Genomic DNA, 141,030 nt, shown 5'->3' with positions numbered 1-141,030 from the left:
TTTGCAAACTTCCTCAGCTTCGCGCAGCATCTGACGCAGTTCATCTTCTACAACGTGTCCTTCAGTATCTTCTTCAGGCTCACCCATAGTAGTGTCATCAAAAAAGGCACCGTAATTGCCTGCAAAGTCAGGAATTCTGTCCTCTTCTTCTTCATTATTATCCAGCATAATTCCTCTTTCTCCATGCATGGTCCAAACATAGTAGTTCGACATAAAACCACTACTGAACAAGTGACTATGTATGGTTCTTGATGATGAGTAATTCTTCTCATTCTTGCAAGTTTTTGCATGGACAGCGAACTGGTACGGGCAATTGCCGCTCCTGAGCACGCAACACAACCAGAGGCCGGCCCTCAGGGGACACGTGGAGGCCTCCCGACCTAGGACACCCCTAGCGCCGTACCGGGCGACCCGGGCCGTGCGCTCCAAGAACGCCGCCCTGTACAACGGACGTGCCAGTCAAGCCAGGCCTTGTACGGGCTCACACGTCGCCCACTCCCTCCGCACGCCACTCCTGCATGATCCACAGGACCCCTGACAGGTGCACAGTGTTGGCCGTGCAGGCCGCACGACGCAATGGGAGAGAGCGTCAACAAGCTCCGCCTCCCACGCCGTAATGATGGCTTCTCCTGGACACCACTCCATTACGCCAGCGGGTGTGACAGGGCAGCACCGCCTGACCGTGGCAGGGCACCCCTCAACGGGCTTGCCGTCCTTCAGGCAGAAGCCACGCAGGGAAGGACGCGCGGCAGCGCTACGGATGGAGGAGCTGGTACGGACGGATAGGATAGGAGACGACCTCCGAGCGACTGACCGAGTGGCACAGCCACCCCGATTGACTAGGGACGGGACAACAGCTAGACAACCCGTCGCCCAAAAAAACCAACCTAACACAAGCCTCTCCACTCCCGACTGATCGGGCGTGTTCCGACGACTGACGAAGATGAAGGACCCCTGAGCGGAACCAAGACACCACAATAGATATATGTAAACAGGGCCCCCACCTTGAACTATAAAAGGGGAAGCCCCCGCGTAGGAGAGGGTTGGACTCCGAGAGAACATACTGGTTGAAGGCTTATAAGCTCCCCTCTGAACTTTGAGCACTTAGTCTCGAGAGCAATAGAGTAAGAACATTACCCCCATACTGGACCTAAGGCACTTTCTGGCCCAAACCAGTCTAAATCATCGAGTCTTTGTGTGCTAGACCATATCCGATCAAACACACAATATACTAGCAATCAAGTAGTTTGATAGTTGGCCATTTTCCGAACCGACACCATGTTTGATGGGAGAACTCTATATTTTGCTAGTAGTATCTTGTCAAAAAAGTAATCAGACAATCAATGTATTAACCTGTCTCCTCTCATAGTAAAAATCAATTGATGATCTGACATCGAGCTTAAACTTCACATATCCACAACAACTCCATGTCCGCTAGACTTGATAGAAGTCCTTGCTAGAATTATTATGCTATTTTGTTAAGCCATCTTCCTCTGAATTATATGAACTAGCCTATCAACATTTGCTCCCCGCACATGCTAATTAAATTAAAATATACAAATAAAATTTATAGCTAATAATTGTAATTATCTATCTCACACCCTCTTTCATCTGTTAAATATTCTAACACATACTCTAAAATACATATTTATCATTATCTAGTTGCTATGAGTTTCATTTTGCATCACACCTCCATGTGTGCTTGATACATATTTCATTGAACCATTTGTTTGTAAATTGGCATGTGTATCTCTTCTATCATATATGAATATAGAGTGACATATGTGGGTATTATTTTTATATAAATAATAATATATATTAATAATAATAGAAATAGTAATTTCAAATTTTATATTGATGCGATTTTTTATAATTATATAATTTAGATTCAGATTTAGGGATTTATTTAACTTTTAATAATAATATAACTTAGGGGTTATTTGCATAACTTTTATAATAGCATATGTGGGTAATTTACATGAATATTATGTGGTTGCTTCAGATTTTTTCATAGTGGCAGATGTGGTTAATATAGATACATATTTAGGGAGGTTACTTTGGTCTACTTTTATAATAGTAGAGGTGTGTAATTTATTAGAAAGAGAAAAGTCTATATTGTCCCCCTAAACTTGTCACCGAGTTTTAAAAAACCCCTTAACTCTAAAACCGGACCTAAATCCGGAACCCTTGAAACCATTTGATTTACCCCCGGGACCAAAACTACCCTGACTTCACCACAACAGGGCGGGTTTTCCTATTTTTTTTCACCCTCTAATTTTCATAGCAAGAAAAAAAAGTAAAATAGGTCTAAAAATTATGAACTTTTTTACATAGGTAGAGTAGGTGATAGGAAAACTATTTTAACTATTTCCTATTGCAATGCTGAAATGATTTGAAATATAAATATATTTGTATATGGGAAAAAATAAGTTTCATGATATCAAAACATGCTCCAAAATTTACCAAATTTAAAACCTAAGGTTTATTTTCAATTATGTTTATTATTTTAATTTTATTTTACTGATGTTCCATAGCAATATTTTAAGTTTTTTGTAAAGGTCAAATTTGCACCAAATTTAATTATTTTAATAAAATTTTGAAAATTTCTATGGAACATGAGTGAAATAATTTAACATGATAAACTAAGTTCAAAATGAATCTTGGGTGTCAAATTTTGTAGATTTTGGAGCACGATTTGATACCCAAAAAATTCAAAGAAACTTTAAATTTTACCCATATTCAATTATTTATATTTCAAAAAAATTTTGCATTCCAACTAAAACAATAGTTAAAATGTTTTCCCTATCACCTACCCTACCTCTATAAAAAAAGTTCATAATTTTTAGACCTATTTAACTATTATTTTCATGCTATGAAAGTTGGAGGGAGGCAAAAAAGAAAAACTGCTCTGTTGTGGCGAAAATGAGGGTGGTTTTGGTAATAAACTATAACTTCAAAATTTTATACGAACTTAAAAACCAGGTACTAAAACTATGTAATAAACTGTATAGCTTATATATGAACATTTTTTCCAACACGAGTGAACCAAAATTTCATTACTATAGTACAACGAAAATAAGTGCGCTCTGTGTTTAGTAAGTGCGCGGAGAGCAGCATCCAAAATTTCCTTTGGGGGTAGACTGATTGTAGCAATTGCTTCTTGATGGTTAGCGATCCATACTGGACATTTTTTTGTTTTTGATTCAGCGTGGCAGAATTATTTGTCGCTTGCCGCAAGACAAATTTTCTATCCAAATATTGACTGATGTAGTAATTGCTTGCTTATTTATTTGCTATTCACTTCGTTTCAAATTACAGCGTATCTATAGATGCATGGTGAAACTTATGTACTTAGAAAAACTAAAACAAACCATAATTTGAATGGAGTATATCCCAGATTCTCAACGGGCATTTTTTTTTTTGGAGAATTCCATGGTTCAAGTAGGGCTTAAAAGTGATCTTGGTTAGTTTTGGGGATGGAAACTCCATCGTGTGGGTGGGAGCAGCCGAGGGTATGCTTTAGAACCACGCAAACTTTGAAAAGACAATTTAGCCATGCTTGCAAGACCCCAAAAAGAAAAAAAAAGAGAGCCAAATCGGTCGTTCATTTGCGTGAAGATGCATTTCCTCTGGCTCCTGAAAAAAAACATTAGATAGACTGGATTAGAAGGATCCGTTATTAAAAAATTCGAATTAATTTCTTGTTTCAAATATTACTTGTAGCATACCATATCTCAACGGATTGGCGTAATGTTTCTACGCATGTACAGCACCATAATAATAGTGTTTCTCCAAAAGATAACTCTGCTGTTCCTCGTCTTGGACTAACTATCCTTTAGAGGGTATGTTAAAAGATTCTCGATTCCTAAAGAAATCGATATAGTAGTGGCTTGATGGAAGCTTAAAGTCTTTATTTGATCCAGTATATGGGATGTATATCCATTCCAAAATAATCAATTAATCTGCTGTTTCATAACAGTTTCGTCTATCTCTTTATTATGAAAGACTAAGTTGGCCCGTTCTGCCATACATAAGTACCCCTTTTTTAGCTGAGTGGAAAATGGGCTTGAGTCAGTGATTCGAAAACTTAATTTACTCTCTTTCCTAAATCTCAATCTGGATTTGTGCAGCAAAAAAGATGAGACTAACAAAATCGTCCTCACATGGTTGTAGAGAATACCCTCAATTATATTTAAGACATATTTTTCAGATTCTTTTGAAAACTTCAGCACGTGTTAATAATGAACCTGTAGATCTTTCAACTTTTAGCTTTTAGGTAATTTTCAGCTGATGCCCTCCCGTGAGTTGGCACCCCGCAGTCCTTTCTCTCAAGTGGATCACTCCTTTTCTCCATGTCTTCATGAAGCATCCAACTTTACCAGACGCTTCTGTGACACTTTTAGGTGCAAGCGGCCTTGTCGCCATTGCCAATGGCATCGGCGACTAGGTGGACCTGTCGCCTGTGAGGTGAGGCACCACTCGGAGAACTGCACAGACCACAAGCCTATAATAACTTCAAAGATATTACGGCAAACTAATGCACTACTTCAGGCTGCTGGGACAAACAGCTATCTGCAAAAATGGTGGCATATGAACCTGCTACATCGTTACAAACATGGATGCCCTACTGTTCGATCACTCTGTGTTCCCAACGGCAACAACGTCCTCCCCAGCTTTCGCCATTTCAATCTTAACAGAAGGCCCTGCTGAATCGGCGTTGCTAGTTGGTTCGGCCTTGCGCGCAGCCCCCTTCAACCCCTTCCTCATCTTGACCTTCTGCGCCCAGCCCAGGACACCCTGCTGCACATGCTCATTGAAGATCTCCTTTTTGTAGCAGCTCCCCATCTTTGTGCACAAGGAAGCAAAACGTTTATCAGGATAGGAATTTTGAGGATAACAGTTGGACTGGAAAGCCGTATCCGAATGCTAACGCACCTGTGTTACAATAGCATACAGAGGTAGTGTGCTGTAGCTGCAGAGAAGCTGAATAACAACCCTGCAAGTACAAGGATGAATGCAGGAGTAAGAACATATTATTGAGGTGTGCCTTTTCCCTATGGGGTAAAAGGACAATAATCATGATGCATTTGAAATATCTGAAATACCCGATAACAAGTCTTGGCACGATAAAACGAACTTGCCCCATGATGCATGAGTCGAATCCATAAGTGCTCTAGAAAAGGAAAAGGGAAGGTACACAATGTTATTTGTGATTAGTTATCACATCTTGGTGCACTTTAGGAATGATGCATCACAATACTTACGAGTATCCAGAAGAAGAACGCAATCTCAAATGCATTCTGAAAGAGGATGAAGTGGATTAGGTAAAGAATAATCCTTGGCTTGCCGAACCAGAAGTGGTGATCTGATGGCTTTACAACCACATCACCCTCAATTGCCGTGTGCTTCTCAGCTACATCATGGGCCAACTGAGCTATGACGTGCTCCAGCTTAGTGCCAATAGCTAACAGAAGCTGCAAGTAGTAAAGAGCTATCCAGTAAGCACCTAAACCTGAATAGGTACACAGTGGTCAAGGATCATCTGCAGGTAATCGTTTCTGTTCAGAGTACGTACAAGTCCCAGCCTATAATCCTTGCATATGAGCCCGTTTAGTTCCCAAAAATTTTCGCGCGCTACAATAACTTGCAACGTTTGATCACTAATTTGGAGTATTAAATGTGGATAACTGACAAAACCCATTCCATAACTCCCGGGTGAAATCGCGAGACGAATCTAATGAACCTAATTATGCAATGATTAGACAATATTGTGCTACAGTAACCAACCTCTAATGACATATTAATTAGCCTTAATAGATTCGCCTCGCGATTTCCCGTCCATCCGTGTAATTAGTTTTATAATTAATCTATATTTAATACTCATAATTAGTGGTCAAACGGCCCCAAAAATTTTTAGGAACTAAACGGCCCCTATGTTTCATTTCATCATGACTAAGAAAGTTGGTACCCGAGAAAAAGGTACCAGGTTTAGTTCCCATTGCAAAGTCGAAGCTTTTTTTTTAGAAAAATTGCAAAGTGGAAGCTAAGAAGGCCGAAAGAAAACATCAATGAGCTATGTGATTTGTAACATTCCAATGCAAGAGTAGATTGCACTTTTTAGTGGTCTTCAAAATTTAGAGAAAACTATATTGGCAATTTAAAACAACACATCATAAGCACTTACAAAAAGGGGAAGGAAGGCAATCCAAAAGTATGTATGCCAACCTGCAGATCAATGAAACAAGTTATTTTGAGAAGCTTAAACACTGAAACTTTACTACAGTAGTACCAAGCTGCCTGTTGAACAGGACAAGTAACCATCCCACAGAAAGATAGTACAGGAAAATAGTAATAATTTAAGTGTTTTCTACAAAGGATAACTAAGGTTTACCATTAACATTCAGAAGCAGAAATATCACCACGAAGACCCACAAGTACCAGCTAAAACAGGGTAGAAACAGCACGGTTATGTTTATAAAGGAAAGCAGATTTACATGAACTTAAAAAGGAATATATATAAACATGTGTACTACTCTTTGGGTTACCTTATGCCTACTACTTTCTTAAAATCAGCCTCTAAAACCCTCACCATGTATCTGTGGAAATCAAATTTTGGGTTTCCAGGGCAGTGAGTCTGCAATGGGGGGAAACTCATGTTTACAGACAAGGAAAGAACACAACACTAGCTTATTGTTTCGGCCGATGCTTACCATGATAAAACCAAGGCGCATTGTAGTGTAATCTGTTTTAGATACTGATCTATAAAACTGCTTACCAAAGGAATGCTGAAAAAGAAAGGAAACAGAAGGCTAATAAGTTTCCCAATACTGTCTTATGTAAAAAGTTCGTCAATGGTAACATAAAACAATTGACACAACATTACAAAAGAGATCGTGTATGCAAACTTGACTAATAAACGAAGTTCTGCACCATACAAAAAGATACATGGTAAAACAGAACATGGAATGCATTATTTACCAGCCAACTCAAGATTCTAGAATCTTTGCCAATACCCTTAAAACGTTTCTTGATGAATTCATTACGACGCACATCAGTTACCTTCTTAGGACCTGCAATTCATAACAAAGTGTTTATTCTTTTGCGAGCAAAAATAAACAGATCATAAGTAAGACCCCCTTTTTTACCATCCTTGTAGAATTACCAAGAGTAGTAAAAAAAAGGATATATGAAGTTCAAGGACTTGCTGTCAGGTATCACTGATTAACTAGGAAGGCACCAAAATTTAGTAACTAGTACTGGAAATACCACATGTACCAAATTTTGGTACCTCCCATGTGTTCTGTACCTTCCCAAGGGCCCTAAAAGCCCTAAAAACAAAGCAGTTCTTTGTATTGATTTGCAGTTGCAAAGCAGAAAAAAAAAGGACTACTTCAGATGCAAGTGTAGTACTGCAATGAAATGTGAGCAACAGGATAGATCCTACCGTTTCCAGGAGCATCTTTCTGGATTCCATTCTCCCACTGTTTCCATTGGTGTATCTGAGCAATTAATAAATACTGTAAGAAACAGCTAACAAAAGTGAATTCTGCTGCTGAACTGCAAAGCATGTCAAAAGCTGCATACCTGTGCACCTCCCAAAAGCATAGTTGTAACGCTGAAAATAACATGTGTAATCGCCAGAACAAATATGAAAATGTGCAGCTGATGTATGGCTTCAAGGGACAGAAGTGGAACCTTTCCCTATAAAAAACAAAAAATACAGCTTGGATATACCATTAAAATATCCTGAAAGAAACATCTTGATTAACAAATCATCCCAGCATTATTTACTGCTTAAGAAAGAGAAGAAAGGAATGAAGAACAATTGTCGCAACAACCTAGTTGTAGGAATGTTGTTTTCAATGTAGGACTACGCTAAAAAGGAGCAACAACAAGCAATAAAAGACTTGAATGTTTTTAACTAATCATGTGCCATCTGATCCCAAAAATTATAGTTATTCTTTAAATACATAGTACTATAGTCATTAGTTTGACACGTATAAATAAATTCCCCTTCTAGCAGAAATTGAAAGAATTCATACTAAAGAAAGGCATCACACCAACTATCCTTTTCTATCAATGGAGCAACCGCTACTAAGTTGTATGTACTATCTCTTCACATGGATCCAACTATTCCAACCTGGTACTCAGCCCAAGTGTAGAACCGGACAGCAGAACATGGCTTCATCACATTCTAAGATTGAAAAAACATTCATTATATTTCTTTTGGTCTAACCAGTGGCGGAGCCACCACTAGGGCGAGCCCGGGCGGCCGCCCTAGGTCCTTCTAGACGAGGTCCAAAGCATATATTGTTAACAGCAGAGGTAACGGGGAACAAAAAGTAGAATGGATCTGAGAAACATAGGAAGAACAGAGGGGAATCAGACATTAGCTTTTAGAGGACAGATTACTTAAGTTAGGAATAAGAGTTCATACAAGTTGTTCGATACCCTTCCTCCTCGTATGCACTCAGTATTTTAACAAGCGACTCTCTTGCATTTATATGTGCTGGGCTTGATACGTGTGCGTAGACACATCTAGCGAACACGTTCGCTGCCGCCAAAACTAACACTAGGCTTCATGATGTGGCGACCCATAGTAGTAGATGATTCCTCCGGTTCGTGGGTACTGACAATATCCCCCCGTTCTCAACTCCGGCAGGGGCTCATGACAGTGCGATGGCGTCCCCTCCCCCGAACGCGAGGACGACGGTCCTCTACCGCCAAGAGTCGCGAGACTTAGATTGGGCCATTGGAGCACTTTGCGAGAGGACTTCGTGATCTCGTGGGCCATCCGAGTGAGAAGTTCAGCCTAGCCCAATGCTGTGTCTTTTTGGCACCAGACATCGTTGGCGACTTTGGCAGTTCACCATCCAACCCCCACCCACTCCCGTCTGCAGTCCCGCTCAGGCACTCACGCCGACGCGTTGCTGTCGTTGCGCGATGGCGCTCCGCGTCCATCCGTCCTGCAACCCCATCCCGACACCTGCCAGCCGCACCAGCGGATTCCATGCAACGCTGCCGCATGCACCTGCAACGGGGCAGCAAGCCTCGGCGCCTCGCTTTGTCTGTGTAAAAATTCTAACGTAGAACTCCGCCCTAGGTCATTTCTTTGGCTGGCTTCGCCACTGGGTCTAACCAACATGTGGCATGCTTGCTATGGAAGTTAAACAAATTATTTGGTGACTGCAAGTCACAATCATATATAACTAAGTGATTATTTGGTGACTGCAAATCAAAACCATATCTAACTGTCACTAAAACAGACTACCATGGATCAAGACGAAGCAAAAGAATTGTCATGGACAATAAGCATTATCCCAAAATTTCGAATTGCACATTCTGGTCACCTTCTTCTGGCAGTGGTCAGCCTCAGCGCCGCCTTCACTGAGCAGCCGCCTCCCGATCCTGCCAAGGATCCCGGCAGCAGCGAAATGCTCCGTGGTGGCGCCAGCCTTCACATCCAGCCTTTGGCATGGCAGCATGTTGTCCGTCCATCCGGCGGGGATGCATGTCCTCTGGATCATCCCCTGGAACACCGTCAGCAGCAGGGAGATGAACCCCAGAAGCATCAACTCTGCATAGCACCAAGCCAAAAAGCTAATGTTAGTGCGGTAAACATCTTTATCTTATCCGGAACCCCAGAGAAAATGAAAGGAAGACCAGGATTCTTGCAGCAGGGCCATTGGTTGGGTCGTCTCACATTCGCAGAACTGGAAAAGGTTCCTCCTTTTTCCCGTCAAATCAAACAAGTTTTTTTTTTCAGGATGCATTTTTTGCAATAGAGGAGCCACCCATCACAATGAAACCGAACTAGCCAATCACCCCAGTTCAAGGCTATCCCGTATCCATGGAAGAGGAAAGAACACAAGTTTTTGAATCTCCGATAAGGATCGTAGGAGCGCAGAAAAGGAGGAGAGAAATGGGGCGCCGTACCTTCCTTGACCTTGAGCAGCGCCTCGTAGAGCGGCTTCTGGTTCTTCTTCTTGAGCTTCTGCAGCAGCAGGACAAGGACAGGCCGCGGGGCTCCCAGATGAGATGAGCGCGGCGCAGGCAGGCAGACAGCGGGGGATCGAGCGCGCATGCGTATATACCTTGCCGAGGTAGTGGAGGCAGCGCTCGGCGACGAGCGAGAGCAGCACGATGATCGAGCAGACCGCCGCCACGATCCACGTCGGCGTGAACTCCAGCGCCGCCGCCTCCCCCTCGGCCGCCATCTCCCCCGGCCCGCTCCTCAGGCCACGCCCTCCCCCCACGTGAACCGCCCGCCCTCGCCGCTCCCGGAAGCGAAACGCTCGGGCGCGGCGGCGGTGGGCTGGGGCGGCCGCGATGGAAAAATTTTGGGAGGCGCCGAGGCGGGGGCGGTCAGCAGCGCTTGGAAAGTCGAAACTGCAGCCTGGCTGTGGCTTGGGAGGCTAGACGCGTTTTTTTGCCCCCCACCCACCCCTTGTGATTTGCTTTCGCGCAGGCTAGCTCCGTTCAAATCCTGGCGAAATCCCCAGACGTGCCTTGGGAGCAAGGCAAACAGTGTGCCCGCGGGGCTCACGAGTCACGGACTCACGGCACACGGCGCTGTCGGTCTGCCTGCCTCTGCCCGTGGCATGCGGATGCGGTCGGCGAAAACGGAAATAAAAGGAGCCCCCCGTCTTGGGACGACGCGAGAGGCGAGGCGGGGACGTGACGCGAGAGGCTGACAGTGGGCCCCGCCGCCCGGCTATCACTGTAGCCTGTAGGGGAGGAGGACTTTGGTGGCACGCGCGCGTCGGCTCCTCTCCGGACGCGTGCTCGGCTCTCCGCCACCTGCCCGCTCACGTACTTCCAGATACTGACGGTTCTCTGCTCCACCTGCTTGTGGGGCCGGCCGGCCGGACAGCCGGACAGGTGGGTGTGGGCAGGTGGTGCAGCGTAGCGGCGGCGGTGTGGCATGAGAGTGGAACCGGTGGACGGCGACGGCGCTGCTAGCGTAGGGCCTGTTGGGACCGCGTTGCGTCCCGTATGAGCGAGAAACGCAGAAAAATCCCGCCGAACTCGTGTTCGCCGGCCGCTGCAACGCAAAACGCGGGAAAAACAACTACGCGAGCCAGAATCGCAAAAGCGGCCTCCGAGTCGCTTACGCGTATGCGCCGCGCGTTTCTCACCCTCCGTCCCAAACAGGGCCGTAGTCGCATCAGCCTCATCTCCTCTTCCCTGGCCAGCGGCCACATACGCAGTAATCACTGGTATGGGCGTATGGCTGAGCTATAGACTTTTCTGGTGAATATATGATATGTTTTAGTATAATTTTTTATTGTACTTTTAGATCTACTAGCAAATATACCTACACAATACGCAAATATACCTACACAATAAGCACATGAGCGATTTCGGGTGCGGGGTGCGGGGATGGAGCGGGCCGAGGAGGGAAGGGAGACGAAAGGTGAGGCGCGGAGTGCGCGCGAGACGAGGTCTAAGGCAATTCTCAATGCAGGTTTTATATGAGTTTCATTCTCATTAAATGGCATGCCACATAAGCAAAAGATATGGCATGTCATAGAATTTAAAAAGAAAGAGAAGAATGGAATTTCATGGGGATGAAACTTATGTGCACAGTTACCAAGTGTCATGAAACTAGAATGAAACTCCATTGAGAGCATTTGAGTTTTATCAACACATATTCATCAACTTTCTATTGGTCACATGATATACTTGATCATTAACACTAATCAACAATTAAATGTGCTAGCTTATCTATAAAATTGTGCGATGAAACTATGCATTGAGGGAGGTAGTTTCATTCAAGTGTCAAGCTGACATGGCACTCTTGGTAACTGTGTGATGAAATTATACACATGTTGTCCCGACCGCTCTACGGAAAACGAAGCGCCAGCGCGGCGGAGCATAGGCCCCAACTGCTATGGCGTGGCATGGTGGTGTGGGGCGCACACGCCGCCTTGGCGAGCCGCAGCTCTTCCTGCGTGGCGGAGGCGGCGGCAGCGCTCAGCCAGACCATGTACGGCAGAGGCGTCGCCGGCGGATCGCGGGTGCCCATCTAGTAGCCCCGACTACTAAGTCAGGTACGCGTAGTAGAGGGGTATGCACAGGCGGGTGAGAATAAAATTACTTTTGGCAAAAATATTCTCGGATATGCGATTTTTATAGGTCTACCTTTCGTCTCACCTCCCTCGACCACGACACAGGAGTCCAATGTGAGGGGTAAAGCGGGCTGTATAGATGAGAAACGTTTACAATTTCGATCTTTATAATATAATAAGATGTTTTTTTAATTCATAGCTACAATTTCTGTAGTCTAATTATGATAAATTTTTTGTGGTCTCACCATAAAAAATTCACCATAATTGGACCACATCACTGTAGCTATAAGTTAATTATAAGAAAAATATAAATATAAATCTAAAAGTATAATAAAAAAGTTTACACTAAAGCATATCATATTCACTGTGTAGATCTACTAATGTGGAGTCCAACAAAAACTTCATGCTCATTGGATCACATATGACTGAGTTCCATGTTTATCTAGATAAATCTGGACAAATTTCTAACTCTGGCATATATGATCCAATAAGTATGAAATTTTACTACAACTCAAGCATGTAATGATTAGTCTACCATACAAATTTCACCATAACTGAATAACGGAAGCTGTAGCTATGAATTAAGTATAGAAAAATATATATCTAAAGCTACAACAAAAATTGTAGTAAAATATGCCATATCATATGTTTACTGTATAGAACTACTCATGTGAAGTCCAACAAAATTGAGTTTTCTATTTTATAGTTTTTTTATAATTTACTATGATTTTTTTCAAGATTCAATCAAAATAAACATAACATAAAAATAGAAAACCCAGTGCAGCGTGGGATGTCATGTGTTTTAAGAGGTGAGGGAAGACTTTTATCCAGTTTTGTTGAGAGAGGGAAAGCTAACTTTTACAATAATTGGAAAGATAAAATGGACTTTTTCCCAAAACATAATGATGACCTACCGAGTCAACCGACCTTCCCCAAGGCTATTGTGCTGTGTGGCCACGAGCAAAAGCAGCACCTACGTCAATCTTAATCCCAATCAATGGACATGAATTCTAATGAATGGCGTTTGTTTGCCGTCGTTCTCGATCAACCGTTGGGTCTCTCTTTTGAGTTGAGCATCCACTTCGCTAGCTTCAATTCCACGGCACAAAAATAAGGACCAATGATCACCAATTCACCAGTCTCACCGCGCAAGTGACTTGACCTCGCAGTATTGAATGGGTTGGCTACTACTACTCTAGTATATTCTATGCAAGGTTATCGAACAAGGTCGTGAGACAATTAGACGACGTCCACCATAGCTGCCATGCTTATATTAAGCACAACAATAATCAAGGAAATACTAGCACTACCGGATGATGACTAGTAAAGGTCATGATTACAAATGCAGGAGAGAACATGCTATAGTATCTGATCGAATTCACATGCATGGTCGGTTTGGATTGTCAACGCAGAGAAAATTGTACGCACGCGTTTCTAGAAAGAAACAGATGAAAACAGTAAGGTTTATCGATTTATTAAAGATCCGCTTAGAACAAAAACGAAACTCACAGGAACGATCCTGTGGGAACTGTACCTGGTTCCGGGTTGCTAATTTACCACACAAGTTTCAAAAAGTTCATGATCCTGTGGAGTAGTGTGGATACAGATTGCCACTCACATTTCAGACAGCGAGTCGTCGGGAATCTGCCCATTCAGAAAAAATTGATATCAACATGACATGCCATATTGCCTAAATATCATGTGAAAGGCATTGAAAGAAAAAAGGTCATGTTCAATTATCCATCTCAACCGTTTTCATAAAAACAGCCTCTAGAGCTTCCATCAACGTCTCAGCCTCTATCGATCAGGCCCTGATATGATCAATGATCAATGAAGCTGCTTGGCATTGTTTACAAAAAAGGATAGTGGTTGAGGAAAACAATAGTTACCCCGTTAAAAAAACAATTGATGAACATAAATCAGTGGCCAAACGTTTCTCTTATGTAATAATAGTATATGTGGCTGAAAGTGATCGGGTGCTCTAGCCTAAGAGGGGGAGGGGGTGAATTAGGCACTATAAAAACTTAGACCTATGGCTCCAACTAGTTTGCACAAAACTTAAACTAAAACATGCTATCTAGATGTGCAACTATGTTGTTCTAGTGTGAAACCCCTATCCCAAAAGAGTTTAGCAACCTATAGCCTTTCCTATCAAGAAACTATTCTATGAAAGTAAAGGCACACAAATTGCTAGTATGAAATGCGGAAGCTTAAAGAGAGGGATAGGAGATAGCAAACTCTTGACGCGGGTGTTTATCCCGTGGTTCGGTTAGCCACAAAGGCACACCTACATCCACGTTTTTGTAGCACTCACTAAGAGTATTACTACTCGGCCACCAAGTCTCTTCCGTGAACACAATCACGGTCACCTTGTCCCCGGGTTCCACTAAGGAGCTTCTCCACAAAGGATGGGGGTCTCCACGTCCCCCGCACAAAGTGTCGTCGCCGCTCCACACCAAGTCGGAGGGTCGATGACGTTGCCGGCGAGCTTCACGCTCCAAGGTGCCGGTGCACCAAGCTCTTGTTTTGGTTCACTAGAGAACCACAGCACAAAGGCTCAAGGCCTTGCAATCACACTCACTAAGAGCTAATCTAGCACTCACTCTTTACAAAGCTAGTGCTATAAGCTAAGGATATGATCTATGAGCTCTTGTATGGCTTGGAGATGTTCTTGGATGTGTATGAGGTGTCTTGGGACTCCAGCAATCTTCAAATGGCCGGGGTGAGGCGTATATATAGGCCACCAAGTCTTATAGTCGTTGCTCCAACAGTCAGTAGAATTCTGCGTATCACCGGTTGAACCGATGCCTCTGGCAGGGGTAGCGTCGGTTCTTCCGGTCACTCATAAACCGAAGTAGCCGTTGAAGTCCTGACAGCTGACGCAGTGACCACCGGTTGAACCGATGCTTTGTACCAATGCATCACCAGTTCATCCGGTGCTTAAGGATCTTTTCCTGGGCGTTGACGTCATTGCACCGATGGTATACTCCGATGCTCCGTCGGTTGAACCGGTGCTGAAGAATCTTCTCCTGGGCTCTTTGACATAGTCTCTGGAACATAGGACGCCCAATGCACCGATGCTCTTTTTTGACCCGACGGTTCAACCGGTGCCTATAGGCTGACTTGGCTTCGATTCCCTTCTGCACCAAACTTCATAGCGCCGGTTCTTCCGACAAGCGTCGGATGCACCGATGCCCTTGGCGTCGGTTCTTCCGATGCCCTTCGGGCCTTGCTATGCCTATCTTCTCTTTCTCTTTGTCATCACTTGAACCTAAAAGCCTGAGAATGATCATCTTAACAATCATATTAGTCCAAGTGTTGTGTTGTCATTCGATCACCAAAATCACTTGAAATGGCATAAAAGGTGCCATGTTCCTTACAGTGGCCAAACAGAAGTGGTGTAGCAACGTCATAATGCATTTGCATACTATTACATGACAATGCGTGTTGCATGACAGAAACTAACTACTATACAAACTAGTGGGTGATTAATAACATCGCCATACAGGTAGAAAGGCACATGGAAAGCCTTGCTATTGCAGCTAGTCGATCAATAATATAATGGAATCTCAGCTAGATTCAAATTAATAAATGGCTGTCATTCTAGACCCAGCAATTCCATGTTATTTAACAAGAGAAATTTTATGGAGGTTGGAAAACACATACAAGTACCAAACCAATCAGAAAAATCTGCAATCGTACATCACTACATCAGTGCACCAAAGGATGATAAAAACTGAGGCTCTGGTGCTATCTCCTGTATTCCTGACTTTTGATCCCACTGAGCGCGTGAATCGGCATATCTTTGTAATCAAATGGTGTACCAGAAATGCGCTAAGAGATTCTATACTATAAAGAACAAAGCATGCTTGTCGTCAGTTGTTTGCCGTATCACATCCAGAAACTATGGTAAAAGTATTTAAGATCATTTGTACCATAGGCAATTCTAGATTGTTAATGGTCTTAGTCCTAAAATTTTCCATCCTCAGTTCCTCACTTTTCCACATGGGCTGCTCATAACTATATGATTCCTATTATCCTCGCTAAGTAACGAATCTGAACAAGGAGAGGCTAGTGGAGCATGGTTTCATTGTTTTGGTGTGTACCAAGACAGAAACATCACTGGAGACATAAAGACATAAAGGGCATTCATTTGTATGACTAACACTCTGGCGCAGTCCTATAAAGGGCGTAAACATTATTTCAGCATCATGTTAGTCAGTTCTTCATGAAGTCAACAAACAAGAAAAAGCAGTATAAGTCTGAATGACTGAAATTCTTTTGTTTCAGTATCTTTACTTCTTTTCCTTACAGACGTACCAGATAAGTATGCCGCCAAAGCAAGCTAAGAGCTTCCACCGTACCTAGAGGATTTGAGCAAAACTGAACATCAGCAGACCAGCTACCAGAATTCACTACAAGAGCATTTCCCACCCTCAAAATGATGGAAACGACTAGCATCTCTCACAATGATCTTCCTCTGTAAGATTTCACTGATGAACTTCATTGCAGTATGGCAGTCCCCACAGACCCGAAGATTCTTTACAACCCGGATAACTGATCCTGGAGGAGACTTGAGTATTCCAAAAGCAACAGCCAGCCTCTCACTGTGCAAGAACAGATGCTGCTCCTTTTCATGGTCTTCCAAGTCGTGCATCACAGAGCTGGTATCAGGGACATAACCCCTCTTGCGCATCTCTGAGACCAATTCCTCAAGAAAACCAGTAATTTCTTCTCTAACATCAATTGGAACCTCCCCGGCATGGAACAGACGAAATTCCTTTCCAGCTTCAATCCAGCTATACCCAGGCTCTTTTCTTATCTCCATCTCAGCCATGATCTTTCTTACCTTGGCCACAGAATCCCACTTGCAATTCACAGCATACACATTAGATAACAAGATATATGTTGAAGGATCTTTTGGTCTCAATTCTAGTAAATTATCAGCAACCCTGAGACACATCTGAGCATCGTTGTGCTTCTTACAGGCACTCAATAAGGCCCCCCAACTAGCTTCATCAGGCTCGTATGGCATTGTAGTGATGAGTTCTTCAGCTTCAGATAGATGGCCTGACCGACTAAGGAGGTCCAGATAGCAAGTATAGTGTTGCAGTCCAGGCTTCATGCCATATTCCAGCTTCATTGACTCAAACAGCTGCCGCCCTTTCTGAACAAGACCAGCGTGACTACAAGCATAAATCAAGCCAACAAATGTCACCTCGTTGGGCTTAACTCCTGCATGAATCATCCTGTCAAAAAGAGATAATACTTCTTCAGCTCGACCGTGCCGAGCCTCTCCAACAAGAATTGTTGTCCACGAGATGGTGTCATGGACTATAATCCCCTCAAACACTTCCCTAGCAGAGTGTATATCAGTGCATTTGGAGTACATGTCAACCAACGCGTTCCCAACAATCATGCTGGACAAGAACCCAAGCCTAAGGGCAAAACCATGCAGCTGCCTGCCGAGCACAAGTGCAGCTAGGTCTGCCGCACCACCGATGACAGTCACCAAGACGAATGCATCATCAATCCTGACACCATCCCGCCTCATCTCAACAAACATCCCCACCGCGCTAGCATTGTTACCAGCCTTGACAAACCCAGAGATGAGCGCTGTCCATGTGAAGAGGCCACGTGCAGGCATGCTCTGGAAGAGCTCCACCGCCTCGTCGGTGTAGCCGTTAGACGCATACCCAGAAACCAGCGCAGTCCACACGACGCTGTTCTTGACACCGATACTGTCGAACACCTTCTGGGCATCCTCGGGTACGCCGCACTTGCAGTACATGTCGATCAACGACGACTTGACGACATCGTCACCGCTGTACGGGGAGGCGACGAAGTGGGCGTGGAGCTGCCTGCCGAGGCGGAGGCTGCGCAGCCTGGCGGCAGCGCTGGCGAGGGAGGCGAGGACGAAGTGGTCGGGGCGGAGCGCGTCGTCCGAGAGCATGCGGCGGAGGAGCGGAAGCGCGAGCGCGGGGGTCGGCGAATGGGAGACGGCGGCGAAGAGCGCGGAGTAGAGATGTAGGTCCCGGCTCGGCGCATCGTCGAACACGCTGCGGGCGTCTGCGAGGAGGCCCGACCTGGCGTAGGCGGAGACGAGGAGCGCATGCGCGGGGGGTAGGTGGGAAAGCCCCTCCTTGAGGAGGCGCGCGTGCGCGCCGCGGACCGCCGACGGCGAGCCCACCGCGGCGCGGACGGCTGCGGCTGCGGCGGCGGCGGGAGAGAGCATTCATAGGAGGACTGGTGGTTTCTCAACTTCCAGGCTTCCAGCAGCCACAGCGCTCCTCATCCCCTAGTTTATCTGAGGCGTTCATCTCTTACGAACGGTCAGGATTGACGAGGCCGCAGAAGGCGACAGTGTGTTTTTTAAAAAAAAATAATGGTGGACACTGTCTTTGGTTTAATGGAATATGGAGTATATTATATTCCACTGAAAAAGGAAAAGCAACATTGCCATGTTAAATAGCCAATTTTGAAGCAAACCGAACGTAGCTAACTAGGTTATAGGCTTGTTGGTACGCTAACATTTGACTAACAATAAAGTTCGACACATTTGCACCTGTAGCATGGGAGTTCTTTTTATACAGAAGTGGAGTACATTTCCTTGCTTTATCTATAGTTTGTGTTATTATTGTATTTATGTGTTAATGATATTTGTGGTGTTATTTTTTAAACAATTGTAAATATTTTTTTCTTCCATGGTCTAAGCATTGAAGGCTTTTGGTGTTATCGTGGTCTGTAAGATTTGATATATTTTAAACCATATAGAATATATTAAGTTTGACTTTGTAGATGGGTTGAGTGGAGGGTCCCCACAATGTCTCTATGCTTTACCAAGTGAGGTTGGCCGAGGGTTAGATTCACCCAACTATTTATATTCAAAGAAAGTGGTTTAATGACGAATGGATTGACCATCATGCCATGCATTGTAACTATTTTCTCTTGATATATCAAATAGGTGGGTTATTGTGTGCCTTGTTCTTAGTGGAGGATCTAGCATGTACATGTAGAGGGGATTCATTTCAACTCTCTTCCTCCTCCTCTCTTCTTTTTCATTGTTTCGTGCCAAAAATGGAGGAGGCCAGGAGGGGCTTACGAGTACTCGCAATTTTTCTAAAGTTTATTTTAGAAATAAAGTCAACTTTATAAACCAAGCTTATTGTTGCCCACGCACGCACGATGAAATAATGCCCGAGCGAGGTTACAAAGACCAAGAACGCCCACGCCAAAGTTTTTAAGACACACCCAAACTAGAGAGCAATTAGTTACTTCAGCAGTTCTGTGTATTTGTTACTGGATTGGTCTTCTTTAGTGATCTTCAGAATATCTTGAAAAAATGGATCGTTACTTAAAAACAAATTAACATATACTCCGTATATCACATGTACTTACTAGAAGGGGAAGGAAGGCAATACAAAACCAAAGTAACACGTGCCAACTTGCAGATATATGAAATAAGGTATACGTTGTTTTTTTTGTAGAAGCTTAAGTACTGAAAATTTAACTGGTTGAACAGGTTGTGAAATTTAACTGGTCTCAACAAAAATATTGTATGGGAAAATAAAAAAAATACAAGGGATCAACCAATCTTTACAATTAACACTCAGCAACAGAAATATCACTCCATTCTCTTTTTTTTTGTTAAACCTATATCACCTTATCCCTAACTTAATCCTAATGGGCCTAGCCCAATAGGCCCAAACAGCCCGGCAGACTTCCCACTACATTACAGTTGCACTTTTACACAGGCCACCGCCCTGTTCGGCTTGCTGTTTTCCGCTGGCTGGATTGTACTGTACTGGTACAGTGCGTTCTCCCGCTCATAATCTGCCGCTACAGTATATATCCTCTCACAAAAATCAGCTGCTACAGTTTTCAGCCAAGGCAAAACAGCCATCCGAACAGGCTGCACTTTGTTGTCTGAATTCTGAAAGCAGTCTGCAATTTGTGTTGTCATGTTTCCTTGCACAGTAGGGAGAGCTCCACTTTTGGCCTTTGGTCGAGCATGGTTGCAGGGCTAACAGCAGCTTCAGTCCATTCAAGAAGAATGCCTTCTAGCGGTAGCAGCGAGATGCTCCAAGAATTTCAGTTGCATATATGTTCTGCATGCTCACCTTTTTTAAGAACATGATATTCCAGTAACTGCATGGCAGCAGGTTCTGGCATTTGCGATGAAATTTCCAATGTTATAGTACGAGAAAAGCTAAGACCGCGCTAATCTCTGTGTTAAAATTCTGGTTTTCACTCAGTAAGTTGGTGCCTGGTGCTATGTGTTGATGATCTTGCGCCATGGGATAGCCAGCCACTTTTCCCTTGTTCGAAGTGAGAACTGTGAATTCTGAAGTTCTCATCATTCTGCCCTATACTGTAGTCTCTTGGTATTCCGCACTTCATCTAGTTCTTCAGCAGTTCACTAGCACAATCTGTGCAAGGCCCTGCCTGAGCCTGACAGCCTGAGAATACTTTACCCCGTCTCTGCCGAAGTACAGAACTTTTTGGTGCAGAACACTGGAAAGGTTCAAGGCATGTCCTGCTCCTGCACCGATTCATGTGCAAGGACAGAATATTGACAAATAGAGCGCAATCAAAGGAAGCAGGGATTGATGAACCACGGTTTATGGAATAAGAATAGGCGGGCATTCTCTGAATTTTTTCATTGGGACTTGTTAGTTACCTAGTACGTTGCTACATAGCTGTAAATGAACTTGATCAGGAAAAAGCACTTGAACTGTTCTGGCCAGAGACCGTCTACCGCCCACCCCGACCCCTGCGTCGCTCCCAGGCGACTCGGGGGGCCTCCACGCCACCGTCCACCCCTCCACCTCAGGCCGCCTCCGGTGGGCGGCGGCGGCGGCCCGCTTCCCCCTCCTCTCTCTCTCTTCCTCGCCCGTCTCTCTCACTCCAGCCCTCAAACCTCGACGTTCCGACGCTCCTCCGCCGGCCGCCGGCCACCGGGGCCGGTTATGGCCTCTTCCTCGCCGGATCCATGGCTCCCCAGGCCGGATCCGTCGCCTGCCCTGCGGTGGCATGGCTGGGGCGCCGCCACTCGCCCCGGGGCTCGTCCCCGGCTTCTCGTCGGCTGGTGCTCCGCCGCCGGCCGCCGGGGCCGGATCCGGTCGCCCCCTCGCCGGATCCGAGGTCTGTAGGGCCGGATCCGGTCGGGTCGCCGCCCCCTGCCCCCTCTCCGACCGGCCCTGTTCCGACGGTTTGGTCCCCACCGCGCCGATGCTCGCTGCCGCGGGTGGCCGTGGTGGCTGCTGCCGGGGGCCGCGGGGGCGCGGTGTGTCCGTGTGGCCGCGCCGTTCGGTCGTTCACCGCCGCGGGTGGCCGTGGTGGCCGCGACGTGCCGGGCGCTCGCCGCCGCGTGGGGCTGTGGGTTGCTCACTGCCACGTGTGGCCGTGCGGCTGCGGGGCCATGTGGGAGAGGTCGTGCCGGCGCTCGCGCCCACGTGTCCTCGCTGCTCTCGGTGGCTGTGTGGCCGTGGCTGCCGCTTGGCTCTGTGGCCGCGCCGCCGCTTGCTCTGTCGGCCGTCGGCTCTGGGTTGGAAAGGGGCGGTGGCGAAAGTCTTGGATCCGCTTGCGGATCGATGACGACAACGTCCTCGGACGCCGTTTACCTTCTTGAAGGCGTCATCTGTCTACCCTTTTCCTACCTTTCCAGCGAGCTTTCCGGGTGAAAACCTAGATCATGTTGGTCGGACAATGATGGCGTCTGTGGCGTCGTTTCCTTCCTGGAGGCGTTGTCTTGGAAGCTTTGTTGGTGGCGGTTTTTGTTCTCCTCGGGGAGCTTCTGCTTCTGCACCTACCTTCGCTTCATTTCATCTGCATCGTCCAGATCGTGCTTGGTCGTCGGCTTCTCTTCGCTGGCGGATGCTTTGCCGCCATTCCAATTTAGCGGATGCTTTGCCGCTGTCGTCGCGTTGGTTGAAGTTCGGGCAGATCGCCGTGGTTGGTTGTTCGGGTGGATGTTTGGCCACCTTTGTTAGGTCGTTGACATTTGTCACTGGACGGTGTTTGTTTCTGCTTGCAGGTTCAGTTGTAGGGTTGTGGCTCGAGGTGTGAGCTGTGCTCTGTCTTCTCTGTGTTTCTTTGTTGTTGTTTGTGTTGTCGTTGTGCTCTTGTGTGTGCATTTTTTTCAGTATTTCTCTAGTTTTAGTCATTTGTGCTCTTGTGTTGGTCAAGCTCTGTTTGGCCACATCAAGATTATGTACCTGCTTTCTTCTTAATGAAAAACGAGCTCAGGCACGGTCGCGAAAAAAAATGAACTTGATCAGTTGTGTTTCTGTAATGCTGGCACCAAGGGAGCACTTCTAGCCTCGTGTGTTTTTTAGGACAGATCGCAAGAGTTTCCATTGATTATGAGCAGGATTACAGTCCCTGATGGTTGCCTCCTCTAGCCAGCTTGGAGTATAACCAGTAACCTGACGGTGACCATTGGAGGTTGTGTAATTCTGATGAACACCGGCCGTCTGCACACCGGAAACTTAAGCTCCTGATCTTACGCATCTGATAGCGGCCATCATCGATCTTTGCAGTGTGGTATGCATGTGCGTGGGGCTAAAGAGATGAAACGAGAATTGTGGAAATTTGGAAGTCATGGCGATGTTTGCTCATCATCGTCGCCAATAGTATTATGATCCAAACGGAATGCATAGTAGCTTTGCTCGAGGCTGGACCAGTTAGTGAAGGACCAAAAGGGCGACCAGAGGGGGGTGAATGAGAGCCGATTGAAATTCTTGCAAATGAAAGCTCGGCGTAAGATTCCAAGTTCGCACCCAACCCTCAAGTCCTAGGTGAAGTGTAGAGTAGCTATAGAGGAGCTACACTATCACAAAACAGCCCTAGAAACAAGCGAGAAGTAACGCGGAAGCATACACGAAGAAACAGCGCAAGAAACAGTACGGTATAACTCACCGGTTGATCCGACGCACAGATTTGAACAGTGTCGGTTCAACCGATGAGCAGAGCCGGCAGAAAAGAGAAAGTGTGCACCGGTTGATCCGACGGATGAGTTTGAATAGCGTCGGTTCAACCGATGTTACACGCCGGATGATCCGACAAAATTGATTTAAACATCAGTGCAGTTGTCCAGAGAGATAGCAAATCGAATCCCACAGAGCACCGGATGAACCGACGTTGAGACAAATCAATACGCCGGTTAAACGAGTAAAATCACACTCGTGGGATCGCTGGTCAACATACACCGGTTAAACCGATGCTCGTCGAGAGCAATGCACCGGTGTAATTTTGCGAACAGCAGAAAACCCTAACCCACGAGAAACCTACTCACCGGTTGATCCGACGCAAACAACTTCAAAGCGTCGGTTCATCCGGTGATAGGAAGAATAGAGTCTAGAAATGTTTTTCAGCCCACGATCTTTGGAAACTTCGATGATTGGAGGATCAAATCAAGTCCAAAGGAGCTCAAATTTTACAGGCATGATCACAAAGGACTTGTGAACATGTCCACGGAAGGAATCGACGAATCACTCCATGGTTTGGGAGGAATCGAGGAATTCCCGAGCAAGAACGGGGGTTTTCTCTAGAACGCCAAGAACTTCGATTCGAGTGAACTCGTGATTCCAGGGAGATTAGCACTAGGTTAGACGAATTAAAATCACTACAAAGTGTCACTCGATCATCAGAAAACCACTCGTCATCTCGTGCACAAGATTCGACCAAGGAAAATCAAAATTCGTTCAAACAAAGCACAAGATGGATGAACTCGAATCGAAAACAAACGCCCGGAGGGCACAAGGAGGATTGGGCCCCCTTTCCCACACAATTTCAGTACATAGTCTTTAAAAATCCATACCTCTAATCCCTAGGGAGGAAAGGGAGGAAGAAGAGAGGGAGACAGGAAGAGGAGGGCGGCGCCAGGAGGACGTGGTGGCGTGGTACTGTCTGTGGCTGGCGCAAGGGAGAGATGAGAGGGGTGAGGGGTATTTAAGGTGCCCACGCAGGGGTCCAAAATACCCTCGACTCAAACTAGACACTAAAACGCCCGTAGGGGCAAAACCAGAAATATGTACACGATCTCATCCGACGGTGGAGTTTCTTTCTTCGACTCGAACCCTTCTCCGCGATGCCGCCATGTCGATGAAGATCCGGTTCGCGGTTTTTTGGGGGGTCCGCGAAACCCGGGTAGGTGGCCGGTTTTTGAGAAAACCGCCAAAACTCCACGCGCGGGAAGATTCCGGCCTCCACGCCGTGGCCCTAGACGCCGTTGCTGCCTCAGCCTTCTGACGGCCCTAGACGCTGCCCGACGCCCGTCACCTCTTCGCCCGCAGTGAAGCCCTAGACGCCGTCGACGCCCGTCGCCTCCGTCAATCCCGAGACCGACGCCCGTGCCTCCACGACTTGGCGTCTTCAACCGCCGTCCGAATCCTTTGTTTTGTGGCGCAAACCAAGAAACCCGCCTTCCGTCGCCGCTTGCACCCTCGATCCAGGAGTGGACGCCACAGCTGCCGCCCGGCCTAAGCTCCTCCACGGCAACTCTCTGTCGACACTCGATGCCCGTGTACCTGCAACCAAAGACCAAGCGCACGATCACACCGCACAATTGATAATTCACTCATCACAAATAGGATAGAGTACACAACATTCCTCAATCTCCCCCTTGATGAGTGCATTGTCAACACACCACAAACGAACCAAGATTGAAACAAAAACAGTGAAGAACAAAGAAGGAAGAGAGAACTTGAACAAGTGACAAAAGCTCGAAAGAAGCAAGAACAAGCCACTTGACCAAGCGAAGATCGATTCCCTAAGACAAGGGCAACGGCTCGACGCAATCGATCAAACACAAGCATGACTCCTCAAAGACAGAGGCAGGGCTCGACACAGTCATGCCAGAAACGGAGGGAAAACCAGGAGCTAAACAAAGCAGAAACTACCACTGAAATGCATTTCCCCCTTACCAATGCAACTCTCACCACATGTATGCACTCTCAAAACCCTGTGCACGACAAGTTTTTGTTCGATCACTAACTTCTCCCCCTTGTTGGCACATGCACACATCAAGGCTAAACAGACCTAAAGCTCCCCCTGAAACTGAGACTCCCCCTGAACATATGCTATGCAATGAATGCAATGTAGGAGGTGTAAGTGAAAGAATTCAGGGATACAAGGATATGAGCAACAATTAGTCACAAGCACATGTGCATCCGTAAACAAGACCTGCATCTAGCTCAACAGGGTATATCAAATCAGTCTAGAGCTAGGCAAGTTCTAGTTTAGGAGAAATAAAAGCATCACCCATGATCTAGCACTAAAAAGTAGGGAATGGAAAACAGTGCTAATCAAACTCATACAGGTGAGCCAAGAACATCCTAAGCATGTTGTAAACATTCTTTTTCCAATCAAATTATATCAAGTAATTTAATGTCAGGGGTTGAAAGCTTGTCATGCTTTACTTAGCAACGAGACCAAGCCTATGCCAAAGGCAATCAGAAGCTTAAGGCACTCGTTTCAGTCATGCACAGCCTTGCTCGGGTTCTCACAAGTACAAAGTGAGCCGTCCCAAAAGCTCGATCAGTGCGACAAGCAATCCCACCTGGATCTTTCCATTCTATTTCAAGCACAATTCAAGCAATATTATCGATTTTAGATCATGTCAAAAAAATGAATTGCTGAACGAAAGGTTACACTAGCATGAATGAGATAGCAAAGCATATCAACACGCCCTAACATGCTAGTAGCCAAAACAGGGTGACCATGTTTTCAAATGTTTAAATCAAAATAGCTTAACTCAGATGAAGTCATATACACAGTGGAGCAAACTATACATGATCACATTTATAAACTCACAATAGCAAGCACTAGGAGATCATAGCAATGTATACAAGAATGCTAGTGCAAGTGAAGCAATGCAAAATGCAGAAATGTACAATGCATATGCACAATGCAACTACCAATCCTAGAAAACGAAGAGAAAAACAAACAAGACCTACAAAGCTAACCAAAGAAAAGTCAGTGATCAAAAGGGGTAACAAACCCCAAGCTCCCCTCGCAAGTGAGCAAAAGTGTCCTGCTCGAGAGGTTTGGTGAGGTTATCTGCGGTTTACCTCTTTGAAGGGACATGGATCAAGTCTATCTGGCCTCTCTCATGGTTGTCTCGCAGGAAGTGGAACCGTATATCTATATGTTTGGTTCTGGAGTGTAGGACAGGGTTCTTTGCAATGCTAATGGCGGACATGTTGTCTACAAAGATGGGAACCCTATCATAACTCAGTCCATAATCCTGCAAGGTTTGTTTCATCCAAAGGATCTGGGAGCAGCAGCTAGCGGCGGCAACATACTCAGCTTCTGTGGAAGGAAGCGCTACGCTAGCCTGCTTGCGAGAGGACCAAGACACCAAAGATGTACCGAGAAATTGACAAGTGCCGGATGTCGACTTGCGATCCAACCGACACCCACCGAAATCGGCATTAGAAAAGCCAACCAAAACCAGAGAAGAATCCGCAGAGTACCAAAGACCAAATTCAGGGGTGAATTTCAGATACCTGAAGATGCGTTTCACCACCTGCCTGTGGGAGGTGTGCAGCGAAGCTTGGTACCACGCACAGAGGCCGACGCCGAACTGAATGTCCGGCCGCGTCGCCGTCAGGTACAGGAGGGAGCCGATCATGCTCCTGTACTCCATCTGGTCCACCGCCTCGCCGTCCAAGTCCTCATCAAGCGCCGTTGAAGTGCTGATCGGAGTCGGCTGAGGAGACAAGTCACTCATGTTGAACTTTCGCAGCAAGTCCTTGGTGTATTTCACTTGATGGACGAACGTGCCCTGAGGAGTTTGCTTGATCTACAGCTCGAGGAAGAACTGCAGCTCACCCATCATGCTTATCTCGAATTCCCTGGACATCTGCTCAGAAAACTTGGAGACAAGAGCGTGAGAAGAGCCACCAAAGATGATATCATCCATGTAAATCTGAACCAACAGAAAGTCAGAGCCAGAGCGCATGAGGAACAAGGTTTTGTCAACACATCCCATTTTAAAACCTTGATCAAGCAAGAAGGTTTTAAGCCTATCGTACCAAGCTCTAGGCGCATGTTTCAAAACATAAAGAGCTTTCTGAAGTTTGTAAACACGGTTTGGAAACTTGGGACTTTCAAAGCCAGTGGGTTGCTTCACATAAATCTCTTCTTCAATAAAACCATTCAAGAAGTCAGATTTCACATCCATTTGAAAAACTGTAAAACCCTTGGAAGCAGCAAATGCAAGAAAGATCCGAATAGCTTCCAAACGAGCAACTGGGGCAAAAGTTTCCTCATAATCAATACCTTCTTTTTGGCAAAACCCCTGGGCAACAAGACGAGCCTTGTTCCGAACAACCAACCCATCCTCACCCTGCTTGTTTTTGAAAACCCACTTCTTTCCGATGGGATTACAAGCAGGTGGAGACTCGACTAGAACCCAAACTTGGTTTCTTTCAAAATTTTCAAGTTCCTCATGCATGGCATTGACCCAATTGGAGTCTGAAAGTGCGTGTCCAACATCTTTGGGCTCGAAAGAGGCAACAAACACTGAATGAGCAAAGCCAGCGATACTTGTTACCTTGGACCGTGTGACTCGCTCGTTGAGGTCACCTATCATCTGTTGAGGTGGATGACGACGCTGAATGTGTTACGGTGCTTCCCTTGTCGAAGTCGCCTCCTCCTCAACCAAAGCTGGTGCCTCCTCAGGTGCAGTTGGTGAAGGCTGAGTCACCTGCTCGACTGGCCCCCGTGAAGTAGACGTAGTAGGATCGGGGCCGTCATCATCGTCCGAGCTCGTGGCGGAGGTGACTGGGTCCACAGCACGCGTGGCAGCCTCAGCACCATCCTCCGCAGCTTCTTCCTCCTCATCTTCAAAGATGGAGGTGCCGAGCTCATCATCTCCTGCAACTTCAAAGACAGAAGCATTGCACGGTGCAGTCTCATCGAAAGTGACTTCATAAGTCTCTCTGACGATGTTAGAATCAATATGCAACACACGGTATGCTCTGGAATGAGATGCATAACCGAGAAAAATACCGTCAGTCGAGCGAGACTCAAACTTATCAAGATTTCCTTCTTTCAGCACAAAACACCGGCAACCGAAAACTCTGAGATGGTCAACACGGGGCTGACGTCCAAAACGCAACTCATAAGAAGTCTTGTGCATGAAAGCATGCAAGAAAATGCGGTTGGACAAATAACAAGCGGTATTGACCGCCTCAGCCCAGTACTTTCGAGGGGTCCTATGCTCGTCGAGCATCGTCCTCGCCATCTCAACCAGCGTCCGATTCTTCTGTTCTACAACTCCATTCTGCTGTGGAGTGTAGGGGGACGAATACTGGTGTTCGAGCCCTTGATCACAGCAAAAGGTGTCAAAACGAGCGTTTTTGAATTCTGTGCCATTATCACTGCGAATCTCTTGCATGGCCTGGGGTAGCTCGTTTTTCAACCACAAGATCAAGTCTCGAACAAACTCGGAAGCCTCATCCTTGGTTCTCATGAAAAGACCCAAGAATAGCGAGAAAAATCGTCCACGATCAAAAGAACGTACCACTTCCCATCAACTGACATCATCCGAGAATGACCTACTGTGTCCATGTGTAGCAACTCTCCAGAGTGAGCGGTCATCACCTGATTAACAGGCGGATGAGAAGCGGCAATCATCTTCCCGTGGCGACACGGATGGCAAACAAGGTCCTTTTCAAACTTCAATTTGGGCAATCCTCGGATTAGGCCAAGTAAGCTGAGTCTCGACAACAAATCGAAGCTCAAATGTCCAAGTCTCCTATGCCACTTCCACAGATCGGAAGAAGGACCAGCCAACAAGCAACGAGAAGGGCTAAGGGAAGTTCTAGAGAAGTCAGCCAAGAAAACCCGATCGCGAGGTAAAATCCGGCAAACCAAATCTCCTCTGGAATTCAAAACACAAGAACAACCCTCCTTGAAGCGAACTTCAAACCCCTCATCAAGAAGTTGTGAAACAGAGAGCAAATTGAACCCAAGGTTCGAAACCAAAGCAACTTCTTTCAGGGTAAAGCGATCAGAAACTCGAACAGCGCCTAAACCACGTACCTTTCCCTTAACATTGTCCCCGAACACAATGTATCCTTTTGAGCGCATCGGGGTGAGGCTGGAGAACCATTTGTCATTCCCGGTCATATGGCGCGAACAACCAGAGTCCATGATCCACCTGTTCTCCAAGCCTCCAACCTACACATCAGTAGTGAGACAAAGGGTAAGCAAATGTCTCAACACTGGGGTTAGCAAAGTGAGAAGCAAATCAGTGTCGAGCCATTTGCTCTACAGAAGGGTTAGCAAGATCAAAAGCGTGTCCCCTGTCCCGTCTACCGCGAGGCTGACGACTACCACCGCGAGGAAAGCGTGGTGCATCGTAACCTCCTCCAAAGCCTCGGTCCCGTGGTCCATAGCCGTACTGAGGATGACCAGGAGCACGACCGACAAAACGACCACCCGCTGGAGCACGGTAACCACCACCATCTCCCTGTCCTCCACCTACACGGCGCGCCCTAGCATCTTGCCTACCACCACGCCGAGGAGGACCATGCACCCGAGCAGAGTACATGTCCGGGTTGCGTCTCTCCTGCTCACGCCTCACAGCCCGCTTCCTCCTGAAGCAAAACTCCTCCAGGTGACCTTCTCTGTCACAGAACTCGCAGTGGTACCTCACCTCTCTCTTGGGAGGTGGAGGCCTCGCCTGCGGACGGGGAGGAGCAGCCCCCTTCTTCTGGGCAACCTGGGCTATGGCAGCAGGGAGCGTATCGAGGGAATTCCTCAACTCATTGGGCTTTGGAACCCAAACCTGCTTCTGTGGAGGTGCTTTCGATGGTTCTTTAAGCACACAATCCACGGGGTCAACAAGCGAAGGCTGCGTGCTCGTGGTAGCAGTGTTTAGAGCACTTGGAGCTCCAGCAGCCTTGCCGATCTTACCATACAGTTTGTCAAAGTCTGACTTCGTATATATGTAACCCCCAAAACCATCACCATGCTTAAACTGCTTGATCATCATGCCCAACTGCGGCTCACTGCTAGAAACCCAACTCAGAATCGCCCTAAGATAGGTATTCTCATTCTCCAAATTGGTTTTCTCTACCGCAAGATTATCCAAATTAGAAATCAAACCAGGGCAAACATGACAATCAATAGGTGGGCTAGACTCCCCGACCTTAGTCTTCCCCAAAGACTTAATCAAGGTGTTCTTCTCATCTAGCTCCGACCTAAGCGTGGGACAAAGCTTACAGGCACCAAGCAGAACAGGCCTAGATCTAAGCTCTTCTAGTTCACAAACAACAGTGGCAAACTTAGACTGCAAAGAAGCTAGATCAGACTTAAAGATAGGACACTCATCGCATTCAAGCACATCACTAACAATGGGAGCGTCCTTAACCAGTTCAAACTCATGCTTGGCTTTGGCTAGCTCATGAGATACGTCAGAAAGTGAGGTCTTGGCAACATCCAAGTTCGCGATGTTCTCATCATACTTGGCACGGAGAGCAACAAGATCATTCATGTGAGATATGCGGCCAGCGCACTCATCCTCACCAGATTTCTCTCTAGCGCAAGCCAACTTAGCCCTAAGCTTTCTACGCTCTCTAGCTGCTTCCTTAAGCAGGCTCTTCTGGTTGTCGAGAGCGGCATACAACTCTCTAACCTCAGTATCAAGCAGGTCAATAGTGGAGTTTACCTCTGAATCACTCTCGGATCCAGGAGAAGAGTCGACGTGCGTCAGTGTAGCATGTTCAGCTGAAGACGCACGAGCACCATTGGCTTCACCCGCCATGGTGCAGAAGCTCTTGCGCCGACCGGCCGCCAAGCAAAGGCCGATGAAGCCGGTGGCATCTTTGTCCCGCTTCTTCTTCTTCTTGTCGTCGTCGTCAGAGGTCGGTGAAGAAGAGCGGTCTGTGTCGACGCTCCTTGTTGGAGCCTCCCTCGTCGCGGTCGCGGTGGCGGTAGTAGTCGGGGTTGTTGTTCTGGCCACCGCCAGACTTCTTGGGGCACTCGGCGATGAAGTGGTTCAGATCGCCGCAGTGGTAGCACCCGGGGTTCTTCCGCCTCTGCCGATTGTGGTAGACATGCTAGAACTTGCTGATGAGAAAGCACAAGTCGTCGTCGCCTAGCGTCTCTAGAGAGGCAAGAGAAAAGCCAAGAGCAGAGTTAGCGTTAGAGCTCGATCCACCTGGGCCAGTCACAAGAGCCATGCTCTTGAAAGGAGGGGCACCATTGAGCTTGGCTCGTGTCTGGTTATCCACCTCCGTGGCCTTGAGCTTGCTGAAAAGCTCATTCACGGTCAGAGTCTCATAGCCTGCAGACTCGATGATCGTGTTCACCTTGAGATCCCACACAGAGCAGTCAAGTGCGTAGAGCAACTTGAGGGCCTTCTCATGCTCTGTGTACTCAAGGGCATCAGCAGATCTGTTCGCATTGACTTTGTTCACAATCAATTGAAACCGACTGAACATGTCGCCAATGCTCTCACCCAACCCTTGTGTGAAATTCTCAAATTCACGCCGGTGAGTCTCGAACAGTCTGGCCTTGACCTGAGATGTGCCCTCGTGGTAGTTATCAAGACACGTCCAAACCTTGTGGGCTTCCTGAAAACCCTAGATTCGTGAGAACTCCGCACGAGAAATGCCAGCAAACAAGGCATTGACAGCCTTGGCGTTGGCCTCGTGCTCGGACACCTGAAGAGGTGTGGTCCGAACGGCAAGCACCTCGTAAGACTGGTTCTTGGTGATCTCCCAAACCTCGGCTCCCATGCTTTGCAAGAAGGCTCGCATACGCAACTTCCAATAAGCATAGTCCTCACCGGCAAACACAGGGATCTTACCAAGACTCGCCATGGTCGCCAAGTGGTTTTTGAACCGGTTAAGGTACTGAAAACCTCAACCAAGTTCTGATACCAATTGAAGGACCAAAAGGGCGACCAGAGGGGGGGTGAATGGGAGCCGATTGAAATTCTTGCAAACGAAAGCTCGGCGTAAGATTCCAAGTTCGCACCCAACCCTCAAGTCCTAGGTGAAGTGTAGAGTAGCTATAGAGGAGCTACACTATCACAAAACAGCCCTAGAAACAAGCGAGAAGTAACGCGGAAGCATACACGAAGAAACAGCGCAAGAAACAGCACGATATAACTCACCGGTTGATCCAACGCACAAATTTGAACAGCGTCGGTTCAACCGATGAGCAGAGCCGGCAGAAGAGAGAAAGTGTGCACCGGTTGATCCGACAGATGAGTTTTAACAGCGTCGGTTCAACCGATGTTACACGCCGGATGATCCGACAAAATTGATTTAAACATCGGTGCAGTTGTCCAGAGAGATAGCAAATCGAATCCAACAGAGCACCGGATGAACCGACGTTGAGACAAATCAATACGCCGGTTAAACGAGTAAAATCACACTCGTGGGATCGCTGGTCAACATACACTGGTTAAACCGATGCTCGTCGAGAGCTATGCACCGGTGCAATTTTGCGAATAGCAGAAAAACCTAACCCATGAGAAACCTACTCACCGGTTGATCCGACGCAAACAACTTCAAAGCGTCGGTTCATCCGGTGATAGGAAGAACAGAGTCCAGAAACGTTTTTCAGCCCACGATCTTTGGAAACTTCAATGATTGGAGGATCAAATCAAGTCCAAAGGAGCTCAAATTTTGCAGGCATGATCACAAAGGACTTGTGAACATGTCCACGGAAGGAATCGACGAATCACTCCATGGTTTGGGAGGAATCGAGGAATTCCCGAGCAAGAACGGGGGTTTTCTCTAGAATGCCAAGAACTTCAATTCAAGTGAACTCGTGATTCTAGGGAGATTAGCACTAGGTTAGATGTATTAGAAACACTACAAAGAGTCACTCGATCATCAAAAAACCACTCGTCATCTCGTGCACAAGATTCGACCAAGGAAAATCAAAATTCATTCAAACAAAGCACAAGATGGATGAACTCGAATCGAAAACAAACGCCCGGAGGGCACAAGGAGGATTGTGCATCCTTTCCCACTCAATTTCAGTACATAGTCTTCAAAAATCCATACCTCTAATCCCTAGAGAGGAGAGGGAGGAAGAAGAGAGGGAGACATGAAGAGGAGGGCGGCGCCAGGAGGAGGTGGTGGCGTGGTGCTGTCTGTGGCTGGCGCAAAGGAGAGAGGAGAGGGGTGAGGGGTATTTAAGTTGACCACGCAGGGGTCCAAAATACCCTCGACTCAAACTAGACACTAAAATGCCCGTAGGGGCAAAACCGGAAATATGTACATGATCTCATCCGACGGCGGAGTTTCTTTCTTCGACTCGAAGCCTTCTCCGCGATGACGCCATGTCGATGAAGATCCGGTTTGCGGTTTTTTGGGGGGTCCGCGAAACCCGGGTAGGTGGCCGGTTTTTGAGAAAACAGCCAAAACTCCACGCGCGGGAAGATTCCGGCGTCCACGCCGTGGCCCTAGATGCCGTTCCTGCCTCAGCCTTCTGACGGCCCTAGACGCCGCCCGACGCCCGTCACCTCTTCACCCGCAGTGAAGCCCTAGACGCCGTCGACGCCCGTCGCCTCCGTCAGTCCCGAGACCGACGCCCGTGCCTCCACGACTTGGCGTCTTCAACCGCCGTCCGCCTCCTTGGTTTTGTGGCGCAAACCAAGAAACCCGCCTTCCGTCGCCGCTTGCACCCTCGATCTAGGAGTGGACGCCACAGCTGCCGCCCGGCCTGAGCTCCTCCACGGCAACTCTCCGTCGACACTCGACGCCCGTGTACCTGCAACCAAAGACCAAGCGCACGATCACACCGCACAGTTGACAATTCACTCATTATAAACAGGATAGAGTACTCAACATTCCTCAGTTAGCTTTACTGCTGTAGCTCGTGATAAGAGTCAATGCTAGCTTTTCCTCAGTTAGTGAAGGCGTATGATGTATGGATGCCCAAAATGAAGAGGAGAGGGATCTTTTGCATGACAAGTTGCTTAGCACAGAGAAGATCATTGAACTTTCGAATATGTATGGGAACTGCCAGTTGATGATTAACCTGCTAAGAATATGCAAATACTTAAATGTGAAAGACCGGATTGGGTGCTCTAGCCTAAGAGGGGGAGGGGGTGAATTAGGCAACTTAAAATCTAGATCTATGGCTCCAACTTAATTGCACAATATTAAACTAAAATATGCTATCTATATGTGCAATTAAGGTTGTTCTAGTGTGAAATCCATATCCCTAAAGAGTTTAGCAACCTATAGCCTTTCCTATCAAGAAACTATTCTATGAAAGTAAAGGAACAAGAATTGCTAGTATGAAATACATAAACGTAAAGAGCGGGATAGGAGGAAGCAAACTCTTGACGCGGGTGTTTATTCCGTGGTTCGGTTAGCCACAAGGGCACACCTACATCCATATTGTTGAAGCACTCACTAAGAGTATTGCTTCTCGGTAATCAAGTCTCTTCCGCGGACTCAACCACGGTCACCTTGATCCCGATTTCCACTAAGGAGCTTCTCCACAAAGGATGAGGGTCTCCACGTCCCCCGCACAAGATCGTCCACGCCGCTCCACACCAAGTCGGAGGGTCGTTGATGTTGCCGGCGAGCCACAAAGCTCCAAGGGGCCGGCGCTCCAAGATATCTTCTTTGGCAAATTATATATGCATGGACTTAAAAAGTTTTTACTTCCTCTAATCGCAAGAATAATAAGTCCATTGTTCGAACATTGACACAGGCTTTAATATGACACTGAAAATGTCTATACAGATATATCATCTTAAGTAAACTAACAGAGTTGTATATTATGGAAGTACTTAAGGATGAATCTAGTAATGCCCATCATCATGTGTTTCTTATCTATGTGAGGTTTCAAAATTTGATGGTTAAATTTAAATTTTGAATTAGTACAGAGTTTAGTGGATTTATATCTATGATCAGAGGGAAGTATATGATTAGTTTACTATTTAATTATATTTTAGAATTGTTCTGAAATAATTTATCAATCTTAAATACTTTCCCGTGTTCTCTCAAGTCACTAAATCTTGTCATCATGGCATGAAGTCTTTTTATGTTTCTATTTGTTGCATATAAACACTATATACATTTCACAATTCTCTAATGTGGACTACAAGTAGGAAAATGGTGATACAAATCGACAAACTTGGTATATCCTATCTTTGAGCATTTTTGTTGTGTATGATTTCGTCCTGCGGCTTGCCCTGCATGCTCTCGCTCCTCATTTCAGCTCTCATGCATACAAAATTAGCGTCGAAGCGAGAAAGCACTGCTATGTGTTTAACGCAAATTGCTGGCTGGACACGTGGGTAGCTATACAAAATGTAATCAGAAGAGGTGCCAGATTCATGACATTGGTAGCTTGGCATTCATTTCTTTCCACAACTTAATGTCCTGGAGAGGTGATCCAGGTACCTCAATTAATGAGTGATGGCATTTTTGGATCTAACTTTGTTGGATCAAACAAAAAGGAATAACAATACAAGTTTGTCAGCAATTTTGCAAGAGGTCATATAACAACCTACTTCCAAGTCAAACTTGAATAGCTTTGATCACAAGTATGTAAAAACTCACATAGATAAACAAAACAAGGTTTATATTTATAGATTCATCATAAAATGCACTTTGATAATATTTATAACTCTTATATTTAATATTATATATTTACAGAATATAATGTGGCACAATATTAATGGAGATCATGTCGATATATACTCGATACCGAGCTATTTTGAAGTATCATTTATGTAGTACTATACAAAGGAAGCTCAAAAGTATTTTTGTTATTATGGCAACTCTATTGTTTTCTTCGAAACATTGGAACTCTATAGTTAGAGAGGCTTCACAACTAACATCACAGAAATAAAAGGCCGTGTTTTCCGACCATTTTTATAAAAGAAATGTTTTATTAGACCATCATTATTTCTAACTGTTAGCTAACTAATTAAGAAGGTAAAAATTGCACACTAATTAACACTCTGTCAAGGACACGTGTGTTTGGTTCAGATGCCCATTTTTTTGCTAACTAGTAGCCCATATATATAGATGTCCTTTGAGAGGAGATATATAGCTAGCGCTACATCAAAAGCAGCTAAGTAATCGTTGCTCACCTGGTCCGGAGCGAAGGCTGGGCGGTTTCTGATCTGCGACTGAAATATTTAGCATGCATTATTTATCTATTTTTTGCTTTGGGCATGTAACCTGCAATAATTAGCTAGAAAGTGCTGCTTCTTCTACAGTTAGCTATCTATATCTAACTTTCTTGGCTACATATATGCATAATCATTCGTCAGTACAGCCTAATGTAACAACAAGTTAGGGACTGCAGAGAACACACCAAAATATGAAACATCCAACATGGATGACATCTCAGTGAATTCATGGATAAAACAAACGACGAGTAGCCTTTTGATCATCTGCCAAATAGATCGTCTTTTCCTTCAATCAGAATGTAGATATATACAACAGAGAGAGCATCTCAATAATCTTCCCCACAAATTAATGCACGCATCTTCAGCTTGTCTTGTTTTTACCTTTTCTCTTCAGCAAAAAGAAGAAGAGGAAGCACAGTATATGTGCTCGGTGACTGTTAGCACCAAATGACTGAGAACAATGACCAAGCACTGTTGCAAAGGTAAAGAACAAAAGCTGTTGCAATAATCACATGAATCATTCCATGGATGCACAAGACAGTCATCACCTCTTAGATCTGAAAGATTACACAATTCCTGTGGGAACATGCAAAGCTTTTTATCTGACATTGTCCACCCCCTTCAAGTCCCCCCCCCCCCCCCCAACCAATCATGCTGAAAGAAACAACACCTGCTGCAACGGTCTCCGTCCAATCATGCTCACATTATTTCATGTGTGCCTTGCAGTTTAACTGCAAAAAGAAAACTTACCAAAACCTTTTGGAACTACTAAGCAAAGTGCACCAATTGTGTTAATTAGTTGTTAAAGACATGCATGGAAGAATGAAGAATCGGGAGTGAATTATTAAACTGGCATGCTGATGCTGATTTTTAAAGTGATCTCATTATGCTTACAAACCAACTATCTTCAGTTCCTGAAAAATCCATTTAGAATTCTTGATATATATACTAATTAACTGACATGCATTTGTAATCTCTGTCCACTGATTGAAGGGTATATATATATAAGTTAGCCTACACTGATGGCAGGTTTTCAGAACTTAACAGTGAGTTATTTGGGCTCACTTAAAACCAGAGGCATTGTAATCTCGTGCTGTCGTGTCAGGGACCGGCGGGTTCCAGTCCCAGCTGAGCTTGTCAGTGACAGAAGGCAGTGGCAGCACCATTGGCAGCGCGCCGAGCGGCGTCATTTGTGGCATTGGCGGCGGTGGCGCGGGCATCAAGGGGAGGAAGTGGCTGGGGCAGGGACCAACCAGCGTGCTCAGCTCATCGATGGGCCTTGAGCTGCCGGCCATAGGCGCAGCGCCGGCGGCCATGTTGAGCAGTGAGTACGTGGAGGAGGGGATGATGGCCGCCGCGCCCTGTGCCCGTTGCGGCGCTGCCGCTGTTGATCTTATCGTCGCCGCCGGCGCGTACGTGCATGGCCTTGGGGGAGGCACAAGCGGCGGCGCAGTTTGCAAGGTGACCACTTGGTGGTCCATGATGGGCGCCGGCGGTGAGGCAGACGAGCATTCCCCTTGGAGTAGATGGAAGCTGCTGAGCTGCTGCGTCGGTGACAGTGGCGTGGAAGACGGTGAGGATCCATGCCGACCGGTCGGCATGCTGGTGCGGGAGGAGATCCGCCGCCCGGAGGAAGTCTGCTGGGTACTGGAGGATGACTGCCCATGGCCATCGTCGATGCCAGATCGCTTGTAGACGCGGCAGAGCGAGATCTCGGACTGTATCATCTCACCGTCAGAAGAATAAATGGTCAGCATCCATTTTTCATGGAAAGAAAAGGAAAAAACGTATATACAAACTGAAGAATCATCAGTAGCAAACATCAGAGGACACCAGTTCATAGACCAAAAAAACACATAGAGATTAAGCTTAGAGTATGCATGAATTTTAAGATCATCAAGCAGCACATCAACTACTCGTCAAAAAAGACAACTGTGAGATGAGTTGAGAACTTGAGATAGGAGGGATAATTGAGTGTTGCAATTAATAAGTTCAGATCAGAGTATTCTGCGAATGGAAATCAATGACTTCAGCTTGCAAAGATGAAAGATCTTGCAGAATCTAGAGAACATGGTATCTAGCTAGGAGGGTAACTCTAGATTGTAGCTTTTGTACATGTCCGGTGGTTCTCAAATGTGTGTAGAAAAGAAGAGGGGACCAAAAAAGCGTACCCTAGCTTGTATAGATCTGAAAAGAAAAGGAATACTGGAATAGGCATCTCGCATATTCATAAAAATCATGCGACCAAAGTAAAAGCACCGAACGAAAAGCAGATCTCAAATGATTGGTAATTAACCGCGCCACATAAAAAACTTCTTTTGGAATTTGGGGGCAACAATCGAGCAAGAACCCTGCAAATGCATATATATTGAGCGAGCTTATGGAAACCCTAATCTTTTAGGGGATTCCGGGCTTAATTCACCTTGGGGGTCAAGGGGTCAGCGTCGGTTGCCGGCGGTGGGAGGCGGTACTCGTTCATGATCCAGCTGCTGCGGACGCCCTTGGGGGCCTTGCCGGAGTAGAAGACGAGCGTCTTCTTGAGCCCGATGGGGCGGTTGTTCTCGCCGCGGATCATCCGGTCGGCGCCCGTAGCCTTCCAGTACCCCGACGCCGTCACCCGGTTTGGCCGGTCGCCGTTCCGGTACTTGCGGTCCCTCGGGACGTAGAAGAACCACTCCTTCCCGCCCATCACCGCCATTGCTGCGCCGCCGCCGAGCAATCGAGAGCACAGCCACAAGTGATTACAGAGAATTAATTAGTACAGATCGATCGAGATTCGAGGCTAAAAGAGGCCAGGCGAGCTGAGCAAGCATACAAGCAGCTTGGAGATGCATGCGCTGCTTATTGATTATTACCGGGGAGCTCCCATGGGTCGAAACGGTAGAGGTCGAGGAAGGCGATGAGCTCGACGTTGAAGCGCTTGCCCTCCACCTTGCGCCGGAGGTAGAACTCGATCAGCTCCTCCTCCGTGGGGTGGAACCGGAACCCCGGCATCACGACGTCGTTGTCGTGCGCGTCTCCGCCGCCACCGCCACCGCGCGCCGCCGCCTCGCTGCTCCCCTCCCCTCCTCCAGCTGCTGCCTCAATAACGGTGTCGACGGCGCCCTGCCCGTCCTCGAGGTCTCTGCTCATGGCATAGCGCGCGCCGGAAGCGACGGCGACCGAGGGGCCGGCCGGGGGAGCTAGGGCAACGCCGATGAGGGAAGCACGCCGGCCGCGGCGCGCTGCGGAGGAGGCGGAGAATTTGGGGGAGCGAGGGAGGCGAGTGGGAGGAGAGGATAAGAGAGTGCCTGCACGATTGATGAAATGAAATGGTGCATGATATATACTGGAGTGGAGGTTTTGCTTGCTTGCTTGCCCACACCCACTTGACGACGGCGGCTACCGCCTTAATTTCTACCTCTGCTGGAACTGTTTGTACAGTTTGACAGTTTGTTATATATATACGTATATGTATATATGTGGCTGCAATGATAAACGTAGATTTGGTAATAAATTGTATCATTTTCTGTTGACAGTGTTGGCGCGTCTTGCTTATTTAATGAGATGGAAGGCTTTGTTTGGATCCAAATGCTAATGGATACATAGCAGTGCCAAACTTTAGCGCTAGTCTATCCAAACGGAAGTGCTAATGGAATGAGTTAGACTTTAGCCAAGACTCAAAGCTTTAGCATATGTATAGTGAATATATGCCAAAGTTTAGCACTCAACTTTAACACATCCAAACATGCCCCTATGAATTTTTCCGAGGCTAATGAGGTGGGGCATCTTGCTAGGTAGATGAGATTAACTCATTGTTTTGCTAGCTATGGCATTGATATATGTTGGATGAGAGTGGAGTCCTATATGATTTTTTGTTAAAATTTGAATAAAATCTTGTGAATAGTACAGCCTAGATTCCCATGTCCAACAAGCCCTGATGGTGCTATGGAGAGAACCTTTAATTTTTAGGAAGAAGTGGCCACCAAAGTGTAGGACCTCAAGCAGCTATGACATACTACAACGAGCGGCTGGGTTTGGTGGTGCAAATTGTACACAAGACCTTTGTATACATGGTCCCTACGAGTAGAAGGAAAGGGACTGCGTGGTGGAATTAAAGAGAGAAAGAAACTGGCCAAGATGAGTCCCTCTTTGGGCGGCTGCCTCATCCAGGCCTCTGACGTGGATGTCTCTTGTAATTTTCGTCCGAACATTCTGGTCACCTTAGCTTGGTTTCCTGGTCTTCGTCTTTCTCTATAGCATCTTCTCAAATCCTTAATGAAAAGAAAACATTTCTTTGACGCTACCAAAACACTTATATTTATCTTTCAGAAACGTACAGTAACTATTGGACAGAATACATTTGCATCATGCATGTTGTATTCCATTTGCTTTGTTCTTTTGCTCATTTCCTAGAAACCGTATTGATATTTTTTAACTATGTCCATTAATCAAATTTCATTACAATTGCCTCCATGAATATCATATTATTAGATTACTCATTCAAAAATGGATAGAAGCAAAACAAAAATTATTAACGCGCTAGCATAGATTTGTAAAAAAATAGTCAGAAGTGCTTCAATAATAAAAACATCAATAGTGAAAATAAATATGCTCCAATTATGCAGGGCCGAAGCCATATTGTCAGAAGAGTCAGATCTAGAAGAAGATGCATGGCAGGATGGACTGATAGAAGAAAAAGGTCAGATTTGTTGAGGAATGGAGAAGACTGACAATTTCTGAATTGGTACATGTGGGACAGGGCAGCTCATATATGTGAAAGGGTACAGTGGTCCCCATGCACAAAGCAAAGCCTGAGTGCACTCACTCATTCTGGCAATATTCGCTATGTTCGCTTGGCTATGGCTGATGGCTGGTGCTGATTTGTTATGAGAGAAAGGTACTGCTGACTGATTGGTAGCTGGTGGCTGGTGCTGATTTAGTATGAGAGAACAGTACTGCTAGCTGGTTGACTGACAAACCAAGCGAACACAGCGATTAATACAGTGACAAGTATTCCAAAATGGCGTGCCTCCTGAGAGAAGGACCAGACATTATGAAATGGAAAACGACTTGTTTGGAAAGACCATCTGCTAATACTGCATGATTTTTGTGTCGCATTCAATTTACATTTTTGAATCCTTCCATAAAAGAAATATTATATCGCAACCATTGGGTTCAGGTATTACACTTGTGAAAACATTTAGAAAATTTTAATCACTTTTTAACTTGTGTATACAATTTTTTTAGCTAATGCGATAAAATATGGTCATGTGGCCATATGGATTGATCGTTTTTAGTCTTTACCTCTGAGATGTATAGTGCATTATATTAGTGCTTTTAATGGAGAGGGGGCTGAGAAACAAGATACTAGTAATGCTATATCTGCACAATAGTTTCGCCAAAAAAGAACTTCCCAACTTACGTGTTGACGTGGGTAGCCACACAACCATGCACCATGTGAAATTAACATTTCGATTTGTAATCAAATAAGCATGGTTAATCAGCATGTAAGTAAAGATATATTATGAAAGTATATTTAATAAAGAATCTAGTTATACTTATTTTGTATCATAAATGTTAATAATTTATCGTATAAAGTTAATCAAACTATGTTTTGACTCTTCGAAAAAGTTGGAATGGCTTACAATTTGGAACGAAGGGAGTAGCATGGTTCATGAACCCATTTTTGTGAAGAAGCATGATGGGCCGGGCATAGTACATGCCAATCTAGCTATATTTAAGCCTCTTGTTTAAAATCTTAGCTATGTTATATATTCACTCTTGAATAAGAACAACACCTTAAATTACTTATTAGCCTCTAGTGACAAAGCATCAGACAGCACTGTCTTTTTATGAACTAACAGCACGTACGCATACGCAGCTAGCTAGCTACACAATATAGCCGACAGAATATACAACAACATGCCCATCTCCGTCAAGTAGTATAGGCTATAGAGCAGAGAAAGGAGAGGCATAAGAGACGACGGTTTTTCACAAGTAGCGCAGGAGATCCTGTACTCTGGTGCGTGTACGCAAGGAGCCCGTGACTGACCTTGATCGTCTTATGGATCATAGCTCACACGTACATCGATCGCAGCGACAGCTCTTCAGTTCAGAAAAAAAAAAATACACCGATGAATTGGATATCACTGGTCCATCAAACTGCGCTTCTGCTCATACTAATACTTTTAAGAGAAATATATAATTACTAAAAATGTGCATAATGTGGGACCCATACTAACTGAAATTTTTCATTTTATGCTCTCCTGTCTATTCATATTCTGACAAAATACTCATATAAATATTTGTTTATATTTATCTGACTGCGATACACATCATTTGTCAATTATCTATATGTCTTTTCAATTCCTATTCATAGTTTTTCCTTTTACATGTCGCACCTCCATTTCTATTTCATAGGTGTTTAGTTAAAAATAGGGGCTTTGGTGTTCTTACCCCTTTTTCGAAGTGAAATAGTGATTTTGCCATTACTCTGAATGTTTCTCCAATTTATTTATATTATTTTAGTTGACATTCAACTAACAGGGTTAAAACCAGAGGCAAACGATGCCTTCGTTTTTAAAAAGTAGGGGTTGAAAAAATAAGAATAAAATCACAATTTAAGTTTGAAATATGGGCAAAGAACAGCAAATCAGGGGCACCGATGACATAAGTCAATATAAGATTTTGTCCGTAGATATACATACCATAGAAACGCAATACTCCTAATGAATTAAAATAGCCAAAAACAATAATATTCTCTCCAAAAATTATCATTCAAAATATCCTCACAAGTATTATATCCAATGAATAAGGTTAGCTTTTTGGTGATGCCCCCCAACTAACATGCCACCAACATTTATGGTGCAATAAACGGAGGTCGCGCATTTATAGGAGGTAGACCGAGGCCTTTGTCTACAATTCACGTAAATAGTCTCCACAAAATTTCTAAAATGGTAATTATATTTTAGACAAATGTATGGAACGTGGCACCATATTAAGCCATAGTTCGTGATTTTGGTAATTGTGTGACAACATAATCATAGAACTAACAAATTATCAAGTGAATGATCTTAGGTGCCAAGGATAAAGTATAAAGTCCTAGCAAAATAGAAATGAAGAAAGAACTCAAACAAATATCGAATTGGATGAATTTTGCAGAAAATAGGGTATCGGTTGAACCGATGGTGTCAAAGTTCAACGGGTCGGTGCATCAATAGTTGTTTTGGTGATCAAGTGGAAAGAAGCTAAGTAAGCACTGGTTGAACCTACGGCATGCAAATTGCATGCATTGGACGGTGCAATGCTGGAGCAAGTGAAAAAGCTCAACTGCACCGGTTAAACCGACAAGTCAACAAGTGGTGTCAATGCATTGGTCTGACCATCGTCCAGAGAGCATGTCAAGCTGCACGTGAACAAGCCTTTAGGACCGGTTAAACCGACACCCTGTCGCTACTATCGTCGGTGCATCCACATAAGCAACAGGCGCCTGTCAGAAGTTCAATGGCTAGCTCGGACTGTGTGCGACAGGTTAAACTGATCCATGAACCGACAGTATGTGCAGTTTTGGCATAACGGCTAGTAATGGCTATGAGTGAATCTCTAGCCTATATAATGCCTCACCCGAGTCATTTGAAGATATTGGAGTTGAGAGAAGTCACGTACACCCTGAAGAACATCTCCATGCCACAAGAGTGTCAACTGATCACATCTATAGGTTGGGCACAAACTTTGAAAGTGTCAGTGCTAGAATTAGCTTTTGAGAGAGTGGGAAAGCAAGGTGTTGCTGCCTTGTGCACCGCTTCTAGAGTGAACCACAACTTGTATCTTGGTGTGCCGGCCCCTTGGAGCTTTGATGGCTCGTCGGCAAGTCTTCGACCCTCCAGCTTGGTGTGGAACGGCGACAAAGACTTTGTGCAGGGAAACGAGGGTCTCCATCCTTTATGGAGAAGCTCCTTAATAGAAAGCGGGATCAAGTTGACCAGAAACTTGGCATGAACCTTGGTTCCTAGCCTTTATGGCAAGTTAAGGGTTCCCGGAAGAAACTTGGTGGCCGAGAAGTGGTACTTTTGATTGAGTGTTTTAACAACATGGGCTAGGGGTGGCTGCTTAGTGCCTAATGATACCACGGGATACACTTAGTTTACTTCCGCTCATCCCCTCCATTACGTTTTCACAATTCTTACTTACAACTTGTGTGCCTTAACTTCTTAGAGTAGCTTTAACCTAGGATTGTCTATAGATTGCAAAATTTGTTTTGGGACGAGGGTTCCATACTAGTTGAATCATAGTTGCACATGTAGATAATATATGTTTTAGTTTATGTTTTGCGCAAAATAGATTTAAATAGATTGAGGTATAGGTTAAGGTTTTTAGTTGTCGAATTCTTATCTTTCCTTTTTTAGACTACGAGCACCGGTTTCTTTCAATAAATATCATCGGTCATCTACGGAAAATATGTAAAGGTAACTACTACTATTTTAATTGTAATCTGAATAATGTTTCTAAGTGTGGAAACAAATCGCCAAAGAACGCACCAGCTCTCGTTTCCAAAGTTAGTATCAGCACTCAGCACAGGCACACGAGTACGGTGGTCGGATCGGTTTCCATTAATTCCCGTATTACCCCACTGCACGTACGTGAAAGACGACGCCTGATCTGAGATCTGAGCAGCTGGTATTCTGGTAAGGTTAGCTCGTTCGTTCGTTTGTCCTATTCTGCCCGGATGAGGCTATGCGCAGAGTCGCACTCTAACCATTGCAGGGCAGTGGTACGTCACGCACAAGCGTGCAGCGCTGACAGCCCGGAACAAGTGTTGGCTACCTCTGACAGGTCAAACCCATGCACGAAGCACGAGCGCATGGGGACATGTGCGGGCATTTTGTCCAAATCATGCATGTGACTGTAATGTGGGGAAGGGGGGAGTGGACCGAGGAGAATCGACAACATAGGGTGTGTTTGGATCCAAGAGCTAGAGCTATTTTTAATTTAAAATAGTCTAAAATAGTTTAAAATCTCCAAATTTGAGGGCTAGTTTTTGGCTATTTGCGAATAGCCTATCTCAAAAAACTATCCCACCCAAGGGTGATTATCTGAGCTATTTTAGGTGGAGCACACCATAGCAAGAAATGTAATAGGGCTCCAATGATTGAAAAAATGTGCTTTTAATGCTACATAGCTCTTGGATCTAAACATGTCAATTGCTATTTTATTGGAGGGTTATTTGCTTGAGCTAATTAGCTCTAACCCAAATAGCTCTAGCTCTTGGATCCAAACACAGTCATGGAGGTGCTAGGTGTTGACTTTTGCTCACCCGATCGATCGGCTGTTACCTCTGCAATCGATCTTGTCGGCTTGTCATTGTACGGTAAGAACGTCTCTAAACATTAGCTAAATCTCAATTTTATATTACCATTTAGTTATCTGTTTAGCTAGTCTTCCCTCTTCATATATCCGTATTATCCAACAATTAGCCATCAGACCTTTTTTTTTCATCCCCACCGCCCATCCATGACCTCCTCTCTTGGCTCCTCATTCTGCTCCTCGCATGGCCGTGACGCGTGACGGCGGAGACGGTGGACACGCTGCGGTAGGGGAAGTCACTGCTACGTCGGCATCTGGTACCACGGGATGGTGGGATCCCAAGCAGGGTTCACCTTTTCGTTTTTTTACCGAATCCCGCCAACTGCCGGAAACGAAATTTCGGCCGAAATTTCGCCGAAATTCGCTAATTCCGAACGGAAAGAGAATTCAAATTCAAAAAATGAAATTTCGGTGAATTCCGACCGAAATTTCGGTGATTTCGACCGAAATTCGGTGATTTCCGACCGGAAAATGATGTCAGTTGTGATTTTTCTACTGTTCCCGAGGTCAAATGAAAAACTTTTGAATACCAACTTTGTTCATTTTTTCGAGATCTACAACTTTTGTTTCAGGAACTTTTTCATTTGAGCAATGGTTTTAAAGTTATTTAATTATTTCAAAAACTACCAATTAAAAGTCTTGTCATTTCATGTGACAACTTCCATTTTCTCTCTTAGGCCTCAACTAGACTTTTATTATTCTTGTTATTGCGGATATGCCTATAAAATTTCAGAGATATTGGTTGATCTAATTGAAAGTTGTTTTAAATTCGGGACAAACATGATTTGAATCGGTTATCAATTCATGTGACAGTATTTGAATTTTTTTTTGGATTCAATTTGTATAGAGAATTGTTAAAGCATTCTGAAAAGGTGTGCTTTCCTACTTCGTTAACTCTCATGGCAACTCAAATTCTACCTCATTAGACTACAAATAACCTTGTTTTCAACTAAAATGCAATTTTAGCCTATCAAATGATCTTAGATTTGAGTGTGTTCTAGTCCTATTTGCTCAGAAGAACACCTAGTTTTTAATCATATTTTTCCAAATTTTTTATAAATATTTTTGAATTTTTAAATTTCAAAACGAAAAATGGCGAAAAGTACCGAAATTTCACTTCCCGGCTACTAGCGAAAACGAAATTTTCACCGAAATTTCGGCGAAATTTCGCCGAAAAGGTGAACCCTGATCCCAAGTGGCCCTCTCGCTCATGGAAATCGGTGAGCTCCAGGTCCTCGACGGCACGGCGGCCAATGGCACGGCCGTGCCGCTGCTGCTCTGGTCCTCCAACACCTCGCGGGCCGCGCGCGCGGGGGCTACTACGTGTGTTTATTTCCAAAATTTCTCTCTGTAAACTTCACTATTCATCTATCACATTAAATCTTTTGCCTTATGTATAAAGTATTAAATATAGATAAATAAAAAAACTAATTGCATAGTTTTGATGTACACGACGAGACGAATTTTTTGAGACTAGTTAGGTCATAGTAGGACAACAATTAGCATAAACAAACGAAAAATACTATAGTGTACTACAGTGTCCGATGTGACTCTTTTTACCGCTTTTACGAATCTAAACACAGCCTACGTGCGTCTATCCAGGACTCCGGCAGCCTCCAGTGCGCAACGCGGTGGATATCGAGAATAGCAATACGGAGAGTCTGTTGGATGGTAACTTTTTCTCTTTTTTCCTTTTTTACCTATCCAACCAAATTTAGCTAGTCCATTGAAAATACTCTTACACTTGCACATCTCTCTCCGCTCACAATTATTCTAACTACTATAGAAAATATTTTCAGGGGCGAGCAAAACACTATCAATTATTCTAACTACTATAGAAAATACTTTCAGGGGCGAGCAAAACACTATCTGCAGGGGAGAGTGCGGTACCAACTCCTGCTTTTTGCAGCAACAAATAGTTGTTTACAGGAGCGGATAACGTGTCCACCTCTGTAAATATATTTTAAAGGGCCCCTAGAAATACTATTTCAGCGGGTCATGTCATGACCCGTCCCTAGAAATGCTATTTTCATGGACAGATCCTACAAATTAAATTCTAAAAAATAAAAAAATTGAAAATAGCAAAATAAAAATAAAAATATCCGAACCAATTGGCCACCACCAGAAGCCTTTTTTACTATACAGTTACATTTTTTTATAAAATATACACATTTGCATTAACCAGGGTACCTTGTTTCCACCCCACTACACATTCATTTAGGGCAGCTCCAGTGTGTTTCAAAATTGAATAGTAGTCTCTTGAAATCAAACTTTGCACACTGCGGTCGTCGAATAGTGGGAATCAAAACTCAAAATTGGATTCTAAACTCGATTCGACTCTTGAGAATGAAGTAATATTTTCTAAACAAGCGACGACGAATCAATGCATACGTGATCCCCTAGGCAGCACGGGTAAGAACCTTGAAGGAGCTGGGCCGCCAGAGGTTGAGAAGAGAGAAATCGAGTGTGGACCACCAATTGCTGATTTTTACACTATTGAGGTCAAACCGGAGGCAAATTTGATTTCGGCGGGCCCGATAGTTAGTTTCAAATCGAACCAGCACTGGAGTTGCCCTTATGACTCTATAAGGTATAAGGTATGTCATTCTTTTGTATTAATTCTGAAATCAATTTTTGGGGTAGGTCATACTCCTACCTGCTCCAACAAATACATTTTCAGGTAGTATTATAATAGTATAGCATTGCTATTTGTTACAATGTACTAGTGTAACAAAAAATACTGAATAGATTTGTGTTTCAAAGAATATGCCAATAACCATATGTGACCAAAAGGAGAAGTTCATTTTCTTACAAATATTAAAAATTATCTTGGAAGGATAATGTATTGCATTATGGGAGCACTTTTCGACAACGGGAATGGGAGATGACCGGTAAGCCAGATGCTTCGCGAACCACTGGTAGATTTCATTGCACATAAATTACCCTTGTTAAGAGATGCCCTCGGATATCATTGATGACCAATAGCTTTGATAGTAATGGCTTACTAATAGCCCATCCATTCAGTATACACAGAGCAAACAATGGTATAGCAATGAACAATGGAATGGTACTTGGAAAAATAGTCCGAATAATTTCGATAGTAGTTCCATGAACAATCTTTTGCGTGATTGGATTAGTTTGCTCGTTAAAATGCCATGAAGTGTGAACCAACATTCCTGCCGCTATTTTTAATAGTTAGACATGAGAAAATGGACTTTTGTTTTTTTTAATTTGAAACAAGAACGAGAGAATTATCGTGTGTTTTGACAAGGATGTATATATGCTAAATAATTTTTTTGGAACAAAATATAAGCCACATTATGTGAGCACTCATATTGCACATAACTTTTGCTCTATTCTCTTGGATCAGTTTAATCTAGTGCCAAAATTACTCTCTTTGCTGCTAATGTATGGCAAGCATTCATAGAGAGGTAATCTTTCTAACTTCGACCATCAAATTAGGAAGAAGTATTTAGATCAATCCAATAGACACATAGTATTGAATGATTTGTCTTGAAAATATTATCAAAAAGGAAAACATCCAAATTACTCCATGTTGGCATTTCTTAGCGTCATCACTAGGGGTGTGTTAATTCCCCTGGTAACGGCGCAAGGAAAATGCTATTGGTATATCTCAACGTATACAAAAGGATCTGCAAGCTACCGTTGTAGCATTTCACCCATGAGTATTCATGGTTATCATTATTTATATTTTTCTAAAGAATGGCATGATCTAAAGAGTTTACTAGGTACATAATCAAGACATCATGAACAAATCATAAACAAGTAATAGACTATCTTTCATACAGGGTAAGCTTATATAAAGATGATAAATAGGGGTAAGGTGACACACACACACACAAGCCAATATCAAGAATAAAGAATAACGAATAAACCAAAAGTTAGCGGGAACAAAGGCATAAAAGGGGTTGCCCTAGTGGTATCTACTCAAGATTAACAAGGGCTATACAACACAAGGTTAGATTAGCATTAAGCATTCAACAGCAGAGAGGTTGCCCAGTAGTAGTCTGCCAGCAACTTGGAACAACACTTTAGACTCCCACTCCACATCAAATGCGAGGGACTACAAAGGACACACATGGCTATCACCACCTGTCGCCCACCCCTAAGACTATGGGATGCAGTCATGTTCGATGCATCCCTCGTGCCCAGAGCACCTTGCTTGTGTACAAGATCACTACTCTAGCCCCCACCCCCAACCCCACCATCATGTTGGACAGGCATAGAGCATTGAGCAAGCCCGAGAGAGCACACCAAACAGATATTGAGACTTAAGACTAAGCTAAACAAGGTTATATAACTTAAGGAAGCATAAGACATGGTATAACATACTATCAAGATAGCAAGATAACCATGAATCAGCTCTATATTCATAGTAGAGTGACGACAAGTAGAATACAAAGCCATACCGAGAGCCGATGATTGCTCAACGACTCCGAGGATGACTTGGATTCACTAAAAAAGATGACTAGCCTAGCTCCACTAACCTAAGGATTACAAGTCACAAGTGTAGAGAGGGAGAGAGGCTTCAAGTGTGGTGTGTGTTGAATAAGAGGGCTCCTCCTCCTCCTTTTATACCCTTCAAGGGCAGTTCCTGGTGGAGATAAATATGGAAACATTCGTAACCGACGTAGGAATGGTAGTGGTTGTCTTTCCACCAAAGTGCATCGCCGGGGAGGTGACCAGGTTTAGCCGACCCAGGGGGTCGGCCTACCCCTGTTGGCCCTCCTAGCAACTACCTTCACGTGGGAGTCTCGCAGGTTGGTCCATATCTTGATTCTCTATGTTTGCCACCTTAATATATGTCAGTTTGGCCCGCCATATGGGTCCTCTCTAAGTGTGATGCAGCATGGGATCTTCTGTGTAGTTTGTCCGCGTGTTCTGCATGTTTTCATCTTATTTTGAACTTTGTAAGCTGAAATGGTCAAATATACAACTATATCTATGGAGCTAGGTTAGTGATACATATATATGAGTAAGTAAGGTCATTCTTCTATTTACAGAGGCACAATTGACGGTCATATTTTACATTTAAGGACCGGCAACACTCCCCTCAAGTATCGTTAAATTCCGGATAACTCCCTAAACTATTTCTTGGTTCAATTTACCTCTAAACTATGTCATTTGATCCAATTTACCCCTTAGTAAGATTAATCCTTTTTATTTATCCATGCGCAAGAGAAGTCTTGAGTTAAAATTTTAAGATGATATCAGATGTCATAACATATTTTAGAAAAATATGTCAAGAATTTTTCATCATTATTTTGATAGGATATGATATTTAATAATAAATTAACCCTTATGATGCAAATTTATAGAAAAATAATGATGAAAATTCCTAATATACTTTTTTGACATACAATGTAATGCCCACTAAAACCATGCAAAATCTTAAATTCAGATACTTGTTTGTGGAGAAAAAATTGTATTCTTTTGGAAAAATCAAATTGTATTAGGAGGTAAATTAAACTAAATACCATAGTTTAGAGGTTAAATTGAACCAAAAGATAGTTAAGAGGTTATCCGGATTTTTGCTATACTTGTGGGAGTAATTTTTTTTCCTATGAAAATACTATGTTAATGCTCCAGCAAAACCATGGTACATACACAGGAGGATATATTCAATTCTATCGGTGAGGTGGGTACATGACGCATGCATGTGTAGCTAGCTTCCTCTCATCAACTTACTCCGCGTAACGCCCCGTTCCAGCTGTTCCCATGCATGACCGACCGGTGGGCCGTGCTCATCCCATAACTGGCAGTTAATACCGGCGGTGAGGCCGTTCTCTCGCCGCCACCGCCGGCGGCCCCCCACTCAATATTGCAAGCTCGGTGGCCGATCGATGCGTCGCTAGCTGCGCGTGCGCGGGGCCGACCGCCGACGACGACCGAGATCATGATCAACCACGCTGATTAGAAAACCGTATGGTGTCTGTGGTCGTCGCCGTCATTTGACGTCCACGCATGCTTGGACCTTGGACTAGTTGACCGGAGCCGGCTGACTTGTGGGGTTGACTTTTCTCCCAGCTTGGGTAAAAAAAAAAGACTCTTCTTCCCAGCTGACTTGTGGTGCCTCATCACGAGTCACGGCCGTCAAAAGGATGCCGCCACCATCTGCTCACAAAGAAAAGGAGTATTCTTTTCGCTAGTCTGAAATGTTGGTGACGTAACGTTGCGTGGTGGTCAACGTCTCTAGATGGCAGGCTCTTGTTTTTCTGAGAAAAAAGGAGTCTAATCTAGAATCTGGAAAATCGCGGAGCATGCGTATGGGCAACATCAACTCGTCTGATTTGTCTCAAAAACTCTCGAGGGAGAGATGGTTGCGGGTTTCTGGCCTAGCCCAGTAGCCCATTATTCGTTTCACCCAACATAAGGATCGATGTGGGCTAAGAACCTTGGTCCACGTAGCTCGGCCCACAGCACAGGCTGCGGCCGCCTAAACTTCTTGGGCCGTGTGCACAGTACGGAGCACCGGCACGGATCAAATTCCCCCTCACCGTGTCCTTCAACTTTGTCGACAAGAGAGAACGGGCTCATAGCCCAGTGGTGAGCGCTGCGGTTGTGCAGGCCACCCGCCTGAGTTCGATGCTCAGCATCGACACTCGGGTGTCTCACCGGGGCTTGCCCCTAATTTTGAGTAGTTTCTATTTGGATGGTTTTCAAACGCCTGCCTCTCACGCGTGGAGTCACAAAGGGACTGCAACGTGTCCGTCGCCTACGAAGTTTTGGAGGTTTCTAATGATCTCTAGAAGGACACGGTCTTCGTATCTGTGTGTAGTTGTAGATCTGCTTGTACATGTGTGGTGCGATTGTGGTGTGTAAGGTGGTACGTGCATATGTGTATAAACAGATGCTACAACCGTACTCAGATAAGAGGCGTCAAAAAAACTTTGTCGACACGAGCAACCAGAAGAGAAAAAATTTACATCCATAGTCAGTTCGTCGTCACCCGCGGCCCCGGCCCTCGGCGACTAGGCCGCCGCTACAGCCCCGGCCGCCTCGGCCGCGGGCGGCGGGAGGCCGTCGAGCCACGGGAGCAGCCTGTCGTGGACGAGGTCCGGGCGGTCGTCGTGCGGGCAGTGGCCGACGCCCTCCAGCATGTGGAGCGTCACGTTGGGGAGCTCCGACGGCAGCCTCGAGAAGAACTTCCCCACGGGCCCGTCGATTCGGGGTGAAGGGGTCCCGGTCGCCCCACAGCACCAGCACGGGCACGTCCGCCAGCCGCGGCATCAGCGCTATCGGGCTCGGCCCCGGCGGGCCGGTCACCGTCGACACGAACGCGTCCAGGGCGCCCTCCGTGTCGGCCGGCCCCCTTATGATCTGCGTGTGCGTGCTCATACTTTCAGAAAGTTTAGAAAAAAAAAAAAGCTTCATCAGAAATCATCGGCATGTGAGCCTTGGGCGCCCAATGCCAATGCGAATGGGGATGGATTCAGTGATCCCAAGTGATGAATTTTTGCAGAAACAGACGTAGCCTAGCTGGATGCTGAAGATCAAGAAACAGATGGAACATTAGGAGATACCCTTACCTCTACTAGTTCATCGTCCACGGCATCTTTGTTCCCGTAAACAGAGAGCAAGATGTCCTTCAGGTTGTCCCTGTTCAGTTCAGATTACCACAGAACAGGGTAAGTGCCAAACAGGTCAGATCAGAGGGAGCTGCGGTGCAGATCGGCATGCCTGTTTTTCACGCCGTTAAAGAGTGCCGATGCTATCGGCCGCTGGTTCAGCAGGAAGTCGATCAGCCAGAGCAGAGGCAGGACCAGCTTGATCCTCCAGTCATCGACGATCGCCTTGTTGTTCATGCCGCCGGCGCAGTTCAGCAGCACAAGCCCCCGGACAACGTCTCTGCTGGACTCTGCTCATCATTGCCAAGAGCAGATTCAATGTAGTAAGTATCATAGTTACGGAGTTTACGGAAATAGGATTTACTGACATGATGGGATTTTGGAACCTGAGGCGGCGATGACGCATGCAAGGCTCCCGACAGAGTTGCCGACGAGCACGGCGGGCCTCTTCACGACCTCCTCCAAGAAGTCCAAGATCAACTGCTTCACACAGCACACGGGCACCGTTGTTTTCTTTACATGAGACAAGTTGCTCTTTTGGCTGTGTTTAGTTCATGAATTTTTTTGGATTCGGGTACTGTAGCACTTTCATTGTTATTTGGTAATTAATGTCTAATTATGGACTAATTAGTCTTAAAAGATTCATCTCTTCATTTCCAGTTGAATTGTATAGTTAGTTATTTTTTTCAACTGCATTTAATACTCTATGTATGTGTCCGAAGATTCGATGTGACGGGGAATCTTGAAAATTTTTAGGAACTAAACATGGCCTTTGAAGCAATTGTTGGTGGATCAATTCAGTTCAAACATCAGGTACAGGATAGTGCGCCTCTGTTCATGCCTCAGACTGAAACCACAGTTTACCTCAGCCCATGTCTCCATCGTGTAAGAAAACCCAGCAGGCTTGTCCGAGGCGCCGAACCCCAGCAAATCGATCGCGTAGACGGTGTGGGATTCAGACAGCACCCCAATGTTCCTACCAACGAGCTGATCAATTAGCGATCATTGCAGGAGCTCGGCTAGTTCATCGGTCGAGCGCATCGCGCGGGCGCGCCAACGATCACGCGCGGAGCTCAGATTTCGTCAGGAAAGATCAAAGGCGGCTCACCTGCGCCAGTGCGCGACGGAGGCGCCGAAGCCGTGGACGAGCAGGACGGGCGGGCCCTGCCCCCTGGCGAGGTAGTTCACGCGCATCCCGCGCCACGTCCAGGTGGTGCAGCCCCGGCGCAGCTCCTCCAGGGACAGCGACGCCGCGGCGGGTGGAGCCGCCGCGCTGCTGGTGCCGCCGCTGCCGCCCGAGGCGCGCGTGACGAGGACGCGGTCCGCGGCTCTGGAGCTGAAACGGCCATGGGAAGAGGGCCGCGGGGAGAAGGGGAGCGAGGAGAGGCGGCGGCGGCGGCGCGGAGCTGTCGAAGCAGCTGCGGAGGAGAAGGAGAGGAGGCGGGGGTGGTTGGCGGCAAGGGCTGCCATATCCTCCGCCCCCTCGGCTCAGTGGTGGCGGGTGTTCCGTTTCTACGGTTGCTTTCTTGGCACGATCACGCGCGAGGGCGCCGCGTCTCCTTCACATACTCTACCTTTGGGCATCTGAAGCTTTTGAAAAATTCCTAGGTCGTAAATATACGGTATATGCGATGGTTGTACTCCATATTTAAGTATGTGTTTTCAGTTTCACTAGATGCACCTTATTTTGGTTTATTATAGTAGTATTTGATTTGCCATGAACTGATGGTCGTTTTGAGTGCAATGAATAGATGGCGATGCTGGTACAAAAGCTATTCCTTTTGTTTCCCATCCTGTCAGGCATACTTTTGAGAATCCTGGAAAAAGTTGTGTTAGCATTTATTTATGTTTTTTTTATTTGTATGATCACCATTGTTATGTTCACATCGGTAAATTATTTTCATACAGGCATACCTTATTTACTTAGTTAACTACATTCCATTAAATAACGTCTCCTCTCTTTTTTTTAAAAAAAATCAGACAATTACAAACCTCATAAAATGAATGACCTGTGGTCTGTTTGGCACCCCTCCAGTTCCGAACGGAGAATTTCCAAGTCCAAAATTCCATGAATCTAGAGAGTTGTTAGTACAATCATAGTATTCTAATAAACTATTTTATTTATAGTTTAGACTAAATACAGATACTTAAACTACTTTATTTACTTTATGATTTTAATAAAGTTGGAGTTGTGCCAATCAAGACATTGTAAGAAAAATGCCAACATGGAGAACAAATTAGGGGACCAAAAGTTCAAGGAAAAAAAGGGTAGCTAGACTGCTAGAGCTGCTGATACAAAAGCAGTCTTGATTACTGGACATTCATTCATGCCCAGCATAAAACCTCTCAAAACTCCCGCAGCTTTCAGCGTAAAACAAAACTTAAAAGAAATGCAAATTGGTTTCCTTGAAATACACGAGGCAAATGGTGACGGTGTTAACTTTTTTGGGAAAAGATATGATGACATACGCAGTCACTTGGGTAAAGAAAAAAAAACGATGGGCTCAAATCTCCCAGAAATGCCCGCAACTTTCTCCCAAATAAAACCTCACCCCTCCTGCGACTCTGCGACCCTGTCTCCTCCTCCCACCTCGCCTTCACACCTCCTTCCTCCCCTCGTCTCCGCCGCCGCCTCATCCTCGCCGGAACCCTAAATGGACCCCGGCGCCGGCGCGCACTACTCCGCCCGCACCGCGGAGGAGGTCTTCCGCGACTTCCGCGGCCGCCGCGCGGGCATGATCAAGGCTCTCACCACCGGTATGCTACCCGCCGCTGGCTCCCTTTTGCTCCGGATTTCGCCTGCCTGTCTGGCCGCTTCGCCGGTGCTGACGCGTTGCTTGTTTTGTTGGTTTGCGCAGATGTGGAGAAGGTCTACCAGCTCTGCGACCCCGGTGAGTCTGCTCGATCTCCTCGTGTGTAGGGTTTGGAGCCACCGACAGTCTCGTGGGTGCTAGGGTTCGGGCGTCCGGTTCCTGTGCTTGCTGTTCCGAAGCTAAATTTGGTGAATTTTCTGGTCGGGAATGGGAGCCCTATACTGGTCGCCGTTTTGAGGTTTCGGACTTTCGGTCAATGACGTAATGAGTTCGAGTGTGGTGAGCGATTGTAAGTGTAGATGGGGCGCAAGGTTGGATGGAATCCTCGAATTCGCTAGGATTTTACGGTTCTCATGCATTGATTAGCTCAACTTTGACTCGTGGTAGCCTTCACTGGAAAATGTTGGAATTTTAGGAAAATTCCAGTTTCTGGTGCTGAAGTCCTCAAATTAGACATGGTTGCTGTTTCTTTGTTCATTTTGTTTGCTTTTGCTTTTTAGCTGTTTCTACCATACTGCATAAAAGTGCAATCTAGGGTCATGAGCTATCATGTTTTGTTAAATGAGCACACCTTCATTTATCTTGTGTTTTAGTGCAGCCAATGTAGCTTTTTTTTTAACTTGCAAGCTCCTTGCACTCCATTGTGAATTTACGGAGTAATACAATACACGAGTCTTCTGTTTCTACTAATTCGGCTTTTTTGTAACAGAAAAGGAAAATTTATGCCTTTATGGCTACCCTAATGAAACATGGGAAGTAACTTTGCCAGCGGAGGAAGTTCCTCCGGAGATCCCTGAACCAGCTTTGGGAATAAACTTTGCTAGGGATGGCATGAATGAGAAGGATTGGTTGGCACTAGTAGCCGTCCACAGCGATTCCTGGTTACTAGCTGTTGCATTCTACTTTGCGGCCCGGTTTGGATTTGACAAAGAGGCAAGGTAATGATACAAAACATTTGAACGTTGCAGTGTCCTTCAAACATAATTTATGTATCTATGGTTTTGTGTAGTCTATTTGCTACATCTCCACAAATTTCATCGATGTTAGTGTTGACCAATAGATATGAAAGACATGCAAAATGAAATTCGGCATCGCTAACCTGTGACTCCCAAGTCTCACCTGTTTGGAATTTTTCATTGTGATTTCTCCTTTATTAAGGATCATTTTGATTCATAAATTAAAATTAGTGCTTGGTTGTTTAATTTGTGTTTCAATTCAAATATCATAGTTGAGTTGAAATCAGCCTCTTTCACAAAAAGGAAAAAAGAAGAAGAAAAAAACGAATTGGGGCCTGCAGTTCCACTATTTGGATTACAAAAGAATTGCAACAAGAATTACGATCCGAATCAATTGAGTTTTGTTTGCTAGCACATTTTGAATAATGTAAACTTGTACTGGGTATTGTTTGGGAAGAAGCTTAGCTGTGATTTGGTCGAACAGCATCATTAGCACTGGGAGGCCAGTGGTTCCAAGAACTGAGTTGTGCACCATGGGGAGGCCTAGGGAGGTGCCAGCAGCTATGATCCAGTTGAACGTGTGTTCATGCTGTTGATATATTTGCGGAAGAGGCCTCGCGGAGATGGACTAGCCAGAAGAGAGTAGAGGATGAAGGGGAGGGTGGTGGCAATGAGAGCACATCTGTGGTCACTAGGCACTAGCAATGAGGAAGAAACAGCACTGCCAATTAGGAAGAGGTATCATCAGATCTGAAGCCATGGAACGAGGTGAAGTAGTGGAATGATCGAGGGAACAGCTGCCACAGTGGTGGAAAGAGAGATTACAGTGAGTGCCAACCATGTTCGCAATAAGATGTAAGCCCTAATTTAGCAGACCACCTTAAGTGATTTCATTGTTTGGGTGGCTCTCTTAACTACATCTCTCTTGCTTGTTTTTTTCAATAAATAAAAAAAAACTGCACTGGCATCTTGGGGGTTTAGTGCTGCTTCCATGTGTTTGTTATCATATTTAAAAATAAGGTATTGATTAGATGCATACCATAGGTTTCAGATAGTGCATGCCCTGATTAACATATGAAGAACAAGGAACAGTTTATTGATTAACATGTAGTTTTTGTGTTGCATGTCCACTTCTATGGTTTTTATAGCACAGGAATACATTTGATTGCACTGCTCTGAGATTATTTATCTGTTATTAGTTTATTATATCCCTATAGTCCGATTTTATCTCTTTTAGCCACCTAGCCTGCCTAAATGCTAGGCGACACCATACCACCTAACCAGGCTACACGACACTGCCTTCACTATATCCCCCTAGTTCTTGTAGTTTTGGACATCAAGGCAGTATCCAGTTCACACCTTGACCATTAATTGTTTTATACTGAAAAGGGATAGTAAAATTTTATGACACGGAAGAAGTTTGATGATAAACCTACTAATATCATTTTCACACGGCAAAAACTGTACTCCATCCGTCCCATGAAAAGTGCAATTATGATATTAAAAAAAATCCCACAAAAGAGTGCAATCCTAGCAATAACGACCTGTCTTGTCCTCTCAAATATATCATTTATTAATTGACTATCTGCTTGTTGTAACTAACTCTGTTGAAATCAAACACCTTCCATGCCTAAATCAATGGGATTAAGACAAATACTAAGGGTAGTATGTGTCATTTGCCAATAACACTAATATGTCTAAAAAAACTAAGATTGTGCTCTTCATGGTATGGAGGGAGTAGTTTGTTCAGTTTTCTGTTTCCATTATTAACTATTGACTATTGAGTAGTCATTGCTGAGTAGCAGGAGGCAAGTTTTCTATTCTTGGAAGTTGGTTTGGAAGACCACAGTCCACGTGTTTTCAAGTTACGTTGATCTTTTCACATAGAGGCAAGTTATTGATTTCGTGGTACCCTAGGGGAAACAAAAGCGCTGACAATTTAGTGTCACTGTTGGAGCTAAATGTAGGGTTAAGTTCTGGGTTTGCTTTATTATATATATGCTGCTGGATGCAAGTACCATTTGTAAAAAAAAAGGAGGGGGGGGGGGTGTTACTCTTCATTGAAACAAAGCTATTCCCTGTTATCTCAGAAGCCACAACTAATGTACAAAACGTTTACTGCTGGGTTGCAGCATGTTGCTTTACTTTAGAATACATTTTCTTGGTTGCTTACTCAAAGACAACTTGGTAACTTTCGTAAGATGATTTTATAATTGAACAATATGCTAGTTGGCAAACATGAAAATATGTATCAAATCATTTGATGACCCTCCTTTGGACTGTGAAAGCATTAAACATACCAGATTTTCAGGTTTTGCCAACACCTTGGTCAAGAACTAGTAGCAAGTGGTTAAAACTGAACTTTACATTGCTGATGTAACACCCTTTCACTATTGCTAATTTGTGAAGTTCCCTGCACAACTCCAAGTCTTATTGTTTGGTACAAATCATAGAATTTTCTCGCTCTTGTTCTCCATCCTTTTTTTGAACCCCTTTGCTTTCGTTATACAAGCATATTGGGTTGGGAGCATTCATTCCACTTCACTTCCACTGTTCCACAAATCTGTTTTTGGGAGAGAAGCTAATAATTGACCACTTGAACAACTGTAACTATCTTATTACCTATTGGGTGGATTGGTACTGACCAGAATGGATATTTCCTTTTTTGCACCACTACAGTGGAATATGTGTTACTGAACATGTAATTGTAGGAAAATACATGGATGTGGAAATACGCAAGGACCAAGGTGTAAAAATAACTAACTGATAGGAAAAGGAATCTCTCAGGTTTTTGCTAACCGGTGGCTTAGCAGGATGTGGTCATGTAAAGGGCTCTTCAGTAAACATTATGCAGATTCTTGTAATGGATTCCAATACTGCTATCTGGGTTCCCTCAGTTCGGAGCATTCAGATTCCTATCAGTTTGAATAAAAAGTTCTCTGCTGCTATGGATGTTTGAAAACATGTGGTTTGTTTGTCTCTAACAGGAGGCGACTCTTCAACATGATAAATAACTTGCCAACGATATTTGAAGTAGTGACTGGGGCTGCTAAGAAACAAACCAAGGAGAAGGGCCCCAATAGTACCAGCAAAAGCAGCAAACCAAGCTCGAAAATGGTAAGTTTAGACACTTATCATACTGCCTTTCAGTATTAGCATAGCTAACGATCGTCTGTTTCAGCCATCAAGACCGGAATCTCATTCGAAAGCGACAAAAGTGGCGGCACCCCCCAAAGATGATGATGAGAGTGGTGAAGAATACGAGGAAGAGGAAGAGCGTGATAACACCCTATGTGGATCCTGCGGAACAAATGACGGTAAGGATGAGTTCTGGATCTGCTGCGACAGTTGCGAGCGGTGGTACCATGGCAAGTGTGTCAAGATCACACCTGCTCGAGCCGAGCATATCAAGCACTACAAGTGCCCAGATTGCAGCAACAAGAGGGCAAGAGCCTAGCAGCAAGCTCTGGAGACACCCGGGAGGGAAGCAAGTGCCAGAATCATCAATGCCTGCAGATATGGCCTAGCTGTCTAGCTTGTAGACTTGCTTTTCATTTCGAAGAATGCTGTTAATTCACTCCGTTGCCCCAGCAGCTCATATTGCTCGGGCTTAATTGTGTTCAATGTTTGAAACGGTTGTTGTAGTGATACCAGATTCTCTGGTGAGGCTGTCTTGCAGATGTGTCATAGACGTTCGTGAACTGAAAGACTTGAAAACTGACCGTTTCTCCACCGCTTGTTTCGTTCCAGCATCGCTTGTTGCGATGTTGCCATGCTTTCTGACCCTCGAAACCTTTTCATGAGTGTTATGCAAAAATTTCTTTGATGTTCTTGACCATACCTTGATACTCCATTTTTATGTCGTATTAGATTTGTCTTGAGTCAAACTTTACTAACTTTGATCGAGTCTATAAAAAAAATATAGCAACAATTATACTATCCAACATATATACTCCTATAGTACTATCAACATATACTTTACATATACTTTGGATTCAATGAAACAAATATGGTATTGTAAATGATATTATTTCTTTGGGAACGTATCTAAGTGCAAACCAACATCTTCATACAATTGTGCAAACTTCTAATCTAGATCACAGGATCAACATCTAAGGAGCATGTGTAAATTGAGTGATTTTATATTTAACCGTCCGTTTCTAATCACACTTTCACAAATCCCCTCCCAAATCTAATACGCCATGTAAATAAAAACAGAGGGACTAGAGCCTGCTTGCTTTGCTACCAATTTTGTCATGCCAAAATTATAGCATGCCAATAAGATTTTATTATCAATTGGTCATAGAAATTGGTATTGTGACCAAAATTTGGCAAGTTACTAGAAACCTCTTAAATCTAAGAGAGAAAAGAGTATTGGTTAGCACCAAACCAAATGAGTACCTAAATTTCTTGCTAACATTTTGGCATGCCCAGATTTTGATAAGCCAATATATTGAATTGCCCTGATTTTGGCTTGGCAAAAATTAGCATCCAACGAATCAGGCTCGGAGTTTCCTTCGTTCAAGGTCAGGCCTAGGTACATTATACTATTGCAGGTTTTGTTGATCGTTCACGGATAAGCACGCAACATCAAAGTATCAGAATTAGAACAGCCGTTGTAACCACCAGCGAAAAAGTAACGAGTCGGGCGATTGATAGAAAAGAAACAGGACTAGCTCAAAGCAACACAGTACAACTGCACCGCACGTTGGAAAAGTGAGGATGTGCCATAAACAATTTGAACATGACCAAAATATAAGGATATAAAACACAACTCATCTTTATCAAAAAACTGGAATTTACATCTCATGTTAGGGTAATGAGAGAACACGGTATTGCAAAGTTAGCCGGGGGCTACTGTAATGTCAAACAGTCAAATAACTCAGAAGGTGACCACCAAGTCCGGTCACGTTAGGAAGGATAGCCGTCTCCATTATACAATACTGACAGAATATACAAAAAGGTCTGTTAGTTGATCTTCCGCAGTTAGTTTGGAGCCCCTTCACCCGTCATGCAGAGTCAGCACACCCCATCCAAAACTGTGTTGTCATGATGAGTGCTGTAATCAAATGCTCCTGCATATGGAAATAAAGAGGGTAAGGAAATTTGTGGCTGCATGTTAACTAAAACAGTACAAAGTTTTGGACTGCAGAGAGGGAGGACTGACCAGGTACAAGTAGTCTTTGATTTGGGCTTGTGAGGATTTGATGCATTTTATGTACTCGAGCTGATTGTTGATTTGGTTAGAGGTCTGCTGACTCACATAGGGCTGGACTCAAAAGTATGAAAAAAATGAACATCCTCTTCATCATGAACAATGAAAAAGACTTCAATCATTGTGGTACTACTCCACACAATCGCGCTCGTCCAGGGTTAAGAAGTGATTCTGACATTATCCATCCCTGTGCAGCAAAAAAAAAAGGTTGTTAGCTATAAGATAAGAATCACAATCCTGTATTCCTGTGGTTCTTGTCACGCTGTACACTTCTGTAGTAGTTCAACATGAGTGCAAGGCAGAGTTTTACAGATAAACAGTGGCATTCACCTGTTCTCTAGCTTTCTTCTTGAAAACTCCATAAGATGACAATACAATCTTGCATGATTCCTCAATGTGTGGTATGAAGTCCATGTTCACTGGATTATGCTGGTATGACCGGTTGGAGTTCATGCGCCTTCTTGCATTCAGGTTAGCATGTGAAGCATTGATAAAATGCAGTAACACATGTGCCTGCACACCAGAACATAATTGAAGAGGATAAGTAGATGCAAACAACCTTAACAAGTGCAATGTTACCAAAGTAGTTAATACAATCATTGCTCACATGGAAAGCAGCTTTGAGAATGTCATCCGGCTTTGCTTGATCCTTCAGCAAAGCATATACCTTGTCCTTTGTTGGGTTATATGTAACAATATACCTTTCATCCTGCAATCGAAAAACATGACAACTTTAGATAGCAATCTTTAATTACACTAAGAGAAGAAAATGAACATCTGAAACAACAACAACAACAACAACAACAACATAGCCTTTTTTTCCCAAGCAAAAATGAACATCTGAAAGTATTGGAAAATTTTCCATGGGACAACACACTGAATGGAGCAAATGAGACAGTACCTCGAACATAGGCTTTATAGCAATAAATGAAGCAGGTTCCTGAAATGCCTCCCCAAATCTTGATCCTGTGAGGAAACAAAACTGATTAACAAAGATTCCACATTTGACCTGCAGGAAGAAATGTATGGTCAGAGTGCAAACCTATTGCAACTGGCTCGTGTCGCCAAGGTGGATTAAATATTGTCTCTTGTGAGTTTCCATCCTTCAATGTGGGTACATACCCTGCACCAGTAAAATTGGAGGCCCAATATCAGACTGGATGACATGCAAGAAGCCAACTAGCAAACCAAACACTGCATGCTTTAATGTATGTAAACAAGCTCTGATATATAGATTATTTAGGCTAGATTTCTCTGGAGGTTCTGGTAGTTCCACTATTGTATTCATACACTGCGAAATTCAAGTATTATGCGGATATCTGATGGTCCCTCTGAATATTTGTGAATTTTATTCCAGTTCCTCCAGACAAATATAGCTGGTGTATTTGAAACAACTTTCCACCAAAGATAATAATTCCTACGTTGCCAGAGCAAATACAGCAGCAGTAGACAATAACATCTTTCTTTTCATAGAACTTGTATGAAAATCTGATATGAGGATTCAAAAGATAATGTTGACATACCAGTCTTGATAAAAGAATCCACAGCTACAGTGAATCTTGCCCTATTTAGAGTATTCAATACAACAGATCGCACCTGGTAATAAAATGACATTAGTTTGGTTACATGGAAGTTTATCAGAAAGATTTTTCAGAGCAACAAACTTAAGGAGTTAAAGCAAACCTCGTGATATGAACTGAGGAGATATCCGCAAGACAGGAAGGCAAATGAAGTCACCAGTGATGGATTGCTTTTAGAGATTAGAATGCTCAAACCAGTTCCCAACTACACAAACAAACAACAGCAAAGAAAAGAAATATTATAAATTGAAAAAAAAAGAAACTGAACACTTGAGAAACCACAATATAATATAATAGTATGAAAATAATACATGGCAGCAGCATATGTTTGAAAATACTGAACAATTACCAGATCAGCAATGTTTCCCACACTTTCTCCTTTAGCAGTGACATCACCAATATTTTCTCCTTTCGCATATGCCTTGTAGATAGGTGTGCGAGTGGAGGTCGAAGTGACAGCAGCAACATTCTGGATGAAGCAAATGCATCAAATAAAAAGACTGTATTTAATCCCTACTTTTGCTGGTAAAGGCAAATTGGAAGTATTAGTAATGCAAGAACTTGCTGTGACAATTCAGTAGGACAAACCTTAACAACATTTGCTACACAAGCCATTGGTAGGAAAAGTTGTGGAAAAGCTGCAGTTGCCAATTCTATCCCAGCTCCTAACTCCATCAGGAGATCACCAGAAAAGCGGAGCTGTAGTAAATTTTGATCTCCATTAGTCATTAGCATGGAAAAAAAATTATGGGTGCAGAAGGGCACAGGTTGATTCTAAACACACACCTGCTTCAAATCATAGTCAAACTTCTTCCCTTGGCGGGCAAAAAGCATCTTCCCAACACGTCCAGCCCCATCCTGAGCAGCAAAATAATATGGCTATCAGAAAATAGTGCTGATTGCTAAAAAGTTCAGGATAAATGCAGCGAAAATAAATCAATGATCTCATGCATGTAAGAAGGGCATCAGTATTCAGTAATACTAAAAGATATGGTTGGATCGATCTAAAGGACTTAGTTCAAGTATAACCTGTGAGTTCTTTGTCTTAGAAACTTCCAGCATGCTTGGTTGTTCTCATACATGATTTGGATAAATGTCGCATAAACAAGAAACGCAAAAAAGAAAATATTTGCAAGTTTTTCCAGGAAAACACTTGCCTTGAGTATCCAGTTGATTGCCACAGCACCAGGTACAGCTTTGCTTTGGGAGACTCCAACAGAGTTTAGAAGGGTTCTTGTTGTAAACACACCCATTGCTCCACCAAAGAAGTGCTGAAAAGGGAAAAAGGTAGAATAAGTAACATATTCAAAATCAGGTTGATCATGAAAGCCGAGTATACTGTAATGAAAATATACCTTCAATGCTCTCCATGACATGTATGGTACATATGAAGGAGTGACACTGTGTGGAAAGCCTTCAGGCACAACATAGGACCTTATAAAGGACATTATCTCCTGCAGAAGCAAAATTACATATAATCATTATATTCATCATTCTCAACTGTGGTTGTTCCTCGTATCCAAGATAGATAGTTGAAAACAAAAGGAGACAGTTAACACCAAAAGATCACAATCAGAAGAAAGAATGTGTGGCTAAGCAGCATCCGAAAAACAACTAGCTTCAACCGGACACCAGTGTCTTCCTAAATTAGATAACCTTGTGTCGGAAAATACTTCACCCGGACTCACATACTGGCACATGCATGATCAGCAACCTGAGAAAACTAAATTCAAAGCCAACCATCCACTCAATTGAAACAACATCTACTGAAAGAGTAAAACTAAATTGCTATGAGGCAGCCAACAAAACGACCTTTTTTTCCAAAAAACTCACCACCACGGCCTATAATTACAGATCCAATCTGCCACAATAAATTGGAAATTCCATATTTTGACCCAAACAACCAGACACGAGTGCAACTAACATGCGTCAAACTTCACTTAAACCATAATTTCACGCATCATCATCCCTATCTCAGCGAATCCAACTGCAAATTCACGCATCTTCAAATCCCCCAGAAAATAGCACACCGCCATCAAGAACAGTGAAAATTCTGCAGGTTTACTCCTCGTCTAACCACTCCGTCGCCCGCAGAGACACAGCAATCGGCACAGGAGCCAAATCCAAGATCAAACCACCTGCACTGATGCCCCAAATCCCTGCGATCCAAGGCGGTAGTAGAAGGCGGCCTCACCTCGACGGGCGGCAGCGGGGACTGGAGCGGGACGGCCTTGAAGGCGGCCCCGACGGACGCCCTCCCCTTGGCCTTGACCGCGGCGCCGGGGGCGTCGACCACGTAGCTCCACCGCCTCCCGTCGACCTCCTCGAGGCACAGCACCCCGTCCCTCGCGATCTCCGCCGGCAGCGCCGCCGCCGCCGGGACCCTGGCGGGCGGGGCCGTGGCCTCGGCCTCCCGCACGGCGAGGCGCACCGCGTCCCGCAAGGCCGGCGCGGGCAGCGTCACGGTCTGCGCGGCCCCCGCACCCGCCGCCGCCGGCCGCTTCAGCCCCATCACCGGCGCCATGCGGAGGGCGACGCGGGGGGTGGGGTGGGGTGGGGGGGGGGTGGGTGAGACCGTGAGATTCAGATGTGGTGAGGGCGTTGCCGAGCCGAAGACAGCGAAGCAGCGCGGCCGCCCGGAGGGATGGAAGACGCCATTTATATACGCGACTCGCCTCCGAGCCGGGGGATCGCGCGAGTAAGCTACGAGTACTCGGGTGGGCACGAGATGATATTTTGCGTAGCTGACTGGCAAGGTGGGGTCGAGCGGAGCGGGCCCACGTGTCGGAGGGATGTGCTGGAACTGGGGTGGCGGGGGGAAGCGGTGGACGGACGTGTGGTCGGCTGCTGGTGCCACTGCCAGCTGGAGAAATGGCCCGCCTGCGGTGCGTTGAGAGCATCGTCTGTGACCGACCGGTGGGCCCATATGAGGATGGGACCCATGTGTAACCGGGAGTGAGGGGGCTGCGGTGGCTGGCGAACCTTTGGAAATTGGAATTGAACGAGGAAAAGGGTCGAATGGCTGAGGTTTCCCCTGGTGCGAAATTTCCCTGTGTTTTTTCTCTGCTTCGTCACCGTGACACTGTAGTTTGCAGCACCAACGACATATGTGACTGTTTTTTTTTTACGAAACATAGTAAATATGTGTGGCTGTTAAGTCTAAAAAAGAGAAAAAAGAGAGAATATTTTGTAGCAAGCTTCGCCATCATTTTGAGTATTTGAGTTTTGCATATTCATATATCATGTTTTTTTTTATAAAACTGAGGATAAAACATGAGAAAGAGTAAAAAATACATATATTCTTGTAACCTACGTGTAACTTACAATTTCTTTAATCTGTAGATGCTTCCATATATTCTTATAATGTGTAACCCGTCCAAACACTCCATGTTCTTGCAATGTCGATCTGGTCCAACTCGAGCGAATAAACTCTTGTTTTTTTCTAGTTTGGACCAACAAGCTAAGGCACAACAGGCGCAAAGCCCACGGCACCACGAAAAATCGGAATTCCCCAGCTATGGCCCTCCCTTTCGTGCAGATTCCGCTCGATCGCTCGTGGGTCAAGACAGCGACTCAGCGAGCTGCAGCCAGCAGCGGGCCGCTCCGATGACGGGCACGGGCGCGGGCGGGTGGCGCCACGCCGCCGCGGTCGCCACCACCGGCGCACGTCCGGGCCGGCAGCAGCCAGGCGCGCACGTCCCCGCGGCCCGGGCGACCGCCCCCACCACCCTGGCGGGCCCCGCGTGCACCCGGCCGGGACCGGGATTAACGCGGCGCTTGATTTTTCCTGGCCTTGGCCGGCCGCGGCCGGGCCCCGGGGGAATCCAACGAATCGCGCCTTTGTTCTCGTGTGGACGCAGATTTTTTCCTCCCCCCACCTCCCCACTAGACCACGACCCGCCGACGCCTCGTCGGCTCGCCGTCCGCCACCGGCCGCGACGGCACGCGCGCGCCCCCCCGGTGCCCGTCGCCGTCGGCGCCGGCGCCGGCGCCGCGGGGTCCTTGTCGCGCGCGGCAACCATTTCTTTAGGCGTGGCCTCGTGCGGTAATCCTCGTGCCAGCCAGCACGGTAGCACGAGACGGGTGCCCTGCGCGCCGGCCGGTGCCAGGCAGGGCGAGCGCGGTGAACATGCTGCGTGCGGTACGGAGTGCGACGCCGACCCATGCAACCCACCCACGTTCACGCCGGTGGACACGACACGCCTCGGGTTGACGCGGAACGGCGTCGTGCTCGCACCGGCCGGCGGCCACCGCTGCTGCCGTCCACGCCGTGTTCTTGGTGGCTGGCCACCGGCGCGCGCGGCGTGTTCGGCGTGACTTGAATGAGGCTTTGCGTTTTCTTCCCCCGCTGCGCGTCGCCGCTCACCTGATTAGGATGATCGCTAGCTTAGCTGATTATTTTCTCTGCGTGAGATAGCGACGACGGTACGGTTCGGTTTGACTGGTCGAAATGACGAGATTTTTCAGATCGCATAGCAGCGTTGCTTCGGCGAAGGTGAAACGCGTCACAGCTGAAATGCTTATAGTCTACGGCCAAGCTACAGTGGACTGATGCCACTATTCTGAAACGTGGAAAGCAAAGGTCTTTCTTGGTAGATTGGACTATTAGTATTCTATCATAAATTTGAGGCAAGACACACTATGCATTGTTTATCCAGAAAATAGCGAATCAAAGTTGTAGCAACCTTTTTGCGACCAAAGCTATACTCCCTCCGTCCCAAATTATTAGTTGTTTTGATTTTTCTAGAAACGTAGATTTTACTATGCATCTAGACATAATCTATAATTCTATATCTAGATGCATAGCAAAATTTATGCACAAAGAAAAATCAAAACGACTAATAATTTGAGACAAAGAAAGTAGTAAGCTCGGACAATTGTAAAGCCTTCTGCCTCTACACATATTCCTGACCACATTTTCCTTGATGGCTTAGTTCGTGCACCGAGCACATCGGTCCAATCTTATTCGCCGCCTTGTATATTGAGTGGAGTGACTGAGTGACTCTGAAAGGGACAACTGAACTCCAATTGTCCCTCTAACAAGGGCCAGGTCACCATCTTTGCATGTTGCCATCCTAGTATAATCAGGCTCCTACCTAATGTTGTATCTTATTATTGAGCGATGACATGTCTGTTTGTGTCTTTATACCTCACATGCACCCTTGTCCTCTTTATGATAACAAGAGGACGAATCTATGTAGTTTATTAAGCCAGTCAGTATGTACATCGACGACCTACTCAGAACTCTTGTCGTTACAATAAGCAAAGGCAAACTTTTTAGCGTTTCAACGTTAGCGATGGTAAATTTATTTACAATATAATGATCAAGGGGACGAATCTATGTGTTTGAACTGTCCTCTTAAGATAGTTAACTAGAAATTTGGACGTATATGCTTGTAACGTTAGCGATGGTAAATTTATTCTTGGTGAAAACTTGTCTTGTTTGGTTTACGACGAAGCCAAACCAATATGTGCATGGCTAAATCAATGCTGCCACAGAATCCAAGTGGAGGCCAAATTCCATGAGTCAAAAGAAAAGCTGGGGAAAGCAAGGCCCAAGGTTGCTTTAAGCGTTGGGGATTGTTAGTGACAAATTTTGATCATGTTTTGGTTCCATCTCTTTTGGGCATGTCCAAATTCTGGAATCAAAACAAATCAAGCCATAATTTTACTAGGGACCACCGAATATTGTTGTGGCACATTTACTCTAACCAAACATGTCCTAGACAAAAGAGAGGCTACTCTTGAATTTGACAAGTACTACATTTTCTGCGTGGATCAAATTAAAGCGGACATCATGAAAAAGGAAACCACGTCCAAATGAGCGTTGCCAGTAGTTTATGTTTGATCTAAACACCTAACTTTATACAGTATTACTTCATTTTTAATATTTTGGTTGTGAAACTTGTTCTGTTTATTTCAGAAAATGGAGAAATTTGGTTCCCTTTCTTCGTGGAAATAACGTTACATCAGTCAAATTATTCCAGCACTGATTAAATGCTTCTTTGCGCGGGATTGTGCCGGTTAGCATCTCGGCATGGCATTTCTTCTTACGCGCGAAACATGTTGATCCGGGTATACGGTCATAACCAATGCAAAGTCAATCAGTCCATGCTTGGATGGTGCGGGCATGGGCATGGCATTTTTCTGATGCATGAAGCGCGTTGATCCAGGTGTATGGGCCTTGTTTGGTTTTTCCTAGAATGGACTAGAACGCATTTTGACTGTTAATTACGGTGTCAAACAAAGTCAGTTTATAAAACCAACTTTAGAACCCCCGCGCTAGGAACCCCCGCATCACTGTAGCTAATCATCGATTAATTACTGTCATTAGATTCGTCGCGAAAATTTACACCCATCCCTGAAGAGGTTTTACAAATAGACTTCATTTAGTACTCCATGCATGCTAGATTCTTCTCTCGAAAAACATGTGCGCTAGGAACTCTAGAATGGAGTGGCCGAACCAAACAAAGCCATGGTCATGACCAATGCAAAGTCAACTAGTCTATGCTTTGGATGTGCGGAAGTGTGCCGGTCATCAGCATAAGCATGGCATTTTTCTTATGCGTGAAGCACGTTGTTGATCCGGGTATATGATCATAACCAATGCAAGTCAATTAGTCCATGTTTAGAAGGCTAATCACATGGAAGTTTTTTTAGCTATATATGTATCTTATTATCGCTACCGATGAGAATCTTCCCGCTGCCCATGACTCACCCGTACCCACCTGCTAAGTTGTTGCTTCCGAATGAACAATAGAGAGACATGCTATAGCAAACATTATATAAATGAGGGCGCACGTTTAATTCAGTAGTTACTAAAAAAAAAAGTGGAGTTGGCATGCTATTTCCGTGCTCTGTGTGCCCACCCAAAAGAATTCAGATGGAAAACAAAATCATTTGGATTATGCATGTGTGGTCATGGCATATGACGTCACTGTTAAATAATATATAGTACAATGTGAAACCATATTTATTTTGTTTTCCATCCTAAAAATTTACAAGTAATAGCATGTACTTTTTTTTCTAAGGAATAATAGGTCAAGTGGTCAACAATGTCACCACACAATCGCAGTGCAGCTTGGAAAAAGAAAATGCTTGTTATTGTCAATGCCGCTCATACAGAGCCCTGGAATACGAGAAAATTAAAGGGCCGAATTTTCAGGCACCGCCCAGTATTCATACAAGTCATTATCATGGAAATTCAACCAAAATGAACCACAATCTTGGCCTGCTCTTTTTACGTTTTTTTTTCTCAAGCTGGGGCCATTTAAGACGGGCATTATTATTTTGTTGGTTGGAGACGATGCTGACCTGGCAGAGGATGAGACGGGGCCCATGCCCCTGACCAATGCTGTGCCAGTGTGCAATTCCCTGGTCTCAAGTTTCGGATATCTCAGGATAAGCAGCCCATGAGCTGGAGAACAAAATGGCTTGAAGAAGTATTTGGAGGTGGCAGTTTCTTCTGGGCATGATTGAAATGTAGATGGAGGTTACGGGAGTACGGGACCAACTAAAACATTTTGGTACTGCCTGATGGTGAATAAGGAGCCGTTTAGTTCCATTGGCAAAAATTTTTGGATGTCTCGTCGTGTGTTTGATCAGATGTCGGGAGGATTTTTCGGATACTAATTAAAAAACTAATTCCAGAACTCACTTGGAAACCACGAGACGAATCTTTTGAGGCATTTGACCGCAGCATTAGCACATGTGGGGGTACTGTAGCAATTATGTCTAATCATGCACTAATTATACTTAAAAGATTCGTCTCGTCGTGTACATCCAAACTGTGTAATTAGTTTTGTTATTTAATTATATTTAGTGCTTCATACATGTATTTAAAGGGGAGGTGAAAAATTTTTGGGTGAAAATTTTTGGAAACTAAACGGCCCCTAAGTACAATGGTCCGGTACGCGTACGCTTGTTCACATTGAATTTCAAGCGCATCAAAATGTTAAATGTGCAACGTGAGGTACACATGTGACCATACGGTGATAAAATATTCAGTCACATTTTTTTAAGGGTATGTTGCAAGGAATAATATAAGAGCTAACTCGAAGCCTAGTTCGGCCCAGATTCAACCGTGCTGGATTACTTGAGCCCAAAGAAAAACCGGCTCCAATCCTATCTGGGCAGGGCCGTGCGAGCACCATCTTTTAAAATGTAAACTAGCGCGAATCTCCGCGCAAGATCAAGCGTTCATAACGCTGCCCGCGCTGGTTCCACCCTGCCGCGAACGCAAGATCAAGCGTGCGTGCTTCGAGAAAGCATCTCCGAGCCGTGCGCGAGGCATGGGCGGCGGCGGGCGGAGGGGGGCGCGGTGGAGCCTGCCGCCGGCGAGGTCGAGGGTGCTGGGGAAGCTGGGGCCCTCCTTCGGCGCTGGGGCCCTCCTTCGGCGCCGGCGCCGGCTGCGGCGTCGGTTTGGGCGTCGGACTCATCGGCGGTAGTACCCCTCCCTTAAACCCTAGACCCCTTATTGCCACAATGCCACTATCACTATGGAATGGAACCGTCCGGAATTTGTGTACGCGTATCTTCTGATGATTTTGGGATAGCTGCATCTCGAAATCATTACACTAATTTCGTGATGGTTTAAGCCACTCGGTAGATAAGCAATTGCCGACCTGGTTGAAGTCTTGGAGAGGTCTGAAATTGGGGATGGCTCATCAAGTCATCATTTTCTGAACTTGCTGGCTGCTGCAATCTATTGAGGTTTGAAGCATAACAGTAATACACCAAAGAAATACAAATAACACCAGTAGCACCTCCAGTGACTATTGGTCAGTGTTTAAAAGAACAAAAAATTCTGACATTATGCACCTAATTGTCGTGATTTACATGGATTCTTGGTACTTTGGTACAGTTGCTGGATTCCCTCAGCTCAATCAATTAGTAACACAAACAGGATGTGGATTCAGTACATTTAGTAACGCCAACTATGATGTTAAACTTTTAACTTTCTGCTAGCTCCTCTTTATTGTACTGCCAATGTAATTGAACAGGTGTAGGAGTTGGGCCTGGATTCCCTGGATTACGCCTGGGATTTGGAGTTGGTGCCGGCTGTGGCGTAGGAATTGGATTTGGTTACGTTTTTGGAAAAGGAGTTGCTTATGATGAGAATGGGAAATATTTGAACATTGGCAGATCAAATCAGAAATCTAAGGGCCTTCCATCTGAGTAAGATTTAAATTTTTGGCACATACTTGTTGCAAGACGAAATCATTTATTCATTTTCGTGATGCCTATAGTTATGTACTTTTTGCAAAAATCGTGTACTCTTCTGCTGATTATATATATATATATATATATATATATATATATATATATATATATATATATATATAATGATCCAAAATATTAAGGTTGCTATTGTTTTTGTTTCTTTAATGAATCTGACGCTATTGGGCATCACCAGCATAGAGGACGTTAACCATTTCCATTCCATGGGGTATTTTGCACAGATGTTTCAAGAATATTCAAACCTCCTTTAAAAATAGCTATATATATTATTGCCAAAATAGGAATGACTAGGAACCCTGCAACTGCAAGCAATTTGTAGAAGAGTATGTGCCCTAGCAGACTTAATAAGAAACGTTAGTCACTCCCATTGAACTTACGTTTTGGTTGAAAGATGTACGCTTTAGGCCCAAAAATAAGCCATCCTTTTTGGCCCTGGTCAGTTTGTCTTGCTGATACGACATTATGACTACTGGGACAAGCAGGGCTATAATTTCTTCAGATGTTTGCTAGCTTGTATTCTATGAATCATGAGTAGTCTTAAAGATTATAGGAAGATTGAAAGCTGGGTGCTTTGCACCAGAGTACGAGAGATTTTTACGATCGAAGGGTGGTCTTGCAGATAAGCTGCCTGAAGTGTTGTCATTCTCTAAAAATGGAGCTGGGTCCATGAGCCGATTGTAGGTCTCAAACCCATGTCAGGGGAGAGGTTAAACAGCCTCCACCTCAAGGTCAATGGCATGTTTTCCAGCTCAAGTGCGTCTTAATTTCACAAAGTTTTAGTTGCTGTGAATGTAATAGTGTAGCTTTGTCTCACTACGAGCAAAACTCAATTAGAGTTTTGCTTCGGTGGTCCTTTCCATAAAACTACACGAATCTTAAAGCACAGAGGTAATTAATAAATATCTTATTATTATTTTAGGTTTGGGTCTCATATGGGCCCAGCCCTATCCATGTCCAGACAGAGCCCAGCGTTTGTTGGAGTCTCATTCAAACCGCGTGCCGGGCTCATTACATCACGAGATTGAAGATCACGCCGGCAATGGTGCTGCACGCCGCCGGCGCATCATCTCTGCTCTTGATCCGTCCTCTCCTCTCCGTTCCATTCTACCTTGGCGCTAGCCCCATTGCAACGCTGCCGAGAGTTCTTCGCAAACCGTTGCCGCCAGATGGTACAGTCGTGACTCCTTGCTCCTGCATATCAGCCAAGTCCATGCGCTAGATTCAGAGGATGTCACCACCACGGCTCAAGATAAGCTATGAGGAAGATCAAGTAGATAAGATAAATGTGTTCTCTAATTGCTGCATTTTTGTCAAACGGATATAGATAGGGTTCTCTATATCTCAATTTCTTTGTTGGCAAATAGCTACAAACCTAGTACACTTCTCAAATTTATTGATTTAAAACTCTGTTTTTCTAGAATCCACCTTCTTTGTTCAAATGATTTTCGTACAGAACTGAATAATTCCATTAAACGTGCCTACAGTTTCAGAAATTGCCTATGTGAAGATGTAATACTAGATGCCAGGTTGCTCCAATTGAATATCCAGGGCAGTTCTCTGAGAGCGATGTTGCTGCTGATCACAATCTGATTCGAGGGAACATGCTGCTTGTTCCTGCATATATTCCATCGATTTTTTTTTTTTGCTTCCTATCAGATCTGAACTTTATTTTTGTCTCCATGCAAGTGAATTTGAGAACACTGCATGTTGATTGGAGAAGCAAAGCCGGCCATAACGCTAATAGTGCTTGGAGCTACTAGTTTCTCTCTTCACATATTAAGAAAATGGGACCTTGGTGTCTGTACTGGAAGAGGTCTTTAAGCGAAGTGCACAAATCCAGTTTTAGAATTTGAATTTGTTTTACACAAAAAGACAAAACACAATGGAATTGACGCATCCAATTAAATTAAAAAACAATGGATACTGTAGTTTACATGGTTACAAAACCAGTGAAATTGTAATGTTAGAACCACTTGAGTTAGGAGGGCTGGGCATTCACAACCTAGAAATTATGGGATGGGCCCTGCAAATGAGGTGGCTTTGGATTGAAAAAACTAAGCCAGAGCGCTCCTGGGCTGGTCTTAAGATCCCTGTTCATATGAACACATCTGCTATGTTTGCAATTTCAGTGGTAACTTCAGTTGGCAATGGTGAGAACACAATATTTTGGATGGATCGGTGGATCCATGGCTGTCATTTACAGGATCTTGCACCCAATGTTTTCAAGAGCGTTCCTCCAAGATTGAGGAACAAATGAACTGTAGCTGAGGCCTTTCATGAGCTGACTTGGGTAGCAGATATTCGGGGTGCTCTTGGTTGGCATGGTCTTGCTGAATACCTGCAGCTGTGGGATATGCTCTCTAACATTGCTCTTAATGATAATACAGATGTCCATCAGTGGAGGTTTGAACCATCAGGCAATTTTTCTACCAGGTCGGCCTATAGTGCTTTTTTCATTGGTTCAACCACTTTTGAGCCTTGGAAACGGATTTGGAAAACCTAGGCACCGGGGAAGTGCAAAACCTTCATTTGGCTTGCTGTCCGCAATCGTTGCTGGACAGCTGACCGTCTACAAAAGAGAGGACTTCCACATCCAGAGCATTGCCCCCTCTGTGACCAGGATGATGAAACGGTTCAACATTTACTTACTTCATGTGTTTTTGCTAGACAATTCTGGTTTAGCATTCTACAGCCACTGAACTTGACAACACTGGTTCCAAATCGAAGATGTGCTTCTTTGGCGGAGTGGTGGAAAAAATCGTGGAGGAAAATACCCAAGCAACACAGAAAGGGTTTCAACTCCCTAGTCATTCTTGGAGCATGGACCCTTTGGAAGCAACGGAATGCTTGCGTTTTTGATGGAGCTACGCCCAATATTCAGAGAGCACTCCAGGCTTTTCAAGATGAGTTTGACCTTTGGCGGTCAGCTGGTGCAAAGGGCCTAACTGCCCTTGGCCTTGAACGGGTAGTTTCAGTAGTTTAGGCCTTATGCTTTGTGTTTTGGGGGTCAGGTCCTTCCAGTTAGTCCTGTAATAGTTTTATTTCCTAATTTGTTACCAACCCCATTCCTAGTCCAAGGTGGGATTTGGGTTCTGTAATTGGACTATTCCTTTCTTCTTAATACAAAGATACGCAGCTCTCCTACGTGTTCTAGAAAAAAAACTGATTAATTTTGGCACAGCACAGAGCAAATTGGGTATACAACCAAGTAGTCATCTCTCAAATATTAGGTACTGTTTGCAGGCATAACATCTGCCAAACTACCATCACCTAAACATGATATTTATCCCCAAACTTGTGTTTGGTGTGTTCCATCAATGGAGTGCTCCTTGTGTTAATCTGTAGAACAGGAGAACCAATATAATGTTGTTCGGTGTGCTCCCTCGGTGGAGCACTACTCATATCAATCGGAGCAAAATAACCTGCGAACACGCAGACAACACTTTGATCATCAAGGACTCATAACAATGCTACCTTCATTGTAGTTGCTCACCCAGTTCAACGAGTACCCCTAAAATAAAATCTATCACATGAAGGAGGAAGCACCTCCACGGGGTGAATCAGGGCAGCTGGAGGGTGACAAAGTTATCAGGATGGGGAACGGGTTACCTTTGCCGGCCTTGTGTCTTCTCAGTGTTCTCTCTCGCCATGGAGCTTTGCCTGCCCTCGTCCACACGAAAATGCGCCTTTGCTGCCGACAAAATAGGATCGGGAACTAGGGTGCGTTCAAACTAGCGGATCAAGATAGAGATCAAACCTCAAGGTGCAGGATGGCTCGACAGCATGGAGACCTGCCGCCGAGCACCATGGTCGGTGGCGCCGCCGCTGTTCATCCGTTCGGCACGATCGCACGAGTGAAAGAGTAAATGTGGAATGAAACACATCTCGTCAATCCCAGGATAGGACCTAAATGAATCTGAATTGGGTATCGGCGAGGTTCCATTGGATATGGGTAGACCGGCCCAAAACATAAACCACAACAAAATTAATTAAAGTAATTATCTGTTTGCTTTAAGATTCGTGTAATTTTATGGAAGGGACCACCGGAGCAAAACTCTCAATTACTTAATATGGTCTTGTAATAATTTTCAGAGATCAGATCGACATCCTGGTTGATGAGGTGATCGAGAACACAAAAAAACTAATCAAAGCAACATTAAAGGAGATTGATAAGTGGAGGCGAGCTTAGTGAAATTGGCATCAGGCTCTGCTGATGTTTAGTCACATTAGTTTTCTGAGACACTATCCTGTCTCTGGTACAGTGAATTCTTGGTAGGAGTCTGGACATTTGTGAGAAATGCTGTCCATATTTTATACTGGTAGAAAATGCCTGGTTTGCCCAGCATCCGCGATTGAATGTGGACCGCAATGTTGACCATTACATTTTAAATACTAGCAGGATCTTCTTTCAGATCCTTGTGTTCTTTTTTTTTTTGTCACGCCCATGGTAATTATACATAACTTGCCAGCCTCAATTGGTTGTCTGACTCTATACTCGGTAGCTTACTGTTATTCACTCCAGTGTAGCTACTGCAAAGTGTAACCTTTATCTTTATGCATTCTTGTTCAACAAGACTCAATGATTAGTATTATTCAATGTAATTCTTGGTCAAGTGAAGTGGGAGTTCGTTAAGTTTTCTGTCAAATCTCTCCCACTTTCTTCCATCTCAAAAAGATTGGTCATGATAAAAACTCAATTCCGCCATCAGTTCCTTAAGATACAAGTCATGTAGCTTGCGGATTAAGAAATACAAGCTCCAATGGAGAGTGTACTACTGTTCTTTTTTTTTTCAGGGCCTGCTGCTGCTATGTGCTAAGTAAACTGTAGTAGAGAATTTAAAGAAAAAATATGGAGTCTGAACTAAGCAATCGAAATAAATAATTGTACAGATTTCAGGTATGATCAAACTAAATCGGGATCTAGACATTTCGAAGTTCATATCCCACAGGCAGATCATAGGAATTTTAGAGAAAAAGTAGTATAATTAACGTGACATACCTACTCAATTATCACATAATATTGAAAACATCTAAATGGGCTTAGCAAAGCTGGCTCATAGGAACACCGACTGATGCATAACGTGCTTGGCAAAGCTGAAGCACTACAAATATGTGCAGGCAGAATGATTGAGAGCATGGTTCCTTCCAGATCTAACCAGACATGGTCGTGATGTTAGAATTACCAAAAAAAACTTAAATCAGTGGCACATTACCCAGGATCTTAACATAACCTAGTTCATGACAGATCAATCTAATGCGGAATAAATGGTTAACATTATACCAGCGTTAGCAGTAGCAGCAGCCATTTACGCCTGATCCGTAGAGGAAGTAGGCGTTCTTGTCGGTGTAGGAGATGCAGCAGCGAATCGGCGTTCTTCGGGCGCCAAACGGGAGTGCTTGACCTTCCAAACCCCTCCAGTGCCTTTAGCGATCAGACTAGCGGTGGCTAGGGTTTTAGAATGACGTGAATCAGTGATTAAGGTGCTAACCACGACCTTATATTTATAGGCACTGTGGGGCTGGGGGCCAGCCTCCGGAAACGGGCCTAATGGGCCTGCTGATCACAGTCCATTAGGGTTTTGTCATTAGGTTTTCTTAATCGCGTTTAGGTGGTTTAAACGCTTTCCTTAACAGTGAAGATCACATATATCTTAACTGAAATATTTCCAACATTCTCCCACTTGATCGAACGGTTAAGGCTAATGTTCGTATATTACTAATGTTCACCCTTAGTAGTAACAGAAAGTTCCGGACCAATGCGTCGTCAGTAGCTTGATGCACTACTGGGACCCCATTACCCACAATCTCACTGAAACACCTCGGTAGAACGCTTATTCATTAGTTGGGAGTCATAATGGCCCTAAACCAGGACCTAAAGACTATCCACCAAACCCATATTAGTAACGTGCTGCTTAAACACATTCGGTGGTAAGTCTTTAGTGAGCGGATCCGCTAACATAGAATTAGTTCTTATGTGCTCAATCTTAATGGTTCGATCCTGGCATCTTTCTTTCACAACACGATATTTAAGGTCAATGTGTTTGGAAGCACCACTTGACTTGTTGTTACTCGAAAAGAATACTGCAGACTGATTATCGCAGTATAACGTTATAGGTTCCGTAATGCTGTCAATTACCTTGAGGCCCGGAATAAAATTCTTAAGCCAAACAGCCTGTCCAGTTGCTTCATAGCATGCCACAAACTCAGCTTGCATCGTCGACGCTGCAACTAAACTTTGCTTAGAGCTTTTCCATGATATAGCTCCACCAGCTAACGTGTAGATATATCCTGATGTAGATTTCCTACTATCCACACACCCAGCAAAGTCAGCATCAGTATAACCCACAACTTCAAGGTTATCTGATCTTCTGTATGTGAGCATGAAGTCTTTAGTGCCTTGGCAGTAACGTAATGCCTTCTTAACACCAACCCAGTGGACCTTTCCGGGATTTTTTTGATATCTTCCAAACATTCCGGTAGCAAATGCCAAGTCAGGACGCGTACAGACTTGTGCATACATCAGGCTTCCGACAGCTGAAGCATAAGGTATGTCCTTCATCTCATCTGATTCCAATTGGTTCTTAGGACATTGGGCTTCACTAAACTTATCGCCCTTCGCTAATGGAACAGGTGTGCCCTTACTCTTATCCATATTAAATCTCTTAAGCATTTTCTCAATATATGCCTTTTGAGATAATCCTAGTACTCCTTTGGTCCTATCTCGGTGTATCTCAATGCCCAGAACATAAGAGGCTTCACCAAGATCTTTCATATCAAAATTGGATGAAAGAAATCCCTTTGTTTCATGCAGCATACGCTTATCGCTGCTCGCTAATAGGATATCATCCACATAAAGCACTAGAATTATAAATTTACCACCCTTTATCTTAGTGTAGATACAATTATCCACATCATTCTCCTTAAATCCGAATTTCTTAATCACTTGATCGAATTTAAGGTTCCACTGTCTTGACGCTTGCTTAAGCCCGTAAATAGATTTCTTAAGTCTGCATCCTAAATGTTCCTTGCCCTTCACAACAAAACCTTCCGGTTGTGCCATGAAGATGGTATCATCCAAGTCACCATTAAGGAACGCAGTTTTGACATCCATCTGATGTAGCTCTAAGTCATAATGAACTACTAGCGCCATAATGATTCTGAATGAATCTTTCTTAGACACAGGGGAGAAAGTTTCATTATAATCAACCCCTTCCTTTTGTGTAAAACCTTTGGCTACAAGCCTTGCTTTGAATCGTTCGACATTCCCTTTAGAATCACATTTAGTCTTGTAGATCCATTTACAGCCTACTGGTTTGACTCCATTAGGAATATCTACCAGATCCCAAACATCATTGGAACTCATGGACTTAAGCTCTTCTTCCATGGCCTCAACCCATTTGGCAGAGTTCTCACATGATACTGCCTCTCTAAACGAGTTAGGATCATCAGCTTTCCCAACATCATACATGTCTTCACTTAAGTATGTCTCATAATCAGGGAAAACTGTATGTTTCCTAGCCCGCTGTGATCTTCTTAATGGTTCAACAGGCTGAGGTGCTGGTTGAGGTGCAGTCTGAGGCACCTCAACAGGGTTCTCAACTTCAGCATTAGGCGCCATTTGCTCAGCTTGTTGTTCGCTCGCAGGCACATGAGCTACTTCAACTTGTGGAGCAGCGCTAGTACTCTGAACAGGAGGCGTAATCTGAACAGATGGTGTACTCTGAACGGAAGGAACAAACAGCGGCACTAACTGAGGTGTTACCGTTTCTTGAATCACCGGGATGGGAAGCTCAGCCCGTATTTCTTCAAGATTAATTTCCCTCCTCGGAAAGCTCCCACTGATTCCTGCATCCTCTAGGAATACAGCCTGCCTGGTCTCAACGAACTTAGTGAAACGATCAGGACAGTAGAATCGATATCCCTTAGACTTATCAGGGTATCCGATGAAATAACAGCTCACTGTCTTATCATCTAATTTCTTTTGCTGTGGATTAAATAACTTAGCTTCGGCTGGACAGCCCCACACACGCAAATAATTAAGCGATGGTTTCTTCCCAAACCACAACTCATAAGGTGTTTTTGGCACGGATTTGGAAGGAACACGATTAAGTATGTGTGCAGCTGTTTTTAATGCTTCCATCCACAGCTCCACAGACAAAGTAGAATAACTAAGCATGCTACGTACCATGTCCATTAGTGTACGGTTACGACGCTCAGCAACTCCGTTTTGCTGTGGTTCGCCCGGCATACTGTACTGGGCCTTTATACCATTCTCTTCAAGATACTTAGCGAATGGTCCAGGTACTTGGCCGAATGGAGCATGTCTCCCATAATATTCACCACCTCGATCCGATCTCACTAATTTAATAGTGACATTATGCTGATTTTCCACTTCAGCCTTGAATATTTTGAATTTATCTAATGACTCGGATCGATCATGAATGGGGTAAATATAACCATAACGAGAGAAGTCATCTGTGAAAGTAATGAACGAGTCAAAACCATCAACAGACTTTACTGGGAACGGGCCACAAATATCAGTATGAATTATTTCTAATAGGCCCGAACTCCGAGTAGCTCCTTTCTTAATTGTCTTAGCGAATTTCCCCTTAATACAATCAACGCATTGTTGATCTAATTCTGAGAGATCTAATGAATGGAGTATCTCTTCTCTTATGAGACGCTCAATTCTCCCCCTCGAAATGTGGCCCAAACGACAATGCCACAATTTCGAAGAAGTCTCATCATCACGCTTACGCTTATGCGATACATCATCCACATTCATTGCAGAATAAACATTATCAAGAGAGAGCAAATAAAGATCGTCTTGCAAATGACCAAGGCCCACACTTAAATTATGAAATTTAATGTTGCACACAGAGTTGCCAAACTCACAAATATGTCCCGACTTATCTAAACGTGAAACAGAAATAAGGTTTCTCTTCAAACTGGGAACATAAAGAACATCATGCAAACTAAGGTTGAAGTCGCCTGGTAACTCCAAATCGAAGCTCCCAATGCCTTCAACCTTCACTTCATTGCCATCAGCCACTCTTAGGCTTCGCTCCCCCTCTCTTATAGTTCGGATCGAACTGAATACCTGCAGTTAATTGGAAATGTGCATAGTGGCACCTGAGTCAATCCACCAAGTATTAGGAGAAAAATTCACTAAGAATGATTCATCAATAAAAGATACATAATCAGTAATTGTACCTTTGTTCTTAAGCCACTCCTTAAATCCATGGCAATCCTTCTGCTCATGTTTAGGTGACTTGCAGAACTTGCACAGCCTCTCATTAGAGGTCTTCTTATGTGACACGGCCTTGCTCTTATGGCCCTTAAACTTTCTCTTATGCTGCCTGCTGCTGCCAGACTCAGCCTGATGCTTAGGAGTGTTGCTCATGCTAACACGCCCAAAGCGCTCGCTGACCATGTTGACAGCATCCTTCATCCTTTCACCTTTCTGTCTTTCTTCTTCCTCAACACAGTAGCTAATGAGCTCAACCATACTCCAAGTCGCCTTCTGAGTGTTGTAGCTTATTTTGAAGGGACTGTACTGTACTGGCAGAGAAGTCATGATGAAGTGCACCAGAAAACCACCAGAGATAGCCATATCTAGTGTCTTCAGCTTATTTGCCATGTCACACATGCTCATAATGTGCTCCCTGATTCCACTTTGCCCATCATACTATGAAGTCAGCATCTTCATGATCAGGGTGCTAGCATAAGTCTTGGAAGAACTCTTAAAGTTCTCCTCCACCTTGGCAAGGTATACCTTGGCGCTCAGATCATTACCATCCTGGTCCTTATCAGGAATAGCACCACAGATGGCCGGAGTGATCGTGTTCTTAATGATCATGTTGGCCATCCTGTCTGATCTCTCCCACTTCTCAATGGCAGTACGATCACCTTTGGGATCAACGGGCTCTGCTGGCTTGGCTTGACGTAAGGCGAGATCATACTCGCACACAGCAATGGCAACATTAATATCTTTATACCAGCTTGGATAGTTGGTGCCATTCAGGGGCTCAATGGATTTCAGGTAGCCCGTCACAGTGTTCACTGAAAATCATGAGAACAATAACTTAATTAAACTCACAATTAAGATGCGCATAAGAAGTATGATATTAACCCTACGATGGTCTGATTAAAATCATACATAAATTTCAATTTGCATCACCGATGGGGAAAACAAACGAAATTTATTATTAAAACTCATAATTAAATCAACGATGGTTAGAATTAATTACAAGTGATCTAAATATACTTCCCGATGGTTCCATTTAAATAGAGTGCATCTTAATTGCTTATGGTGGATGAACATAATTTTCAGTGAATAAATGCAATTAAAACATGATTAAAAGCATTTACATAACTCGTGGAAATTAATTAATATAATGCTGGTAATTAATAAGTGCAACAGAAATAATTAAAGACTTTAAACATAAAGGCAATTAAATTGAGCTTAAGTCATAAGAAACAGTAATGGAAAAGCTTTAAACATTAAACTGGGCTAAAACTCATGAAAAAACAGCCCAAAACATCACCTTTCGCGCGGCCCGTTAAACTTATCGGCCCAGTCCAGCCCACCAGCCGCAAACCCTAATCACGGGTGGATCTGAACCGTTGATCAAATCGGACGGCCTCAAATCGCCGCCTCTGCATATAAATTGGAGGAGGACTGTCGGAAGGTTGACCAAATTCCCCTCACTCCCTCTCCTACCTCAGCCCGAGCCGCCACTGTTCGTAGACCCGGCCGCCGGCGCGAGCACGGCGCTCCTCATGCGCGCGCACGCGTAGCTGCTCTGGTCCGGCCGCCGCTTACTCATGCGGGCAGATCGGCAGGCCGGCCACGCGCCGCGAGGGCACGGGCCCGCGGCCGCTGCTCCCAGCGGGAGGTGCGCGCGCGGTACTGCGGCTCAGGCCGGCCGCCGCATCGGCTCCACGTGCGGGAGCTGCGCGCCCGCCTCATGCGTGCGAGCCACGCGCCGTGTGGGCCGCCTGGAGCGCCAGCGCCGCCTCCTGATGGCCACGTGCTCCGCGCGGGCCTGGCCGCCGCCTAGTGCGGCTCGTAGGCCGCCGCCTTATGCGCGGTGCGGAGCGGGCCCCGCCCGAGAGTGCCGGCCGCCGCTTGACACGCCGCGTGCGCGCCGCTGATGCGCCTCCTGATGGCGCGCTGATGCGCCTCTGCAGGTCCTTCCGCCGACGCCGCGTGCGACCGAATTGCGCGCGGCTCCGTCGGTGGGTCCTGCAGTGGTGCTTGCTCGTGGCTTGCAAACCAACTCATGGCCGCGGTCAAGGTAAGATTCAATCTTAGGGTTAGGGTTCATGAGGAATTTGGGGATTTCTTGATGCGATCTGAAATTTGACTATTCCTCTTCTTCTAAATGCTGACTGATGCATCTAATCTCATAGATTTGGGCTTTAATTTGCAGAATAAAGCTTAACAGTGGGCTAATTTAGGGAAAATAATAAGCAAAAGTAAACCCTAACCTTAATTACTTAACTTAATCATGAAATTGTCTCGGTCTAACCATGAATTAGCATAAACATTAAAACATTTGCATCTAATCCGAGACACTTAGCATTAACAGATCAAGATTAATCTTAAACTTGACCTAAACCGAATTAGATTAGATCTAATCTCGTGATCAGAAACTTAATTAACCATGATTTAGATCTAATCACGCATGATTAACACATAAAAGCCATTATGCTGGATCTAATTGCATCTAAAACATGAATCAAACTTAACTGTGCAATATGATCTAATATGCACAGCACGTTTTGCATCTTAAAACCGACGAAAACATAGGCATAAACATGGCTCAAAAAATTGACCGTGCATGACTAGGTTAAGATGGCTCATGATACCGATTGTTAGAATTGCCAAAAAAACTTAAATCAGTGGCACATTACCCATGATCTTAACATAACCTAGTTCATGACAGATCAATCTAATGCGGAATAAATGGTTAACATTATACCAGCGTTAGCAGTAGTAGCAGCCATTTACGCCTGATTCGTAGAGGAAGCAGGCGTTCTTGTCGGTGTAGGAGATGCAGCAGCGAATCGGCGTCCTTCGGGCACCAAACGGGAGTGCTTGGCCTTCCAAACCCCTCCAGTGCCTTTAGCGATCAGACTAGCGGTGGCTAGGGTTTTAGAATGACGTGAATCGGTGATTAAGGTGCTAACCACGACCTTATATTTATATCCACTGTGGGGCTGGGGGCCAGCCTTTGGAAACGGGCCTAATGGGCATGCTGATCACAGCCCATTAGAGTTTTATCATTAGGTTTCCTTAATCGTGTTTAGGTGGTTTAAACGCTTTCCTTAACAGTGAAGATCACATATATTTTAACTGAAATATTTCCAACACGTGATGCAATGCAATGGCATCCATGATGACCTCGCGACGATCTGCTCATGGATTCGTCGAGCACGGACCATGATGACCGTACACCCAGGCCACTCTGGGAGTTCATGGGACATGCCAGCAAAGGCATGTACTATGAAATGATGGGCGACCTCACAGCATAACCACAAGAACGACCATGATTACCACGCAAAGACACATGTTTATTGCAAGGCAAGGCAGTGATCTCCATTGGAAGATGCGTGCACTTTGTTTTGGTTTGGTCATTTGGTCTAATCTGATCTGGTAAACATGTTGTCAGCTTGCGTCAAGTTGTGTAAGAGAATAGGAGAGGTATAAACAACATGAACACGCATTACAGAGGTACCATGACAATTGGGATATAGAACATAGGTAGTTTGTGCCAAATTTTGCGTAACTTATGCACCGTGAAGTTGGGATTTAGAGAAGTATCTTGCTAAAAAAAATTTCTGGCAGAAATACATGCCCTATCTGTTCTCTCTGAAACCAAATGTCATGTCCTGATATAATTTACAAGTAGGTCATACCACCCTCTTAAGAGCATGAACGTTCAGTAAAAAATTGCTAACTTGGAACTCAATAATCTCACATGAATTTGTAGCAATTTTGCAGGCAATAATTCAAGACCCTTAAGGATCAGAAAAAAGGTTCACGTGCTCTGAATTCAGTCGGCCATTTATACAAGCAACCACAAGAAAGTTAGAAACAAAAAATTGCTGGACGAAATCTTTGGTAAGGAGAGAATGGACGAGAGTAATGGAAGAATACTGCAGTGCAATAGTTTTACTGAGACCACAGTTGTCCGCAAGAATATCAACCATTTCTAACAAGTCGAGACTATTTCTTATACATTCAAAACCCTGGTTATTGTCAATACTGCAATCCCAAAACCTATTACCACCCAACCAATAATGTTAATATTCAAAGTTAGATACACAAAGAATAATAAGACCAAACAGCAAACCCTCGAGTAGACAAATATCTTGCACATCGACTGTCCATTCTAGGGATTTCCAGTTTTCCACAGTAAAGCGCATGTCATGACAGGCCTGGAGCGGTGGAGCCAGATGTGCTGATCCCTTGTATGCACCAACAATCATCTCACGCAGTGGAGCACATCCGCAATCTGATATACATATCTAATATCTTGATCACCTGAAGCACTGCATTTTTAGACTAAAATCACCGCCCTGTCTTCGCACGCTTCATCCCAGTAGAATTAAAGGGGGATACACTGGGACTAAGATGGGGGCTTGGGCTTTCCTCCATTAGAGTGCCATTAAGTATAGCCAATTCCCTCAGCTGTTGCTTCTTGTAGTAATCCATGGACTCATCCTGTGAATAGCAACAGTTAACGAGACCGGTAATACCAGTGGAGAAGCAAGATAAATATTGGAAGCAAGTAGGACAGATAGAAAGTAAGAGTACATACAACTGGTTTGAGAAGATCCTCCATTATGGCCACAGCTTGGTTTAGTCGTGCATCAACAACATCTGCTGGGAACTCAGCTTCCACAAGCACATGTAGTGGGTCATTTAAGTGCTCATAGCCAGGCTTGTCTCTCAGCTTATCTTCCTGTTAAGGCCAGCTTTTATTTTTCAGAATCTCTCCGCTCTTGTTTTACGGTCAGGAGAAGAGAAAAATTGGTAAACACAACTACACAAGTAATAACTATTCCATAACAAAAGATTTCTTATCCACATAGTTTAGTTAGGAAATAGGTTAGAGTACAAGACTTCAAGTCAGATGCAATTTTTTTGACAAAACAGGATCAGGGTAGCATTTAAGTTTGAAAGTTTAATCATAGAATATATGAATCTATGTGACAATGAAAGCTAAAATAGAGCCTTTCAAAGATGCAAAATATTTTCGTAAAGTTGATATTTCTACCTAGAATAATAGTATCTTTTACAACAAGCAAAAACTGAAGTAGTGAAGTGACACCAGAATTATCTCAGTATCAGCTATCCATGGAACAACGTGAGAATATACATGGGATGAATCAAAGAAACAACACACATTTTATATTCACTAGTGCATCAAATTCAGGAATAAGGGTGGAAAAAATCCTAAAAGATTTTTTATGTTTTGGCAATAGGCACTTTTTCCTTGCTAACATAGCACAAAGTTCAAAATTGTCCATTTGGACTCGTCCTTGATTTCAGCATATAAGACCATAAAAATATTAAAAGTAGTTGACATCATAACAGGGTTTGATTCTTCAACAGTTGTCAACACTTTATTTGTGAAAACATGAATGGTGGTGCCGTATGTCCATATAGGTTGGGTCATGTCATCATATCTTTAGTTTTATAATCCTACATGATACAACTAATGCCATTGTTTAGCTAATTTGATAAGTGCTGAAATGTAATACAAGTGGTCCCTAAAAGGTTCCATTCCTTTTAGTAAGTAATAACCAACTATAAGATGCTGATTCTATTTTTGTTTAATTACCTTAACAGAATCTTTCACTGAACCCCGTCCACGAATATATACTCTACATTGGGTTGTAGCTTCAACTCTTTTCAGCGAGTTTCCTCGTGGCCCCAACAAACGGCCAACAAAGTTGTACTAATCATTACAAAAGGTTATGAATAATTTGGATTTGGCATAGCACATAAAAAGAGAAATTAAACGAAAAAATACAAATATTGTAGCTAATAGTAAGTTGCGCATACATTGGGATACTTGTCAATTGGAACATCAATCCTGACAACCTTTTTCACGACAGGGCTGCCAACTACTCCCGGAGCACCATTCCATACCATGGATGGGGATTGGAGTACTCCTACATTCTGAAAAAAAAAAGAAATGTGTTTCAATTTAAGCAATTGACAATACAAAAAAAGGGTTCATGATTGGTATGCTAAGAATTGTGAGCTCTATGTGTGTGCGTACTAATATGAAATGGAGCTAAGACAGTTGGGGCATGTAAACAAACAAATGATTTAATGAATGTGAAGAACCTCTGTTTGCATTCCCGACCATCCATATAGATCCAAGTCTTGACCATTCATAGGTTGGCCAGCAAATCTTAAGGGACTACCATGATCAATTCTCTCAGGTTCAACAAAAGTTTGGATAGGTGGCAAAGAAGATGCCCGCAAAATTTCTGCATTGAAGAAAACAAGCTGGTATGAGATTGGATACTCTCATCTGAAACACTGCTGCATAATAGATGATGTTAGTAAATATTTGTTCCACTTTGGATCAAGAAGAGAGCATCCAGGAGAATATTCAAAACAGTCTAAGCTGCAAACTGAAACTACATCAAGAAGGTACAATGCGCCCGCGGGGGGGGGGGGGGTGAAAGGACCTTGTTTGGATTTGGTAATTGAGTGACAACTTAGGTGGACTAATAAGTGTTTATGTTGAGATACACAGGAGATTAGTCCACACAAAGACACTAGTATGAGCAACATGTGCCATGGAGGAGAAATTGCTAAGGGTTGATGCTATGCTCATATAGTGTGATCGAGAAGCTCATTGCATATGAGACATGACATGGAGTTATGTGACCAAAGTGGAGAAGATCAAGACAAGGCTTGGCTTGATGGACCAGTTGCAATGGAGAAGGGCAAGTCAAGGCTTTAAAGCGAGGGACCGCGAGACGGTGAAGCTTGGGCAAGATTTGGCGCCGATGGACCAAGGCAACGGTGAAGAGCGAGCAAGGTCAAAATCGATGGACCAAAAAGGTCATGTGATGATATGGAGTGGATCATATCATTTAAGAAAGATCAAGCCAAGTGTTGACTCATAATGATGATCAAAAGGCTTGATGGAGTTTGGTGCTTGTGTGGCATCAACATCTGGGAAGATGAAATGGAATGCGCAAGGCAAAGGTATGACTTGTAGGTCAAAGGTTGTGTAGAGAAGTGCATGACCGGATTTAGGATAGATGGCCGTACTATCAAGAGGGGCAAACTTGTTTGCATATCGGTCATCTAGTGCCACTTGAGCGATCTAACATTGCGATGTTGCTAGGATCGAGTGGCGTGGTGAGATCAAGTGAAAGTTCTTTGAAAATTATTGTGAAATGCTAACACACATGCACATGGTGTTGTTCACGTGGTGGTGTTGGCACATTTGCAAAGGAGAAAGAGTTGGAGATGATGTTTATCAACTTGGGGAAGCAAGAAAGGTTTTTCGGTGTTCTTCGGAGATTAGGTTGGCTCTTGAAGTGAAATACTGCTTTGATCCATTGTGTTTTGGATCAAATATTCAGTTGGGTTGTGTAGCCCTCTGAATAAGCTTTCCATAGAGTCAAAGATCACCAAATTTGGACATCGGAGATAAGAGTTATGGCCGTTTTACCGAGATACATTTCTGCTGGAAATAGACCTGCGGACGGTCCGCTCCTGGGGGGCGAACGGTCCGCCGTTATCTCGGTTGTGCTCGTGCAGAACCGTTTTTGGCTCTGTTGGTGGTCCAAAATGAACTGCGGACCGTCCGGTCCATGGGGGCGGACGGTCCGCCTTTAAAAGCTGAAACGGGCGCTGAAACTTGGTAGTTCTGTCTTGGGTGTCCAAATTGTACTGCGGACGGTCCGGCCCTTGGGGGCGGACGGTCCGCCTTCTTCTGAAAATTCTGGGACAGAAACACTGCGGTTTCTGTGTGTGCTGACCTTTTGAACGGCGGACAGTCCGCCCCTGGGGAGCGGACAGTCCGCCGGTCACTTCCGGATTTAGTCAGAGATGTTTGCGAATCGGTTGGTTCGATGTTTTGAACCACGGACGGTCCGCCCAGGGGTGCGGACAGTGCGCCCGGGGCTCTAACGGTCGACTCTGACACATAGTCATTGCAGTTCTAGCCGTTGGTTTTGAATGGCGGACGGTCCGGTCTCTGTGAGGCGGACAGTCCGCGAAAACTCTGTTTTCACGGGATTTGAGTGTAACGGCTAGTTTGGGGCCTCCCTCTATAAATAGAGGGTGTGGCCAGCCATTTGAGGTGGCTGAGCACCTTGGGGACTTGGTGTCCATGTGTGAGAGTGCTTGAGAGCCCTCTACTCACTCTAACTTGTTAGTAATCATCCGATCGAGTGAGAGAGCGATTCTAGTGCGATTGCTTTGAGAGATTGCATCGAGTGGGACTAGGTGATCGTGTTGCAAGCCGGTGTGCTTGTTACTCTTGGAGGTTGCCACCTCCTAGACGGCTTGATGGCAAGAGGCTCCGTTGAAACCCGCAAGAAGATTGTGCGGTGCTCCGGAGAAGAGATTGTGATGGGTATTGTGCTCACCCCGCGGGTGCTGCGAAGAGCAACTCTAGTTGAGCGAGATGTGAAGAGCAACAAGTGGTTCGGCCGGATCATGTGCTAGAGCTCGGTGTGAGCACTCCACGTGGGAGAGTGTGACTTGAGAGTCACCACTAGCAAGAGGATCGGCGGCAACCTTGGAGTTTGTCTCAACGGGGATTACCTTGGTGGCAACCAAGTGAACCTCGGGATAAAAATCACCGTGTCAATTTTGTCTACTCTTCTCGGTGGTTTGCATTCTCCAAATCACAAGCCTTGTATTTACATTCATCTATATCTTGTGCTTGTGTAGTTGCTCTCTAGTGTAACTAGTTAGCTTGTGTAGCTTAATTAGTTACTCTTGCTTAGATTGTGTAGCTAAACAAGTTGAGCTCTTGGATTTGGATTGTGTATCCTTGTCCTTGAGCATCTAGTGAGCTTAGATTTGGCTTTGTGCTTTTGCTCATTAGAATTGTGTAGGAGCTCCCCCGGTTTGTGAAGTACTAGTGCTTAGACTTGTGTGGCTTGGCATTAGAATTGTTAGGAGAGCTCTTGCTAGCTTGGCACTCCATTTGTTTTGTGTACGATCTTTTTGGAGGTGCCTTAGAGTCATAGTTAGAGGGGTGAAGTCTTGGCTAAGCGAATAGTTCAAATTCCGCATAAGTTTCGGTTAGCCGGCGCAATTAGTTTTAGAAAAGACTATTCACCCCCCTCTAGTCCGCCATCTCGACCCTACAAGTGGTATCAGAGCCGAGGTCTCTCATTTGTGGTCCTTACCGACCCGAGAGGATGGCGACTTATATGCTAGATGTTGAGTGTCCACATATTTTTGATGGCACACACTTTGCACGGTGGAAAAATTGGATGATATGCAATTTTAAATTTATTTGCCCTCAAATATGGTGGATGGTGGATGTAGGTTTTTCTCATGTGTTAGATGAAGAAAATTTAACTCCAACACAAGAGAAATGCCTAGATCTAGACATCCAAGCTACTAACATCTTGTTTAGATCTTTACATAATTACATTCTTGGTGAGATCATGGACAAGAAAACCGCCAATGAGATTTGGAGTTATCTAAATGAGAAATATGGGGCGCCCTCCGATGATCATGATAATTATAAGACCAAGGAGGAAGTGCATGAGGATGATGAGCACATCCATGACATGGTGGTTGTGGAAGATTACTCCACCTCATGGTCAAATGATGATGATGATAATCAATCTACAACAAGTTCACTTGACATGATTGATGATGATGATTCAAGTGTTGCAAATTATGATTCTACTCCAAGCACACTTGATGATCAAGTTGGCTCATGCACGGATGATATTACTACGTCAAGCTGATCTCCATCGCCACATTGCTTCATGTCACAAGGTGACACAAAGGTATCAAATTGCAATGTGATTGATCTTAATTCATATGATGAACTCTTGAGTAGATATGCTAACTTGACCAAATTATTTGAGGAAGTGTTAGTCAAAACAATCAAATTTGAAAAAGAAAACTCTTTTCTCAAAGACACATGTGAACAACAAAAGCATCTACTTTATGTCATAAGTTGGTCACATGAGAAGCTAAAATTGACTCATGAGGAGCTTAGTGTTGCTCATGAGAATTTAGTACTAGACCATGCTTTACTCACTAATAAATTTTCTAGTAAAGGAATTAAAACTAGTGAGAGCTCATCACATGGGTCAAATGATCAATTGCAAAATATTGCTAACCCTTGTGATGTAGGCAAGAAGCATGTATCCACCTCATGTGATGATCTATTATCTATGCCATGTTCTTCACAGTTAAATGCTTGTTCTACTTCTATGTCTTGTGAGACTAAACTCTTGAAGGATAACAATGAACTTAAAAATGAAGTGAAGTATTTGAGCAACAAGATAGAGAGGTGGACAAAATCAAAAATCACCCTTGAAAGCATAATAAAAAATCAAAGAAGCTTCGGTGAGCAAACCCAAAGGCAAAAAATGGGGCAAGAATAAATATAATAGGAAGATGAAGAAGAAAGAAGAAATGAAGCTATCTCATTTCATGTGCTTTCAATGCCATGAGATGGGACATCTTGCAATTGGTTGCCCCAACAAAGAAAAGCTCAAGTTGAAGAAGAAAGAAGAGAAGCTTAAATATGTCAAATGCTTCAAGTGCCGCACTTGGGGTCACCTCACCTCAATGTGCCCAACCAAGCAATTGGTGAAGCAACAAGAATCTCAACCAAAGTCACAAGTTGAGCAAGAGAATGTACCCCAACCTCAAGTCAAGATCAACCATGATGATCAAGTTGATGACTTGAAGATGATGAAAAAGAGAACAAGAATGGGTGGCAAGGCAAGAGCAAGGCATCCAACTCACATTCAAGATGCCAAAATGTTGAGCAAGAACAAGATTCAAGAGAAGAATCTACATGCTCACATCAAGTACCATAGTTGTGCAATATTGGGTCACCTAGCTTCGGGTTGCCCAAACAAGCTTGAGAAGAAGGCTCAAGCAAACTATTAGAAGCAAGGCAATAAGAAGCATCAAATGAGTAAGGAAGAAAAGGCTCAACAAAAGAGTAGATGCTACTTATGTCGGAAAAGGCGACACATGGCTTATTCATGTCACTTAGGTAACAATTCTAAGCATATTTCAATTGATGCAAATATTATGCTTAGAAAGGATGGTAATGGTACCTCATTTGTTACTATTGCAAAACATCCCGCTATTGATACTAAGGCATTGCCAAAGTATGTTGCTCCTAACTTGGGAGGACCCAACCTAGTTTGGGTACCATCAAAACGTGGATGAATGTGTGTAGGTACCAAAGGCATTGGAGGCTTGATTCAAATTAAATTCATATTTTTATCTTATGATTGAATCAAGGAATTGAAGTTTTCTTTGCATATATATACAACCCAATGCCAAGTCAAAACAATGAAGTCCAAGTGCTACAACATACAAGTATCTTATTCTAGTTGTGAGAAATTCATTGGAAATATTTGATGGCTTGCAAACTTATTTGAGTTGAATCTCGTTTTTGGATGAAAATCTTTTTGCAAGTTGAGAAATGAGCTACATGTCATTGACTTCTCAAATGTGACTCGGAAACTAGTACATATGGCATTTGGTTCTTTATATGCACTCTTTGCTTCAAATTTCTGAATTTTCAAAGCATTTATGGGGTATTTATGAGTTTCCTTGATTTTACTCGATTTATTTTTGATTTCTTGTTCTTACTCACTCATATGAGTTTTTGGATGGTGTTCATGCTAGTTTTGAGATTTTTGGAAATTTTATTTGAGCAATGATCCCAATTCAAAGTTGAAATTGTGAAAATTGAAAAGTTCTGGGCTGTCTAAAATTTGGTAGTATGGACAGTCCGCGGGTAAGAGGCGGACGGTCCGCCGTTCATGAGACTTGTTTACCAGAGTCTCTGCAGAAAAGTTTTAAGCCGCAAAATTACACTGCGGACAGTCCGCTGATCATCGGTTCAACCTGCAATCTTCTGATATACCGATGGGTTGTCAACTGAGCAATGCGCGGACGGTCCGCCAGTTTTGAAAAAGAATCTACCAGTTGTGGTTTTTCAGTTCGGGGCTCATGTTAAAGTTAGGTTGCGGACGGTCCGCTCATGGACTGCGGACGGTCCGCTCTTGGTGTTTTCAGGAGGATCCTGAGAGCTAGACTTATCATGAGCTACAAAGATTCTCAAGTTGGAATCATCTTTACAAATGGTTGAGGAACCTAGGTTTGGTTTTGAGAGGAGCTAGAAGCATAACAAGTGTTGGGTACAAGGCCATTTGAGTGTACTTATCATATTTTTGGTACTCAAATTGGAAGATCAAGACTAAACAAAATAGAAAGAAAGAAGACTTGAATATTATTCATCATTTCTAGTCCATCATCTTGATCAATCAACCAAAGTCATTCAAGTGAGTGTCAAGAATGTTTCTTGGAGAGATCACTTCTCCCGGGAGAGGAACCGAGCCGCCCAATGTGGGATGGACAAGCAAGATGCTTGGAAGGCCGACATGTAAGTGGTAATCTAGAGTCATTGGAGGTGCTTAGTTGAAACTAACAAATGAATTGATCAAGGAAAGCAAGCAACACCCAACATAGAGAGATTCATGATAGTTCAAGTATATTCAAGTGGTATTCTCTCAAGCAAGCAAAAATCAAAGAGATGGAGCAAGCCAACCACAACAAGATAGTGTATTTGATGATAAGTGGTATTCATTTCATATGGGTGAAGAATGATTTTCATATTGGTATTCATTGTCTTCACCAAGCTATTATAATTGGACTTCATGATGCTAGTTGGAGAGCTAAATTAGAATCTAATGATTATCCTCTACTCCAACATAGCAAGGTGAAATTGCTTGACATATGCATTCATACTATGCTAAGGACATGATTAGTGCATATAGTCATATATAGTAATCATTCATGAAAAATAAAATAATTTTAAATGTTTTATGATGCCACTATTGCTTCTATGCTTGATATGATCTAGTGGTAACATATGACATGTTCATGAGCTAGTAAACCCAAGTAGTTGATCTAGAAAATGAGCTTTCAAGTGTTTAACTCAACATTGTCAAGATAACCCTTAGAATGAGGTGTGAAGAAGCTAACTTTCAAGTGTTTAACTCAATATTGTCAAGATAACCCTTAGAATGAGGTGTGAAGAAGTTTGCCATTGGTTCAAACTGAGTTGAATTATTTGGGCAAGTAGTCTAGATCAAGTCAAAGAGAAAGAAGCTCATGGAAACAATCTAGTTCAAGAATTGGTTATCAATGTCAAATTCAACAAAGTGGTCCATCATGATTTTACGAGTGATACTAGATTCAACAAAAGGTATATCATTATATCTCTACAAGTGATATACATGGTCATACAAGTGGTATTCATTCAAGTAGATCTAGTGTAACAATGGTGGTTCTACAAGTGATCCTCAACTTTAAGTGATCAATTCAAATCAAGAAAGCTACCCTCATCAAGAAGAGCTCAAGATTCAATTAGATTGACAAACACTTTGACATAGGGGGAGGAGCCCCACTACAAGGTATCAAGGTTAAGGATCCTACTAGTGTCCTACATGTGGCATTTCAAGGTGGTCCTCATGCTTCCACATGTTGTTGTTATAAGTGGTGTCAATTCCAATCAACTTGAAAGTGTCCATCAAAAATGAAGATTCAAGATTCAACCATCTACCAAAGTTCAACTCTTTGTATCAAACCACAAGCGCTTCATATGATTGCCTACAAGGGGTATTCAAGTGGTAACCCTACAAGTACAAGAGGTACAACTTCAAGTGGTAGCCATTGATCTTCACATGGCCAATTTCATGTGGTTTCGGCCCTTTTTATGGTCATTGATGACAAAGGGGGAGAGGAATGAACAACGATATGAATTATCCTTGGATGACAAAGGGGGAGATGAGATGAGAGTGTGATCATGGACATGGATCAAGAGGAGCAATATTGAGGAGGATCAATATTCTTGGACAAGAAGAGCACACAAGTAGGGGGAGCAAGCTCATGAACTTAGTTGTTTGCATTTGATATGTGCATATTCATGTGCTTGCTTGCATTTGCATAAGTTTTAAAATTTATATATGCATTGCTTGTGTGTGATGTATGCTAGTCATAGAACTTGATTGATGATTTGATAACTAGCATGCATAGATTGTAGCTAGACATTTTTTTTACAAGTAAATCAAGAGCCTTGCTAATATTGTTGACCTCATGAGGTATCTTGAGTTTTTGATGAATGTCTAGTTACTCATTGATGCTAAGGAATGAACTTCAAGGATGCAACTCAAATTGGTATCACGCTTCAAAGGTTTATCCTATATACCTTAGCATCACTTAGTAGTGATAACAATCTCACAAATTTTATATTTATGCATGTGTGTGAGTTTAAAACCAAATCTCTTGAGCACACATGTAGGGGGAGTTATCACTACCAAGTTGGATTTTTATGGTGCTTATCCAATCTTTTACAAGTGGTCTTAATGGTGGATAAGAAACATAAAATCCAAACCAAGTTAGCTATTTACACGTGTGTGAAGTGTTAGCTTGGAATATGCTTAATTTCCATATCTTTGTAGAGTTGTCATCAATTACCAAAAAATACATTTCTAGCAACATAATGGTGCATTTACAAAATGATTTGCGTAGGGGTTTGTAAGTAATCTGTGGTGGCCAATTAAAACCATAAATTTGTAGGAAAAGCAAGTGATGAATACCCTTGGTGTGTATTAAATCGGTAAAAAAATCACGACAACTGAGTTGTAAACAGAAACTAACAAAATGTTTAGAAGCAAGCATGCTGAAAAGGATGAACATGGTCGTACAGAAAGTGTAGCAGATTATTCGGAAGGAAGGAGTAGCCAGTAATAGCAATAGGCTAAATCATGAAACGCTACTCCAGTAGCAGATTGTATTAAAAACTATTGACAGCTACATTAATAAATAGTATTGGAAAATAGCAAAACCAAAATGGCGAAGAAATAAACCTTGGTTTAGAAGCCTGGTACAAAATGGGAGAACTTGCACGAAAGGCGCTAATTTCTGCCTCTCCGCAAGTAACGCAGCAAGGTATCTGCCAAGCAAACAAGTTCATTAGTCCGATCAATTATAGATGTTGCAGAAACTTGCAGGAGAAAAACAAAATATACTGAAGTAGCCACTCCGTATTTTGAAAACAGAAAAATCAAAACAAGAGTATCCAATGGTCTGTAAAACAAGCTGCAGAACACAATAACAATTAACAGTCCAGCTTCAAAACTAAACACTCTGCCGATGAATTAATACCCATCATCGCCCAACCGATGACACAATGCTGACTTATTCTTAGTAGCCAGCAACAGTCAACAACACTTGCAGCAATCCATCGTCAGCAAGCGATCCCCAATCTGACAGATCGCTAGATAGCAGCAGGGCCGCATTGGTCGGCACCAAAATCACACGAAGATGGTAAGGATCAAGCACGCGCGATCTCGCACGAGAGTAACCAAATCTCACTTTCGAAACGCTTTAGGGATAGGATCGGCGAGAACACAGAAATCAAAACATGTCAGAGATGTCACATGGAACACAGAAACCAGTAGCAGGAGTCACATACCTCTCCGCATTAGAGGAACAAGACCACATGGAGTTGTGGCGATGAGGGGAAGAATGGACACCAGATGGTGAGTGCTGGAAGAAAGGGGGCGGTGGGATCCTCTCATCCATGGCCTCCAACAATAGGAACAACAAGAATTCAGAGAAAAACTCTACAAGATTGAATCTTCAGGCAAAGAACTGGGGCCAGAACCAAAATAGAGCAGAGGGAGTCAAGAGCCCCAACAAGAAGAATCAGGAAACCAGGAGAGGATACAGCTAGAAAAATCTAAAGGCCCTGCCCCCTGCCTATATGGAATCCAAGGAAATCTAAAGGGACAGAAAGGTGCCAAGAACCTAGGAGCAAGTATTGGGATGGGTGGGATTATATATGCATGTGTGCATAAAAAATGAAAAGGGAAGGTAATAGCTAGCTGAGCTTGTGTCAATCAATGATCAGAGCCCAGGCTGTGCAGGGGTTGGCAGCAGCTCGTTTGTGGCCGCCTGCTGCCGTTGTTGCTTGCTTGCTCTTCCTCTCCTCCGTAGAAACAACACCAGGCCACCTTGTCCTTGTGGGAGGGAGGAGGATGGAGGGGGTGGGCAGAAGTGAGACAGACCGGGGTGCAGGGAAGAGACAAACCCAGGAGAGGGAGGGGAGAGCCTTGGCCCTTGGATACCCTCTCTCTCGCTGACGTGTGAATGTATCTCGCCGGTTGGTCCAGCTCAGATGATTGTGCCCCCGCCTGCTTCTAGAGATCGTTACTCCTTTTTTTCACCTTTTGTTTCTTTATTATTTCTTTTGAGATAAATTTGCAAAAGAAAAATAGCTTTTTTTTGCGAAAGCAAAAGAAAAATAGCTGGAGTTGCGATCTTATCAACAAACTAACTGATATAAAAGTTATTGGAGACAACAAAAACTTCCAGCTCCCAACCCCCTTTGCCCATTTATAAAAAGGGCTTAAGAGGGAAGCAACCTACTAAGTTACAGGGAAAATGGTATAGTGGATTTAATTTTTCCGTTGTTGTATCGAGTAAAGTGTTACATTTCATTTGGTAAATGTTATGTTTAAAAAAAATCAAAATCACACCTATTCTATTCTAGAATCTAAACTATAATTTTGATAACTAGTTTGAAGGTAGGCATTTTGTCCCTATGTTTCATGAAAAATGTTACGTTGTATTCGCTTGGCTTGTCAGCCAACCAGCCAGCAGTACTGTTCTCTCGTACTAAATCAGCACCAGCCAGTCAGTAGTACTATTTTCTCATAACAAATCAGCACCAGCCATCAGCCACAGCCAAGCAAACACAGCGAGTCTATGATACATCCTCCTCAATTTCTTATTTTCCACTTGGAGTATCAGTATTTTTTTTTGTGCAACGAGTTTGAGAACGTTATGGTGCCTCCTCCTCATTTTCTCATTTTCAACTTGGAATTTCCGTAACCACTTATACACCACATGTTGTCTCAATGATGTGTGGGCCTAGACCACGCTATCAGTGGCACATGCTTGCGATGCGAAGAATTCTCCCTTCGAAGAAACAACACCTTTTGTTGCAGAGAGTCACACATGGGTTTTGCTGAAAAAAGCATAAAAACAACATTTCGTCAATACGTTTCAACTACTAGAAAGAGTATGTAACGAACATGGCCCCATTTAGGCCATTTCGAGTAATTTTGGTGATCGAATGACAACGTAATCAATGAGACTAACGAGTTTGCGAGATCATATTTGTAGGATTTTTTAGGTCCATTGGATAGAGTCCAAATCATATCCGAGACGTCCAATGCACCGCCGAGACATCCAATGCACCGTTGAGACGTCCAATTCATCGTCGAAGATGTCCAATTCACCGACGAGGCGTCCAAACTAGGCCTGATCATCTGTCGGATCGGGTCGGTCACTTTGGGTTTCGGGTCAAAAAATGTTGGCCCATGCCCGACTGTAACACCCGGTTTATAAAAAGACATAAACCGAGCAATCATATACATGCCAGGATAAGTCACACGTATATACAATAGAATAAACAGTATATCACAGTACATATCACGTAAAAAGATACAATAAAGCGAGTACGAATGTTATTTATTACAATAATGACAAAATGTCTGATACGGAGTATGCGGAAGCGTAAAACATATACGATAACTCTCGTCGGAAGCAGAGCAGGGCGCCACAGGGACGTCGACTGGGAGACAAACGCCTAGAAGTCTTCGTACTCCTAGTAGCTCCGGGTGAACTCCCTCGCGTCGGCAGGAACTGAGCAGCAGTAGAGTATCCCCAAAAGAACAAGAGGAAAAAGTGTAGAGGAGGCAAGAGTGAGTACACAACTCGTACTCAACAAGTATAACACAAACTATGAGGCTCTAAGGTTGGCTGACTTAACTGCATTAGCTTTTAATTTTGGCAAAATTTTATTAAAGCTAATTACTACAAGTTGATGAGTTACCATATCCCAATTGCATAGTAATTAATCAGAATTAATTTATGACACTACTAAGAACCAACCAAACCAACCACCCGAGGAAACCCTCCTAACCAAAGGAAGATAACCCCACTAATCAAAAGGAGGATCTGGGCCGCTCATGACCGTGAGCACGGCTAGTATACCAGTTTTACACTCTGCAGAGGTTGCACATCTTTACCCACAAGTCGTGAGCTACGCTAGTTGTTCATCACACTTCCGTAGGTGAGATGGCTAGCAAGCACACTACGAGGCCTTTACAAAGAATCTCGTTGGTAAGGAGTAACCGCGAGGGTGGATCGGCGACTATGGAGCAAGTTTAGTGGGCATCAAGACACGGAGCAGAGACGAGGCCACTTAGTACGAGGGCCATAGAAGCTTACCTCCCCTACCCCACAAGTAAGTTACTCCAAACCAAAATGACCTAATTATTACGCCAAGACCGTCTCATTCCAGTCTTGTGGTAGCGCTGTTGTCCCAGGTTGTCGCTCTATGAACCGGTCCTTATGGAGAGTGGCCAACCCAGCACTAAGCACCGTGCTGGCCCCCTAAACCATGTTTCTAGCAAAAACCAATTTTTAACGAGACGTGAGCCACTCAAACGGGCCACTCCCAGAATTAAGTTGCATATACCGTTAATCAAATTAATTAAAAAGAATCAAGTGTGTTATAGCGCGGCAACCTAGCACAACTAACCAAAATGCAACCCAAGGGATATATATATAAAGGATATAAAGTGGCTAGGAAAGTCCTTATAGGCATACAGTATTAAAATGCAGTATGAAAATGTATTTAAAAGTGATAGGTGGTGTTCATGTTATACTTGCCTTCCTCAAAGTTCTCCTGCTGCTCAAACTGCTCTGAAGACGGTGGCTACTCCGGGTACTGGTACTCCTCCGGTAGCTCAACGTCTACTCACGAACACATGACCAGAAACAAGGCAATAATATAAACATACATGCAAACAAGAGCAAACACTAAAAAATAGTACAACAATACTTGAAAACAGCAAACAAAACTAAGCTAGAACTATTCTACGCATTACAACGATCGCGTGGACATAAAGAACGTCTAAAACGGAGCTAGAACGCGAAAACTAGGTCTAAAACAAGATCCAGGGACTAAACTGTGAGAAAACTAAAAGTTCTAGGGGTTCTGTGCAAAAACCGAGGGCCTAAGTGTAAATAAACCCTAGACTCAGGGGTTAACGCACAAAAAGTCCGGGACTGGACTGCGGGTTCTAAAAGGGAAAAGTTCAGGGGCTAAAACATTAAAAACAGGACCCACGTGCAATTACTTTTGCACGCGACTGGACGGTGGGTTGTTTTTGGAAAAACACAGGGACTGCTTTGTATAAACGCTAGCGCTGACCGTTATTTGGTCTGGTTGACCTCGGCTTGATCTATTCTGGGCCGTGGATCTAGGATCAGACGGCCACGGGTGGTTGGGCGCGCGGGGTGGCGGCACGACTCGCCGGAGCAGAGCTCCCGCGGCGGAGCAGCGTCGGATTTGGCCAAATCGGCCGCTCCGGGCTCGGTTCGGCCTGCGGTTTGGCCGTGGGTGGAGTACGCGACATGCGTAATCCACCTGGGGTTACGGCGGGGCTCGCCGGGGCGCGGAGCAGCGGGCACGGGTAAAGGGCGGATCTGCGGCGGCGGAGCGACGGCGAGCACCGTTCCGGCCTCGAAAAGGGCCTACGGGCCACTACAACTAGCGCGTAAGGTAAAGCGGGTGCTACGGGTGCTCACCGAGGGCTCGGATTGAAGAAGGAGAACGGCGCAGAAGATCGGCGTCGAGCTCGGCGGCGATGGCGTGGCGGAACTCGTGGGCCGATCGCAGGGGTGCACCTCCAGGCCTGCAGATCCGTCGAGGAGGTCCGTAGGCGTGCTGCAGAGAAGCTCTAGGGGTTAACTCGGCCTGAGGTCCACCGGCGGTGACCAATCGCGGCGGCGGACAGAGCTTACCCGGAGTGTGCTCCGGTGAAATTCCGGCACTGGTGTTGTTGAACTCGAGGGAAAAAGGCTCGGTGAGGTTCCTGGTGCTCGGGCGGAGCTCCGGCGGTGGCTCGCGGTGGGGTGGGGCGGCGTAACCACGGTGGCGCGGATCCTCTGCATGGCGGAACTAGGCAGGGGCAGTGGGATTCGGGGCGGCGGCTGCGGTGTGGCGTCGTGGCTCGCAGGAGGGGATCACGGGCCACTTAAGGAGGGGTCCGGGGATCTTGGGCGTTCGTGCCGGACGCTGGCGTAGCGCGGGGATCGCGGGCGTGATTGCTCGCGGGGGAAGCGGATCATGGAACGGTTTCGGCGTAATCCCGGGCTCTGGGCGAAGCTTCTAGAGGGAAGGGGCAGTGTGTGGCTGGCCGGTGGGCCTCGGGGGCGCGCACGGGGCGGTGCGGGGCCACGGGACAGCGAGGGAGCGTGGCGAGAGAGGAACAGAGGGAGCCGGCGCGGGGAAGAAGAAGGAAGGAGGGAGAGGGCGCTGACGTGTGGGCCGTCCCTGTCAGCGAGGGCGCGGGCGAGTGGCGTCGGGCGCTGGGGAAGGTGGTAGAGTGGCTGACAGGCGTGCCAGCCGTGTCAGTGAAAGGAGGGCGCGGATCGGACTGAAGGGAAGGAGGCGCTGGCTTGCTGGGTTGCGGCACTGGCGAGGCGGGGAAACGGGCCGAACCGGGGAAGTGGGCCGCGGGGGAAAAGGGAAGGTGGGCCATCTGGGCTGGAGCGCGGGTTGGGCTGGGTTGGTTTGTTCTGGTCTCCCTTCCTTTTCTATTTGTCAAACTAACTCAAATCTATTTGAATTCAAACTAAATTTTGAATTCAAACCCTATGCACTCAATCAAATAAAACCTATGCACCAGCATGAATGCAACAACAAGTTTAAACCTAGAAAATTTTTAATTCCTTGTGAAACAAAAATTAGATTAAATGCAAGACTAAACATAATAAATCTTAGAAAATTAAATAAAACCAAATAAATTTATTATTAAATACTGAAATTTAAATTAGGGTGTTACACCGGCCCATGGCATGGTCGGGTCGGGTTCGGATTGGGTCGGGTTCGGATTGGGTCGGGTTGGCCCGTAATTTTGTGTGTAATTTTCGAGTTTGATCGGGTTTTTTTAAGTTTCGGGTCAAATATTTCGGCCCATACCCAATCCGTCACTTGGTCGGGTTGGGTCGGGTCGGGTTTTTTTCGGGCGGGTCGGGTCGGGTTTATCGTGTCGGGTGGCCCGTGATCAGGTCTAGTCCAAACCACCGTCCAAATGACCGCTACGACGAGTTGGACAAGTGCAACAAGGAAACAGAAAAAAATAGTGTGACTGAATAATCCGACACCCCTATCGTTGGACTATCCAACGTAAGCATTCGGATGATCCGACGCCAGAAAAGAAGAGTCGGACTATTGCTCGGAGCATTCTTCAGAGAGGATGTTTTCACAGGGTTGAAAGTTCCTTCAGGATCGGGTAGTCCGACGCTATCAAGGTGGATCGTCAGACTAATGCACAGGACCAATAATCAGTGCCGTTGTTTTGGAATTCAAATTTAAACTTGAGCACCGGATGATCCGACGCGTGTTTTGAAGGCCATCGGGCTAACTCGTCGGATGAATGATGTCAGCAAAAGTTGCAAAGGGTAACGGCTACTGTAGAGATCACTGTGGGATCGGATGATCCGACGCCCAGCTCTCAATGCCGTCGGATTATCCGACGCCTACACAGAAAAAGGCATAACGGTACTCAACGGCTAATCTGAGTTGGTGGCCTATATATGGCTTCCCCCCCGCCATTTTGGAGTTTCTGGAGTTCGGAGAGACCCTAGACACATTGAAAAACATCTCCAAGCCAACCCAAATGCTTAGTGATCAAATTCTTAAGTTTAGCACATCCTTGTAAGTGAGAGTAGTAGGATAGCTCAAGTTTGAGTGTGATAGCAAGGTTGTGTGCCTTGTGTGCTGTGCTTGAGAGCTGATCAAGCTTACACTCTCGGTGTGGCGGCCATCCTTGGGGTCTTGGTGGCTCGCCGGCAATGTCCTCGACCATCCGGCTTGGTGTGGAGCGGCGACGACATCTTTGTGCGGGGGACGTGGAGACCCCTACCCTTTTTTGGTGAAGCTCCATAGTGGAATCCGGGGCCAAAGTGATCGTGATTGTGTTCACGGAAGAGACTTGGTGGCCGAGAAGCAATACTCTTTGTGAGTGCTTCAACAATGTGGATGTAGGTGTGTCTTTGTGGCTAACCAAACCACGGGATAAATACTCGTGTCAAAGAGTTTGCTTTCTCTCATCTCTCCATTAAGCTTCCGCTTTTCATATTGCAACTTGTGTGCCTCTACTTTTCTATAGTAGTTTCTTGATAGGATTGGCTATATGTTGCATAACTCGTTTGGAATGAGGATTTTCACACTAAATGAACCGTAGTTGCACATCTAGATAGCATGATCTAGTTTACGTTTTGTGCAAATTGGTTGGAGTTTGAGGTTAAGATTTTAGTTTGACTAATTCACCCCCTCCTTTTCTTAGGCTACGAGCACCCCATTCCTTTCAAAGTAGTTATTTGAAAATAGTGTAGTAGCATTTAATAAGCAAGCTTTTAAAAATGTAGTTTTTAAGTGAGGGTGCAATACGTGTTTTTTTTTGTGATTTTAATTCAAGAAAATAACGATTTGCTGTACTCTCTTACTATTCTGAGAAGAATGGCTCATAAAAAGAATTATCCGCTGCTAAACATATACTTTGACAACCATATGTTGTGCAGCCGTGACATTATTGACATCGATTTCCTTTCGATGGCTTCATATTTTGTATTGATGTAGGCCTTCAGGTTCGTGATGCCTGATGAGCAAGCTTTACTGCTGATCTCTGACGCGGCGGGGGGGGGGGGGGGGGGGGTGTTAACGATGACAACGTCCTGTCATGTTTCAGATACTTAGGTCTTGTTTAAATCCCAAATAGCAGTGGCGAAGCCAGCCCAGAAAATGACCTAGGGCGGACTTTTACGATAAATTTTTACACGACCAGAGCGAGACGCCGAGACTTGCTGCCCGGCTGCAGGCGCCCGCGCCGGCGGCGCACGGGATCTGCTGTCGCCACCGACGGGCGCCGAGATGGGGTTGCTGAACGGACGGGCGTGGAGTGGCGTCGCGCAACGGCATCGACACACCAACGTGAGCACCTGAGCGGGACTGAGGGGGGGTAGATGGTGAACTGCCGAAATTGGCAGTGGCATCTGGTGGCAAGATGCAGTGCTGGGCTGGGGCGCTAGGTTGAACCACTTAAGAGGCCACAGCCCACTCGACCTCGTGTTCGGGGGCGCCGCCGCACCGCCATGAGCCCCTGCCGGAGTTGAGAACGGGGATATTGTCAGCACCCACGAACCAGAGAAAGCATCTCCTACTATGGGCCGCCGCATCAAGAAGCCTAGTGTCTGTCTTGGCGCGAATGAGTTCGCTAGATGTGCCTACGCGCACGTATCAGGCCAAGCCCATGTAAACGCAAGAGAGTCGCTAGTTAAATACTGAGTGCGTGCGATGAGGAATGATATCGAACAACTTGTTTGAACTCTTACTCCTTTCTCAAGTAATCTATTCTGCGGAAGCCAATTTTCTGTTCTCTTATATTCTTCCTATGTTTTTCAGATCCATTCTTCTTTTCTTTTTCTGCTATCTCTACTGTTAACAAATATACTCTGGACTTCACTTAGAGGGACCTAGGGCGGCCGCCCTGGCTCGCCCTAGTGGTGGCTCCGCCACTGCCAAATACCAATTGCAGGCAGAATCTGTAATTTATTTTGTTATTAGTATACGTTTACTACTTTAAATGTGTGTCAAAATGCTTCAAAAAGTTTATACGTAAAGAACTAAACAAAGCCTCAGTGGACGGTTACTAATAGCTGCTTCTTGACACTTTTGCCAACCATGACAGTGTACAACAACAGAATATTGTAACCAACCTATTTTATTTATTAGATAAAAACAAGTGATACTAGTTAAATTATGAAAAAAAGAAAGAAGAGAGCATAAATATGTACAAGTTTAGGACTGCATTTCCTAAAACATCTATCACCCTTTTGAGTCTGGTTGAGTTCCCATATATCTAGTTTTATGTAAAACCTCTCACCAGAAATTTTATTTTGTTTTCCAATACTGGCCTACTCTCAAGAGTCCGAATCTTACTTTCATGCGGTTAGTTCAACCAGAAATGTACAGAACATGGACTGGTGGACATACCCCGGCCCATATATAACCACCTCCCCAGTGTACTGTGCAAGATAAAATGGGAAACCAGGGGCTCAACCTTCCCATGAAAATATTCTCGAAATGTTCAAGCGGTCGCCATTGATTTCGATAGGATGGTTGACGTACAGGTACAGTACACACAGAACGGAGCGTTGCGTTGCGTTACAGGCAGCGGAGCGTATTTCCTCTCTTTTTTTCAAACAAAAATGGAGAAAAAAATCCAAATACCCTATACACTTGTGGATCAGTTGGCCGGACAAGTTACTCCCTTCGTTTCGAAATAAGTGCACTTCTAGATTTGAGGCAGAGAAATCAATATTGTTAAAAAATTACATATATATACCTCCGCCGAGGTGTAATCATTGCACTTTAGGAAGAGAAAAAGTAGAAAAAAAACAACTAAAGTTAGACTTTCTCATATATAAATATATAAAGGTGCACTTATTTTAGCGCAAATTTTAAACTGTAGAAATACACTTGTTATTATAGAATGGAGGGAGTAGACATCATTCGGTCTTCAGCTGCGGCGCTGACCGTTCACTGACTTATCTGCAAGGTCGCACGCAAAATAGAAAGCCGAAAGGATTTAAGTTTATAATACGCATGTCAATCAAATCAGCATGCAATTTTAGTGTGTCAATGAGGGCCCCGCCCACGCCTGCACGATCAGCAATTGATGGGGCCAACCTACCAAGGAGTGTGTGGCATCTGGCATATGCTCTTCCGATAGGCGCGAGTTTACCCTTTGTGAACACCTCAGCACGGTCCACGTGGATCCCGCCGGAGCTTGACAGGTGGGGCCGCCGACCAACACGTCACGCTCGAAGAGACGACCACCCATCTGCCAGTTCGAGCCCTGTTTGTTTCAAGTAGCATAATTTACTGTAGCTTATTTTGATCATTAATTAAGTGTATTAAATCAAGGTAATTTACAAAATCAACTTTAGAACCCTGTGCTATTTTACGAGACGAATCTAATTAGCCTTTTGGCCGTATGATTAGACGATGTTTACTGTAGCCATACTGTAGCTAATCGTGAATTAATCAGGATCATTAGAAACCAAGGGCCTCGGTTCGGCGGCCACGCGGTCCCTTGAGCAGAACGGTTGGGGCCGGCCGAGCGCGAGAGGGGAGGCGAGAAACGCGTGGCCGAGCACCGTACGTACGCGCGAGCGCGCAACGTCACGCGCCGTGCTTCCGTGGCGGTGCATCGGCGACGAGCCGAATGTTGTAGTTGTAGTGCTAGTGTGCTACTGCTCTGTCGTGGCGTGCCGATCAGCGTGGAAATGATGACAAAGCAAGCGATATACGGGCTAAGTTGGTCCAGGAATAAAGGCCCAACAAAGGTTTTCAATTCGCTTGGCCCGGGCGCTGTTCTGCCACTGCGAGCAGTGCAAGCAGCAGGCTCTTCACCTTCTATTTGCTGAAGTAACGCTCTCTCCTGCTATAAAACAAGGGTAACAATGGGGTGTGGGAGTTCCGTTTGGTGTGAGTATGAATATCGTTTTTCGTCGTTATATCCCAATCTCAATCCATCAACCACCACCCAGCTGCTTGTGGAGTACCTCGGCTCATAAAATACCGACGACAGCACATAGAATACCAATATCCGTTAACACGCTGATAAATGTAACTTTTGTTGTAAACAACGCAATATATTCAATGAAAAAAAAGGATGCGTTGCATCAGGAACTATATTATGGAACCCTCATAAAGTAGCCCATAACTGAACACAGGAACAAGTCAACAAACACACACTAATTTGATTTGAAGCCTCTTTAAACCTACAAACTGCATCTATCAGTACACAGAGGGGAACCACGAAAAAGGATTACCGTAGTCGAAGAATTGCTTAGTGGAGGCGTATGTATATTGAGAAAACTTTAAAAAACAATGAATGTTCTCCAAACCTTGATACTTCCTCATCAAAGCTATTCTGATGCATCTGCACAGAGATGTTCACCATATAAAGCTAGAGTACAGTAGACCTTTCTTGCGGAGGTCTGTCTAGTTTAAATACAACAAATTCTTTACATTAACATGGAAATGCTTGAGGGCCAGCCAGCAAAACCTGTGGACAATTTTATAAATTCGTATTTGAAATTTGAAAATGAAACTGTACCAGGATTGTGATGCTTTTCATACTACAAATTATGGTGCCCTAGGAATTACCTTGTCAGCCAAGATACTCTTGCTGTACATTGAAGATTATCAATCTCTAAGACCAAGCTCAACTTCAATATCGTCGTCCTCTTCAAATAGCTTTAGCAGACGTGCATGTTGTTCCTCCCTTTTCTTCTTCTGCCAATACTTGAAAATGAAAAATGACAACAAAATGACAGCCCCCACACCTAGGAGGGCGAACAAAACTGTTTTTCCAGTATGGCCCTTCGGCTGAGCTTCAGCTTTCTTGTCATCCTTGGAATCACCAGCTAGCACTGCAAACATTGTAGGCATTTAATTATCTGGAATTGAAAGTCCATGCAGTAGCAAATTTTTTTAATTCGTGTCTGCACTTGCAGGGCTTTTGACAGAAGGGAATGGAAGTAACATAACAACAACAAAAAAGGACATAACAGTTAAGAAGTCATTGTCTTCAAAAGTCCAAAAAAAAAGTTCTAAAACATCTTCAAGAGTTCAAAAATGGTATAAAATATCAGAAATGTTCGGCAGCAGTTAAGGGAAAATTTTCTTCCTGATCAAGAAACCTACCGTTAGTAGTTTCCAATTGCACCGACCACATTTCACTACTCCCTCGATCCCAAAATATAGCTTCTTCTAGCATTCAAATTTTGTCTCATAATATAGCTACTTTTAAGTTTCCAAGTGAATTTTTTAGTATGCGAGGTCTAAAATGCCCCTCCTTGCATGCAAATTAATTATGGCATGCAGATCTGCATGCAAGCTAAATAGGAAAGCCTTAATTATTCTCTTAATGAGTGCATGGTAACTAAAGAAGGGTAATATAGAAAAAATAGAGAGAAAATAAAAAATAGAAGGGTCATGGAATAGGGAGAAAAGAGAAGAAAGGCCCATAAAAATGGCCCAGCCCACCTTATCCACCATAAAAATAGCCCAGCCCATCTTATCCACCTTATCCCTTCCCTCCTCCCACCCCTTTGCCGACGCTCGCGCACGCGCCGCTGCCCGCCGCCGCCCGCGCCCTCCGCCGCCTGTGCCCGCACAAGCCTGCGCAAGCGCCCGCCGCTGCCGGCAGCTCCTCCTCCCCCACCGGCGACCTCTGACAGGCGCTCCTCCACCCCCACCGGCGCTGCCGACGAGCTGCCGCCGCCTAGGGGTCCGCCTACCCCCATAGGCGAGGCGGACACCCTTCGACTACCCAGTAATCGTGCCTAGGCAAGCGCCTAGCCGAACTATGCTGGCTAACCAGAAGCCCTAGTATCAACAGGGAGGCCATGGACAGCTTCAGTTCTCAGAACTTTGACAGAACTACTTATCATTTGCTTAAAAAGAATAATGAAACATAATTTATTTACTTCAAACAACAGACAGATAGTTTTAAATCATGTGCAAGAAAACAAGTACTTTCACGGTCACACCTGACTCATTCAGTTGTTTATTGGACTTGTGTGGTAGAAGACCTCAATCCTGGCCAGTTAGGACCAATTTATTTTATCTTGACATTTTGAGGTCCAATCCTAAAACAAAGAAGGATTTGGTGTTTCAATTGTCTTAAGGATAGAAATCGGGGTGGAACGGATAAGGGATTTAAAACTCTCTGAGATCCACATCATCCACTTCAAATTCTGTACTCACAAGAGGTATATGGTCTTTGTTCTTTTCCAGATTCAAGGTTCTAGGAATATGTTTGTGTTCGTAAAATGCCAGTACAAACACTAGAATGTTCTAGATATGCCACTAGTGTTTTTTAACTTTTTTTTCCTAGGCTAAAACAACCCTTCTCCACATTTAACTTTCATAGCTTTATCTCACAAATAGACCAACCATGTGGCTTTACCACTCCAGAGTAACCCATGATGTAGCTCCTAAGGAGAAAGAATGAGCGGTTCCTTACAGTGCCACTAAAAAAACAAGGCAAACCACTGGCAGGTGCCCGCAACATCACTGTAGTCAATATAAGTCATTGGGTCCTCCTTCAACCCTATTAGGCATGACCCTAATCTTTTAACAGAACACAATCCGAACTACGGAGTCGATGGCTCAAGCAATGTAGTAAAGCACTGCAATCGTGTTCAGGGGATCAGAAACATGTTGCTACATAGACAAACTTGAATCTAATAAGGCAGGTTTTGGTGTCAAGATTCTACTACCTTCTACATTTTAAATCCCCAAAACAATTTCAATTTCCTAACAATTTCTGTGGATACAAATTAGTGGCTACCGCAGCTTGAATCAGAGGCCGAATTGAAAGTCTACTAAGCTGCCCGCCATACATCATATCCATAACCTCCGAAATTCCCACCTGATACGGCGAGTTCATCCCACTCTAGCCACCGAAATCATCAGCAACCAAAGTCCCGTCTCCAACTCAATTAGACTCGTAAACCGCAGATCGTAATACTTTTTTTAAAAAAAATCGTGGTAGCGGTTCCTCAATCCCCTGCCCCGCCTCTAAGTAGCAACTAGATCTCCCGGTAACCCCCCCCCCCCCCCCCCTCACGCCGCGCCCCCCAAATCCGACGGTCGACAGGCAGATCGAGAGCGCAAACCTGCGGCGAACTGGGCGCAGATCCCGGCGACAGCGAGGAGGAACACGGCGGCCGGGGTCGGTCTGGACCCGCCCCTCATCTCCGTCCGCGACGACCGACCCACCGGGGCGCTCCCGCTCCCTCCTCCCCGCCGGCTCGCTGCGGTTCGGTGGTGGGTGGGGCTCGGGCGCGGTGGTGCGTGTGCTGGTGGTTCGGTCGCGGCAGGCCTTGCGGCTGCCGCGCCCGGTTCGGCCTTGGCGTTTGTAGTAGGCCGTGCCCGTGGCGACGGCTCGGACCGGCATCGGACGCGGTCGGGCTGGGCTGGCTTCGAATCGAAGGCTCCGCTTCCAGCAGGTGGATGGTCCTTTTCGGCGGCGTTGTGTGGCTGCTGGTGGGGCCCGGGTGAGATTCGGTGCGACCGTCGGCTGCGCATGACCGTCGTTGCGCGTAAGAACCGACTCCACTAGTCACAACTGTCAAAAAAACTAGTCACAACTGTCATCGTAATTATAAGGTCAGTTTTAATGAAAATTTTACAAAAGATTAATAGATATTAAATAATATAATATATTAGTAATTTTGTTGATTCAATAGTGTCATTGCAAGAAGAGATGTGAGAGAATTTCATCATATTAGAGAGAAGTTTCATCCATATGAAACTCAATTGGTTAAGATACCAAATCCCCACTCTTGATAACGGTGCAAAAGATAGTGTTATGAGCATTAAATTTTATACTATATCAGTAAATTTGCTGATATTGCAGGATTATTACGAGAAGAGAAGAGGAAGAGTAAAGTTGCTTGGTTATTGATCGATGATCAGATCATAGAATAGACACGTGAACTCTTGTTCTCATTTGTTGGTACCTATTAGGACATCGTCTTCTTACATGTAGGATGGTACATAAGTTTTTCTTATTAGGTTGGTAAGTCCAATCAGTTATTTGTTTATGATCGATGGGCCTAAGAAATGGATTCACGAATGGTTCATGGTTTATATCTACGGTTTGACATCGTATTGATAATTAATTCATTCCATTTTGATGAGTTTGTCAATTGCCATGCATTCCTTTAATTTAGAAAATTAGAGTAGAACTCGTTAGTATGGTTGACTTGACACGACAGAGTAATTAGAACCTGGTGCCTGAGTCCTATAAAAAAAGAACCTGGTGCTTAAATAATCAAATTAAATAAATGGACCAACTAAAAGGAAGAGAACAAATAAATTGTATGGTTATGCATGAGGGCGACGTGACTGCGACATCCGTCCAATAATATTCACCATCTCTATGACTCTATCTATCTATCCACAACTGCAAATAAAAACCATGTTGCTTGCATTTGCATGGCTGCCGGAGAGAACGAATTGAAGCAGCCACTGGACATCGCTAACAAAGCTGCTGATAGAGTCATAGATGCGCTGTGCTGGCCACTCCATCGTATCGTATGCTATACAAGCAGAGTACTCTCTCTATTTTAAATTATTAGTCATTTTAGTTTTTATACATACCAAAAAAGCTATATATTTACTAGTATCCAAATGTTCAATGATAAAATGACTAATAATATGGACGGCTGAATTAGCAAACAATGCAAGTTAATTGAGGACCTCCACATGCTCCGTGTCGTGCATATTATATATATATATATATATATATATATACACACACACACACACACACACACTAGTTGGTACCCCACGCGTTGCTGCGGGATTTCAAGTAAAATTTGAAGTAGCAATGATTTATTAGGTGAAAATAAAATAAACTCTAATCATGATATTGGATTATAGACTAGCTTATCATTCTGGTTTTGGTTGCAGTTTAAGAAGCGATTGTTGATGGTTTTAAGTAGTAGGGAAAAATATTCAACGATTCATACACGTACATGCCTAAGCCTAAAGGGACAACGTTAAATAAGATGAAATACTAAATGTGCAACCTAGTACGGATGGACGACGGAAATTCGTTTTCTAATGTTTATCAAAGTCTTGAAGCAAGTTAGCATCAATCAAAACAAAAGAAAAGCAAGCAGTAAAGACAGATCAATGGAGATGAGGCGTACCTGGAACTGAAGTAACGAAACAACCGGAATTAAAGTAACCAAACAAATGATTATATAGCCTGATTCAAGAGAACATGAGGTCCTAGCTTACATTCAGCATTTTCCCTGCATATATAGAGATGATCATGAAGTAATAGAAGTTTTTGATTCGCAAGAACAGGAAGGAGGACATCTTTGAAGTAAAGGTATTTGTTTTACCTATTCTGGCTGGACAATGTTGACTTCGCTGTGACGTTCTGTGAACCAAAGGATGTATATTCTCATGAACGTGCCTTCTTATTTCCTCTTAAATGCATAGACGCAGTAGTAATCTCTGCAATAATTCAGTCTACAGTGGTGGCTGCGCTCTTGCCTCTTAAATGCGATAGTGGGGGCAGTTTCCTCTTCTACTCGTCGGTGTAAAGAATGGGGATGGTCTTGCCTCTTGCCTCGGCGCCATAGACGAGAAAGAACGGGGTAAAGCCCATGGCTCTGCTTGGGGTCGTCCTCAGGCTCCAGATAACCGAGGGTAGCTCTGTGAGCCACCTCCGGCCAAACTTGTTCAGCTTGTTGAATATTCTTGCACCAACCGCGTCTTCGCCGGCGGCGTAGTTGGTGGCAGCGTGGAACAACTCGTTGGTGTTGGCGGGACGGCTTCGCGCAAGCTCGTGCACCAGGTTTCTGCACGTCGTGCCCTCGAGGAAGGCGTTGATGACCTCGACGTGGGTGACGCTGGGGAGCTCGGTGCATTGCTTGGAGAAGCGCCGCACGTAGTCGCGCAGGGACTCATTGGGCTTCTGGCGACACCCTTTGAGGTCCCAGGAGTTCCCAGGGCGTACGTATGTGCCCTGTAAGTTGCCCACAAAAATCTGGACCAAGTCGGCCCAGTTGTGGATCTGGTCCGCGGGCAAGTGCTCGAGCCACGTTCGTGTGGCGTCAGCAAGGTGAAGGGGGAGGTTGTGGATGATAACCGCGTCCTCCGTTGCACCGCCCAGCTGGCACGCTAGGCGGTAGTCATTAAGCCAGACTGCGGGATCGGTTTCGCCCGAGTACTTGACTAGGGTGGTGGGTTGTCGAAAGCGCGGGGGAAAAGAAGCAGTTCGAATCTCCCGGCTGAACACCCGGGTGCCCGGAGGCTCCGGTGACTCACCCCTGTCGTGCTCGGGGTCGAAGCGTCCAACCCGTCGAGGGGTGTACTTACTGTCATTGATGATGTAGCGGGCGTCGCCGTCGCCGGCATGCCCGCGCGTGTCATGGAGTCGCTCCCTTGCGGGAGCCTTTCCGATGCGGTCGTGCACCGAGGGTGCCTTCGCGTCGTGCGCCACGGCTGCCTTTCCTTTCCCTCCTGGCGGAGTGTGCACCGAAGCCTCATGGTCCTGGTGTGCAGTCCCACCGGGCTGCTCCGGGGCTTTCTAGCGCATACGAGACGCAGAGCTCTCGGCCTGCTGCACGGCAGCTTGCTCGATGAGCGCTTGTGCCTCGCGGCGCAGGTTGCGACCCGAAGTCGTCGATGGCTCGGGCATCGCTTGGAGTAGGTAGGCCGCAGCGACGAGTTTTTCACCGGCTGTTTTCAATTCCGGAGGTTTGTCGACGTTGTCGTCGGCTAGGATCCGCTCCCGGGCAACACGTCCCGCCGCCTGGGCATGTGCACCACGCGCGGTACGCTGCTGCTCGAGTGCGGTACGCAGCTCCTGGGTCTGCCGACGCTGCTCGTCGAGCTTGGCTTGAAGCTCCTTGAGCTACGCCAGCTGTGCTTGCCGCGCCTCGGCCGTGAAGTTGTCCCTGAAGAAGTTGATGTCGTCGGCGATCGAGCTCGCTGTCTCGGGGTAGGAGTCGTTAGGAGATGATGCAACGAGGCTGCGGATCGACAGGAGGTGATGACCCGGCAGATCCTCATACTCGGCGAAGTTGGTGCTGGATGAAGAAGCGTAGGATGCAGCGTTGCGCATCCCAATGGGGAAGGGCGACGCCGCAGTCGCGCCCCCCCTGGGAGGCACTAGAGCCGCAGTCGATGATGCCACCGGCGCTGCCGACGCCGAAGCACGTGATGACGAAGCGGTGGCCCCGTCGGCCGAGACGCTGAGCCGCGACATGGCAACCTCAACCCATGTAGGGGAGGTGAGCCGTGCCGCTCTGCGCGCGCTTGTCGCGAGTGCTGGCCCGAACGCCTGTTGCGCCGGGCTGGTGAAGCCGGAATGTCCGGGTTGCGTCTGGGCGAGAGGAGCTCCATGAGGTAATCGTTGCCGGTTGCTCTGAACTCGAGACTCCCGAACCAGATCACGTATCATGCTGGGAGCGGATCCGAGACGCCCATGGGGTATGGGTTGGATATGCTCGCCATCCCTGGAGATCAAATGGGAACAAAATAGAAAATGTCACGCAGCGAGCCCCTACCTGGCGCGCCAACTGTCGGTGTCCTGACCCGGTGGTCCGGATCCCAACTACTAAATGTTGTGTGTTTCCTCGTCCCAGATGTTGATGCAAGAGGCAACACAGTAACACACGGGTTTATCCTAGTTCCGGCCACGGGGCCGTACGTCCAGCAAGGGGGTGTGCGAGGGCACTGTATTATCTTGCACCGGAGGTGCCTGTAGTAGGGGGATACATGCGTGGTGAGAGAGGGAGGGAAGCTCCTAGGTCTCTGCTAGAGGAGGAGTCGGCTGAGGCGAATGCCAATATCGAGTGCTCGGTGGTGCCGAGTGTGCGATGATTGCGACGCCCGGGGTGACGATCCCCTTTAAAGGAAGTCCGTCTCCTCCTTTTATAGTCACAAGGAGGGGCGGTGTACATGAGTAGGGGGTCGTGGAAGTCGTCGTTTTCCCCCGAATCGCGGGGGTGCAGTGGTCGAATACTGTAGGAAGTACACTGTGGGGCATGGCGTCGGGCGTGGTAGTCGTCCTGGATATCGTCCTTGGTCTTGCGGAGATCGCGCCGGCGTCCTGCCAGCCCCGGCAGGTGGCGTGGTCGTCGCTGTGGGGTGTGCAGCCCTCCAGATGTGGCGTGGTGGCGCTCCGTGGGCCCTGCAGGTCAGGGTCTTGCGTGCACCAGCGGTGATGAGGCGTGTGGCGGTCCCGGACCCCCCTGAACGGAGTGCTGGCGCGCGTACTAGGAGGTCCGGGAGACACACGGAGGTCCCGGACCCCTCGAGGGGGAGGTCCAGGACTCCGGCTGCGAGTGCTGAGCGTCCCTCCTTGTGGGGCACGTGGCGACGCCGGACCCCCTCCCGAGCAGGGGGCGGGTCCGGGGTCATACGTGTGATGAGGTGGAGTCCGGACAGCCGGAGTTGGTAGAACAGTAACGGGAACTGTGCCGAGCGCGTCTCGTCCCGCGTCGCAGGCTCCACAGTGCTGCCACAGCGTCCGGGATGGCGGAGCAGTGACCGGAGTTGGCGGACGGGACTCCGACCACAGTCACTGTGGGGAATGGCGGCCTGACGCCGTCTGTCCTGGGCGCTGTGGAGGAGTGGTTGGCATTCAATGCCCCCGTACGATGGGCGGGTGAGCGGCAGAGCCGTTTGTCCTTTACGCCGAGGGGTGGCCTCGAGCGAGGCGGAGATGAGTTGCCTGCTCGAGGGTAGGTTCGCTACCCTCGAGCGAGGCGGAGATGCGGGGCGCAGTCGAGGGTCTCGATGGGAGCACTCGAGCGAGGCGGAGATTGCCCCGCGGGTCCGAGAGGGGTGCGAATGGGCCTCATGCTGGGCTTCTTTGAATCATTTTCTTTCTTCCGGATTGGAAGGAGGCCGTGGGCCTTTGTGGGCATAGTCGCCTATCATGTGTTTGCGTTTTTTAGGATGACCTTAGTACCCCGATTAGGGTGTCCCTAATCGTGGTACCCGACACTACTGCACTGACCTCCAGGGGGTGCTGCACTGGCGTGTGGGAGTCGACGGCTCGGCTGCTTCGGCTGGTCGATTCAATCCAGGCCAAGCGTCGAGGGGGATCATCCAGGCAACCAGCTCGAGCATCCAGATGGTCGGCTCCAGGCCAAGCGTCGGGGTGGAGGGGGCATCCAGGCTGCTGGGCGTGGGGCGGGATCCAGGAGGCTCACCGCGCAGGTGCGGGTGTTGCCGGAGGGGCGGGCGCGCTGCTCTGCACCGGGCAACCCAGGTGCGACGGTGCGCACGAGATCCACGGAGGCGCGAGGGGCGGCGTCGCAGGCATCGAGCGGGTATGCGAGGAGGGGCGACGCGGGTGCGGGGCGAGGAACCCGTGGCTTACTGATTCGGTGCACTGACCGTTGGTGCGCTTACCGGATCCGATGACATGAAGATGATGTATTGATGTGGACATGTTGCATGTCAATAGAAATACAATAAATGATAGATAGTGGGTTGTGTTTATATAAGATATATAGATATATATGGACGCGACATCATGCATGCATGGTTGCTAACAGATCGATGGAGTAGATATATATGCTAGCTGCTACAGCAGCAGCAGTTAACTATACATCTATCATCTGCGTGCCTGGTTATAGTAAAAGATATTTTCAATTCTCTGCTCCTAGCTCATCTGATATCTGTGGCCAGTTATATTAAAAGATATTTTCAATTTTCCCTGCGTTTCATATTATTGGATTGCTTCAGGTGAGGTTTTTAATTGACTAGTGGATATGGGAGCGCATTTAATTCCTTCCATCAAGCAACGTAATTACATATAGTCAATGCATTTTGAGTTAGCAGGATCATACATTGATGGGCGAGGTTTGAAAAAAAAATATACCAAGGTTCTCTGTATTATTCCGAGCAGCTTCTCTCTCATTCTTTTTCGGCTGGTAACTTTTCCTCCTCTTTGCATTCAACTCTGTTTTTTTTTATCAGTTGGCATGCTTGCGCACTTCTCTCTTGCCCTTTACTGGTAGCTTCCTTTTGATTAGTGGAATCACCTGCAATTGTAAAAGAATCATGAACAGATTATTTGTTTATTCATCACAACCATGAAGCACAAAGCTTATAATTACATTGCTAAGAAGATATGAAACAAAAACACATGCGGCCTCATCATGGGTAACAGGCTCCTAACATAATTTTCGCTTCTGACGATTTAACGTGTTTGTGACGATATCTCCAAATGATCGACGGCCATCCATTGCTAAGAAAATATTCAACTTGATCATGTATTATGGATCTTTATAGTAGAGAGCACGGCGGCATGCATGTGTTAAAAACATGATAAATAATAGATTTATATTCACATATATAATTTATATAATTTAACATGTACTATAGTAATTTTCATTTTTTTTCATTTACCACAAGCATTCAAAATATGTTGAAGCCAAAATTTTTTAGGCCTTGTGCATAGGGAGTGATCGGTTTCCGAATTTGCTTTTCAAAAGTTTCTTGCGTGTAGAGCATGCCCCTGGTTACACATGCGAAGAGTTTCCCCATTTACACCCTGTGTTAGCATTTGTGACATTTTTGCGTATGGTACACATGGAGATTTTCCGTGCTGTTTGTTGAAATGAGCTTCCCAATTGCCAAAAGTCACTTATCCAATCAAAGATCTCTGTTCTGAATCCTGCGAAGGCGCACATTTTGTGTTCCCACGATCCTTTTGAGGACGTAGCTAGCTAGTAATTGGTCTTATCAAAGTTTTGTTTTCTTACAAATTTCTGTTTCTGGTATACTATGAATGAATTCGTATTTCACAGTCCCTTTCTACATCGTTCTAACTTCTACGTTAGAACGAAATATTGTATTATCGTCAACCTTGGATAATTCCAGTTTGGTTTGATTTGATTATCTTCTATGAACGAAATATTGATTCCAATATCATTGATGCAGTGTATATAATTATATATATTCTGGTCCGAACAGGCCGCTCTTAATACAGCTCCACCAGTAAATGATTGTATTATCAACCAGTCATTATTTTGCGACAAATGACGATCAGTGGGCCGGCCTTTGGGTACGACCAAGGAGCTTAATCAAGAACATAACTTGGGTGTTTTTGGTGACACACTCCTTATGGGCTGCGACCGCACAAGATCTCTAAATTTCAGGACCCCAAATATAATGAGTATATTAAATATAATTATATAGTAGGATTTGTTTTAGTTGTCTTTTGATCCAATACGAAGCAAATTATGACCCAAATATGTCACATAAGAGGAAACGTACCGCTCATTCATTATCTTTCGATCCAATCCGCAAACCGCAATGCGATCTTTTTCGCTTCCGCTGTCACCGCTTGCCAGGCACGATGTGAGTCACAACATATGAACTTCCGCATTCCCGATTTCACTAGGCACTCCAAGCTGCAGCGACCGAGCATATTCGCGCACTAGATAACTACGACTCCAGTTCATAGTTTCCTACAGAACCTTCTGATTTGCCAGTACGGCCCTGGCCGGCTCATCCGGTCATTTGTTTTGGTGGCACGTGCGGTCATTTGTTTTGGTGGCACGTGGCTTACGCGCGTGCGACTTGTTTAGTGAGTAGCTAATGGCAGCTAGATCAGAATACTTGTATACTGTCTCTGTACACGTTTTATCCCCCGTCTCCTGTAAAACATCTTGCAAGGACCCTATGGGCCATACGAAGTTTTGATCTGTAAGCCCATCACACGAAGCAGTTTTTTTTTATGCCTATCACACGAAGCAGTTGATGCACGCCTCGAGATGGCAATGGGTATCCGAAACCCGAATATCTGATGGGTTTTACTCGATAAGAAAATGAGTATGGAATAATTTTTTACCCGTGGGTACGTTACTAGGTAAAATTTTGTACCCATCGGGTATGTCGGGTACGGGTACGGATGTATACTACCATATCCGTTTACCCGCGCGTAAAAAACCAGCTCAAATAACTATCTCATTTTAGCCCATTACAGCCCATAAATTTGGCCCAAATATTCCTGATATATATAACCTGTGAAGCCCTATCCCTAATCCCCACCCCACTCCCCTCCCACCCAAACCCAGCCGCCGGCCGCCGCAAAGGCTCGCTCCTCGCTAGAGATGGCAACGGGTACATACACGTCGGGTATTGGCCACCCATACCCGTACTCGCTAGAACTAAGTTTTACCCGTCGGGTTACCCGTACCCGTACACGGGTAGGAAAATGTTTCCATACCCGTACCCGGCGGGTAATTTATACCTGACGGGTAACCCGTACCCGAAAAGCATACCCGAGAATTACATATAAATATCACATATTCATATGAAAAATAATTCATTTCAAATTAAAATTGGAGTGAGTGTGGAGTAGGATTTAAAGGAGAGTTCAACAATATATATACTAGGAGGGATTAATTGGATTTGGGCCAAATTCATGGGCCATATGGGCTAAAATGAGTTAGACACTTAAGATGGTTTATTTTTTTGGCGGGTATGGGTAGTATATATCCGCACCCGTACCCATCATACCCGATGGGTACAAGATTTTGCCCAATAATATACCCACGAGTAGAAAACTCATTCCATACCCGTCTTCTTATCATGTAAAACCCGTCGGGTACTCAGATTTCAGGTACCCATTGCCATCTCCTCGCTCCCCCGGTCTCGCAGGCTCGCAGCGCGCTCACCTGCGCTGCGCAGGCGCGCGGCCTCGCGCCGTCGAGCTCTCGGCTCGCTGCTCGCTGCTCGCCCAGACTCGCCGCTCGCCAGTCCTCGCCGCACGCGCGGCACGCCCAGCCAAGCGCTCACCCAGTCCTCACGGCGGGCGATTCCCTGGCTCCCGTTCCGTTCCGTGGCCGCAGGCTCCGACTCCCGTTCCGTTCCGTGGCCGCGCGTCGACTCCCTGCTCGCCTGCTCCCGTCCCCGAGCGCGCATCAGAGTCGGAGCCATGGTGGACTTGTAATGCTAATGGACAACATGCTTAGGAAGTTATGCGGCACGTCTGCACCTGGAACTTATTTGCTGCATATTACATGTTAAATTGCTAATGCTTGTTGCAATGAACCTTAGAATGATTTATTTTTCATGTCAATGTCTCATATGTATACGTGATTGTCGGGTATGTTTTCGGGTACGGGTTACCCGTCGGGTACAATTTACCCACCGGGTACGGGTATTGAAGTATTTTTCTATTCTTGTGTGGGTGCGGGTAACCCGACGGGTAAAATTTTGTCCCAACAGGTACTGGTGTGGGTGGCTAATACCCGTCGGGTACTTACCCGTTGCCATCTCTATGCACGCCCCGGAGTATACTCATAAGCCCATAGCTTAAACAAGCCCGACTTCATTCATAAAGCCCAGCCTAACTTGCTGAAGGTAAGGCCTGTTTGGTTTCTTAGCGCTAGGTAGTGTGTACAAACCGTAGCTAACTTTGACCGCTAAACTAAGTCATTTTACAAAACCAAATCCAGAACCCCTGCGCTAGGAACCCTGAAAAATCTAATAAGGTATTTGACCGCGTGCTTAGAGGATAATTACTGTAGTATCACTGTAGCCAATTATCGATTAATTACCGTCATTAGATTCGTCCCGAAAAATTACACTCATTCTAAAAAAAAGTTTTATAAATAAACTTTATTTAGTACTCCATGCATGCAAGATTCTTTTCTCGACTTGCGTGCGCTAAGGAATAGTTTCGTAGGACCAAACAAGGCCTAAGTTACTGAGCGAGTTGTGCTAAAAAAAGTCACTGAGATCATATTTGTTCACGGAGATTTCTTTTTAGTCCATATCATATCAATTTTTTTTACCATTTAGAAATATCAAATAATATATTTTTTTTCACAAGTGCTAATTCACGAGATGAATCTAATTAGCCAAATTAAGTCATAATTTGATACGGTGATGCTACAGTAATTGTATTCTAATTATGAATTAATATACCTCGTTAGATTCGTCTAGTAAGGATTTTACAATTAGTTCTATAATTATACTTTATTTAAATATTAAAATTCTTTTTGATGTGACATCATCTACAATTTATCCCTTAAGGGTGTGTTTAGTTGGTGAAAAAGTTTGGATTTTGGTACTGTAGCACATTTCGTTGTTACTTGACAAATAATGTCTAATTGTAGACTAATTAGACTTAAAAGATTCAGCTCGTGATAATCAGTTAGACGGTGTAATTAGTTTTTTTTTCAACTGCATTTAATGCTTCATGCATGCGTTCAAAAATTCGATGTAACGGATACCGTAGAAACTTTTTTGGGAACTAAACACCCTCTAAATTCAAACTGGAGCGGTAACTTACCACCTCGTGAAAAGGTGTCCATCGCAAATCAACGGTTAGACTGACCCTGGTCGCTATGCTGGTGTTGGAGTCTGCTACTGAAATGGTGTGAAAGAAAAATATTGTTGGCTGGCTGATGGCTGAAGCCTGCTGCTAGAGTGGTGTGAGAGGAAAACACTGCTGTCTGGCTGGAGGCTGCTGGAGCAGAACACAACACAGGTCAGTTTCATTAAACAGTACCATCGCTCCAGTGATTATTTTTATTTTTAGCGCAAATCACGTTGCGACTCGAATCGTCTGCCGGACGTAGTAACCCTCGCACCGTTTCAATTTCCCTCCAAACTTTCCCCAAATCTGCAAATCCGCGCTCCCTCGCAGCCATTTCAACTTTCCCCGCACCGGCCCGGCCGTGCCCTCTTCTTCGCCGCCTCGGTTTCGCCTCCGCGCTCGCCGACGCCGAGGGAGAGCGGCGGAGTGTTGGGCGGGCGCCTACAGCTGGGCGGGTGACCTCGGGCCTCGCCGCCGTCCGGCGGCTGCTGGCGGCGCTCGGGAACCTCGCTCGCTGCTGCATTTTTGAACGGCGAGATGGTCATGGAGACCTCCCCGACGCAGTCGCCGGCGCGGACGCCGGGTAGGGCGGCAAGGCCGCGGCTGTTCATCAAGGAGATGGTCCTCCGCAACTTCAAGTCCTACGCCGGAGAGCAGCGCATCGGCCCTTTCCACAAGGTATCTCTCTCTCTCTCTCACTCCCACGACATATTTTATTTTAGATTTAGAAAACATAGGAGCAAACTTTGTATCGCTGTAATAAATTTACAGCAATATGTGCCTATGGCGATCCAAGTTACTTGTGCACTATCTGTTATAGCTTCAGTTTGCTGTCCTGCTCCGTGCCAATTTATGTCATTGTTTGCCAAATAAATTATAACATTGTAGTTGCTTATGGTTGCTGAATGGTGATCAATCCGCGAATCCCAGAAATCTCTGTGAAATTCCTGTAGCTAGGATCAGTTTATCCGTGTGTTGGCGTGCGTGGCTGTACTTCCAAACCCTAGTTTACTGTTGACAGTGTTGCCACTCTATCAAACTCTGTTTTACTTGTATTATTTTTTACTGCTAATCACATTTTTCTGTTTATGATACGTGTAACTAAATAGCATCTGTACATGCTGGAGGAGGGTTTTAATGTTGTTACTATTAATCCTGTATCTGAGAAAGTATCTATTTTAAGTTGTTATGACCAAACTCATGGTTTTGCTTTCACTTGCTTAGTGCCTCTACCTTTTGAAAGCTACGACGCTCAACTAAGCAATGTATCCTTAGTCCCTGCACAAAACTATAACAGTGCATATAAAAGAAGCAAACTCCAAACAGGATCTAAATGTAGGTTCACTAAAAAATACCAAACTTTCTGAGGATACATAATATTTTGGTTCTCAATCTTAATATGATTGGGTCCCTGATCATGTCCCCCGGTGACTTTGGGTCGGGTCATTTGATTCTTTTAGACAAACATGTAAGTAAAATATTTCTAGAGTGTGTTTGTGGGTGTTTGTAAGGCTCCTTTCTTCAATTAATGCAATGAATACACAGCTCTCCTGTGTGTTCGAGGGGAAAAACACACAATAGAAACAGTTGTATAGTCAAACCACAAACTAGCAGTAGCTCTTCCAGATACAAAAATTGTTTGCTAGCATCATGGATTAGTGCCCACGTTCAACAGGATCAACATCATTCCATTTTTTTTCTAGAAATTTGCTTCTTAAACAGTGATTAGAGACAAAACCAATTGAAGATAATTTCTTTTTCTTGGTTGCAGAGCTTCTCAGCTGTTGTTGGGCCCAATGGAAGTGGAAAGAGTAATGTCATTGATGCAATGCTCTTTGTGTTTGGGAAGCGTGCAAAGCAGGTTGGTGTTGTTGCTTGATGTTGAACTTTTATTTTATTTGATGGTTACCGCTACATTTATTATTTATGAAGTTGATCTCACTAGCAGTTTTTATGTTATTTGTTCTATGTCAACAAATTATATCGTTCGTTGCCTATCCAATTGTAGATTTGAGCATGCCAATCTAAGTTACCACAGCAATTTAAAATGTTGACAGTGATATCCTGGCATTTTCTATGGGTTTGTAACTTTGTACATGAGAAAAAAATTATCTCCTTAAGTATTATTCTAGAACCCAGCACATTGATACTTCAATAGTATTAATCCTCTGGTTGGAAAGTATTCTGTGTTTGTAGTTGACACTTTAGGGTCCTTGTCTATAGAAAGTATGTTCAATGCTTTCTCATTGGCTGTTACCTGTTTTCTCTATCAAGTTTACATAAACAATGCAAATTCACATATTTGCTCAGCAGTGATCTAATTCATATTTAGCTATTATTATAACTTGGATTAACCTATTGTCCTATCCATTTCCTTAGTTTTAGACTACTTCCAGTTACATATTTCATTCCTAACTAGTTATTCCATTAACTGCAGATGCGCTTAAACAAGGTCTCGGAGCTCATACACAATTCTTCCAATCATCAGAACCTGGATAGTGCTGGTGTTTCTGTCCATTTTCAAGAAATCATTGACCTGGTATTGTTTGAGGCTTGAATTGAGTATTCAGCATTTCTTATTTGTAGTGACATTATGCTTCTTGTTTCTCTGTAACAAACAGGATGATGGAAACTACAGAGCTGTAGATGGTAGCGACTTTATCATCACAAGAGTTGCTTTCCGTGACAACACTTCTAAATACTACATAAATGACCGTGCAAGCAATTTTACTGAAGTTACTAAATTGTTGAAGGGCAAGGGAGTTGACCTTGATAATAACCGCTTCCTCATCCTCCAGGTTTTGTGCGATTTTCACATGTACAAATGAATACCACAAACACTTCAAGTGTACTTTAGAGGTTACTGTGAGATTTGGTTTCATCACTTACATTTCCACCTGTGTCACATAGCTTCTTTGTTTAAGCCTGCATGAATTTATTGTGCAACTATAATGCACAATTCCAATTACATTTTCTGCTTCTATATAACTGCGTAACTTCTGATGTGGGCACCGTACAGGGTGAGGTTGAGCAAATATCCCTAATGAAACCAAAAGCTCAAGGTCCGCATGATGAGGGTTTTCTAGAATATCTTGAAGACATAATAGGGACGAACCAGTACGTTGAGAAAATTGAAGAAGCTAACAAGGAGTGAGTTCTGTAACAGATTATTAATGCTTCTTGTCGTAACTAGCGATTTCTATCTATTTTTCAATGTTTTAATTGCTTACTTTGTTATGAATCTATTAGACTTGAGGTGCTCAATGAAAAACGAACTGCATCAGTGCAGATGCTGAAATTGGCTGAGAAGGAAAGAGACAGTTTAGAGGTGCTGATCTGAGTGTTATTATTTCACTATCTTTGTCACTTAACAGTTGAACTAATGGAGTTATTTCCTGTAGAGTGCAAAAAATGAAGCTGAAGCATACATGCTGAAGGAACTTTCACTTTTGAAATGGCGAGAAAAGGCAACCAAGCTGGCTTGTGATGATGCTGAATCACGTGTTGCTCAGTGTCAAGAGAATGTGGCAGATCTGGAAAAGAATCTTGCCTATGAAAGGTTATTTTTTACAGATGGATAATGATTTTTCCTATGGGTTTCATATCCATTAGAGTGGCTATTTTTTACGCTGGTTCGCCAAACCTACCGCAACCCTCCTTTACCCGGGCTTGGGACCGGCTATGTTGAGACGACTCAAGAAAGTCTTCCAGTCAACACAGGCGGAGTTCTATAGAACAGCGATTCGCCCGGCAATGTTATACGGTGCTGAATATTGGCCTACAAAAAGGCGACATGTCCAGCAACTGAGTATAGCAGAGATGCATATGTTACGGTGGTTTTGCGGGCACACAAGGAGGGATAGAGTCCGGAACGAAGCTATTCGGGAAAGGGTAGGGGTGGCACCAATTGAGGAGAAACTTACCCAACATAGGTTGAGATGGTTTGGACATGTCCAACGGAGGCCTCCGGAGGCGCCGGTGCGTAGTGGGGTGCTAAAGCGTGTTGATAAGGTAAAGAGGGTTAGAGGTAGACCTAAACTGACTTGGGACGAGTTGGTTAAGAGAGACCTTAAAGATTGGGATATCTCTGAGGAGTTAGCTTTGGATAGGAGCGCTTGGAGACTAGCGATCAACGTGCCTGAACCTTGACCTTTGTGTCTTTTGGGTTTCATCTCTAGCCTACCCCAACTCGCTTGGGACAAAAGGCTATGTTGTTGTTGTTGTTGTTGGATAATGATTTTTCCTTTTACATTACATGGTTTCTGAGTAAGAAACTAAGCATACATTATAATCCAGGGAGAAGATTCAGCAGAATTCTGAGACTGTGAAGGAAATGGAGTCTATTTATAATAAACATGTCAAAAGGCAAGAGGTATTGTCTCAACTTACAGTTTCTGAAACCTGAACTATGATTGAATGAAGTTCATTTATTTCCTATGTTCTAAGGTTAGAGAAAACATGTTATTTGGTACACGAAGGCGCCTTTATTTTTATCTGTTCCTTTTATGTCTCTAGGACCTTGAGAATAACATGAAGTTCTGCAAGAATCAGTTTAAAGAGTTTGAGAGGAAAGATGTAAAATACAGGGAAGATTTAAAGCATCTTAAGCAGAAGATCAAGAAGCTGGAGGACAAAGTTCAAAAGGTAATACTTAAATAGTTTCAGTTGTAATTAATGGATTTGAAGCAAGAAACTATTGTTTCACCTACATTTCAATACAGGACATGTCAAAACGTGATGAATCGACAAAAGAGATGGAGGAATCATCCAATCTCATTCCGCAGCTGGAGGGAAAGATACCCAAATTGCAGGAGCAACTTAATGAAGAAGAGAAGTTGTTAGAGCAGATAAAAGAATCCTCTCGAGGTGAAGTTAACCTATGTTGTCCCTGCTCATTGAATTATTATGTGTGATAACCAATCCTGTCCCTTTTGTAATTACAGAGGAAACTGAGAAACTCCGTGCTGAACTTACTCAAGTAAGAACTGAACTTGAACCATGGGAAAATCAAATTATTGAGCATAAGGGAAGGTTAGATGTTGCATCTGCTGAGAAAGAGTTGATGAAACAAAAGGTTAGCCTTCTATACACCCCACACCATCTTTTTTACTAATTGGAAACAAGACGACCGTTATCAAGTCCTTCAATGTGCTTCACCTATTGTTAAGCCACTTGGCTGCCAGTTCACAGATATTTGATTCCTAATTATTTTTGCCGTTCCAACCTGGACTTACCTTGTCGGAGTCCAATAATGAACATGGTTCTCATGGCGTCGCGGTGGTGACTCGCCACACCTCCCCTTACCGCCGTAAGAACCATGATAAGGAATAAATTTAGAGTTTCTGGAACCCAAGAGTTCCAGAAACAAATCTACTTGGCCTCTTAGCTTGTTTCCTTGAGTCATTAATTAGATACAATTTTCCAGTTCTGGCTCCATTACATTTGAATTTATTGCCTGTTTTCAGCATGATGGAGCTCAAGCAGAATTAACTGATGCTCAAAACCAGATGGAAAGTATAAAAGAGAAAGTTAAAACAAAGGATGCATACATCGTGGAGCTTCAAGAGAAAATAGAGAAACACCAAGTTGAAGCATCTGAAGCTCGGAAAATTGAACAGGTAAGTCACTTCCAGCTTAATTTGAGCCATTTATTCCCTCCTGAAACCATTAAGTTTGGTCATAACTTATTTATGGTGTGTGCTGAGTCTCCTGTATGTATTGCTCGCAAATTTTATTGCAGGAATGCCAAAAACAGGAGGATTCACTGATCCCTATGGAACAAGCAGCAGGACAGAAAGTTGCAGAGATGAAAACCACAAGGGATTCTGAGAAGAATCAAAGCACTGCTCTGAAAGCAATTTTGCAAGCCAAGGAATCAAATGAAATACAAGGCATTTATGGCCGGCTAGGTGATCTTGGTGCAATTGATGGTAAGATGTACTCTCTCTCTCTCCCTCGTCTCTACCCCCAAAATAAATGATGTCCTATAATGTGCTTCGTGTGACATCTATAGGTTTGATGGTTATTACCAGCAAATTCGTAATAAATAATAATTTCTGTGAAATTAAACTCTATAAGTTCTTTCCATACATGGTACGTTAAAATGTAATGTCTTGCTCTTCAATTTTGACCAATCTCTGTGCTTCATTTTACGAATCTGTGAGTAAAATTTGCTTACCCCTGTTTAAAATGAGATGGAATGGGCTTTTGACCCAATGCCTTGCATCCAAACAGACCCCAGTGGTGGAATGCTTTTACTCCAAGATGAATGTGTTATGTACGGTTTTTGGTCCACACTTCTACAGTATGCTAGATGACACTGATTTTGGTAAAATAATTAAGCACAAGTATCTGTGATTTGTTTTTACAGTGTCAAGGCCAGTGCTTGCTTGTTTCTTGATATCAGTGCACTAAGCCCACACTTATGTCTTTTTTTGAACGTAGTAAGCCCACACTCATGTCTTCCGGACTGACTTAACTCCCAAGCTCAGTTTTATCATGAGTTCATAAAATCCCGGCCACCAAGATCTAGGAGATAATTGTATTTCCTATAATCTGATTGTGTCATTATGTAATTATACAGTGTCTTAATTTATTAGCAACTGTGCTCTGCAGCGAAATATGATGTGGCCATATCAACAGCAGCTCCAGCTGGGCTTAACTATATTGTTGTCGAAACAATAAATTCGGCCCAAGCTTGTATCGAGTTGCTACGCAGAAGGAACCGCCAGGAAACTGTAACTTGTTTGATCCTGGTAAGGCTCAATTTCTTTCTTTTTCATTTGTGTTATTTTGATTCAAATTTTAGAATTTTGATTCATTGTTGTAATTGAACCCCTATATTTTACAGGAAAAACAAACACACCTTCTCCATAAAATTAAAGAGAAAGTAAAAACACCTGAAGGAGTTCCACGCCTCTTTGATCTGGTAAAGGTTAAAGATGAGAAGCTGAAGTTAGCTTTCTTCCATGTCTTGGGGAATACTGTTGTTGCAAACGATATTGATCAGGTTGGTCCATGAATTTTTATAATTCTGCTGTTTCACCTCAAGTAGCAGCTTGTAATTGTTATTTGCGCTGCTATCTTTCACAAAAGTATGCATCTGGCTCCCTTATAAATTCAAGGGAATTGTTATTAAATGCATCCTATTCTATTTCCAAGCAGTGATTGCAGCTTCTGCTGCTAATGTTTTGAAAACAGCGACAATAAATATCTGTGTTTGTCAGGCTTCACGAATTGCTTATGGTGCACCAGCGGAATTCCGTCGGGTAGTTACCCTGGTTGGTGAAGTTTTTGAGAAGTCTGGTACCATGAGTGGTGGGGGTAAAAAGGTACAACGTGGCATGATGGGAACAGCTATCCAAGAAAGCATTTCGGAAGATGCTATTAAAAAAGCTGAAAATGAACTTAACAACCTAGTTGACAAACTCAACATGTTGCGTGAAAAAATGAGTGATGCCAAAAAACACTATCGGTCCATGGAAGAAGCTAAATCCCGTCTTGAAATGGAACTGGCAAAAGCTAAAAAGGAGGTATGCAAACGAGCAGTGTTCTGTGTGCCTTCAAGTTGGTTGTATCTGGAACCTTGTTCTGATTATTTATATGCATATGTTTTCTTTTTTAAAATAGGTTGAGAGTATGAATGCACAGTACATTTACAATGAAAAGCGACTAGATTCCCTGAAAGCTGCTTCACAACCCAAAGCTGATGAGGTTCGCAGAATGAAGGAGCTGGATGCCATCATATCAAGTGAGCAAGTTGAACTAAATAGACTCACAAAGTGCTCGAGCAAACTTAAAGATCAGGCAAGTGCCTATACATAGCTTATAAGTATCATTTCTACTTCCAGACCATATTTCCCTGTCATTTGCATTAACTTTGCTCTAGTGTGATCATATGCTAAAAGAAGCCAACTGTCCAAGTTCAGAACTTTTCTTTTTGAAATCTTTGATAATTTATCTACCGGTATTTTTGTATTTACCTGAACTTGCTGATGGAGTCTTCCTTTCCCACCTTAACTTTGTCGCCACAATTATATCAGGCTTCAGAACTCCAACATAAAATTGAAAATGCCGGGGGACAGGTGCTGAAGGACCAGAAGACAAAAGTTGCCAACATCCAATCTGTAAGCATATGGATTTCTGCTTGTATCTGTTTCCTTGTTTTGGTAGTCTGTTTTTATGGTTTCATTTTCCAAATATCAGGAACTTGACAAAACAAGCTCAGAAATCAACCGACACAAAGTTAAAATAACTTCAGGTGAGAAATTGGTGAAAAAGTTAGCCAAGACTATTGAGGAGTCCAAGATAGACACAGAAAAACTTCTTGCTGAAAAGGAGAAGATGATGTCTATTTTCAAAGAAATTGAGAAGAAAGCTTTTGTGGTTCAAGAAGAGTATAAGAAAACACAGGAGGTATTTGTTCAGTTGTATTGCAGTCTAGGCTGGGCCCTGAGGATGTATTTGCACTTTATGATCACATTTTTTTTAATTTCTTTTATCTTTTAGATGATAGACAACCATAAGGATGAGCTTGACAAAACTAAGGAAGAATACACCAAACTAAAGAAAGCACTGGATGAACTGAGAGCCTCAGAGGTATGTAATGTACACCCAGTGTTAGGATCTCAATTAATTCTAGGATATCACTTAATTCTGCTGTATTGTTTCTTTCCACAACCTTATCCAATCCCTTTTGCTATAAAAACAGGTTGATGCTGAGTACAAATTGCAAGATACAAAAAAACTTGCCAAGGAATGGGAAATGAAGGTGAAAGCATTCAGGAAAAGACTTGATGACATTCAGACAAATCTTGCTAAACACATGGATCAGTATGTACAAATGCTATTGTTTTCTGTAACTTGTGACTTGTATGTTCTCTGTACTAATTTTTGCCTTTTCAGGATCCAAAAGGATGCTATTGATCCTGAGAAACTTAAAGTGACTCTATGTGATGAACAACTCAATGATACATGTGACATGAAAAGGGCAATGGAGATGGTGGCGTTGTTGGAAGCTCAGCTTAAAGACTTGAGCCCAAACCTGGATTCCATAGCAGAGTATGAATGCATGAGATACTGTTGACAAAACATTTTTTATCAATGATTTCATTATTTCTCCTTGCTGAACCAGGTACCGCACAAAGGCTCGTTTATACAGCGAACGTGTTGATGAGCTAAACGCTACCACTAAGGAACGGGATGATCTTAAAAAGCTGTACGATGGGTTAAGGAAGAGAAGGCATGCATTTCCCCCCCTTAATTTTACTTTGAGGGCCCTTGAATTTCATTGGTTACGTTTGCCAATCTGTGTTTCTGACCTGCATTGTATATTACTTCAGGTTAGATGAGTTCATGGTTGGATTCAACATAATATCTTTGAAACTGAAGGAGATGTACCAGGTACTGAATACCTATAGCATCCTAGCACCTGCACCTCTTTTTTACCTTATGCGTGCACATACAATAAGGTACAAACATAAGTAATGCAATGAGATTAAGCTTTGCTCAGCCCTTTTCAATTAAATCTAATATTTTTTTTCATTTTTTTAATGTTAAGGGATGGGGTGGGAAAATAATCAAATCTTGAATTCATAATCTCATTTGCCATATGTCTGAAACAACAATTCTGAACAAAAGAAATCTACACGGAGGTGATCAAAGGGGAGAGAATAGGAGAGCCTGGCGACTTAAGCAGACAATTTTGACAAGGCTGTGCTAGTTGTATTGGTTTTATCTTATGGGGGTGTTGCACTTGTTGAAATGATTTTTTTGCAAAATATGGTGTCAAAATAACTCCCAACTCCTTTCGGTTTCAGATGATTACTCTTGGAGGTGATGCTGAATTGGAACTTGTTGATTCCTTGGACCCATTCTCAGAAGGTGTTGTTTTCAGTGTGAGGCCTCCAAAGAAAAGCTGGAAAAATATTGCCAATCTATCTGGTGGTGAGAAGGTATTTTCCATTCTTGTAGCTCTGTCAGAATGTTCTGTTAGTTTGAAAACTTTGAATGGGCAAAGATGGCACCCTGAAGTTATTGTCCCAAGTTGCCGTTTTCACATAATTTTGCCATTTCAGACTGAGTCAACTTGATACATAACTTTGTTTCCCGATTATTTATAAAAATGAGTTCTGCCAATCATGTTCTAAGTGAAATTTGTTAGTATATTGTAAGATATCAGAAACATTGCCAGCATTACTTACAGATCTCTGTCTATTTTCGTATAGTGAATTGCTGTCGTATAAATTCCAGATACAAGCCAATAACTGTAGTCCTTGCTTTGGAGCCTAGAAAGTGATATTGATGCTGATCTTGTTGCTCAAGTTAGTCCCATTCTAGGATAATGCAAACCATAATTGTTCTAGGCAAATACTACCTACTAACATCTGTAGTGGGATTTGCTAATACAAGCTGTTTGGCTTCGCTTGTTTGCCACTGCGGCTGCAGCATCTGCTAGAATCAACACGCTAGCTGGTGCTCAGCACAGCCACAAGAGAGGCAGCGGAACAGCTCGTACTTAAAATGGCAGTATCATTCTTTATATTTGAAATAACATCACGACTAAAAAATCAGAGTGTTTATACTTAAATATGGGAAAATCAATACTATCTGTAGTGAGCTATTTATCAATGGAACACATTAGGTAAGGTTATGCCCAGATATAAACATCCCATCTCCGCTGACTGTTTCACCATCACTGATAATTGCCTTGTCAACAATTATTCATGTTAGTTGCATGTGATTTTAATCTGTATGCATACATGATAAAATGTCAAGGATAAAGGTAAATCCTTTGCATCCACTTTTTCCATTCCATTGGCAAATTTTAAGAACTAATTGACATTTAACATAGACTGGATGTGTTGATGATTGGGCCATTCACTTCTACCAACCTAACTAAGCAGCCTGAACTTCTTACTCCCAATTTTTGTCATGTCTATTACTTGAAATTCTAACACAATGTCTGGAGTAGTACTGTTTTTGAAGTGCCTATCATCTTGCAGACACTTAGTTCGCTGGCCCTGGTGTTTGCCCTTCACCACTATAAACCTACTCCCTTATATGTTATGGATGAGATTGACGCTGCGTTGGGTAAGTCTTGCAACCTTTCTCTTTACTAATACTGTGTCATTCTGAGTGATTGATGCATTTGTCTCCTATAGACTTTAAGAATGTATCAATTGTGGGACACTATGTGAAAGATAGGACAAAAGATGCCCAGTTCATCATTATAAGGTACTTACCCAGCAACTCAGTTCTCAATTTTTTCTCTTGTCAATGTTTCACACCGCTTCTAGAAAAGTAGTTGTACAAACGTTCATCTGTCTCTGATATAGGCAGGTGGCACGGAAGCAAAGTGAAACTTACATTTGCACTACGCTACCGGTAGTGTTAACACACATGTAATATCTGAAACTCTATTTTGCAGTCTGAGAAACAACATGTTTGAGCTAGCCGACAGGTTGGTTGGTATTTACAAGACAGACAATTGCACCAAGAGTATAACAATCAACCCTGGGAGCTTTGCCGAGAGCATGGAGGCAGTGTAGTGTGTAATGTTGTGCTCTGCGAGCTTCACCTTCCAGTGCCCTCGTGGAACCGAGGTTCCGTTGGCATTTTGATGTGGCGTGCGGTTTGCGAAGTTCAATGCTATGTAAAGTTACGATCCAGACTTTTCGATCACCTGAGATGTGTATATATGTATTCGTATGCTCGAAACGGGACTAAGGAGTGGAATAACTGCTAAGTTGCTAACCTATTCAAGCATTTCGTTATTCACACAGGGACACAGCTCATTTTCTCCCACGTTTGTTTTGCTCCTAATATTTATGAAATCTCGACACCTGGTTTTGAGCATGGTTCCGATGATGCTTGGTTCTGTTTTGCTTCTAATACTGTTTGTGAGCTGTGGCCTTGTAGCCGCAACTTTGAAACTTTAAGCCTTTGTTGTAGTAAGTCTTTAAATGATTTTTATCTTACATTTGTCAATAAAAATTATTGGAAAATCTGTTAGAAGGTGCCTGTTGAAACTCGGTGTCTAAAACAAATGGAAATTTTTTGTTTGTACCACGATTGGTGCTTATTCCATTTATACATTAGCTCTTGCCAGTTATACATTAGCCCATTTATAATGTTTTCAAAATTTCTTATAATATTTAAACCGTGTTTTTCTTTCAGTGGTAGGTGATATACCAGTTGATAGCGAGACATATATGGTGATTTCATTCAATTTTAGTATCCTGTTTCCAAAAAAATTACATGTTCTACTAACTACTTTGTGTTATTTTATATAAATAAAAGGAAAAGGTTTAGTTTACACATTCGAACTATTGTAGAAGTCCGATTTTTAACTACAAAGTCGGATAACAAAAGCTCTCCGATTGTTGAAACAGGGCGAATTTAGCCCCTTAGATGCTTTAGAAGGTGGTTCTACATTTTCTAAAAACTAAAAATATTCAAATTAAATTAAAAATTCATAAGTAATTGTCTGGTACCATAATACGGGGCATCCTAATCTAGGGATTAAAACGCCCTAAAAAACGCAAAACACAATTAAGTGATCGGTCCAAAGCACCCGCAAATATCCTCTCTCTCTCACTAACGACACCAACCGCCTCGACGGATGCTACAGCCATGGTGAGCTAAGCCGAGCCGTCTTCCTTCGATCCGAAGGGGAAGAAGGACTACTCGACGCCCAAATCCTCTCCAAGATCCAAAAAGGCCCAATATGCACTCAGCCCACGGCCCAACACCGAAGCACGGCCCATCCGAGGCCTCCCCGCCGAAGCCTCGGACAACGCGCTATATCTCTGCCTCGCCCGAGGGTAGGAGACCTACCCTCGGAGAGCCAACGGACTCCGCCTCGCTCGAGGCCCCCTCAACCGAGCCCGTCCCCACCCCCCCGCGGGGCCTCGGTTCGGGGGAAACTCCGCCTCGGTCGAGGCTACCCCTCGACAGACAGGGACTGCAACCCACCCGCTCGACCGACAGACGCATTTAGTACCAACTACTCCACCGCAGAGCGCGGGAGTCAAATGACGTCAGCAGCCACGTCGCACAACGGACATGACCGGAGTCCCGTCCGCCAACTTCGGTCACTGTGCCGCCATCCCCGGCGCTGCGCGGACCTGCGGCGCGCTATGCGGACATGCCTGGCACAGCTCCCGCCACTGTACTGCCAACTCCCGTGTACTTCTTCCTCTGCAGGACCCTCGGCGAGCATGGGAGCAACCCTCGGACGTTGTACGACCCTTGACCAGAGCAAGACCGTCGTCAGCAGGACCCTCGGCGCTCCGCCCGGGACAGACGCGGAGGACGGTACGCCTTACGGAAATAGCCACGCCGTCCCCTGGAGCCACAGGACGCGCGGCACATTCCACGCATGGTTAAAGGCCCCCAAGGATGACGGCCACGCACAGTGCCATGCTTCACAGTGTACCGCAACAGCAACCACCCACTGCTCCCCCCCCGATTCGGGGAGAAGATGACGACTTCAGTGATCACCCTGTGCATGTAACCGCCCCTCCTTGAGCCTATAAAAGGAGGAGGCGGGCTCCTTCCCAAAAACACGCAGAACACAAGAACTCCCACTCACACACGCACACCCGCTCGCTTGAGCTCGATATTGGCACTCGCCTCCATCAGACTTAGCGTACGCAAATACTTGGGAGCCTCTCTCCCTCTCTCGCTAAGCTTGTAACCCCCTACTATAAGCACCCCGGTGCAAGATAATACAGTACTCGCACACCCTGCTGGATGTACGGCCCCGTTGGCCGGAATCAGGATACATCTTGTGATATTGTGTTATCTCTTGCATCAACCATCTGTAGACTGGGACACGCAGCATCATCACTAGTTGGTGCTAGACCGCGAGGTCCGGACACCGACAGTAATTCATTTTAGATAAAAAATATGAAAGCGGTGTCAAAGGTTTTCTAAAAATGTAACCCATCTATTGGCATGATACTTTTTAGTTATTTGGATTATTTTTTTTATTTTCATAATATTTAGTTGCTTGTAGTTATGTCTATTATTTTTGAATAAGAAACCTTCCAATAGAGCAATAATAGATATGTTACTTTTTTTTCAAAAAAAGTATTAGTTTCATATTTTTCTAATTTAAAATTATTTATATTTGATTTTTAGAACTAATTAGAATTCTTTCTTTTTAAAAATACAAAATCACCTTGAAAACCACCCAAGGGCTAAATTTGCCTGGTTTTAACAATTGAATGGCCTATGTTATCCAATTTTGTAATTAAATTTTGAATTTCTACAATAGTTCGAAAGTGTAATTCAGACTTTCCCTAAACAAAAGGCACACATTTTACCCGCGCTCTACCCACGGGTGAAATTTTATACCCATACTAATACCAGCGGATACAATTTCATACACATACCCTCACCCGTCGGGTGGGGTACTCGCATCCCCGGGTAAAATTGTCATCCTTATTTATTATGATAACTATGTGATGCTACTCGTCATTGAAAGTCTAACATGACGCGAATGAATGCATCTTAGTACACGCTGTTGAAGGGTTCTTAAAATCGGCCGCAACTGCGAAAGGAGAATCAAATCAAATACAATGACGTGCTATAACATGACGCTGATTGCGCTGGGCATAAGAGCAGTAGAAAAATATTATTCCCGCTTTGGGAGAAAACAATTTACAGTACTTGTCTATCGAGATATGAAAAGAATAGTTATTAAAATTATAATCTCTATGTATACTAATAGCTATACTTGCCTAAGATGGAGGGTGGGCTCGGAATAAAAAATTTAGATACATAAAATTATTGTTTGTTTCTCAAATTTGTTCATAAGCTCCATCTCTCGGATCCCTTTCCATGGCGCAACTGGATTCTCCAATTGTAACCTTGGGATGGTCTCCCTGATGACTCCTACTCCAACATCTTGTGGTTGCCGAACTCTAGCGATACCGTGCGCTTACCCGCGTTCTTGTGAGTAATGGCATCTCCACCTCTTTCTGATTTGACGATTAGCTTCCTAATGGTCCGTTTTACCTTCGTTTCCCAGCTCTCCTCTCCCATGTGGTTCACCCTATTACTCTGTACGTCTTCTGCTCTTCAACTACCCCTAAACCTCAAGCTTTGACCATGGCTCAGTACTGTGTGGCTAGCCTTGAACTCACCTCCCTGAGGAAGCTCATTGCTGGCCTAACTCTCTCCGCTAAGACAGATGCACGTGTCATAACCTAGGATCACAAAGATGCGACCTTTTCTTCTTCTCCTTACAAGTGCCTAAGTGCAACTAGGGAGCTCGATGCCAATGGTGAGCGTATCTGAGTGACAAAGATTCCATCCAAGGTGAAGTTCTTCACTTGGCTGTTCTGCAATGACTGGCTGCCGACTCGAGCCAACCTTCTCTACAAGACTACAAGCACATTCTGCGTGACAAAGATGCATCATGCCATTCCTGCTTGGGCCCGACTGAATCTGCAATGCATCTTTTCTACAAGTGCCGCAATGCCCAAGATGTTTGGTCGGCGCTCTCCATTGTGACTACGGGCCCTACCACCACCTCTCCATGGACGTGTCACTACCCCCAGCACCTTCCGACTGACATATGAGATGATATACTTCTAACTATCCTTTACCATATCTGGAACCGCCATAATGACGTAATGTTCAGATCCCTACAACTGCAAGCCGGTACGGAAGCGACTCTCCAGCTGATTGCGACCGACATTCACAAATGGTTGCACTGCTTCCTTGAACCTGCCCTTAAACTTTCTTCAAAAAACTGCCCTTAAACTCCACCTATGTACCTGACTGCTCTCCCCTGTAAACTCTTTGGCCCTGTGCCCAATTTTCTTAGATCGATGAAGCAACTCGTGCCCCCTCCCCCCTCCCATATTCTCGAAAAAAACAGGAGCACTGCAAAATGCACTATATATATTTAAATAATAACAATGCAGAACAACTTGGGGGCTCCTATACATCTTATGGAAGATGGTTAAGCAAATCATCTATAAAATCTATTAAGGCCCAGTTGATGTTGAACTAGTATTTTGAAAATAATGAAATAATATTTTGAAAATGTTGAAACTCAAAACTTTAACCACTTTCTTCTCCGGCGGCGGCGGCGGCGCGCAGTTGGCAGCGGTCAGGGCGGTAGCAGGTGCACGGGAGGGAAGGAGGCACGGGAGGGTTATGGACCGGCTAGATCCAATGGTTATAGATGATTGCATGAATTTTAAATAATGGAAGGTGGAGAATGAAAAATTTTCCAAAAGATATATAGGATCGGCAGAACAGCCTAGACAACGATATTGGGCCGTTTTCGTGACCGGACTAGTACTACCTGGCCCACAATTGACAAGCGCACACGGCCCACCATCCACTTCGGCACTTGCTGTGCCGCGTCAGGACCGCGCCATGGCCGCTCCAGTTGCGTGCACGCTCCCCCAAAGAGCTGAGGAGCTCTGAGCTCCCAATTTACTCCGCCATGCCAGCAACGGCAGCGGTAGCCCGGAGCCGCATTTACTCTCTCCCCCATCCACCCACCAACGAACCCAAAACCAGTCTCCCTCCTGGCCTCGCTCCTCTATATACACATGCCACAGAGCCGCACTGCAGCCTGCACACGCACTCACACAGTCACACTCACTGGCCACCGCTCAGCCTCAGCTAGCTCTCCGGCGAGCCACCGCCCCCCTCTCCCCTTCCGTCCAATGGCGGCAGCCGCGGCCCTCCTGCTGCTCCTGGCCCTCGGTGGCGCGGCGGCGCAGGTGTTCCCGCCGTGGAACGGCACGTTCCCCGGGTTCGGGCCCGGGATAAGCGGCGGGGGCACGGGCGCGGCGGCGGGGGCGACGGGCGTGCCGGCGATGTTCGTGTTCGGGGACTCGCTGACGGATAACGGCAACAACAACGACCTGCAGTCGCTTGCCAAGGCCAACTACCCGCCCTATGGCATCGACTTCGCCGGCGGGCCCACCGGCCGCTTCTCCAACGGCTACACCATGGTCGACGAGATCGGTACGCGCCTCCTGCCGCCGGTGCATGCATACATGCTACTACTTCCCTCTCTGGTCTCAAGCTACTTTGCTCATTGTGTGGAGACCTTGTTCATCTTTTATTACAACACTGCGAACAACTAGTTCAGGGAAGATTTGCGCGATGCTGCGAGCAACTGAACGAAGAAAGATTTAAGCAAGGATACACACTAGTGCTATAAAACTTGGTGTATGTGTCGGGTAAGGGCTAAGGCAAAATGTTTTTACAGTTGTCTTGAAATACTGAAAAGGAATTCCTCCTAGCTATAATGACAGTGCAATGTCATAATTGGGTTACTTGAGCTGGTGCGACATTGTTGTTGTTTTCAGGAGTAGAAGTCTAGAAGATGAAGCAAAGTGGTATATTGCAAATACTTTGTTTTAGTAGAAATGCAAATGCTATTTCCAGAACATCTTAAAATATCTCCCCTCTCTATAAAAAAAAGAAACAGAGTCCAGTAGAATATAGTGAGCACTGTTCCGAGTTGAAATATATATATATATATATATATATATATATATATAAGTTAACAATTATTTTTTTATCACTATAAATTTAGGCCTTTGACGGCCAAGGATGACACCTGAGTACTTGACACATAAGAGCAAATTCTTGCTATTAGGTAGCATGTACAGAGGGCAACCCATTTTGTATGGCAGAACAGAAACATTTCTCCAATTTATTACTACACACCAACCCCTGAGCTCACTATTTGTTGAGTAGAACTATAGAACCTATGCTAGAAGTTTAGTAGTACCTCTGAAGAAATTTCCTCAAAAGCAGGTATTCGAGGTTAGACTGTTTGCGTATACACACATTTTTCAGGAAACTAGCTAGAAGTACATAAATTCCACAAGTTTCCAACTCTTTGGCAACTATTCGATATACCATATACGCTCATTGCCTCAAATGTTAGGCCCTCTCCTTGGTATACTGGAAGGAGCAATAGTGCAACTGATTTTACAACACGGAATGCCACACTGAAGCCTACGTTTGTTAGCTTAATTTAAGCATGGAGATCTAGTGTAGTAGTGGTTCGTGTGGTCCACACTCCACACACTGATCTGAATTGATTGATCAACGAGGAACGAGCTTGTCCAAGCCGCAGTAAATTGCCTCCACCGACCTCTTGCCTGTTGCATTGCATGCAGATGCACATGAGAGAGAGAGAGAGAGAGAGGTGTTTTCTGTTGAGCAGTGGTGGTACGCTCATATTTTTCCCGGGTGACATAACGCTGCTGCCCCTCTCGCTATTGACCCCCCTCTCACATGCATGCGCTAGACACGGTAGCTTGAATTCGGCGGGTCATTCTGTACCAGCTGCCGTGCGCGGTGGCATCAATGTGTCCATGTGACCCTACGCCGGCACGAAGTGAATGCGTGCGTAGTGCTAGAACATGGCGTCCTGAACGATTCGTACCCTCACCAAGAATCTACCAGCAACAAGGGCTCTCACGCAACATCATATCCCTGCAAATCAGGAGCCAAATCTCCGTAATCCGTATAGTTGCGCGTTTATTACCTACTAATAGTAGTTACCTGATCCAATGATTCAATAAATTAGCAGTTTTTTTCCCGCAATATTTCAAGAAAATTTTTGAGACACAGATGATGAATGATCAGGAGAGGAAAGTTAAGTTGATTCTTCCATGCATGCATGCATGATTCATCTATATATCCTCTTCAGCTCAACTCCTGGGCCTGCCGCTGCTGCCGTCGCACCCGGACGCCTCGTCGGCGGACGCGGCCCTCCGCGGCGTGAAC

At 44.6% G+C, this 141,030-nt stretch overlaps 11 protein-coding genes and 2 pseudogenes across 15 annotated transcripts in view; 4 read left to right on the top strand and 9 right to left on the bottom strand.

Moving 5' to 3' along the window:
• Positions 1-4,494: 4,494 nt before the first annotated feature.
• Positions 4,495-10,562, bottom strand: LOC120665442 (MLO-like protein 1). Of its 2 annotated transcripts, none has more exons than XM_039945013.1 (14): positions 10,095-10,562; positions 9,937-9,994; positions 9,356-9,577; positions 7,585-7,703; positions 7,445-7,499; positions 6,979-7,070; positions 6,711-6,785; positions 6,546-6,634; positions 6,392-6,441; positions 6,185-6,225; positions 5,265-5,474; positions 5,106-5,173; positions 4,936-4,996; positions 4,495-4,845 (listed from the first exon to the last, which is right to left on the bottom strand). In XM_039945013.1, exons 1-14 carry the CDS (start codon positions 10,215-10,217, stop codon positions 4,636-4,638), a joined length of 1,473 nt encoding a protein of 490 aa, XP_039800947.1. In that variant the 5' UTR covers positions 10,218-10,562; the 3' UTR covers positions 4,495-4,635. The 2 variants fall into 2 exon arrangements, with proteins under 2 accessions (XP_039800947.1, XP_039800946.1); XM_039945012.1 differs by having other exon boundaries at positions 7,585-7,701; positions 9,351-9,577; positions 10,095-10,559.
• A 2,842-nt stretch (positions 10,563-13,404) lies between these two features.
• Positions 13,405-18,340, bottom strand: LOC120665441 (pentatricopeptide repeat-containing protein At4g14050, mitochondrial-like). 2 transcript variants are annotated; one of them, XM_039945010.1, is made up of 2 exons: positions 16,392-18,340; positions 13,405-13,715 (listed from the first exon to the last, which is right to left on the bottom strand). In XM_039945010.1, the coding sequence occupies exon 1, from the start codon at positions 18,304-18,306 to the stop codon at positions 16,474-16,476; it is 1,833 nt and encodes a 610-aa protein (XP_039800944.1). In that variant the 5' UTR covers positions 18,307-18,340; the 3' UTR covers positions 13,405-13,715; positions 16,392-16,473. The 2 variants fall into 2 exon arrangements, with proteins under 2 accessions (XP_039800944.1, XP_039800945.1); XM_039945011.1 differs by lacking the exon at positions 13,405-13,715 and adding an exon at positions 15,311-15,350.
• An 18,680-nt stretch (positions 18,341-37,020) lies between these two features.
• Positions 37,021-39,509, bottom strand: LOC120665440 (NAC domain-containing protein 35-like). 2 transcript variants are annotated; one of them, XM_039945008.1, is made up of 3 exons: positions 39,057-39,509; positions 38,624-38,901; positions 37,021-37,928 (listed from the first exon to the last, which is right to left on the bottom strand). In XM_039945008.1, exons 1-3 carry the CDS (start codon positions 39,331-39,333, stop codon positions 37,263-37,265), a joined length of 1,221 nt encoding a protein of 406 aa, XP_039800942.1. In that variant the 5' UTR covers positions 39,334-39,509; the 3' UTR covers positions 37,021-37,262. The 2 variants fall into 2 exon arrangements, with proteins under 2 accessions (XP_039800942.1, XP_039800943.1); XM_039945009.1 differs by having other exon boundaries at positions 37,021-37,919; positions 39,057-39,507.
• Positions 39,510-52,376: 12,867 nt separating this feature from the next.
• On the bottom strand, positions 52,377-54,661 carry LOC120665438 (annotated as a pseudogene).
• A 1,018-nt stretch (positions 54,662-55,679) lies between these two features.
• LOC120665439 (PHD finger protein ALFIN-LIKE 5) lies at positions 55,680-60,636 on the top strand. The gene is made up of 5 exons (XM_039945007.1): positions 55,680-55,892; positions 55,994-56,026; positions 56,658-56,886; positions 59,892-60,021; positions 60,086-60,636. The coding sequence occupies exons 1-5, from the start codon at positions 55,790-55,792 to the stop codon at positions 60,359-60,361; spliced, it is 771 nt and encodes a 256-aa protein (XP_039800941.1). The 5' UTR covers positions 55,680-55,789; the 3' UTR covers positions 60,362-60,636.
• Positions 60,637-61,660: 1,024 nt separating this feature from the next.
• Positions 61,661-66,321, bottom strand: LOC120665437 (protein root UVB sensitive 6-like). The gene is made up of 14 exons (XM_039945005.1): positions 65,894-66,321; positions 65,055-65,153; positions 64,857-64,970; positions 64,486-64,557; positions 64,288-64,398; positions 64,049-64,168; positions 63,803-63,904; positions 63,643-63,715; positions 63,162-63,242; positions 63,021-63,085; positions 62,727-62,828; positions 62,450-62,632; positions 62,072-62,306; positions 61,661-61,979 (listed from the first exon to the last, which is right to left on the bottom strand). Exons 1-13 carry the CDS (start codon positions 66,221-66,223, stop codon positions 62,238-62,240), a joined length of 1,521 nt encoding a protein of 506 aa, XP_039800939.1. The 5' UTR covers positions 66,224-66,321; the 3' UTR covers positions 61,661-61,979; positions 62,072-62,237.
• A 5,641-nt stretch (positions 66,322-71,962) lies between these two features.
• LOC120667709 lies at positions 71,963-77,128 on the top strand (annotated as a pseudogene).
• A 4,749-nt stretch (positions 77,129-81,877) lies between these two features.
• Positions 81,878-82,843, bottom strand: LOC120667465. Its single transcript, XM_039947533.1, has 2 exons — positions 82,153-82,843; positions 81,878-82,039 (listed from the first exon to the last, which is right to left on the bottom strand). Exons 1-2 carry the CDS (start codon positions 82,592-82,594, stop codon positions 81,984-81,986), a joined length of 498 nt encoding a protein of 165 aa, XP_039803467.1. The 5' UTR covers positions 82,595-82,843; the 3' UTR covers positions 81,878-81,983.
• Positions 82,628-83,768, bottom strand: LOC120667708. The gene is made up of 2 exons (XM_039947728.1): positions 83,681-83,768; positions 82,628-83,001 (listed from the first exon to the last, which is right to left on the bottom strand). The coding sequence occupies exons 1-2, from the start codon at positions 83,766-83,768 to the stop codon at positions 82,628-82,630; spliced, it is 462 nt and encodes a 153-aa protein (XP_039803662.1).
• A 2,325-nt stretch (positions 83,769-86,093) lies between these two features.
• On the bottom strand, positions 86,094-98,308 carry LOC120665435 (KH domain-containing protein At1g09660/At1g09670-like). Of its 2 annotated transcripts, XM_039945003.1 has the most exons (7): positions 97,692-98,306; positions 97,084-97,169; positions 88,307-88,452; positions 88,019-88,135; positions 87,795-87,911; positions 86,769-86,912; positions 86,094-86,671 (listed from the first exon to the last, which is right to left on the bottom strand). In XM_039945003.1, the coding sequence occupies exons 1-7, from the start codon at positions 97,799-97,801 to the stop codon at positions 86,519-86,521; spliced, it is 873 nt and encodes a 290-aa protein (XP_039800937.1). In that variant the 5' UTR covers positions 97,802-98,306; the 3' UTR covers positions 86,094-86,518. The 2 variants fall into 2 exon arrangements, with proteins under 2 accessions (XP_039800937.1, XP_039800938.1); XM_039945004.1 differs by lacking the exon at positions 87,795-87,911 and having other exon boundaries at positions 97,692-98,308.
• Positions 98,309-108,102: 9,794 nt separating this feature from the next.
• LOC120665434 lies at positions 108,103-111,287 on the bottom strand. The gene is made up of 3 exons (XM_039945002.1): positions 111,053-111,287; positions 108,534-108,799; positions 108,103-108,432 (listed from the first exon to the last, which is right to left on the bottom strand). The coding sequence occupies exons 1-2, from the start codon at positions 111,129-111,131 to the stop codon at positions 108,573-108,575; spliced, it is 306 nt and encodes a 101-aa protein (XP_039800936.1). The 5' UTR covers positions 111,132-111,287; the 3' UTR covers positions 108,103-108,432; positions 108,534-108,572.
• An 11,254-nt stretch (positions 111,288-122,541) lies between these two features.
• LOC120665431 (structural maintenance of chromosomes protein 4-like) lies at positions 122,542-134,100 on the top strand. Its single transcript, XM_039945000.1, has 28 exons — positions 122,542-122,928; positions 124,022-124,111; positions 124,688-124,789; positions 124,872-125,048; positions 125,270-125,400; positions 125,500-125,578; positions 125,652-125,809; positions 126,547-126,622; positions 126,766-126,894; positions 126,972-127,116; positions 127,194-127,324; positions 127,716-127,868; positions 127,991-128,180; positions 128,866-129,005; positions 129,101-129,259; positions 129,477-129,782; positions 129,880-130,056; positions 130,293-130,376; positions 130,456-130,665; positions 130,759-130,848; positions 130,961-131,082; positions 131,155-131,310; positions 131,384-131,491; positions 131,592-131,652; positions 132,069-132,203; positions 133,254-133,341; positions 133,413-133,485; positions 133,679-134,100. Exons 1-28 carry the CDS (start codon positions 122,788-122,790, stop codon positions 133,797-133,799), a joined length of 3,732 nt encoding a protein of 1,243 aa, XP_039800934.1. The 5' UTR covers positions 122,542-122,787; the 3' UTR covers positions 133,800-134,100.
• A 4,741-nt stretch (positions 134,101-138,841) lies between these two features.
• LOC120665432 (GDSL esterase/lipase At1g71691-like) overlaps positions 138,842-141,030 on the top strand; it is a 3,356-nt gene continuing 1,167 nt past the window's right edge. Inside the window, exons 1-2 of the mRNA XM_039945001.1 lie at positions 138,842-139,248; positions 140,954-141,030. The exon at positions 140,954-141,030 is cut by the window's right edge and continues 541 nt beyond it. Of these exons, the coding sequence (XP_039800935.1) occupies positions 138,945-139,248; positions 140,954-141,030 (381 nt within the window). The 5' untranslated portion in view covers positions 138,842-138,944. The remainder of the gene's footprint in view (positions 139,249-140,953) is intronic.

The sequence above is a fragment of the Panicum virgatum genome, chromosome 3N (assembly GCF_016808335.1).
Source record: "Panicum virgatum strain AP13 chromosome 3N, P.virgatum_v5, whole genome shotgun sequence".
NCBI classification, from domain to species: Eukaryota; Viridiplantae; Streptophyta; class Magnoliopsida; order Poales; family Poaceae; genus Panicum; species Panicum virgatum.
Note: the sequence above shows the minus strand (reverse complement) of the source record. Positions and strands in the feature narration are given on the sequence as shown.

Excerpts from the sequence above, each read along its gene's own strand:
- LOC120665440 (XM_039945008.1), bottom strand. The coding sequence starts at position 39,333 with ATGAGCAGAGACCTCGAGGACGGGCAGGGCGCCGTCGACACCGTTATT. Across the intron at positions 38,902-39,056 it reads CGACCCATGGGAGCTCCCCG|CAATGGCGGTGATGGGCGGG; the intron begins GTAATAATCAAT and ends GCGGCGGCGCAG. Across the intron at positions 37,929-38,623 it reads CTGACCCCTTGACCCCCAAG|ATGATACAGTCCGAGATCTC; the intron begins GTGAATTAAGCC and ends TCTGACGGTGAG.
- LOC120665442 (XM_039945012.1), bottom strand. The coding sequence starts at position 10,217 with ATGGCGGCCGAGGGGGAGGCGGCGGCGCTGGAGTTCACGCCGACGTGG. Across the intron at positions 6,442-6,545 it reads AAGAAAGTAGTAGGCATAAG|CTGGTACTTGTGGGTCTTCG; the intron begins GTAACCCAAAGA and ends ACCCTGTTTTAG. Across the intron at positions 4,846-4,935 it reads TGTATGCTATTGTAACACAG|ATGGGGAGCTGCTACAAAAA; the intron begins GTGCGTTAGCAT and ends TTGTGCACAAAG.
- LOC120665439 (XM_039945007.1), top strand. The coding sequence starts at position 55,790 with ATGGACCCCGGCGCCGGCGCGCACTACTCCGCCCGCACCGCGGAGGAG. Across the intron at positions 56,027-56,657 it reads CTACCAGCTCTGCGACCCCG|AAAAGGAAAATTTATGCCTT; the intron begins GTGAGTCTGCTC and ends TTTTTGTAACAG. Across the intron at positions 56,887-59,891 it reads GGATTTGACAAAGAGGCAAG|GAGGCGACTCTTCAACATGA; the intron begins GTAATGATACAA and ends TGTCTCTAACAG.
- LOC120665431 (XM_039945000.1), top strand. The coding sequence starts at position 122,788 with ATGGTCATGGAGACCTCCCCGACGCAGTCGCCGGCGCGGACGCCGGGT. Across the intron at positions 126,623-126,765 it reads AACATGTCAAAAGGCAAGAG|GACCTTGAGAATAACATGAA; the intron begins GTATTGTCTCAA and ends TTATGTCTCTAG. Across the intron at positions 133,486-133,678 it reads GCCCAGTTCATCATTATAAG|TCTGAGAAACAACATGTTTG; the intron begins GTACTTACCCAG and ends TCTATTTTGCAG.
- LOC120665434 (XM_039945002.1), bottom strand. The coding sequence starts at position 111,131 with ATGAGGGGCGGGTCCAGACCGACCCCGGCCGCCGTGTTCCTCCTCGCT. Across the intron at positions 108,800-111,052 it reads CTGCGCCCAGTTCGCCGCAG|TGCTAGCTGGTGATTCCAAG; the intron begins GTTTGCGCTCTC and ends CAATGTTTGCAG.
- LOC120665441 (XM_039945010.1), bottom strand. The coding sequence starts at position 18,306 with ATGCTCTCTCCCGCCGCCGCCGCAGCCGCAGCCGTCCGCGCCGCGGTG.
- LOC120667465 (XM_039947533.1), bottom strand. The coding sequence starts at position 82,594 with ATGAGCATGTGTGACATGGCAAATAAGCTGAAGACACTAGATATGGCT. Across the intron at positions 82,040-82,152 it reads GGAGTGGCTTAAGAACAAAG|GTATTCAGTTCGATCCGAAC; the intron begins GTACAATTACTG and ends AATTAACTGCAG.
- LOC120665435 (XM_039945003.1), bottom strand. The coding sequence starts at position 97,801 with ATGGATGAGAGGATCCCACCGCCCCCTTTCTTCCAGCACTCACCATCT. Across the intron at positions 88,136-88,306 it reads GGTCGGGAATGCAAACAGAG|AATGTAGGAGTACTCCAATC; the intron begins GTTCTTCACATT and ends TTTTTTTTTCAG. Across the intron at positions 86,672-86,768 it reads AGGATCTTCTCAAACCAGTT|GATGAGTCCATGGATTACTA; the intron begins GTATGTACTCTT and ends TGCTATTCACAG.
- LOC120665437 (XM_039945005.1), bottom strand. The coding sequence starts at position 66,223 with ATGGCGCCGGTGATGGGGCTGAAGCGGCCGGCGGCGGCGGGTGCGGGG. Across the intron at positions 63,716-63,802 it reads TCCTCAGTTCATATCACGAG|GTGCGATCTGTTGTATTGAA; the intron begins GTTTGCTTTAAC and ends TTTTATTACCAG. Across the intron at positions 63,243-63,642 it reads GGATTCTTTTATCAAGACTG|GGTATGTACCCACATTGAAG; the intron begins GTATGTCAACAT and ends TTACTGGTGCAG.
- LOC120667708 (XM_039947728.1), bottom strand. The coding sequence starts at position 83,768 with ATGAGTAAGCGGCGGCCGGACCAGAGCAGCTACGCGTGCGCGCGCATG. Across the intron at positions 83,002-83,680 it reads GGCGGCCGGGTCTACGAACA|TGAACACTGTGACGGGCTAC; the intron begins GTGGCGGCTCGG and ends CATGATTTTCAG.